Source organism: Colias croceus, chromosome 15 (genome assembly GCF_905220415.1).
Source record: "Colias croceus chromosome 15, ilColCroc2.1".
NCBI lineage: Eukaryota > Metazoa > Arthropoda > Insecta > Lepidoptera > Pieridae > Colias > Colias croceus.
The window spans coordinates 193068-337246 of NC_059551.1; the positions used below are offsets into that span (position 1 = coordinate 193068).

General features: G+C 35.1%; 5 protein-coding genes across 17 annotated transcripts; 3 read left to right on the top strand and 2 right to left on the bottom strand.

Moving 5' to 3' along the window:
* The first annotated feature begins 3586 nt into the window (after positions 1-3586).
* On the top strand, positions 3587-79504 carry LOC123697670 (THAP domain-containing protein 11-like). 4 transcript variants are annotated; one of them, XM_045644177.1, is made up of 3 exons: positions 3587-3839; positions 4089-4163; positions 79026-79504. In XM_045644177.1, exons 1-3 carry the CDS (start codon positions 3757-3759, stop codon positions 79423-79425), a joined length of 558 nt encoding a protein of 185 aa, XP_045500133.1. In that variant the 5' UTR covers positions 3587-3756; the 3' UTR covers positions 79426-79504. The 4 variants fall into 4 exon arrangements, with proteins under 4 accessions (XP_045500133.1, XP_045500132.1, XP_045500134.1 ...); XM_045644176.1 differs by lacking the exon at positions 79026-79504 and adding an exon at positions 6485-7731; XM_045644178.1 differs by lacking the exons at positions 3587-3839; positions 4089-4163; positions 79026-79504 and adding exons at positions 6194-6240; positions 6485-7731.
* LOC123697669 lies at positions 22125-27724 on the bottom strand. The gene is made up of 3 exons (XM_045644175.1): positions 27494-27724; positions 23263-23419; positions 22125-22702 (listed from the first exon to the last, which is right to left on the bottom strand). Exons 1-3 carry the CDS (start codon positions 27651-27653, stop codon positions 22447-22449), a joined length of 573 nt encoding a protein of 190 aa, XP_045500131.1. The 5' UTR covers positions 27654-27724; the 3' UTR covers positions 22125-22446.
* Positions 33567-57774, top strand: LOC123697668. 5 transcript variants are annotated; one of them, XM_045644169.1, is made up of 6 exons: positions 33567-34140; positions 34414-34600; positions 44513-44586; positions 48249-48306; positions 56745-56798; positions 56877-57774. In XM_045644169.1, exons 1-6 carry the CDS (start codon positions 33590-33592, stop codon positions 57267-57269), a joined length of 1317 nt encoding a protein of 438 aa, XP_045500125.1. In that variant the 5' UTR covers positions 33567-33589; the 3' UTR covers positions 57270-57774. The 5 variants fall into 5 exon arrangements, with proteins under 5 accessions (XP_045500125.1, XP_045500126.1, XP_045500127.1 ...); XM_045644174.1 differs by lacking the exons at positions 33567-34140; positions 34414-34600 and adding exons at positions 35670-35689; positions 37287-37335; XM_045644173.1 differs by lacking the exons at positions 33567-34140; positions 34414-34600 and adding exons at positions 36561-36707; positions 37287-37335.
* Positions 79505-89690: 10186 nt separating the features above from the next.
* On the top strand, positions 89691-104733 carry LOC123697918. 6 transcript variants are annotated; one of them, XM_045644488.1, is made up of 3 exons: positions 97422-97730; positions 98446-98533; positions 102211-104733. In XM_045644488.1, the coding sequence occupies exons 1-3, from the start codon at positions 97700-97702 to the stop codon at positions 104474-104476; spliced, it is 2385 nt and encodes a 794-aa protein (XP_045500444.1). In that variant the 5' UTR covers positions 97422-97699; the 3' UTR covers positions 104477-104733. The 6 variants fall into 6 exon arrangements, with proteins under 6 accessions (XP_045500445.1, XP_045500446.1, XP_045500449.1 ...); XM_045644489.1 differs by lacking the exons at positions 97422-97730; positions 98446-98533 and adding an exon at positions 89691-89868; XM_045644490.1 differs by lacking the exons at positions 97422-97730; positions 98446-98533 and adding an exon at positions 92396-92534.
* A 6247-nt stretch (positions 104734-110980) lies between these two features.
* On the bottom strand, positions 110981-116164 carry LOC123698179. Its single transcript, XM_045644773.1, has one exon. It carries the CDS (start codon positions 116162-116164, stop codon positions 110981-110983), a length of 5184 nt encoding a protein of 1727 aa, XP_045500729.1.
* Positions 116165-144179: the final 28015 nt, after the last annotated feature.

Below are 144179 nucleotides of genomic sequence, written 5' to 3' on the forward strand. Positions count from 1 at the left end.
GTTACTACTGTATTGGTGACAAAATATCAAATGAAAAGGAGTCGCAGTCAGGGATCGATAATCGATTTATTTGGCGACAGATCTACCATTCTGAGCACAGAGCTATTAATTATTTTAGGTAACATTATTATTAGAACGAAGTTTATATTCATGTAATGCAATATAATTTTATTGGTTATCGATCTCTTATTTTACACATAGATATTATATTAACATTAATTTGGTAATTCATACCTGGGAACAATTATTTTTGTTTATATGAGAACGAAAATATTTCGTGGTGATAGATCTATTTATTAGGTGATACAACTTGATGACAAATATAAATTTTGGTGATGGAAAATATAGTTCCCGTAGGTATATATTCAGAAATATTTTATTCATAAAATGATAAAAGGTAGGCATGTATTTCTATCTTGAAGGCAAACAGCTGATGCATTCTAACTTCTAAGTGACCCTGCACAGCAACCTAAATATATAAACTGTAAGTAGCCTTTACAGTATAGTGTAAAGAATGTTGAATTTATCAATAAAATCTGACAATGAAAAGTTTAAAATTGTAGCCAATTATAGTATAACATAATTTACAATATCGTACATTTTGTGTGATCCTTTGAAAAACTGTAATTTATTTCAACTAAATTTCCTTACATAATTGGGAATAAACCTGCGACCTCGATACAATTCCACACGCGATGTATCACAGGTTGTATAACATTAAAATGTGTTATTTGATTTCTCAACCGATCGCTGTCAGATTTGTCCTTCAACTAACGTCGAGGGGGTCATTGCGGTGCACACACTTTTTGACTTAACGGATCCTACATAAATTTATTCACATAATATGTAAAAAGAAAGCAAGAAGGCTTTCGAAAGTGTATAAAGCAAATAAAACAATGACTGCGTGGAACTTTGTTTTATGATATATACTCATTCATGATTTATGCGACGAAAGTAACATCGCAGCGTCGCAAAACTTTTCTCATTTTCCCAAAGATGCTTCGCTATTTTTATTCCAAATAACAGAAACGGACGTCATTATATTTACGTCCATACATTTGAGTGAAAACAAAACGACAATATCCTCTTAAACTTTTTATTACACATAAGAACATTAGCGGAACGAAAGTTGGCTCGTCACCAGACATGTGCGTCAACACTACAAATTATACTCAGGAAATTCCCGGTGGAATTGCTAATAGTAATGTTTAAATTATTGCGCAATTCTCTAATGTTTTACGTTCGAAAGCATGGTTCGGATGAAATACAGTTCATGAACAAGGCGACGACACAAATATACGTTTAGCATTCAACTCATATGATACGAAAGGAGTAGTTGTGTTTTAAGTTGTTCAGTGTGTTTCTCTAGTTATAATACGGAATGCATTATACTTAGATTTTCTAATATCACCCGAATTAAGACCGTTTGTTACATTTACAAAAAGACACATTAAAAAAAAACTTATTTTGCAAAAATTAATCCTTTAAACAAATACTTACAACATATACTAACGATTTCTATTCATTCCTTCATTCATTCATATACTAATGATTTCTAAAAGCTCGTAATTTATTATCAATATCTCTATTTATTATCAATGAAACAGAAGCTAACTGAATCGAATAAATTACCCATTCACCTATAAATCATATTGAAATTCAATGGGAAAGTCCCGTTAGTTAAGAATGAACTTCAAATGGACACCCCCGTATCGATCGAATTTAACCTTGGCAGTGAGCGAGGACAGCTATTTATATCGAGGGGGTCGCGGGGGTGCGGGGGTGCGGTGGTGCAGGGGACGGGGCACGGGGGTCGGGGGACACCCCACGTACGAAACAAAGGGTGGCTATGCAAAAACTGTTAAAAATTTCTGATAGGATGGGCGGTGGGGTGCGTTTTAACATATTTCACTGCGTTTGCTTTTATACCTGTGAGAGAATAACTACATATAGGTATAGGTTATTTAATTATGTAGATGCATAGCGTTTTTTTTTTTGTGTATGAACAAGGTTTTAAGCATAAAATTGCGTTTAAGTGCAGATTTAAAAACTGCACTTGCTGCATTTACATTTAAATGTTATACTTACTTCTTTATAAGAAAAAATGTGTAAACAAATTATTAAAAACTAAATGCTTAGTAGGTATGTATTAATAATATTTAACGTACCTATATACCTAGTTCTGATTTTCTGGCAGCGGTTTTATTTATTAGAACCGTGTAAAACAAATTCTATGAACTGAGATGCGCCGTTTTTAGTTGGAACTGTCGTTTAAAAAATACATTATTTTTTGTATCAACGAAATGTCACGTAAGCGAATATTTTTATGTGCTTTTATACGCCTAAAAGAATAACTGTTGATGACATGAGGGGAGCCAGCGTGGTTCTACATCAAATAGTATAAACTAATGGTGTGTGACGGACTGGCAGATGCCAGTACCACTTTAGAGTTTTATATAATATGTTATGCATAGTTTTGTGATGTAAAGAATTGGTACCGACCGCTGCTTTTGTGAATATTCGATAGGAAATTCAGGTATGTACCTACTTGGAGAAATTGGATATACATAATTAGATTGAAATTATTATTATAAAAAATAAAAATTCTTTATTGACAAAAGATTTTACACGTTGAAATATTCTCTCTGACTCCCAAACTAGGTAAAAACCTGTATGTCAGGAGTCAGCGCCCTCTTCCAAAGAGTATTCAAGAAATGCCAATAAAAAAAAATAAAAATGTATTACAAACAAAAATCAAAGTAGAAATTGTTTTTTCCGGCATGCATGTGTGTGTTTTGGTGTTTAGGTCTTGTATGTGTGTGTGTGTGTGTGTGTGCGTCAAAATATCAATTTTTTTCAAATTTTTTTGAAAAAAATTGATATTTTGACGTCAGAATTTTCGATTGAAAATTAGGTTGTTTTTTTGGTATTAAGTTGAAATAAGGCGAAAAAATAAATATTTTCAATCAAATAAATTACAGTGTATTTGGGACATAATAAAGTAAGTTTTCACCAAATTTCGTAGAAAAAAAAAATTTTGAAGTAGATAAAAATAAAAATCCAAAAACATGGTTTTTTGAATTTTTCACCTAAATTTTGAGGTTATGTGAAAAAATTGTTAGTACAAAAGTTGTAGAACTTTTTATTACCTACAACTTTGCCATTGAACTTTTTTCCATAGGACTTGTAGTTTTGTCGGAAATCAAGAGAAACCATTTTTTAGCCTTAAAAGCTCCCCCCTCCCACTTCCCGAACTCGGATTGTCTGTAATTTATTTTTCCTTTAATTTTTATCACATTCCCTTCCTTTTCTAATGGGTTTCATCCTACTACTATTTTTTTAGGTTTTATCATTTTGGAAGGGATTGGCCCTGGTGTATAAACGATTCTATGTCTTTATTATTTTGACGTACGGATCTGCAATTTAAAACACAAAGTCAACATATTCATACCTGAACCTCTAACGAGTCATATTTCGCATATGACCCACACTTTTCCTTAAATCACATAGGTACATATTTTCTTATTATTTTCTTCTAGCAGTTCTCGTTTACTCCCATAAAATTGGACAGTGTACGCCAACGCGCCTTACTAGACGGACCTGTGCTTCGAAAACATCGAAAAACTTGAGTTTAAAATTTTTAAATACTCTGTACATACTTATTTAGTGTTTACTGTTTAGTGGAGTTAAGTATAAAGGAAGTGTAAATATTTAGTTAAGTGGGTAAAATAGTTAACTATAAATATTATATATATAATGGGGAACAAAAATAAAAATAAATGGATAGCAAAAAAGCGCTCGTATCGTCAAAAATACGATAGAATGATGGAAGTTGTAAAGTAAGTACATTTCATTTACTATTTTACGACCTAATAGTCTGCGCTGGTGTTCTGCTGCGCTATATCTAAGGCGCTATACATAAGGTCTATTGTCGTGTGATAATAAAATACCCATGTGTACTTCCAAGAACAGATTGTTCAATGCACATCTTACTTAGCATTCGATATTTATTTTGTTTGATCTTGAAACTCGCAAGTCGCAACTTATAAAACTATATTTCTTTTAAGAACTTTTTTTTTTTATTTTAGTAAAAATAAACGTAAGAAGCAAACCGGAGAGCAAAATGAAGAGCAAAATCAACAATCAGAAACGAATCTGCATACGTAAGTACTAAGTACCTACTTCTTTATTTCAGCCCTTATCATAGTTAAAGATACATAATTATAAATACAGTAGGTTCAACTACACAACAATAACAATAAATATACAAAAATGTTTACAGTATAAATCAACTCGCGTAACTAGTAAAGTATACTAGTTGAGCCACGTTTACAAGTTGTTTTCGAGGGTCATCACAAACCGCCTTGCTCATCGACTCGACGAATTTCAACCTCCAGAACAGGCCGGGTTTCGATGTGGTTATAGCACCATAGACCACATCCACACTGTGCGGCAGATTATGCAAAAAACCGAAGAGTACAATCAGCCCCTTTGTCTCGCTTTTGTGGACTATGAGAAGGCTTTTGACTACATCGAAACGTGGTCTGCTCTCGAATCCTTACAGCGGTGTCAGGTCGATTGGCGATACATACAAGTGTTGAGATCACTCTATAATTCTGCAACGATGACCGTTCAAATTCAGAATCGGCGTACTGAGCATATCCATCTACGGCGAGGTGTGAGACAAGGTGATGTAATCTCACCGAAATTGTTCACAACTGCGTTGGAGGATATGTACAAGACGCTGGACTGGATGGAAAGGGGTATTAACATTAATGGTAAATACATCTCACACTTGCGTTTTTCCTTACCTTATCAATCGACGACGCGGTTGGCGCACTGGTAAAGTGTTAAAGATTTATTCAATATCTAAAGAATTCCAGAGACAATTTATTGATTTTCATTGTCCAGTTTGTTTAATAGCCAATAAGCTGAGGCGTGTTTCGATTTTTTCGATGCGGGACGTTCGTGTCTTTCTAGTTTACACGGAATTTAGAAAAATAAGGTTTCTTATATTTTTATTTTTTTTTATTTAGAGACAAGAAGGTTATCAGCCTTCTGTCCTGCCAGACCGAGACATTTTTCTTTTCTTCGTCTCCACCGGGAATCGAGCCCAGGACCCCTCGGTTTTACGCGCGCGTAACCCGCGTAAACCACTGTACCACGGAGGCGGTCTCATAATATGACAAAATATACATTATATTATAACAAAATATAGGTAGGTAATAACTAACAACCAACGACACTAACTATTATAAAGAAGAACAAAGAACTAGGCATTGATGCAAAAATGAATCACAATTCTTTGCCACCTTTCAAGCTGATTCTCACTGATGAAAACGCCCTAATAATAGTTGTCATCCCTCGTGTGTGTGTGTGGGGGTTACAAGGGGAGGGGGAGTTACAAAGGGTGGGGGGAGGGGCTGCTCGCACCGGAGGCAATTCTTTTTTAATTTTCTGTATGTCGAGTAAGTGCCCTCCGTAGGAGATTAGCTATTAACTGTGCTGTTTGATGTTCGTCTTCAAAAGTGGGATTTTCTGCTGTTTTTGATGTTTTCTTTGTAGGCTTTTCGTATGGACCTCTATCAAGCGATGGAGTGTCGAGTGATGCAGCTTTGAAATACGAGAAGATGGAATGTTTGGCTGGAGTATCGTTTGGTAGTCACTTGAATTTTTATAAATATTATAGTTACTTAAATAAGTTATAATATAAATGTGAAAGCACAGATAATTAATTACTAAATAGTTTCTACGTGAGTTACAATTTGGAAGGATAGATAGATGTTTGAGTATTTCCCGTAAACCAACTATTAATTGGATTTGTTATCTTTATTTCTTCAAAACAATATAAACCCTTTTTAGCCGGGTAGATACGAGAAGAGTGAAGCTGCGAACTACAACTAGTCAATTATAACTAATATATTGGTCACGACTCACAGGACCATTGTTTTGTTCCATTCAGATACTTCTATGATAGCTGTGATATTACAATTGTAGGTACAATCTTTATATTTAAGTTTTATTGTATGTCAAAGAGAATCGTTTGCATATCATTAATGGCGTTTCCTTCTTTGATCTTTTAACAAAAATATTATTTAAATAAGAAATGACGTAATGTTTACTGCAATTCGCATCAATAAATAGCGAGATTTCTCTTACGAATAGTTTTCAAAGCAATAAAACACATCATTAACCGTGCGATAAGCCGCTCTTGCGACATGTTTCTCGCCGTTGCAACATGTAAGTAATCCCTTGGTATTTAATTCACTTTTATAAAACGTTTCGTTCAAATTATTGTCACGAAACGCTTATTAAACATTTTTGATAAATGTCAACTACGAAAATACAAAGGACCTTCCTACCTACCGGACTAAGATGGCTGTGAAAATATAAGAATATGTAAATATATATAAAATATACCTCGTTAATAAATATTCTCTCACGTCTGACGTCGATCTGTATTCTGCAAATGTTTTATTTACAGTTTGGCTGCTCTGTATAAATTTCCCATCAATTCAATCAATAGACGACGACCCACCGATACAGAAGAAGATCGAAAACATGAAACTGTTTAAAAACTTATCGGACGAGGAGTTACTGGTTGATCCTGCAACTTTTATCAACGAGTTCGGTCCGAAGCCGGCCCTTCGGTTGAAAGCACGGTATTTGGAACCAAAGGAGATGGATGTGAGACACAAAGCGATGGACTTGATGAAACAAGCGATATACGGAACCCAGGCGAGGCTGAGAGACTTGGACCCCGTGCTCGAGAAATATAAGGACAGTCCATCCATGAAGATGGCTTTCTTATACGGAAGAATGAAGCAACTGATCATAGACATGAGGCGGATCCACACGCTCGCTCTGAAGAAACGTGGCTCGAAGAAAGTCATCGAACATATAGTGCTGTACCAATATATTGCTAAGAAACACATCGATATTATTTATATAGTGGAACATGTTATAGAGATTCACAAAGGAGTAATGGCGCAGCTTGCAGAATTTTTAGAATAGGAATAGCCCATAGCGAATATTAAGCTTAAAATAAACGTGCAAATATAATAATAACATCCTCGTAGATATTACATTTTTTTTTCAATTCAAAGCTAAATGAAAAACTCAAACTCAATCTCAAGCACGTAGGTATATATTCATATGGACATCCTCTAAAGCACATTTGAATCGTCATAAATAAAATAATAAATATTTGTGTAATTTTGAATGTATAGACTATAGAACCAAATGAATTTACACAACATATTGCTATAAGGAAACCTTTCGGATATAGGCTAAAGTGGTAACAATATAAGTGAGCAAAAGTCGGTCACAGCAACAAGGTGCAAATGTTCCTGGAGCCACGTGAGCTGTTCCCTTGAATAGAAACGGTTAACAAGGCCGCAACGTGCTGATATAGTACATTGTTACTTGTTAGCAGGGCTGCCAACCGGACAAATTGGGAATTAATACTTTTGCCACCCTTATTGCTGATATTAGCAAAATGTATTATCGATGGTTTTGCGACAAGCCATAGAGTACGTTACTTTAATTTGAATTAAATGGTTGATTGTGTTCGAATGGCTTTGTTTTATATGGATTAATTATGCTGCTACATTGTTTGTAAGTTTAAACTTCAAAGAAGCCACATAGACAAAATAGTTAATTATAATATTAATTATAAGTTATACCTACACCATGTATTGTTTTAAGTTATTTCGATAAATATAAGAGACAACCTCCTTATTGTAATAAAAATATATTCTAATTCAGAATTCCTGTCTTGGTTTCTATTTTTATAGGTGGTGGTACCTAGATGACGGAAGCGTAATACATTTTTTTTTTCAAATCTAAAAATAAAAATACCTCTATTTGTATTTGCCTGTCAATAAACTTGTTTGCATTTCAATTGATATTTTGTCTGCTATTTTTGACGTTATTTCTCGCGGCCACAGAGCGTGTGACCTCTGCTGTAAAAGCTAGACTATTGAAAAGCAAAATTACCAACATTTGGAGGACACTGAAGAATTATTGATCCCGAAAAGGTCAAGCGTGATCTTGATTTGAAATTGAAATGTCAACTTATTTGTGTTGAGTACGAAAACAGGTTGACGCATCATCGCATTATGAGCAGGATTGAAGTCCTTATGTGGAGGGGATAAGGTCTAGATTTCAGATGGGTACATTTTGTTTTCATAGTTTCAAGGACACGGTGGAATTTAAAAGATAGTTATGTAAGTGTGATGTGCACGGGTTGTAATAAATAGCCGTGCTTAGGGGCAAATGAAATCTGTTTTTTAAATAAATTTTATGTTTGTAAATATATTAAGTATCTTCTTATTTTTACTTATTTTTTATAGGTTTTGCTTTTTTCTTTCTTTTTTGCGGTTTTCAAAACTAGCCGCTACGAGACCATATTTCAGGCTTAAAAAACTAATTAGTAATCTGTGCCTTTACAGAACATACCTGAACTAAAAAGCAAAATCTGTAAATATAGGGTTTGAATGAAATTGCATTTCAGAAAATACCTAATCGAAATCGTCATTGAAATATAATTATTTTTGTAAAGCATCTCATTCTTATTTCTTAGGTTAATGTAACAGCACTTTAAATAGTTTTTGATAAACTTCTTCTGCTTTATTTATATCGAGTAGATCAAAGTCAGATAACATTTTTTTACCACTTGCTTGCAAAGAAAAAACGAACAAAGTTGCTGGAACATAATCAAATTATTTAAAGTTACTTAGGTATGTGTTTATTTTACTGTGTTTTTTCTACCTTAAGATTTTTTACGCTATAGCCTAAAACCAACCCAACGGAATCTTCCATGACCCATCTGCAATTTCGACTCACGGTATACAGAAATAACAGAATACAGATACACGCAAAATCGTTCAAGCAGAGTGCGCATACCATAAACACGCACGCCAGCGGACAGTCCCAGCTCCCCGCCCCATAGCAACAACATGGCGATCATTGTTGGTGTAATTACGCCCCACTCAACGATCCTGCAATTGCCTTAATGTTGGTAATCGGTTCGTATACAAATAGCCCGTCAACTGTTATGACAGAGGTTTGACTGGACGATGTTAACGAGGGTTTAAGCACTAATTGAAATGTATACAGTAATTTGATTTGAAAATTGATCTCGGTTGATATTGAAATGTAAAGGATACTTTTGTTTGTTTTGACCCAATTGAGGATATTTAATCAAAGTTTAAAAGGGTCCGTTTTCAATGCGTTTGTTTTCATATTGAATAATGGCGTCATGCATCAATAATGTGGGGATAGAGTAGGTGATTATAGTTAATATTTTAATTTTGACCTTATTTATTTTTAGTTATACCGCTGTCATAAATAATCATTTCTTTAATTAATTACGCATTAAGCATTAAATCTTTTATCAGTTGAAATGTATTTGTTAAAATATTATATTCTAATGGTTATAACTTAACGAAATCTCAATTTAAAATGAACTCAAAAGCGATTATAGGTTAACAGTTATAGTAATATGTATATATTACACTTTGAAAGATTAATCGATTAGAAGAAATCATAAGGTGTTAATAAATATCAGATAGAAGCGGCAATATCTCGTAAACGTTTATCAATAATTTATGGGGTGCATAAAATCCGGCGTACAGGAAACACGAGTAGTGTAGCCGCGCGATAAAGCGCAAGGGACGCCGCAAAGGGACGCGAGCCGGCGGCGGCCGGAAACAGCCGATGATTCACGAGCGCGCAGTAATGACTGAGCGTGTCCCGGTTATTTATTAGGCAATTGTTGTCTCCCTACAATATCGGGATAGGTAATAAAGTGGCGATTGATAATATTTATATATTTGTTTTTGCTGCGCGCTCGGATACATTCATTTATTGTAATGTATTCGGCGAAGTTGCGCAATAGGGTGGATTCATTTCGGTGATTTATTGCGATAAATATTAATTATTCCTGTTCGTACCTTTCGCTGTAATTTATCAGATTAATACGAAACGGCGGTGTTGCTAATGAAATCAACGTTTCATTATGCTTCTCTTCCGTGTATTTTATTAGATTTATTCGAACAAATAACAATCTTTCTCCTATGATATATAAAAGAGCTAGATACGTTACCCGCTCTCTATTTTGGCAAGAAAAAACTCGGGTAAGTGCCCGAGTTTCACTTAGTCACGCACCATTCAGCGTCGTGGCTGGACGTTCTTTTTGTATTTTAATCGGCAGTTGTTATTACGAAGTACATGAGTGAGACATGTATTATGTCTCGTGCGTGAGAGTGAAAGAGAGAACAACTGTATTGGTGATAATGCGTTAGTAAGTAGGTATGTATTAATTACGCTGTTTTTTAGTGCAATGATGTTGGCGTATGCCGCGTCTACTAGTATAATAGGTCATTGTCTTTCTCGAATTTTCTCGTAACAAATGTAACAAACCGTGTTTCAAAACAGTAACGAGCATATCAGGTACATTATGTTGCCCCTCTTTATAAAAGCGTTACTTTACAATGAGGAAAATTACATAGAACCTACCTATACATCTTATTTGCTTCTGATCATCATATTATTTTAAAAGCACAGTTGACACACGAATATATACGTGAAACCTATATAACCTACGTACCTACTGCCAACAAGTATCAGTCGGCAATCTACATAATCAATGACAATTTGCCAGGGGAATAGAAAATTTTTAAAATACACTAGATGTGACTAGAATACAAAAGGACAAACGTTTAGAATGGTTCTGTAGTGCAGTGTGGAGTGTGGAGTGCAGTGACAATCGAAGCAGACCAATTTATCAGCTTTGTTACCGACGCGGACGGGCGATGGGCGCGGCTGTGAAATGTTTCCGGGAATTACATTTGCATTTTAACTGTTGTACGTTCACTGAACACTGAATGGTTGAGATGGTTTGTACTTGTAGTCGTTTGCCCCGGCTTCACTCGGGTAGAACTAAACCTCAAAAATATATGTTCAATGCAGATATACAATGTAAATATTTGTGATTGATTACAGACAAACAATAGTTGATGTACAAATCTATTTTACCTAATTAGGTAGGTAAGTAGTAACTACATAAGTAACGGCACATAATACTAATTAGTTACTAGGTACGTAACAGCTGTATATGAATGAAACAGATGAAAGAAATGCAATGCTTTGTCAAGAGATTAAAACAGGGTATTCCAGGGCCTATTCTTTCACTCCTATACAATGGAGTACCGAATTACCGATATTAGGTATCTCGTCTGTGAAATTGTTTACAAATAGCCAAAAGTATAGATATATACCGGGTCACTTCAACCGAAATCTTCAACGGAAAAACACAAAATAAGGTTATTAATATTCTTCATGTTCCACAAAATTACACAGTTCACAACAAAATCATCAAAGTAAATTACGAACTCAATACCATTGATTTAAGGATGTTCACATTGATCTTCTTTCGTATGTGTGTCTCCATCAGGCTAATTATGCGGCGACACGCGGCGCTGCCTGTTATTTAGCTCATTTTCTTCTGTACACATGGTCTATTTATCTTCACTCATAAATGTGTCCTCAAATAATTGAGACGAAAAAGCTTTCATTACACAAACTCGTGGCCTTATTTCGTGAAGCAATAAAAATGGTCAAATTGAAGATGTTTTTATAAACTTACTTTTGGGAGCGACAAATAAATATAGAACAAAGAAGGATAGCCTTTGTTTAAGTATTTTCGATTGAATTGAAGATTTTTCATTGTGATTTTATACGAAAATGGTTTTCTTGATATTTGGCGAGGTTATAATATAGGTCATTCTTTAGAATTTCGTGGAAATATCTAAGAATATTACAAGTAAGATAATGAATATTCTACCTACAATTTCTTACCTGGGTTTTACAATAAGTGTTGATAATTAGTTTATTCATATTTTTAATAGACTAGGGAGAGAGATTAGAGCTTAAATAACATAATTTAGCGTTCTCCTAAAAGTAAAATAAGTCGTGTTTTAATAAAATTTACCCTGAATAACAAGAAGAAATATTTCTGAAGTATTTCATCAGGTTTCCTTGTCATCGATTTCGTGACAATATTGTAAAGAAATGAATTCATCGGTGGATACGGTAAATGGTATCTACCCCGAATATTTCAATTCTCAGTATTTGAGGAGCGGTATGCCGAGGGGTAGCAGAGGTGAGGGGGGGAGGTGCGGAAATTACCTCGTGCCGGCGACAATATTGATATTGGAAACCTCCAAATGTGCTTTTAAATATTTTTGCTGTGTATTTTAACATTACGTTTTCATTTCGAAGTGCTTTTGGAATCATTGGGGGAAGTATTTGCTTAGCAGTGTTATGGCTTTTGACGTGACAACGTCTTATAATTCGATAGCGCCGGCTGCACGCACGAAAAAACATGACTCATGCGGCGTTACCTCGCTCTGAGGCGTTCCATGTAAAGTGATGTAAGGCTTGAAGTGCAAGCGAGAGCGCGGAACGAGCGACAAAGAAGCACAATCGGACGTTGTCACGTTCAACTATCGTCAGTAAACCGACTTTACAGACAAACAATTTTTTTTAATTATAATATACATAAGAGTATGTAATGTATTAGTGGCACTGAGAATTGAGATATTACTACTATACATATAGAGAAGTCAACGCGTTGCTCGATTTTGCACCACGCATTGCGGTACACTGTACCGCAGTCCGCATTACCGCAACTATCCAGTGAATATCCAACGCCCGTAGAGAGTAGAGTACTTAAGCTGGGTATCGACTTCGCGCTCCTGGCGCGCGCGCCATGAATGACCGCGCCGAGAGTGCGTTCCGCGGAGCGCGTTCCAAATAATTGAAGTATATCAACTAAGCGCGCCTGGCGCGCGTGGCAACCGTTCCAGTGTTTGACCGTTCATCATGGAAGCTAGTCCGGTACAAGCAGCAGCAGCTTTTGTAATTATACACAGCATAATAAGAAAGAAAAAACAGAAACGAAAAGTGCGTTGGTGGATAAAAGAGCTGTACCGAAAAAGAATGCAGTATGGAGTGACACTTATAAGAGATATGCAGTTCGAAGTGATAGAAGACACAATAAGAAACTTCACTTCACTTTGGTTATCCATAATTATTACTCGGAGCGCAACAAACACAAAAAATACGACAAACCCGTCTCCATTGGCGCGCGCGCCACGATTGATGCGCGGTAAAAAACCGACACCCGACGGAACGGACCGCTCCGCGTTCGACCGCTCCAACGAACATTTTGGCGCGCGTTCCAAACTGGTATCCATTTCACGCGGCTGGAGCGCGCGCCAATGTTCGATCTCTTGGAGCGCGAAGTCGATACTCACCTTTAGTCGTGTTTGGCTCGCATAAATAACAACATCAAAATGCCTGGTTGTGTTCTTAGAATGCAGTATGGAGTGACACTTATAAGAGATATGCAGTTCGAAGTGATAGGAGATACAATAAAAAACTTCACTTCACTTTGGTTATCCATAATTATTACTCGGAGCGCAACAAACACAAAAAATACGACTAGGACAAACCCGTCTCCATTGGCGCGCGCGCCACGATTGATGCGCGGTAAAAAACCGACACCCGACGGAACGGACCGCTCCGCGTTCGACCGCTCCAACGAACATTTTGGCGCGCGTTTCAAACTGGTATCCATTTCACGCGGCTGGAGCGCGCGCCAATGTTCGATCTCTTGGAGCGCGAAGTCGATACTCACCTTTAGAATCGGGGTGCCGGGCGCCGCCATTTTGCTACTATGATTAGTAGCAAAATGGCGGCGCCCGAGTAATGAAAACAAAAGACGCAGATACGCAACATACATTTGTACCTATTTTGTGGTTGTCAGTTTGTCGGTAGTATAAGTGTTATTTATTATTGTGTAGAATATATGTAAAATAAGTAAATGGTGACTTTAACCTAAATAATTTTGAAGGTTTCTACGGTTGTATCATAAGCAAAGATAATCTTGGATAGAATTTGTGCAAAATAATCGGAATGAAAAAACATGGCTTCCGACTCCTCAAACATATATATGTTCGTTGCACTTTAAGGATGAGGATAAGCGTTATACAAAAACAGGACGAGTTTATCTGAAGAGAAATGCTGTACCATGCAATTTAAACACCACACTAGTATCGGTAAGTGTGGTTTCTGGATAATTTCTATTAAATTTTGTGTTTAGTAGATATCTTATATTTCTTACATTGTTATATGCTTGTATATATGTACATACACGACTTATTAATATGCTGGATGATGAAAATATAAGGGAAGCTTCTTAAATAATAGTTGGTTACATTTCCGGATATGTAAGCACTCGGTTGACCAAAGAGTTAAAATGCGAGGACTGTATTGATACTTTGACCACGACACAGAAACTTCCGCATCATAAACTAATAAGTATAAAAGATATGTCGAGTGGTTTATGCTTCTCATATGCTACTCCACTGAAGATGTTTATAGAGGTAAAATTTGTTTATCAACGGAAATGGATACGTGTCATTTAATTCGGTGTAGTGGCGAGAATGGCCTGTTATCTAAATACGACTACAACTATATTACAACGAATGCATTGAAATGTTTCGTTGAAAAAGACGTATTCGTTTGTTTACTTGGTCATTCATTTGATCAACCTTCAACATTAAGAGGACTACAAGAGCTAGCTGAACTTGAATGACTCGCGCACACATGAACACAATCGACGACGGTTGTTGGAGATCACGATTTTAGATTTAGACAGATTTTAGTCCTCTTGACGGGTTTTGTTTTATTTCCCATACTTAAACAATTATAAATTTTTCCCATTGAGATATACATATGGAGAAGCCACCGCCTACATCACTTATGTTCCGCTCAACATAAGCCATATGGCCAAACTGCACTAAGTCGCTTTAGCGCGATGGTCGCGTTCATGTCTTGTTTGTTTTATAGCAAAAAACCATGAAACTCATCAAATGTGCCCTCGAGTGTGTTACGATATTGCACTAATAATTCAAGTAATGCGCCAAAGTCTAAAGAAATAACTTTTCATCTAATTCGTCATCGTGATTATTAATTAACTAGATAATCATTTTTAAAACTTGGTTCGAGCAAAATTTTTGGCGGGCGCCATTTTGCGTCATTTGGTATGAATGATGTTTAGATAGTAATATTACATTATATTTTCGTCATTACATGACGTAAATTTTTATTTTGGAAAATAATAATTTTACAAATTTAGAAAATATTGTACTGTGGATATTATTTGAAAAAAGGTTATAACATGATAATATGAAAATAAATTACATAAGTACCTACGTATCATTTTTTTTGTACATTAATTGGTTTTAATTGAAAAGTTTTTAATTGATAAGTTTATTAGGTAATTCTAGTAATTTATTAATTAGATTAATTATATTTTTTTTGTTACATTGCATTGATTGTTCTCAATTGGTAATAGGCAGAATATTTAGGAATTTAGGCCTCTATGGCGGTGAGTCGATGACATCGCTTAATCTATGACTCACTAGCCGCCCCGTGCTGCCGCGGCCGCGCTTGGCGCACAGATTTTCTTCGTGGTGTCTCCTCTATACGTAGTAATAATAGCTCAATGATTTTTCTTGTGTATTTTAATTTTTAACATTACTTTTTCGAAGTGCTTTTGGAATCATTGGGGGAAGTGTTTGCTTAGCAGTGTTATGGCTTTTTAATAATAATATACACATGAGTATGTAATGTATTAAGGTAAAGGCTCCTAATACGGCGGTAGTCAAAATCGCTTCCTAATACGGTGGTATTTCTATTTTCGAGTTTTATTCCTGTTTTATAAATTTTAAGTACACCAAAACGTAAGCTATTTATTCCAAATTTATTACTCCATGACTTAACTAACGTTTGCAAGTATAGCACATAGACAACACAACAAGATCAATCAATATGTGTAACGGCATCGACATGAGAGGTGTTTCCATACAAACGCGAAACAACAAAAGTAAGTACACTAATATTTATAAACTAAGTTTTTCGTATTAATAAGCCGTTCAAGTTTGTATATGTATTGTTTATTACATTTTCCTACTATTACACTCACTATTTAAATAGCTTGTTTCATATTTGTAAGTCATTTTCTACCCAAAAAATAAGAAATAAAATACCGCCGTAATACGATACAAATTTTATAGATTAATCCTAATACGGTGGCATAACTCCGAAATAGGAAAAATACTGGGCATGTTTAATTGTTTATAACTTTCATTTTATTTACTTATTGAATTAATTCCAAGATTAGTTGAAATATTTATTAATCTGATAAATTAAAAAAAAATAAAAATAAAAATAAAAATTGTTTATTTCTTTTAAACAAGTTTTCATCTCGGGTTGGAGGTAAGTGCCTTCATTTAAGTGACAAATTTCACTTGTGTTAGAAGGCGCTTCTCTTCCATAACAATTACTAGGCATTAACAAATTAAAAGAAAGCTTAAAAAAATAAGGTAATACATAAAAATAAAAATACTCTAAAAATTGGTAGAATGGATGTGTGTGTGTGTGTGTGAGTGTGTGTGTGAGTGCGTGTGTGAGTGTGTGTGGGTGTATGTGTGTTCGCATGTTATTGTTTGTGTAATGTACGTAAGAAATTAAGAAATGTGATTTTTTTATTTTTTTTTTTATTTAACATCTTCATTTTACTCCCTACTATTTACATGTTTTTAAAATGTCTTCTGCTTCTGTATAACTAATTTCTTTAAGCCATTTTAAGGTATGTTTTTTACATTCGTTATATCGATTTCCATATATATTTAAAATTTTATTTACATTTTTGTATACAATTTCTGACTGTCTATTGTACTGACGCTTACTAAATGATGTGTTCGTTTTATGAAATAGTGGAATAATGTCTCTTCTTCTACGATTCGTTATGTTAGGGTCATATGTAGTAGCCTTATGTTTTTTTAGGATAGTTGCAAGAATATATAATTTGCGTACAGATAGTAGGCCCGTTGTGGAGTAAAGGAGTTCAGTAGAATATTTGTATGGTTTAAAATGCATAACCTTTATTAAAGCACGTTGTGCACGTTCTACTTCCAAAAGTTTTGTTTTTGTGGCTCCGCCCCAGACCGGTATACAATAGGTTAAAATTGATTGCGCTAGTGTCACATATATTTTGTTTAGCAAATCCTTATCAGCAACATGGCGAAGTGTTTTAAAAGTCCATGTTATCTTCCTAATTCTGGATGTTATTAAATCTATTTGCGGATGCCAGGACAATCTTTCGTCAATTTGTATTCCCAGATATTTCGCTGAGGTGACTCTATTTATGTAAGGACAATGGCATGTAGTAAGATTACATTGGTTGTGGATTTGAATACTAAAGTTGTTAGAAGGTTGAGTTTTTTTAGTTATTGAAAAGCAAATGTAGTTTGATTTGGTTGCGTTTAATGTGAGAAGATTAGATTGTAACCACGTAGCAATTTTTGATAGACCTACTTCAGCTTTCTGTCGAACGGCATCCCATGATTTCTCCGAAAATACTACTGCGGTGTCATCAGCGTATGAGTAAATTTTTGCATCATCTAATTTTAGTTTACAGAGGCTGTTTATGTATACTAAAAAGAGAGTAGGGCCCAAAACACTTCCCTGGGGAACTCCAGTTGTTATATCTGTGTCATCGCTGTAGTATTGTCCAATTTTAGTCTTTTGTGAACGATTTTGTAGGTAGTCTTTAAATAATTTTAGTGGAGTTCCTCTAATACCTATCTTTTCTAATTTATTTATAAGTAAATGAACCGAAACTGTGTCAAATGCCTTCTTAAGATCAAGGAAGACAGTAAGGCATTTGTCTTTTACGTCTAATTTGTCAACTATGTGTGTGCTTAAGGCAGTAATGGCATCCTCTGTGCATCTTCCAGATCTGAAACCGTATTGGTTGTTTGCTAGTATGTTGAATTTATTAAGATAGTTAAGTAATCTGATGTTTAATAGTTTTTCTAGGACCTTTGAAATACAGGATAAGACAGAAATCGGTCTGTAGTTATTGAGATCACTTTTGCTGCCGCTCTTATATATTGGTGTAATGATCGATCGTTTTAGAGGATTAGGGAAAACGCCTTGCTGAAAGCATAGGTTTGCTAAATGACAAATGATAGGAGCCAGTTCTACTACAGCTAATTTTAGAAATTTCGATGGGATACCATCCCATCCGGGAGCACTGTCCTCTTTCAGATTGGATATAACTTTATGAACCTCATCAACATCTGTATCCAGTAAACAAAGTGAAGTTAAATTTGTATCTTCTTCCTCAAGCGTCTTTACACCTATGTTAGATATTCCTATCTCGTCCGCAAGTTTATTCCCGATATTAGCTAGGTAAGCGTTTACATAATTTACTGATTCTAGGGGTGTGTTCTTAATTTTTAATAATGTTGTATTGTCCGACTTTCCCTGTTTTAAATTTGTAATTTTGTTTATGTTTTTCCAAAGATTTTTTGTATTTTTAGTTGATTTTTCTAAATTTTGTCTTTCGTAATTGCGTTTCAGTTTTTTTATAAGTTTGTTACAATGGTTGCGGTATCTTTTATAAGTAATATTCAGTATTTCGTTATGAGGATCCATTTTAAGTTTCTTTTGCATTTTATTTCTATTTCTTATACAGCGTAAAATACCTGCTGTTATCCATGGTTTAATTATTTGTTTTTGTTTTGATATAGTCGTTGTCACTGTATTCTCTTTTATGATGGTTGTAAGTTTTTGAATCAAATGACCAGTCAAAAAACAAGGGTCATCACAGTGTAATAATTCTGAGATATTAATATTTGCAAGATCGATAAGAGCTTTATCAAAGTTTATTTTTGTTAGAGTTTTAGGACAGTTATTATATGAAATTTTAGTTAGGTGTAAGAATATCATCAGGTGATCGGTTATAGACGTATTAAGAATAATTATGTGGGCACAGGTTTTGTTTCGTTCAACATTTAACATAAAATGATCAAGACAGCTAGATTCGCGAGTAGGTATTGTGTGTCCAATTAAAAATCCTTGCATCGTCAACATATTTAAATACCGTATTCTATTATTCTTTTCATTATTGTTTTCATTTGGTTTGGCCAGTATGTTTATATTAATATCTCCAGTTATGATAGTATTTTTAATAGATTTATAAGAAGTTAATTGACGATCTAAAGAGTTTATAAATTTGTCTGCGTTAGTATTAGATGGTGAGCGATAAATTCCTAGGATTGTATAGTTGTTCGATTCTATTTGTAGGCAGGAAGCTTGATCTAATTTAATCTCTTTTACTGTAGCATGTACAGAATCTCTAATATAAGTTACTACACCGTCATTTTGATTGATATGATTCGTGGTTGCATGTGAGACATAATCTTGTAATTTAGGAATAGGTTTGTTTGGTGTAAGTCTACATTCAGTGAGAATCAATATATCTGCTGTACATTTTAGTTGAGTAAGTGTAATATAAAGGTCGTTAACATTGCTGTATACGCTTCTAATATTCTGAGAAATGATAGTTAAATCGTGTTTTTCTTTAGTTATATGTTTGGATATTTGCTCAACATCACACTGTGTGACGCGAGCTGCTTCACTATTATCTATATCTTGCAATGTATCTATATTTCTGTCCATGCTTGTAGAATATAAAGGATTGGTGTATGTATGTTGGTACAGGGAATGTAAGTATATTTGAATAAAGACGTAACATATAAAATATAATAATTTAATGACTTATTTAAGGGAGACTGAGAGAAATGTAGATGTATTTTATACAAGAGAGTTTTTTTAGAGATGTACTTAATAAGTTTATAATATTTGTTTATTTGTGTGTGTGTTTGTATTGTGTAAGTTTGAATGTTTTGATTGGTTGAGTAGGAAGTTACTATTACAATAAATTAGAAACCATATTCTGCGGTATGTGTTCTTAATTAGAAATCCAGTTAAATATGAAAACGGTTGAGTACAAAATGTTTGTTTCTTAGAAGGGGTAAAAATAGGAAGGTGTATTTTAATGTATCACAAATCATTTATTTTGTATAACTGTTGATTCGAGTTTGACACATCTGAGCCAAAAACTGTTATCATTTGATTAAGCATTTACATTCTCTTGTTTATCGAATTTTTGATGGGTCAGAATTAGGATTATTAAAAACACGAGTAGTTTTCCTATTACGGTGGTAGATATTTCCAGGTAACTCTGTATTAGGTTATATGATCTCTTATTACGGCCCTAATATAATAGAACTTAAAATTACCAGATTTAGGGTTGCGTAAATAAATAAGAAGTGTTGTGTCTTTTTTTGTGGATTCTTAAAATAAGAATAGATATGCGTGTTTTTTTTTCGATAAAACTAAAAGCATAAATGAAACACATTAAAAGTGAATCAACGTAATCAAACCAATGGTCAATGAATAAAAAACTTACAATTTACTTTACTAACACATTCCTATTATTTAACAAATATTATTTGTACGGAACTGCAATGAATATAATTTCTGACCCTCCGTATTAGGAGCCGCCTACCGCAGTATTAGGCTCTAACCAAAATCATACCTTCGTATTAGGGAAAATCGACCTGACTATTTAAATATTTTTTTAAAATAAGAAATATCATGAAAATAAACATAGACTCAACAGCAATACAAAATTTAAGTTCCACTTTTAACGATAAAGTGGTTTGGCACCTTTAGAAAGACTTACAAATGCTTATTTTTGATACTTACTTTCAAATGTTGCGAAATACCTCCGTATTAGGTGCTTTTACCTTAGTGGTCGTGTTTGTTGAATATCAGACTAATGTTATTTTAGATATATGTAAGTAATATGGTAATGCGATGTGTATACACAATCCTATAAAAGTAAACATTTAGTCTATGTTTATGACAATAATACCTAACTGTATAGTTTACTTTATTCTCGCATTCTATTGATAAATGAATCGATTAACATCAGCCCATTGGTGGATTAATTGTTATAAATTAGGTACAAAAAGTAAATGAAAAACAAACACAAGCCCTTTATTACACTTGCAAACTTGTTGGCAAGTTAAACGGGTTCCATTGTTTCTCCTTTTGTGAATCCTTTCCAAGTTCACGGAAGTTTCGTAGGTAATTAAGTTCCTTTCAACTTAGCTCTGTTTTATTTTATACTTAAAATTATGCTCTTGGATCTTCGAAAATTTCCTCTTCGGAAATGTAAATTTGTTTTTTTTTTTGTGCTATACAACATAACTTTTATGAGTATTAAATAAATAATGAAATATTCCAGGACAATTTCACACACGGCTTTGCTTCGAGCTTTTTTTTCGATTATGTTATGGAAACCAGATGGCTGATATATACATACATATATAACTTTAAATAAATACTTATGTATAGATAATTAACACCCAGATACAGAGCAAACATCTATGTTCATCACACAAATATTTGCCCCTGGTGGGAATCGAACCCACGACCAGTGGCTTGGAAGGCAGGGCATTATAAATTGAGTTTTAGTTTAAACAACAAAGTATTTTAACCTACCCATTATCCATAGCTATTTTAAAAGAGTAACTTAAAAGTTAAAACAGAATATTATAATTGTCTCGATGGATATATCGGATTGAATATAAAGATAAACATATATATCGGATTACCTATACAAAGTCGCTCGAGTAAAGTAAGCTTTAGTCAACTGCAGCTATTCACTACAGCTTATATAACTTTATTTATCCAATTTTGTAATATCGTTTTCTTAATCTAAATTAAATTCAAATACTGAAATGAAACAAGTGATAACTGCGTTAAAAACAACCAACTTCAAACTTGCACTTGCAACTTGCAACATTTACAAATACAGACAAAAATGCTTATAAAATAAAAACTACTGGGCCTATCCGAATAAAATTTTTATGGGACCAATTCGACACCATCCCGCATCGAACAAAAAAAGAATCACGTAAATCGGTTCAGAAACCTCGGAGTAATCGGTGTACATACATAAATAAAAAAAAATAAAAAAAAACATACCGGCCGAATTGATAACCTCCTCATTTTTTTTGAAGTCGGTTAAAAATATATCAAACATTTACTAACACATTTAATTTAAATAGATAAGAAATAAAAAAAAGCTGTAACTTATCAGTTTTGTAATATTATGCTTAAATTTTAACCAGTCATACTTTATTAAAGTAAGTGAAAATTGTTTACAACTGAAACGTATACACATTTTAATTTTTATATTGCCACTAGAAATAGTTTACGATCAGTCTTTATTTGGCAAAAATATAAAAAATAAATCACTTAGGTACTTGACCGTTAATAAATCAACCAGAGAAACACATGAACATCTGCCCCACACGGGGATACATCTTCCACAAAGAATAACGTCTTCACAAATCAATAAAGAATACTGAATACCACTAAAACGAGATTTACATTAACAGGCAGTTACTCAAAGTTTCAGCTAAATTGCTTAGTCTGTACAGCCAAACATCAGCAATGCAAACCAGATTTTGTTTCATTGCCTTCATACTGCTCTTCCACCTTCAAAAGTACATCCAGTACTTGTCTCTTGACCTGGTTCTGTAGTTTTTTGGGCAGTCGCTTGGTGCTCTGGCAGACGCTGGCGAAGAACAAGTCGAGGGAATCCTGGTCGTTCCCGGGGTCCCACGGCTCCGACTCCTGTTCTTGGTCTGATTGGATCTCCGCTTCGTCTATTTTTATGTCGTCTTTTACTACCCGCCGGTTTCTGAAGAGGAATATTAAATTAATAATGACAGTAAAATTGTTTTAATAGTTAGAATGAAAATGGTTCATTCCCACTTGCGAATTTTGGGTACATAATATTAATGTCCTCGTTTAGCTGTAAATGTGATAACTGATAAACTATATATTCAACACTAGCTGCTCCGCGCGGTTTCACCCGCGTGGCTCCACTCCTGTTGGTCGTAGCGTGATGATATATAAAGCCTTATAACCTTCCTCGATAAATAGGCCTATCTAACACCGAAAGAATTTTTCAAATCGGACCAGTAGTTCCCGAGATTAGCGCGTTCAAACAAACTAACAAACTCTTCAGCTTTTTAATATTAGTATAGATAAATGATAGTTATGTAATCATTTATATGCTGAACTATAGCTGTGCCCTTCAGATTCCACTGCGATTAACAACATAGGCACAAGCTAGTATTTGGATTTCTGTAACGAATATGCTATATATTACGGTACAAAGATTATGAGTCACAAACGCGAAATTTTTAAATTATATCATATTGGTTTATTATGAACCAAAACGTAGGTAACAATTACCTCATAGTCATATAGGGCAGGACGAAAGCCATTCTGTTCTGCAAGCGCCACTTCTTGCAAGGCGCGCCGGACTTCCTGGTGGCGCCCGTCGTCGTCTTCTTCAGGGACTGCCGCAGGGAGTCGCGGAGGATCTTCCATTCCCGTTTGAGTACCTCACCTGGAAGTAAATTGTCCTTATTCTGAAGAAGTTATAGTCGCTGTATTGCTACGCAGTAGGATTGTAGTCTCGAGATTATTCAATCTCAAACATAGTCAATATCTATATCTATACATATAATAAATCTGTAGAAGGGTCAATTCTGTACATTGAAAATATTGAAAAAATAAATAGCAGGGGGTGTTACTGGATCGATACCAAACCCAAATATGTGATTAAAAAAATTTTTGTCTGTCTGTCTGTCTGTCTGTCTGTCTGTCTGTATGTGAAGACATCACGTGAAAACTAACGGTTCGATTTCGATGAAACTTGGTATAATTATACCTTATTATCCTGGGCGTAAAATAGGATACTTTTTATCCTGAAAAAATACGTAGAAAAAAATTAATCTTAATTTTTCAGTTTTATCCATAGACGTTGTTCTGTAGAACCGCGAACACACGTTGCGTATTATTGTGGTATTATTATAGGCCTAGCCGTATTTGGGTCCAATAGATATTTATAAGATGTCATTGTCAGAGTTACTCAAAATGGAGAAATAAACCATCCACGCGAAGACCAACATCCGCGCGGACGGAGTCGCGGGCGGAAGCTAGTTCCATAATATAAAAATGAATCGTAAAATGTGTTGGTAAGCGCATAACTCGAGAACGGCTGAACCGATTTCGATAATCTTTTTTTTAATATATTCCTTGAAGTACGAGGATAGTTCTTATGTAGGGAAAACGTAAATTATGTACCACGGGCGAAGCCGGGGCGGACCGCTAGTAATCAATTAATTATAAAATCATAACAATTTAACATTTTACATAGACCGTATCATATTTAAAAAATAATATTATATATGCCAGATAACTGTTGGTGGTATTTGGTATCTTATCTTTTCTAAACCAATTATTTTTTTTAATACCTACTTAATACCTAAATAATGTTCAAAAAATCACGTATCTGCAATGCTCAGAATCTCACAAAAAAGGCAACCCGGGCGATGCCAGGTTGATAGATGGAGTTTTGACGGCACAAAGGCGTCAGTCAAGCGTCAATAAAAATATCTGTCATAATTCATAGTAAGGAGTATCTACTAACTGTTAGCTTCTAAAGTTAATAAATCTAGAATCTATATTTGAATATTACAAAATTACACATTTATTTCAATAAATTGCAATAAAATGACTTGCGGTTGGTTCCCGCTATAGAAATCTAAATAACAAGGCACTAGTCGTAAGCACGCATGACCTTATCGTCGCTCATGTGACTCTCACGCCACCTGCGTTCGCCGTTCGTCGCTGTCGGCTGTTCAGTTGCTCTGGAGACGTGCTTGTGTAAACAATAAACATGGTGTGTTGCAGCGTTTCCCAATGCGGAAATACTTCCATAACTTGTAATTATAATGATAATGGTATAACATTTCATCGGTAAGTATTTTCTTATTTATTTTATGATAATGCCGGTTTTCCTAACGTTATAGAATCTTTACAAGTGATACCCATGAGTCATGACACAGTCGACCGTTGTTATTAACAGTTTTAACTTTACATTGCCTCTTATTTTTGTCGACATCTGGTGAAAAGGCAATGTAGGTACTGCATAGTAATCGATAGCTTCGCGCTCGGATTTTGATACATAATATTATGGTGGTACGGCCGGGCCACAGAAATCCGGTCGCGAGCTAGTGTTGTGATTTGTAAAATAATAATTTTGCCTAATACGATGTTAAATTACAACTATTTTATTACTAGCTGTGCCCTGCGGTTTTACCCGCAGTACAAGCATATAAAATGTTGTGTGTATGCACCCGTGTTTGTTTGTTTGTACCGTAAGTGCACGGGCTGCTTGCCACAATGACCTATTATACTAGGCTTGCCATGCGTCTGACCGTACCATTCCAGAATCACATTTCTTATAAAATAACACAGCACACATAAATTAAAAATACATTATTATTAGTTATATTACAATTAATTTTTTTAGGTGAACAAAACTGTTACCTATTATATTATTATGTATTATGTTCTTTGTAGATTTCCACAATGTCCTGACTTGAAGGAAAAATGGATAGCCGCGACAGGAAAAAGAAATTGGTTCCCGTCAAAATATAGCAGGATATGTTCAAAACATTTCCAAGAAAGTGATTTCAATGTCACAACAAAAAGGCGTACATTAATTCAGAACGCTATACCTACACTCGAAATATGGAAACTGTGCAACGCCGTAAGTCATAAATCTATTTCATTACACATACTTTTATACTATTACTTAGGTACTAGATTTCCGCCCGCGGCTTCGCCCGCGTTTTCAAAGGAAAATCCGCATAGTTCCCGTTCCCGTGGGATTTCCGGGATAAAACCTATCCTATGTGTTAATCCTTGGATTAACTTGTTACCCTCTATATGTGTGCTAAATTTCATTGTAATCGGTTCAGTAGTATTTGCGTGAAAGAGTTACAAACACATTTAAACATCCTCACAAAACACAATGTTCAAGCATTATAAATTTATAACATTAATTTTAACTTCTACTTATAAAGTCCAGCCAATCAACAAAAGCACACTCTAAATTGCTCTAAAATATACCTACCTAAAGGAATTTTAATTGACATAAATACATATATTCACAATTTATGAATCTATAAAATCTATATTATTATCAACTGTCAAACTTGCCTGTCTCATAAATTAACCATTTTTGTCATTGAGATAATATTAATATGGAGACGATACCGCCTACATCACTTATGTTCCACTCAACATACGTCATCTGGCGTAACTGCACTCAGTCGCTTGCTCGCTCATTGGCGCGAACGTCACGCTCACGCGTCACGCTCATTTTTTATTTGTTTTAAAGTGAAACGCATCAAATATGCCTACGTGTGTGTTACGATATTGCACAAATAATTCAAAGAATACGGAAAAGTGCAAAGGAATAACTTTTCATCAGTAAGTAACTAGATAATAATTTTTAAAACTTAGTTAGAGCAAAATTTTTAGCGGGCGACATTTTGTCATAGATTAAAAATTTAAGATATGAGATTGGGCATGAAATAAGTGTTGTAAGTAATATTTGCTGGCGTATATTTTTATAGTATAAAATAATAATTTTACATATTTAGAAAAGCATAGACTGGTTGTTAATTGAAAAAAGGTGAAATCATGAAATATGAAAATCAATTACTTAATCACCAATTTTTTTTTGTTAATTGATTTTAATCAAGTTTTTAATTGATATTGTATAAGCTACTGACTTGAACGTATTATTGAATTATTATTTATTTATCTGCACTAATATTAAAAAGAGGAAAACTTTGTTTGTTTGTTTGATTGTAATGAATAGGCTCATAAACTACTGGACCGATTTTGATGAAATTTGGCACAGACAATCTTTAGACCCTGAGAAAGAACATAGGCTACTTTTTATTGCGAAATATGTACCACGGGCGAAGCCGGGGCGGACCGCTAGTTCAGAGATAAGTAATTAATATTTTTTCCATTCAAGGTTTCCATGTCTGGGCCGTGAAGAAAGGGAAAAGTGGATAAAATTTGTCCAAAACAACCGCAGTGAAGAAACCTGGTTACCATCCGATAGAACTTGCGTCTGTTCATTGCATTTTCGCGATGAGGATAAATATACCACAAAAGCGGGAAGGCGTTTTCTAAAGAAGTCTGCTGTTCCTTCTATTGATGTTAGTAATCATAATAAAACCGCGCGCCGCGCACAGATTTTGTTCGTGATGTCTGCTCCATATTAATATTATCTCAATGATTTTTGTCTATATCTTCATTCGCACTGAATCAAAACAACACTAGGCATATACCTAATTTGCATTGAGTATAAACTAAAAACACAAAATTATTCTGTAAACTGTAAAATGAGATAACAGAACTCATGTTCGTATTAAATTCTATTCATTAAACAACTTGAACATCCAAGTCCCGTGTCTCTCAGATATTCCACAGAAAATAAACCTTTATTTGTAAAGGATAGAACACATTTCGGCTTGATCAATGTCAAACAATGAATATAATTTCAAGAGCAGCTAGGCGAAATTGAATCTTAATGCTAGAAGATAAGGCTCACTGTTAGCGCTGAGTCGCTCTGATATCTCCTGCCAGCAGCGGTCACGCACATCGATATCGCGATGGTTTTCGTGTCTCGTGTCGTACAGAACCGGGTACTTCCTCACTTCGTCAATTAGTTTTTCCCTATACTCTCTAGTGTTCATTTTATCGTTATTCATATTCGTAAAAATAATTAAGGAAGTTTTCGATAACGCGCGTGCCCCCAAGCGAGGCGCTAGCTATACTGAGCGAGTGAAACGACACTCGACAGGCATAGCATAGCGCGACGTTGCCGCTCCGCGGCGTATCGCTCATCGCGAGCGGTGTGCGCCGTGGCTTAACCATTGAGTTATAATTATTATTACTACGTGTATAATTATATGACGCCGCGCCGCCCCGCCCCGCGCCGCCATCTGCCGTCAACTGTAGCCGGCCGGCCGCAGTCGCTCTTTATTTCGCGAAGTGCACATTCACGCCTTGTTTGTTTTAAAGCAAAAAAGTGATAAACATCAAATATGCCCTCTTGTGTGTTACGATATTGCACTAAAAATACAAGTAATTCGACAAAGTGCACAGGAGTAACTTTTCATCGGTAAGTAATTAGATAATCATTTTTAAAACTTAGTTCGAGCAAGATTTTTCGCGGGCGCCATTTTGAGTTAATATTTGCCATAGACTAAAAATTTAAGAAATGACATTGAGTATGAAAGACGTGTCGATAGTAATATTTATTGTGTTTATAGCTGACGTATATTTTTATAGTGGTAAATAATAATTTTATTTATTGTGGTTATTAATTGAAAAAAGGTTAAATCATGAAATATGAAAGTCAATCACCTACCTAGTTACGTACCATTTTTTTTGACGTGACAACGTCTTAAACTTCGATAAAGCCGGCTCACGGCTGCACGCACGAAAATTTGGTTGTCTGGTAAAGTCGGTTTACTGACGATAGTTGAACGTGACAACGTCCGATTTTGCTTCTTTGTCGCTCGTTCCGCGCTCTCGCTTGCACTTCAAGCCTATGGAACGCCTCAGAGCGAGGTAACGCCAACGAAGCACAATCGGCATTCGACATCCGTCTGAGCGATGCGTCTGCGTGGACAGCTGCTATACTATAGTACATTTACATGTTTTGATCGAGTATCAAGTGCAGTGAAAAGTGAATGTGGTGTCAATTGTTTATAGCAACGATAATTACAGCGATAAAGGTAATGATTCTTTCGATATTAATTATGTATTCAGTGATATATTGTTGAATATTCGTGCTTTCATCATTAAAATGAATAGCATCGGTACGCTAGTGCAGAGATTGTAGGTTAAGCTATAATTGACGAAATTAAAACTATAAGTTAACAGAACTATTTCACGATGAGTAAAAAATCGATGGCTTTACTATTCAATCTAAATAATTATCGAGCGCAGCTATGATTTAAAAAAATTAAAACATAAATATAAAATCTTCCACTTATCACAACAACGTGTCTGAAATGACAGGTTGGACCAGCCATCCGTCAAAGGGAACATTTTCTCCTATAACAAACACATTGAGGCGGGCTTTTTAAAAACTAGATTTACGAAAATTATAATGTTTCCAAATTTTAAACTTTAAATGTAAGATTTATAAACAATAATTTAATCATCGTTTATTCTTATAATGAATTATTTAAAACTAGGTTTCCGCCCGCGGCTTCGCCCGCGCAGTCAAAGAAAAACCCGCATAGTTCCCGTTCCCGTGGGATTTCCGGAATTGCGTCATTTTCCTGGGATAAAAAGTAGCCTATGTCCTTTCTCGGGTATCAAAATATCTCCATACCAAATTTCATGAAAATTGGTTCAGTAGTTTAGGCGTGATTGAGTAACAGACAGACAGACAGAGTTACTTTCGCATTTATAATATATGGATTATTACTTTTTTATAACAAATTACAATTAAAGGAGAATGGACATTTTACTATGGAACTTTGGCCTGAACACTTGAGTTGGACCAATACACATGAGATATTGTTTTTATAATAGATCATAACACATACATAACGGAATAAATATAAATAAAAAAAATAATCAACCGGGTTTTTGTACACTCACATCAAGTTTTATTTCTTTGTGTATAATATTTTTTTGCAATTAATAACTGTTATAAGACAATGACAATGTCTTTATGTTACTCCAATTCACTTTCACTAGTTAGACGTTCTTTGTGGTTAAACCAAGAAGCTTATATCTAATACACTGGAGATTGCATTATGACCATTGACTTGTAACAAGAAAATATGACGTTGAATGACGCCTGTATGTTTTTTTATCCCTTTCACACCAATTTGCCAAGTTAGGTGTGAAAGGGATAAAAAACATACAGGCGTCATTCAACGTCATATTTTCTTGTTACAAATTAATGGTCATAATGCAATCTCCAGTGTATCATATATATATAAAGCTACACTACCACTCACTGACTGACTGACATCGGGTTTCTCGGAAACTACGGGTAAAGTTGGGGGGATTTCGACGTGATCGTGTAGAGGTGCTCCCAGTGACCACCGGAAAAATATAGCGATCTCGATCATCTTCGAAAACCAAGTGGACCCCTGGAGGTGCGCAAAAACGGTGGTACCTGGAGGGGGGGTGTCTGAACAAAAAATGCTCAGAACTGGTGGCGATTACCAGGGGAGGTGGAAAAATGGGGATTTTCGCGAAAACAAGATGGCCGCCGTACTTTGCCAAAATCGCCGTTTATGAATCCTTACGTCTCAAATTTGGCACACGTGCTCTGTTTGAGCCGGCGAATCGATCGGTGCCCCGTTCGAGTGGCTCCGGGCCCCAGTTTCCAACTTTCATACAACGTAAAATCCAACGGCCCGCGGAAACGGTGCGAGTTGGGTGGGGGGTCCCGGAACTAAAAATGATCACCACCCTGGGACGCTACCAGGGAGCCATAGTGGGTCGCTCGATTTTGGAATTTTTCCATTTTTGGCGCAAACATAAAAACGTAAATTTAGACGAGGTGGCGCAACGGAGAAATACACCAATGACGCATTCGTACTCGCCCAGCTCCCAGGATATCCAGAAAAATCCGAAATCTTAAACTTTCCCTCATCTCTCGAAGACGGTCAACGGCCCGCGCAAACGGTAGCAGCTACATCTGGGGTGCTCGAACTAAACTTGGAGTAGACCTCGAGCAATTACCACAGATAGTGAAAAAAATTCAAAATGGCGGAAAAAATGGCCGCCGCCATACAAATGCTAAAATGGCCATCGCTGGTCCGATCGCGCTGAAACTTGGCACAGGGGCTTTAATCGAGCCGCACATTAAGTTGGCATACTCATAATCGAGTTTCCACCGCTGGTTTCCGAGTTTCATACAACGCAAAATTCGACGGCTCTCCGAAACGGCGCCAGATAGCCGGGGGGTGTAAAACTAAAAAATGATCAGGAAGATGGGTTGCTACCAGGGCAATCGAGAAATTTCAAATTAGACGTAATTTTTTTTTTAAAAATGGCTGATTTTTCGAGGCAAGATGGTGGCGCCGGTTACTTTACGATCGGTCTGAAAATTGACTTCTGTGCTCTAATCGGCCAGATTTACAAAACTGCATACTCAGAATTTCTCTCCGACCCTCGGTTTCCATTTTCCATACATCACGAAATTCAACGGCTCTCTGAACTGATGGCACTTAGGTTGGGGTTACCAAGGTAAAAAATGTTTAAAAACTAGGTCCGCTTCCAGGCACATAAAAATTTTTGCTAAAAAGCGAAATTTTTTTTTTCGAAAATTTTGTATGGAAATTTCCATAGTAGGAAGGGTAATTGAATAGCATCGGCAAAAGACGGCACCGCGGGCTGCTTGCTGCCCGCGCACCGCGTAACTTCGAGGGTTGACAGCCTCCCGGAGTAGAAAATATTTATTAACTTTTGAACTACCGCACGAGCCAAGCGAGCGAAGCGAGCGAGTCACGGCAGCGGCCAGCGTAAATATTCAAATAGGTAGCGAGGAGTGAAGCGACGAGCGTGTTAGGTTAACTTTTGAACTACTTACCGCACGAGCCAAGCGAGCGAAGCGAGCGAGTCGCGTCAACGGCCGGCCTAAATATTCAAATAGGTAGCGAGGAGCGAAGCGACGAGCGTGTTAGGTTAACTTATGAACTACCTACCGCACGAGCCAAGCGAGCGAAGCGAGCAAGTTGCGGCAGCGGCCGGCCTAAATATTCAAATAGGTAGCGAGGAGCGAAGCGACGAGCGTGTTAGGTTAACTCTTAAACAGTTTATTATGAAAAGTCACTGCCCGCTATCAATAAGACGTTTCAAAAATTTTACCAATATTTGAATAAGTAATTTATAAGCAGTTTAGGTAGCGAGGAGCGAAGCGACGAGCGTGTAAGTTTAACTTTTGAACTACCACACGAGCCATGCGAGCGAAGCGAGCGAGTCACGATAGCGGCCGGCCTAAATATTCAAATAGGTAGCGAGGAGCGAAGCGACGAGCGTGTTAGGTTAACTTTTGAACTACCTATCGCACGAGCCAAGCGAGCGAAGCGAGCGAGTCGCGGCAGCGGCCGGCCTAAATATTCAAATATGTAGGTAGCGAGGAGCGAAGCGACGAGCGTGTTAGGTTAACTCTTGAACAGTTTATTATGAAAAGTCACTGCCCGCTATCGATAAGACGTTTAAAAAATTTAACAACATTTGAATAAGTAATTTATAAGCAGTTTCGACTGACTGTAGAATCGCTGTTAGCAGATGTTACAAATGGAAAGGAAATTCGAATGCATTTTCAAATGTCTGAAGATTTCTGCCCTGGGATGAGCCGCGAGCTGCTTGCAGCTCGCGCACCACGCAACCTCGAAGGTGGACAGCCCCCCGGAATAGAAAATATATGAATGGGGAATTTATAAGCATTACCGACTGACTGTAGAATCGCTGTTAGGAGATGTTACAAATGGAAAGGAAATTCGAATGCTTTTTCAAATGACTGAAGATTTCTGCCCTGGGATGAGCCGCGAGCTGCTTGCAGCTCGCGCACCACGTACCCTCGAAGGTGAACCGCCCCCCGGAATAGAAAATATTTGAATTTGAAATTTATAAGCACTTCCGATTGCTGTGGAATCGCTGTTAGCAGATAAAAGCAAATTGACGGGGAATTTAACGCATTTTCAAATGACTGAAGATTTCTGCCCTGGGATGCTTGCGCGCGCACTACGCTCCCTCGAAGGTGGACAGCCTCCCGAAGTGGAAAATACTTGAATAGGGAATTTATAAGCATTACCGACTGACTTTAGAATCGCTGTTAGCAGATGTAACAAATAGACAGAAAATTCGAATATATTTTCAAATGACTGCCCTATTGCTTCAACCCAGGGGCAAAAGGGGCTCGCGGGCTGCTTGCAGCCCGCGCACAACGCACCAGCTAGTTAGATATTATAGGTATAAGCTTCTTGGGTTAAACTCAGTCACTCCAGTGACATTTAGGTTTATATTTATGTCACTCGAATTAAAAACACCGTTATTGTGCGCAAAATAATAGCCAAATAAATAAAACTTTTTGCCTTGACTGTATAAGAACCCGGTTGATTTATTTTTTATTTTATTTTTTTCGTTAGGTATGTGTTACTTAACGATCTAAGGGTATGTGTAATTATCTATCACAAAAACAATATTTCGTGTGAATTGGTTTTAACTCAAGTTTCAGGCCCAATTTGACGCGTCCTCCTTTGCAAAAATAATGAAGTAACTAACTAAGTAAAAGTAAAAAAATCAAAATTTAAATTTTAACAATTGAGTAGAAATTTAAACAATAAATTTTATTCAAGTATTTTGCTGTAAGTATTTTTTTTTTAATTTAATATGATTTTCTGATTGAAGAATTTTATGAAAAAAATTTTAAATTGTTTCGAACGACGATTTATTTTGCAGAACCGCTTACAATCCCACCATGAAAAAAAAGCCTGACGAACCAGAGGATGTCATGAATAAGCCACTACCTTCGATGAGTGAACCCACGGAGGTTCAAGATGCTGTAGCATCTACTTTAGCAACGCCATTCGCGCAGCCAATAATCACTGCTAGAAAAACGAAAGCCCAAAAACAACGTGAGTACAGACAGCGTATCAAAGCATCTATGACTCCTGCTCAGGCGGCTGCTGCGAGAAAATTGAAAAACGAAAGACAACGCAAAAACAGATTACGCCAAGCTGCTAAAGTTAGTAGCTGTAGCCAAGTGGCTATTGCCAGTAATTCTCTTGAAACGACAACTACATCTCCATCTCGTTCAGGGGAAGAGTCGAACAATGTCCAAACTAGAAGTGAACGACAACACGCGCAACAACAATCTACTACCACTGCAGATCAACCTGATGAGCGTGTCAATCTCACAAATGAGCCACTCTTTCCTGCAATTCCTGTTCCCATGGAGATTCAAGAAGCTGTTGCATCTACCTCTGCGACGCTATTTGCAAAACCAACAACTGCTGCTCCAAAAACAAGGGCACAAATACAACGTGAGTACAGACAGCGGATTGCTGCATCCAAAACTGCTGCACAGAGAGCAGCTGCAAGAGAAGCACGTAATCGAAGAGATCGAAACAACAGATTACGCCAAGCTGCTAACTTGGTTATTGCCAGTGGTTCTCTAGAAGCGACAACTACATCCTCATCTCGTTCAGGACAAAGGTTGGATTTCCAATTACCTCTTTCTCTATATACATACAAATCTATTAAACAGATGAAATTAAAATTTTCTTTTGAAAATTGCTACCATTCCATCAGTATTTTCTTAAAACGTTGTCACGTTCAACTATCGTCAGTAAACCGACTTTACAGGCAAGTAGTTAGGTTAGCTAAGTAATTGATAGACAGTATAAGCTACTGAGTTTATAGGTAGATAATATAATTATTAGCTATGTATCAATTCAAAGATAATTGGTAACATATTTTTTATTCAAGATTTCCACGTCCGGACCGTGAAGAAAGGGGAAAATGGATAAAATTTGTCCAAATTAATCGCAGTGAAAAGAACTGGTTACCATCCCATTATTCTCACGTATGTTCATTGCATTTTCGCGAAGAGGATATATATACCACAAAAGAGGGAAGGCGTTATCTGAAGAAATCTGCTGTTCCTTGTATTGATGTGAGTAAAAGTAATATAATTGCACGGTTTTGCAAAACAAAATATAACATTCTATTAGTTTCATAAATTTATTTTAGAAAAAAAAAAATATTTTAAGATAAATATTACTGACTTACAATAATTATTAAAATTTTCAAATAGGCAGAATATTTACAGTGTCGCTTGACAGTGCTTATCTATGACTCACTAGCCTATGACTATGGTCTGACTCATCGCGATCAATGACGTTATTACAATTGACTATAATCTTATTACTTTTTTTTAATAATAGTTGTGTTGTACTGTTTAGCTATAGGTTTAATGTAGGTTTGACGGCAGTGGTTTTCATACATTCATTTCATTTGTTTTTAGTTTTTTACTGTTCTGTACGTTACAATTACTGCAATTTTATCTATAAATTTTACGTAGTAAACATGGACCTTTGTCCATGGTAGTAGCAATTTTAGTATTTAGTATTATGTTGTGACAAGCATAATAAACTATATTTCCTCATGTTTTATTATTCCTTTATAAAACCATAACTGGTTACCTTGTGTGAAAAGTACAATTATTAAAAGTACATATTGAAGTGTCACGGTGAGCAATAAATACTTAAATAGCAATGTAGACTGTATATTATCACGTGTTCGGTATGGATTAACACTCGTGTGGCATGCGCAAGCTGAGCGTCGCGCGCCGGACGCCGCGCATGCATTTGCATGCTGACAGTCGGGCGCGAGTTGCTTGCGCGAGTGCACGCACACGAGCATGAACAGGCCGGAGAAATGGACCGACGACAAGACGTGCCAGTTCGTCTCTCTCTACAAGAAACACGAATGCCTCTGGAACGTCAAGCTGCCGGAATACAAGAACAAAAACAACAGGGACAGGGCGCTACAAGAGATCCAAGATGAAATGGCGATTCAGGGGTTCGGTGGGAACGAGATAAAGAATAAGATACGCAGTTTGCGCTCCACGTATTACTTGGAGAAGAAAAAAATAAACAAACTCAAGACGGAGGGCTGCTCGCTGTATAAGTCGTCGCTCAAGTGGTTCCACATCATGCAAGACATTATGGATACTCTTGCCAAACAGAAGTATACTAATGAAGTAAGTTAAGCATTATTAGGTCATGTGGATCATGTGCATTGTTATAATCATACCTCTTTGTATATTATGCTTTTATCCCACTTCAAAAAAAGGAGGAGTGCTACGGCGTTGATACATTCCTAAGTAGTAAATATGCATAAGTTTGTATGTATGTATTGACATACAGAGTTTAGCAAAAGACACAATTTTACACGACTGCGAAAGGACGGTTAACTATGTTTTCGAGTGTATGTACTGATGTAGGTAAAAAATAAAAAAGTATTTTTGGCAAACTATACCTACAAGAGATTTTTAAAAAGTTACTACGGCCGTCCGTCCCAGACCGCTGGAAGGATTTTGTTATCGAATTGTTGTAGTAACTTATGTCATAAGTCATAATCTACATAAATCAGCAGTACCTATTTTCATAATATTAATTCTTGTTTATTAATTCAATTTTGATTGGTTAATGAACGTATTAGTAATATTTTATCCTCATTTAGCTCTCACCGATGTATAATTTTAGTTTTAAGGGGACTAGAAGAGCTAAACGCGATTTTTATAATGCTTTAAAGTATATGATTATTATTTTACTCGATAGAAAAAAAATCACAAAGGTACCTCTAAAAAATTTTTTTGATGCTTAAAAACCATACTTAACTACATGCAATCATTCTGTTTTTTCGGCAAATAATTCTACAAGCAACATACTAGAATAATAGTGTTTTATTTTTTAGTCCAATCAATAGAAATCGTATAAATCCCAAATTCTTATTACTAAAAAAACTATGTATGTGTGCGTGTACGCCTGTGCACCGACACTCGACAGTTGCGGCCGAGGCCTGTTGCTAGACGGACGTGTCGCTTGTTTGTTTGTTTTTGTTGTAGAATCCATTTTACTTTCTTTAAAACTGATAAATTATTTGTAATTTTGTGATTTTTTGTAAATATTAAGTATGGGAAATAAAATAAAACCAGTCAAGAGGACTAAAAAACGTTCTTATAAATCAAACGCCAAGCATATGAACGATGTTAGAAGGTAAGAGCATTTTAGGGATAAATATCCCGCATATATATTTATGTTTGTTATTTCTAAGGCTGGTTGCAGAGCTTGACCGACCGTCAGTGCGTACCGTCGGTCCTGACGATAGGTACGCATCAACAATTGTATGACTATGACACTAATGCGCATGACAATACGCGTGCGTATGATCGGTCTAGCTATGAAAGGTTTTATGAATTTCCATACATATGACAAGCGCGACTGACGTACGCACTGACGGTCGGTCAAGCTCTGCAACCAGCCTAAAACGACGAATATATTGTACAAATTACAATTCATATCGAACGGGCAGTAGGAGCGCGCTAATTATTAAAGGAAATTGCTTTCTCCATACAACAGTCAACAGTTCAAGTTTGCTTGGATCTCGTGCGCGATAAGTTGAGTCTTGACCACAGGTTTTGACCTCGCAGGCCGCTACCCGCGCGCACCCCCGTTGATGCCGCGGCCGCGGTTGTATAGAATGACAGCTGTTTGACAGGTCTCAACTTATCGCGCACGCGTAGCAATTTTTTTAAAATTACCTTTATGAAGGTTTTCATATCAATATATTTACAGGAAAAAGAAAGTCGAAAATATCAACACGGAAATTACTTCACATACCTACGTAAGTACCTACACCCCTTATCTAGGCTGTAAATGTAATGCATTAAAATAATACTAAAGGTACCTAAGTAATATTTTGTAAAGATCGCAGCCTATTATGGCCGGGGAGTAGCTACAAAGTGATTTATCGGTAAATTGCGATGTTGGGTACCTCCCTCTTTTGTTAGTGTGTATGAGTGTTATGTAGGTAGGCATCAAAATCGGTTTAGTAGTTTTTGAGTTTTTGATTTAGGGAATGGTGTTTTGTCCTTGTGTATCCAGGTTAGGTAATTAGGTTACCGGACGCTCCGGTTGAAATCGATAATAAACTGTGATAAATAAAAAAATAATTAAATTAGATGCCGTGCAATTTTAACGTTCACATCAATTTTTTAATAGGTACAATTTCTATAATCTATAGATTTTAGTACCTATGTGTATTTTTTAAAGAAGAGTAATTATTATAGGAGTAAGTTGGTACTTGTATATTTTTTAAATTATAAAGTTTTATTTAGTAATGGACAACTGCCGATATTACTTATAGCATTATGATTGTTATGAAAAATATTAGCCACAAATCTAGTAGGCACTAGGTAGTAGGTACTTACTTAGTTTTGGTGTTAAATCGTAATTATAATAATAAATCACGCAAAATTTTCCTCAAATACTTTTTTCCCCACATTATAAAAAATATTCAACAACACCAGAAAAGTAGTTTGAACAGGTCGGTACCTGTGTTGGAAAATTTACAGCGTATTTTTTATTCTTAGTTATAGTACATTGCAGAATATGTAGTCCTTTAGACATTCAGCTATTTATTTTTATCGAAATTAATGTTTTATTTCAATTAAAACCTAAATTAAAAATACTTCTTATATGATATTTTCGCGCTCACGGTTGGAGACGGGGGCGGGGCGGGGTTCATCATTCCGCGCTCAAAAGCGCTCGCGGAAGGACGGTTTTATCGTTTTTTTTCCAAAAAATAAATACGAAATAGACAAAGATTGTATAGTGTTCGGGTATATGAGATGGGTCGTCGTTTCGAGATTAAAAGTAATTGATACTTTTTCGAACAGAAATAAAAGTAAGTACAAGTCTCATACTTTATTATGTGTAATGTAAATCTTTATATATAAAAATTGCGTGTGACGTTGTTTGTCCGCGATGGATTCTTAAACTGCTGAACCGATTTTAAATTTGATTTACACCCAGTGTGCGGTTTGATCTCACTTGAAAGATAGGATAGTTTACATCTCAGTTTATAGTCGCAATATTATTTTATTGCAAACTAGCTGACCCGACAGACGTTTTCCTGTCTGCGCAAATTGTCAAACCTGTGAAATTAATACCTAGCCGTAGTTTTCGTATTTTCCTAATTTTTAGGCAGGCATTTCTTGAGACATCCTTCTCCTGACAATAACGAACACATCAAAATAAGAATTATCGAAAACGGCTCAACCGTTCACGCTGCCGTGGCGGGAAAAAGGCAATTTTTCAATAATTAGAATTAATCTAACCTTAACAACGCGATGAGCAGAGAGGCAAAACGCAAACGTATTGAAAGAGCTTATCAGTCGGCAGACCAGATCGCAGCAAGAATTGCAGCTCAAAGACAGCAGAGGAACGTGCACATGCATCTCAAGAACAGCCTGATGTACGTTTGCGGCAGATTGTAAGAACAAGAGCGGCACGAGAACGAAATATAGCTACAGCATGAGTATAACGACAAAGTCGGCGAACCAGCCGGTTTTTAACACGGGCATCATATTTTGTTTATGGTTGATATTAATACTCTGCGTATTTAAGAGTTTAAAGTCTTACGAAAATTGCCTTTAAAAATATGAACACTTTAGAAAACTTAATAATTTTACGCGTTTTACGCGTTTGATCGTTCATATTTATAACTAAGACTGGACATCGTCTGTCGAATCAGCTAGTTATGTTAAAAAACGGACTTTGAAGTTGAACTGAAGCCCCGAAACTTTTATATTATTTCGTGATGTTCACAATTGTATTGTGTACTACATTGATCTGACTGTTTCATTATTTATTAGATGCCCCGTGTTATGCGGTTTGGATATAAACAAAAAACGTCTACAAAGGTTGCAATTAAAAAAAGGAATGAGACTATGTAAGTACATATTTTCATTTTGGTATTAAGAGCAAAAAAGCCTTTTGTTTCATATAAACGTAGTCCCCTGTTTACTCCCTGGATTGTGCCACTAGGACTAGAGCAATATATTTTTTACTATTATTCTATGGTAACTTTAGCTATGTTCCTACGTTTTCCTTTTTGTCATATCTTATTTATTAAAAAAGATATGAATCTTTCAAAACGTAAGAAATAGGACAGATTTTCCGTTATGTTCCGTCTTTCATAAAACTAATTTTTGAACGACTTATTACATTACAGATTCAACCATGGGTAATAAATACAAATACGGCGCTATTAAGCGAAAAAAAAAAATACTGGTTCATGGGTGAAAAATTTAGAACGACGGAAAATTGACGCAAATTATGTACTTTATTTTTGTCTTACTATTTTCACTTTTAATTTTATTTCTTGTAATTTTCTTATCTTATCTTAAATTTCCAAAAAAATGCTATTACGCAATATTTAAAAACTTATTTATTCAATTGCCACAAAAAACTACCGTCTACCGTCCGGCGCTTCAGACCCGTCTTCGCTACTCGACTGCACGATGACTCGTTCAAACACAAAAATACCTACTTTCGTCCTGCGTAATTTCATGTACGGGCTCTTAAGGGCCAACAAAACAAGTGAGGGAATTCAAAATTAGGTTTTCCTATTATCTATTGCTGTCGCGCTGTACCCGAACAACCGCGCTATCGTTGTGTGAGTGAAACTTTGTATGTGTGCGTGGGCGGCGGCGGCGAAGGCGTGCGCTGCGCCGCCGCGCTGAATGCAGTCGGCAAGTAGATATCGGCGGGGCGCAGCGTTTGGTTGAACTTGTTTCTTTAGTTTTACTGGATTTTGTATATACTTAGATTGTGCTTTGGATTTTGTGAGATTGCCGTATGAAGGAGGTCAATGGTGAGTAAATTTTTAATTTTTTTTTACTATTTTTAATCAACATATTACAGTTATATCTAAGGGTATGTCCTATACAGGGTGTAATCGTTAAGTGTGCACAAGCGATTGTTCCGTAACTATTGCAGATATCAAAAAACTTTAAGATAGTAAAAAGTAGGTACCTACCTATAATAAAGTAATGTATCAAATATTGTTGTTCCAGATAATTTAATTCGTTGAACCAACGATGGGTAAAAGAAAAGGAAATAAAAAGCGTTTATATTTATCCGCTAAACGAAAAAAAAACATAATTTTTCTAGAAAGCGTAAAATCCAAATCGCACCTCGTTCAATCTCCAGGTCCAGGTTGGTATTTTTCGTTGCTTTTTGTGACTACTGAGTGAGTTCAAGTAATACCTACGTAATGTAATATAGGAGTACTGTGGTTTTGTAAAACGTTGCGACAGTTACAATACAAGGGTGGAGGAGGGGTTTAATAAGCTGTTTCTTTTACTTCTACAGTGATGAAAATAAATGTACGGCTACACAAATGCGTGAAGAATAGTCGAGAAGCACTTGAATACAATGATAGCTAGCTCATCATCAGAGTCTACACTTTCTGATTTCTAACAATTGAGCTGATGCTTTTGATTGTGATAATAATTGCGATGAAGTCGTTCAGGATGGACAACTACAAGGCGCAGGATCGTGGATATATTTGTTTACTCAGATATCAAATATCAGGCATGAATACACGGACTGCACGTTTGCTGATTTTAAGTTCATTAGAGAACATCGACATGGTTTTATTAGCAAATATATATTTTAATGTAAAATGTGCAAACAAAATGAAGTTGTTTATAGTGAAGACCCAAAACTGAAACTATCTGTAAATGATGCTATTGTACAAGGAATTATATGTTCCGGAAATGGCTACTAAGCGACGTATGTGGTGCTATTAATATGCCAAATATGAGTTATCCAACCTACCAAAACAATGAACAAAATCTGGCACCGACAATTGAACAGTGTGCCCTAGATGAAAAGATCGCAGCAAGCGAGGAAGAAAAAGGCTAGCAATTTTGAATGGTAATGTAGATAAAGATTGCGTTCCTCTAATAACAGTGGTTGCAGATGGATATTGGGCTAAACGGTCTTACAAAAGTGGTTTTAGCTCAGCATCTGGCGCTGCTTGCATAGTTGGACTGAAATCTAAAAAAGTATTATTATATTTCGAAACTCATACTGCTGCATTTGTTCTAAAAGTGTAAAATTAAATAGGTATTGATATCCCTGAACACAGGTGCTTTAAAACTTGTAATGACAGCTTTTATAATAACAATTGTTTTACTTGCCCATTACAGAAAGATTTAAGTGTTAAAATCTATTCAAACCTATATAGGTGACTGAATGTCTGCTCTTTAAATCAGTTAATAAGCTTATTGACTAAGGGTGCCGGTCAATATCCTTATTTACTGATTTTATCAGATAAAACCAGTCAACAAGGATATTAACCGACGCCCTTAGTCAATAACCTTAATAACCGTCAATAAGGATATTGACTGGTTCAGGGTTTTGACTGTAACACGTATACAAAATTGCGCTGGACGAAAGTAGGTATTTTAACGTTTTAACAAGATCATCGTGTAGTCGAGTAGCAAAGGCTGCAGCGCTTAAAGTGGAAACATTGTAGGACCTTATTATCTCGTTATCGTCTATTCCACCAATTCCAATCTAGTATCGTGGGCTTCCTGACTACTACGAGCGCGAAAAACATACTTTAGTAATTTTATGTCTGACGGAGAAGCTCAACACGTCCTACTCCCTAAAGCGCGGAGCTCGGTCTGCCGTAAAAGCGTTTGCGCTCACTATTTAATCGAAAATTCTAGAGAACTTTAAATTATTGCATTACTTTCATAAAACATACAATATGTATTTTTTTTACAAATTTTTAAGCATAAATCTATCATTTATAAATATATATAAAATATTAAAATAAAACTAAAAAACTACTATGAACAATTAATTATTATTTATAAATATTCATAAGTACGGACATGACTAAAAATTATGTATACTCATCTTAGACTAACGCCATAATTTGTGTTTGTATATGTGTATATATACATAAAATACACCCATACATTATCTACTGAAATATAATTGTGTAAAAAATGTCATTCAATTTATCAAATAATTAATTCTGTAAGCGAAAATCAACACCCTGTGGGACAGAGGAGAGTGGGGAACAGAGTGCAGGCCGCAGTTGCGATAAGATGTAGATTATTTTATTTCTACCCACGATTGTATTGATGTAATAACTAATATGTATTATTGTTTATCATTATTATCGAATCTTTGTTATATGTCGACGGCGTTGGCGCGCGGTAAATCTCTAAAGAGATTATAATTTCGATTAAAGTTTAATTTAATTTATAATGAATTGTATTATTGTAGTAAATATAAATAAAAATTTAAGGACACGTTTACGAATCTGATAAAAATAAGCAGTTTTTTGATGCATTTTGCGGCAAAATAAAACAAAACTAAATTTAACTAATAATTACCATAGATAGATTACTCATTAACCTTAAAATGGTAGCAATTTTTTAGTCGAACATTTAGGTTATTAATATTGTAAAAAATAATTTCCATTACCTCTTCACACAAAATTGACAATATCATGCTGAATAAAGGAACATTTTTCTTTTATTTAATATAATAAATTTATTTTTCTTTTATTTAATGAAATAAAAAAATTTAAAACAAATCTTATTTTTTCACACATTTAGCTGTAACACGTGATACTTATTGCATTGAAATAAGGGTTTTAGAGTTTAGTCTGCGCTCGGCCGCCGCGGCCGTTGTGAGTGGACACTGTGACGCTTGTAAGCAACTCCTCGTTTACGAAAACATCGCTGCGCTGTACGAATTAACAAAATATTTGAACTAATAAACTTGATACTTCACGCATTCTGCACCGACAACCAAGGCACACCAAGGTAAGATTTTATTTATAGTTTTATTTTACTTATGGGATTATAAATTTCATATTTAGTTTCTGACTTGATGGAGATACCTGACATGTACTTCGAAGACTGCTACGGGGATTAAGGCTACGCGCAGACAGAGAGCGTTCTGCGTTCCGCGTTCTGCGTTCTGCGTTCGTCAGTTCTGCGTTCTGCGTTCTAGCGCACACAGGAGCACGTTCAAGACATTTGCGTTCTATTTCGCGACTCTCCGCACGTGAAACATATCTCTAGAAATCATCTTCCGAAGATGAAGCCTTGCTTTTGTGGAGTCTAGAGGAGTCAAAAAAAGTAGAAAATGTTGGGTACACCCTATCAACACGAAACGAGATGATATGGGAGAATTTAGTATTCTTATCCCTGAGCTGCTTCAAGATGAAGAGAGATTTTATATTTATTTTCGAATGTCAATAAATAGCTTCAATGAGTTACATGACTATGTAAAATCTGAAATAGAAAAACAAGATACCAGTTGGAGAAGACGGACCAGCCATAGCGAGAACGCGAGTTCTTTGTAATTCTGTACAGAGAACGCGAGAACGCAAGCGTTCCGAATAACCGCCGCGGTCTAACTGCGTTCTGTGTGCGCCGGCGCTATAGATCCTTCACATTACAGAGAACGCGGAACGCAGAACGCAGAACGCGGAACGCAGAACGCTCTCTGTCTGCGCGTACCCTAATAGACGATTAGAGCTAGGTGTGCCGAGTTTGGGCTCGTTTTGTTAGTTATGTTGAGACCTTACATCCGGACTTGATGGAGTGACCTGCAGGTGTACTACGAAGACTGCTACTGGGATTAATAGACGATTAGAGCTAGGTGTGCCGAGTTTGGGCTCGTTTTGTTAGTTACTTATGTTGAGAGTTTGAGACCTTACCTCCGGACTTGATGGAGTGACCTGCAGGTGTACTACGAAGACTGCTACTGGGATTAATAGACGATTAGAGCTAGGTGTGCCGAGTTTGGGCTCGTTTTGTTAGTTATGTTGAGAGTTTGAGACCTTACCTCCGAACTTGATGGCGTGACCTAAATGTTTACGTTGAAGACTACTACTGGAACTTATAAACGAGTAAAGTTAGCTGATAAGAGTGTGTAATTGTGTATAGTCTATAGCTCTTATAACACAATTTTTGTTTTAGATGCCAAGGCCGTTCGGGAAAAGCTCACGTAAGAAAATTCACGCTTGTAGACGTAACTTAGAGGAGAGAAATCGGTTAGTACTTGTACTTATATGATTATTAAAAATACATTCATAATTGTGAACATTTTTTGATGATGAATGATGTTTCAGTATATTGGAACCTAAAAAGTATTTACAGTCCTATCAGTAGTACAATATGTATGTGCCGAATAAACGTATTTTCTTTCTAGTTTTTGAAAACCCAAACAAAAAACCCAACAAAATTATATACTAACAAAACGTGCCCAAACTCGGCACACCTAGCTCTACTCGTATAATAGTTCCAGTAGCAGTCTTCGTAGTACGCTTTGGCAAGTACTTGCTTACCAATCAATCACTGTCCAATGAAATAACGTAAATGGTATCTAATTTTGTGACCATTCAACGTTACAAACGTTTTAAAAACAAATCATAAAAAAAACATGGAAATAAAAATAAACTCAATTATCAAGTCGTGTCAGTTTACTCATAATTTCGCCGCTTCTCGCATTTCGCTGTGTCTGTGTCTCAGTCTGTGACTCAATACCTAAAATTGATGCACAGTATTACCATATTTCCTAATAATATTGTAATACTGTGATTGATGCGCGTCAATTCGTAAACGCGTCCTTAATAATGTGTATTTTTTATTTTTTTTTTAAGAGAAGGCTCACTAAATTTTATGTGATTTTGCATTAATATTCTGAAACAGTCACACATACAACCAAAATGGACCTTAGTATATGATTTATTGGGTCATTTTTTTTCCATGTACAAGACAGTTACGTAATTGTAACATTTTCGCTGGATTCATTTTTATTCAAAAATTATGCCCTTTTTTAAGGATTATTACATTTTTTTAAAGATTTACTTGGACTTTATGTCTAAAATAAATGTTAACTGTAAGAAAATATAGTTTACTATCCAATCCCAAGATATTTTTTCTCTAGTTCAATTACTACTTTAGTTATAAACGAAATAAGAATTGAGACTTACGAGATTCAGTTTCAAGCTCTAACAGATCAAAGAGCGCACGCGATATTCAACTATATTACGGCTTTGTTAGCGTCTAGCATCGTAGCGGTCTAACCGGTCTCAGTGCCGCGCTGTACGCCATCGTGAGAGGGTCTGTATCGCACGCGGCCGCGTCCATTAGGTTTCTTACTTTGTAGTTATTTTAATAAAATTCATATTAGAACTCTATACAATGGGAAACAAACATAATAAAAGATATGTTCAGAAGCGAAAGAGAGTAGAACTTTTGAAAAATATTGCAAGAATCATGAGAGAAGCAAAGCAGTAAGTTTTATTATGTAGGTACTTAAATATTATTTCGACGAAACGTCTGATCTAAAGTTTAAAATTGTATGACACAGTCATGTCAATATTCATACAATTTTATACTTTAGACTATGCAGTATGCACCCGAGTTTTTTGATGATCTTGAGAAACGGGTCTAAATAATATGAAACCCGAATCTCCCCGTTCCGACCAAAATATTAAAATGTAAAGTACTTATCATTTATATTTTTCTGAATTATTTTATTTCTATCTGGCAACGTCGGACTCGCGTGCATCGCGAATTTTAGCGCCACGCCTAAAGCGTGGCTCTGATTGGTTGTCTAACCTTAGATCCTTTAAGTTTCCTACGTTTGTATTACCAAGAAAAAATGAGGCAACGAAAATGATCTGATTTATGTTTTAGTAGTTACTGAGCTGAGTTTGTTTCAAATAATGTAATAATGTAGATTTTATAAAACTGATAAATAAAGGGAAGTATTATGTCTCTCTCCATAATACACGGGTATCGCCGTAAGGATGATACCCGGTCCTTTGGAAGGATTACGTGGGGACACATGTCCAACACGCAGAGGCCCTTTAGATAATTTAATGTGTTGTGGGACACCAGCCGCAGCCTGCCCATGGCTGCACTATAGAGATACAGCCTTGGGCAGTCCGCGGCCAATGTAGGACTATTGCAGAAAAATGGAAATGAATAAAACTGGGTTATGGAAGGGGGTGTTAGATGGACTGGTATATTGGGTCTATGGGGACTATGGACGTCTGCCTTTTCAATATTAAAAATTGAAAATTATGGCAGACGGTGACTCGCCAGTTCGGTCGATGGGCTCCCAAAAAGGTTACCGATAATGGCAACAAGGGGGCAACATCAGCTGAACGGCTAGGGGTGTAGAGAGGTGCGGCACTGGTTTCACCATCGCGGGCCCGCGGGCCTGGAGCGGGTTTCCCCGCTATTACGCCATTAGACACTTCCACCCCCGAGCATATAGCTCTAGCGGCTCCACTCTGGACGGCCAACAAAGGCAAGCCAGAGGTAGGGGATCCTGAACCTCGTCATTGTTCACTCCGAACTGTCACCGGGACAGCCCAGAGGTGAGGACAGGGACTTCCCCGGGAGCGCTCGGTTCCCGCGGGGTCGCTACTCCCCGACACCTCGCCACAAGGTGCCCTGCGGGGTGACTGACTGCACGGTTGGGATATCTATTGTAGATATGCCAACCGGGGGCGATGGGGTCGTCACATCCCTACGCCTTGAAGTATTATTATTATTATTTTTTTAATTTAATAAAATAAAACACAAGCCGCATAAAATAAAAGGCACATAAGGTAAAGGTACTTTTAGTTATTTTTGTTTTATTTCGTATTTTTTTCCGAGTTATTATAAAAGAACCGGGTAGAACCGGTTTACCCGGTTCTGAGCTCGATCTGGAACCGGGTTTCAGAAACTAGGAACCGGACTCGGTACTGTACGGTATGGTACTTTAGACTATGGTAATACGGTCCTGTTTTCAATGGAGCCAGTAAATTCCTCGAAAATGTTTTCGTTCTGTTTCGGTCTAAACATCAAGTACCTTTACCGCAAATACGCAACAATGACCACAATCGTGGACATACATACCAACATTCAGATACCTCTATGATGATCTGATAAAGATTTTAGTGAAAACGTTCTTTATCAAAACTACTGCTAATAATATTGCATTCACCTGCAACCATGAACCGATTTCATTATTTTGAGACGATTTAATTATTATAAATAAATATTGTGTAACAATATTATAATCGGGGTGCATGGGGCGGAGCTTGCGTAAAAATTATTTTAGAATGCCCGCTCTTAACTCTGTTGTTACTGGAAATTCGACGCCATATACGCATAAAATTTTAGCATAGTAAGGCTATTTTAACGTATATTTTCTTTGAATTTTTGATTAAAAGTACTTAAAATTCCTCGACCACATTTTGGGATGTCTCAGAGTCTTTATTGTCGTATATTTTTATTTTATAAGAAAACTTCTTTTAAATTCCGTGTAAACTGCAAAGACACGAACGTCCCGCATCGAAAGAATTGAAACACGCATCATCAGGTTATTATCTATACAAACTGGACACTGAAAATCAATAAATTGTCTCGAACTTATTTTAGATATTAAATAAATCTTTAAGATATTATAACACATTGTTACTAATTTAGTTTTTTTTTAAACGAGTTCCTAAAGAATTACAGAAACAAGTCAAAATCACTCTAAAATCGATACGGCCTCTTAATTAATTGATGATTATTGATTAGTAAATTAGGAATTTTAAAATTATTATTAGCAATAGGAAAATAAATTAGAATTAATTAAGTATTTTTTTCTTGTATTTCGTTGTATTATACATAAATATGACTCATGTCTTATTTTTTCTGTTAACAGAAAAAGCAGCTTGGGTATCTCGTTAGATCACGATAAGAAGTATGGAATTCCAATAATTGTAAGTTTAATCAAAGTTAATTCATTGTTATTTATTGGAAAGAATTTCCTTATCGCGCGTTACGTTGCCTGGGGGCTTGGCACAGATCACAGAAACTAAAGGGAGATAGATATGGTTAGGGGGCGGAGCCTAATATGCCCAAAAAAAGAACACATGCTCATCAGTACTGTTTGTTGCATTCAATTCAGTTGACGTTCGACCGTCGCGTCGGCCGGTTATTGACAATGCCGTGTTGTTCCGTTAAAGTTTGTAAAAACCGAAGTGCAACCAGCAACTTTAAGTCAAATGGAATCACATACCATCGGTAAGTACTGAAAATTATACGATTTTCTTACTAAAATTTCATAAACAATATTACGTAGAGTGATTTATTGGTTTCTGATCTTTTATTTTATGTGACAGAACCACAGTCACAATAATTTATGTAAATAGTTTACAATGCTTCTTCTGTACGTGACTCTATTCAAACGCGGAGTTCGAATACCGCAGTGTATAATGAATATACTAAAGCTAACAAAAATACGTTCGATCGTGTAGTACGGCCGCTGCTAGCGGTCGTTAGTCCTTTTCACCTATGTAATTCCTGTGACACGTCATTGTGTTCCGAATTAGGCGCGCCGCACACCAGACATACATTTGTATCTCGATAATTGTGGCGCCACATTTGAAACGCGACACATTTATCGCCCCCATATATTATTTGTACGCGAGCACGCACACCGAGGAAACATTTGTAGCGGGCGCACTTTGTAGCGAGACGTTGTCCGCGACGTTGTACGTTGTACACGAATTCAAGATGGAACACGTTCGTTAGACGCGCCGCACATCAGCGCCACATGCTACATGCATCGAACATTTACGTCGCCACAATCAATGCACTACAATTCAGCTTGCTACAAATGTATTGTATATGCACACATCGGAAGCACAGTTGTAGCGTGGCACCGCTTTGAGAATGTCGACATCATCGTCTGATGACGACGATTTCTTGGTGTGGCGCCACAAATAACGAACGTGTTCCATCTTGAATTCGTGTAGCGCGGACAACGTCTCGCCACAAAGTGCGCCCGCTACAAATGTTTCCTCGGTGTGCGTGCTCGCGTACAAATATATGGGGGCGATAAATGTGTCGCGTTTCAAATGTGGCGCCACAATTATCGAGATACAAATGTATGCCTGGTGTGCGGCGCGCCTTACGTTTTTTTATGTTTAAAAAGCAAAAATAATTTTAATGCATAATATTTTTATTTAAAGGCGGCATTATTACCTACCAAAAATATAAAAATGAAACATCGTATTGTTTAGTTTAATATAACGAATAATAAAAAAAATAATACGGTCTACGAAATTCGTGTACATGAAATGGGACGTTGAAAAATTATAGAGTTGAAAAATCATATACTACCTAATCGACGCCCATCTTGTGCTCGATTGTCAATCGCGTCAATCGTCTGTACGAGTCCGTCAGCTTTGTAAGTACAAGTTGCATTTTTATACTGATACTTTACGTGGTATTCTGTTATTATTACTAATTGTTAATGTTCACTTTTTGTCGCTGTTGTTTGCTAAGATTTCTTAGTTAATTGTTGGCGATATGCCGAAGTAACTAATTTTGGTCCTTTATTCAAATCGATTTCATTTCCATTTATAATTGTATCGATTATCGGAAACAATTGATACGATTTCAGTAAAGGCAATCTCTACACGTGTCAACAATCGATATGTCACAGGAATCATCTTAGGTGAAAAGGACTATAGTTGAGGATGCGCCTCGAGTGTGTCCATGTCGATAAGATACAGATTTTTTTTATACATATATAATATTCATACAGGTGTCCCAAGGCAAAGTGTAACCTCGAAAGGATACAGTAGACCTAAAACGTAACATACTGAAAATTTTTATTTTTTATTTTTACTAAACAAATATAAGATTTTTAATATTTATTTCTTTTAAAATAGTGGTCCAATTTTGATTAAATAAAAAAGTGCACCCGGACTACTAGGTGGTAATGATACCATAACTAATTGCCCGCAAAAAAGTCTGTATCGAGACAAAATTGTTGCTATTTATAAGAAAAATACATTTTGTTACCTGCCTTTTTAAAAGCATCTAATTTATTATTTATTTATAACGCGTTTATTATTTATTTATAACCTACTTTCAGATTTCCTCGAGACCCTGCGATAAAAGAAAAATGGATTGATAGCACAAACAGAGGACCAAATTGGTGGCCGCTAGAGCGGAGTACGATATGTTCGGCTCATTTTGAAGAGAAATGTTTTAAGCCCGACAGGACCAGTCGAAGACTGCATGAATGGGCCGTTCCGACATTAAGATTGCGGGTTGTATTTGCAGTAAGTATCCAAACGATTTAAATACTCGAAATATACATACATATATTGCTAATGAGATATTTATTTTGTGTTAATAACATATTTTCTTTTTTTTATATTCTTTAAAAAATAAATAAATATGCATATCATACCTACTTTGGTACACCTTATATAGCACACACATGGTTTAAAGGAAAAAGGTACTTTTCCTAACACCCTGTATAATTATCCACTAATGTTTACTTATTTTAAAATAAATAGATTTAAATAAAAAAGCCTATTATTCTTTGTTCCAAACAATATGACACATCAAAAAAAGTTAAACTAGGTATGTTTTTAACAAACCTCTTGTATTTTTTTTTATTATATATACATATACATATTTTGTATATGTATATCATAATGTAATTGCCGTCTACTATTATTATCTGATTGTATTACATGGATTATAAAAGTGCGAACGAGAAGTCGCTCTCAAATTTTTATGTGATGACACGCACACAACGCGGAGTATTGTTTTTATTTTGTTTACTGTTGTGTGCGTAAATTTTTAATGAGACACCAGTGTGCCTAGTGCGAGTTTTCATCGAGTACGAAACGTTACTATCGCGTCTGCGTCACAGCGAAAGGAGAATGGCAAACTCCCATAGGACTCTGGGCCTGATCGTTACACTGATGATTTATGGGTGATTAAATAGATAAAAATATACAGACTCTATGAATATAATAATTAAAGATCTTTTCTATGGGATAGCAGAGATATTGCGATATTGATTAAGATCAATTTTGAATATAACGTTACTAAGGCCCTTCTGCCATTAGGTACGATACTTCTAGAATACGATATTCGCGTAGAATACTAGGTACTTAGATATTTGCTGGCTACCCGATGCTCGCATATTATGCGACTGAAAAATGACTAAATTCATCATTACTGTGCCTCGTTTTTGTGGACCGACGTTATAATAATAATAATTCATTTAGGTATTTATTGCAACAGTTACGTCGTTATGTCGAGCAATCAGCAATTCCAGTGACGAAGAAGCTCTTGCAGTTTTTCTTTTTTATAGAAATAGAAGACGCCAACGTAAGAGTAAGAAGTACTGGATTCATCCATATATTGAAAGAAACATAAATTGTAGAGTTTTTGTAGCCGAACGAGAACTACAACATGATGATTAGATATTTTTATCTTTCTAACGAAGAGATACGCGCGAGAGTCGAGACGCGATGCAAAAGCGACCGACCGCGACACGGTGAGTAGTGCTTATACTAGTCGCGGACGTGTAGGATACCAGTAGCGTAGTGTAGTGTACTCCGCGGCGACTAGTCTCCGAGACTTGCAGGATACTTGAATCGCCTATGCGTATCGTAATGGGAGAAGGGCCTAAAACTTCACTCAAATGTCAAACAACAAACATAAACAAATCACTCATAACTGACACAATTATGATTAATAATTTGACATTTTATTAATGGCCAGCTACCTAAATAAAAATGTTAAAATTATTATTGATTAAGTAAAACATGTTTATATTTTATAGAATGATCTAAATAAATTAAGATATGTGTTAAAAATAAGTTAAGTTTTGCTTCTGATTTATAAAGCATTTGAATTCAATAAAATTAAAAATAAAATATAGACATTCATTCGTATTAATCGATATATTCGACTTTTTTACTCCTGACAACACTGACAATCTCTGCTTGATAAGACCGGTAGTCATAGAAATCTAAATAACAATGCCGGTAGTGAACACGTATTATCTTTTTTTTCAAAGATTTGTTTTCCCATAGAATCAGAAGTAAATATTTTACCAAGAATTACTAAAAATAACATAATGAATTTTAAATATATTATGATTTCTGTAACAGTTAGGCCCAGTTTCGCCATTCTCCTTTGTATGGGGAATCAAAGCTTCCCCATACGTCCGCTAGGGGCGCTGTTCGATTTCCCATACTAATTAGGCACACAGGTTTCGTACTCAGCGCAAGCGATTGGTATCTCTCTAGATCTCTATGGGGCTAGGCGAGCGTCACAAAAAGTCCTCACGACACTTGCTATAGTGCGTAGCGCTCTTAGAGCGGGCAGACCTTAGAGTATGTATTAGCAAGTTACAGAGCGCGCGCACGCGAGTATAAGTAGCGGAACGAAAGTCTAGCGTTCTGCGCTGACCGTTACTACAGAAGTCAAAAATAAGGTATCGCGGGAGTGCCTGAGGAATGGGGGGCTCTCCAGTCCCCCGCACCGATACTTCGCCCCGCGCACTTCCAGTGAGCAGCGATCTAGGTTGTATTGTTAAAGCCACAGAACATAATATAAAGAGAGGTTAGAAAGGCATTGTAGGCGGGGCAGACGCGCCAAGGATATGAGCACTGCTTACATCTACGCGATCGCGCTGTTTAGTCACTCGCTATCTGCAACGGAGAGAAGTACATACTGCGAACGCTGCGACAAAATTATGAGAAAATGCCTTCATGTGCGGTAGTTACTTGCCGTGCAAGAAGCCAAGTGCTTAACTTAAATAAAGGAAGCATTTCTTTTCATCGGTAAGTAAAAAAACAACGATATTTTAGTATAAGTCTTTCAAAATGTCCTTCAAACAATTCATTACCCAAAAATATACATTGCGGGCTGTATTCGCTCGTCATTTTCAACACGTCAATTAGAACGCGTAATGTAGTGCGTAGCAACGCGGTATTAGCTCTAGTGCTGGGCGTAGTAAAAGATGATATCGATAGATTTTTTCGAAGTTATTTAAGACAAGTGATAACTGCGTTAAAAACAACCGACTTCAAACTTGCACTTGCAAAATTTACAAATACCTACAGACAAAAATGCTCATAAAATAAAAACTACTGGGCCTATCCGAATAAAATTATAATAATATATAATATAATATATATAATAAATTTATGGGACCAATTCGACACCATCCCGCGTCGAACAAAAAAAGAATCACGTAAATCGGTTCAGAAACCTCGGAGTAATCGGTGTACATACATAAAAAAAATATACCGGCCGAATTGATAACCTCCTCCTTTTTTTTTTGAAGTCGGTTAATAAAAACAATATCCTTATATAATGTAATTGTGGCCAGATAAATTTAATATTTTATGCATTGAAATATAGTTTAAAAGAACATTGACGCATTTTACACGTCGTAACACTGTTAAATTATTCGTTTCAGTTAAGTTTGGGGCAAAATATTTTTGTTACAAGTTTGTTTCTGTTTATATTATTTTTAGAATATTTATTTTTTTCGACGTCGTTTTCTAGGCTTTTGACGCTCTGCCTTCCCCGTAAGGGAAAAAGGTGTAACTATAATAATATGTACATATGTATATACTATATACATATTGTACAATTGTTAAATAGCTTGATAGATGTCGCTGTACGCAAATTGGCGTTGATTACACGGTTGCTCAAATTGGTAGTGAAGCGACACTTTACACCAGGGTTTCTAGGTTAAAATATTAAATACCACGTATCTGTGAAATTTTAGGATTTCACATTTTCATATTTTATTGTACTTTTATCTGTGGAGCACAATAAAGGATTTTTGTTTGTTTGTTTTATTCTAATAGAATTTAATGAATTTCAGTTTCCCGAAAGATTCATTTATACGAGCAAAGTGGATCGCTGCAACAGGCAGAGTTGACTGGATTCCAACTAAATATAGTACTATATGCTCTGCACATTTCACTGAAAATGATTATGATATAAAAGCGTCTGGGAAGAAATATTTATTAGACGATGCAATACCACATGAAAAAATCGTAAAAATACAGTTTCTCGTGAGTAGCACGTTTGTTCAATTATTAATACATAACTAAATACTCAAGACATTTATTTTTTCCGCAATGGACTGGTTTGGTAGCAATTAAAATCTGTTGAGAGAGCCGAGCTGGGTTTCAATGTATCACAAATTTGCATTTGGGCGAAATTTTATTTATACATGTAAACCCGCTTCTTCTGATTTTTGAAACCATTTAATTACATTGGTTTACGTCAACCAAATCAAAAACTAATGATTAAACAAATTTAAACAAATTGAGGTCTTTTATTGGTATTTTTTTCAAACTTCTGCGTTGAGCCGTTTTCGAGATCTGGGAAATCCCAAAACGTTACCGCAGCAAAATCTTAAATAACTAAAGAACTATACCACACACAAATTTTGCTATTTATAAACATTTACTACGCAACAAAAGCTATCTATTCATGTATTTGGTTCCGTGCTGAAACTAATTTTTGAAAGACGATTTTGCCTGGGTAACGTTTCAAACGTTACTCCAGCAAAATTTGTTTTTCTTAAATAACTTAAAAACTACAATTCAAACAAATTTTGCTATTAGTAAACAAATTGCTCCTCATGATACACTAATTATTTGTTTAAGTCTCATCTCTCTAAAGCAAAACATTTTGCCTGGGTAACGCACACTGATATAATTGATACGAAAACACGTAAGCGCGATCTTATCGAATTGGCGAATAATGACGACGATCAGAGAACCTCTCTTTATAATTTATATGTTCTGTGGTTAAAGCTGTTAGTTTTTGTTAAGTTTTGTAAATAATTATTATTTATTATTTGTTTGTATTGCTGTAGCATTATGTTTGTCTTTTTTAAGCTATTGCATAGCTTCTATCGCGGGCCTTGAGCGCGGGGACCGAATCGAGAAATTCCGTAACAAAAAACCTCACGCTCCCCACTCCGACGGGCACGGAGGTGTGGCTTGAAGGCATACTATGCAATAGCTTTACCGCGGCAGTCCCCGAGTGCCACATGTATTTTTTGTTAAGTTTGAGCTTTAGTTATTGCCTGTTTGTGATTTTAAACAGTGAATATTCCTAGAAGAAAAACTGTTGTGATAAGACAGGCACGGAAAATTGTGTATGACGTGCACTCTTTTTGAAAAAATAATGTAGTGAATTCAAATGATATCATTAAATTATTTAATAGGTATATTTTATCAGTTTTTTCAAGAAAATTACGAATGATTCATAAATATATGTGTTTTATTTCAGTTACCATAAACCAAATTTATTATTAAGTTTATATTTTAAATAATAATTAAAAATAAAACAAAATGTTTATATCCATAACTTGGTTTTATTATCATTCCTTCACTTATTTCATGTATCATTTAATTCTTAAATATTGTTCATTTATTTGATTATCGTTTCAATCGATTCGGGTGTGCCACATCACACATGTGACGATGTGACACCTCGGATATTATTTTTAATTGAAACTTTGGCGCGTTGAGACTTGAGAGTAAAATTTCATGGTCGTGTCATGGCAATACCGTCACGTCATGGAGTAAGGCTACGATTTTTGAATATTTTCAAAGAAGTTTCACTTCTGACACGTGTTCTCGGCACACACGCTCTTTTTTTATCAGGTTCTCACTGGTTTTGTTTAATTTGCAGGATAAATTCGCAGTCGAATTTCAGCTAAAAGAGGAGAAAACAGTCAACTTTGAGCAGTTCACCCTGAATCCAAGAATTTTACTGTTCGAATGCTGTGAATGATCTGGCAATAAATAAATAAGTCGGTCATGTGCGAGTCGGAGTCGCGACAATTCCGCACCAACAATTTTTCGCGCGTTTTATTTTCTTTAAATAACCCTTTTTATTCGCAATATTATTATTATATTATAATAAATATCTTGTTTTATTCTAATGATAGCCTCCATTATATCAATGTACATATATAATTCCTTATCCTGCGTCTGCCAGATTTACAAATAAAAAGATGTAAATACTGTGTACAAAGGTTTATCGAAACTCTGGAGAGACGAAGAAAAAAAATTGTCTCGGTCTGGCAGGACAAAGAAGGCTGATCACCTTCTTGTCCCTAAAGGAAATCGATCAGTGAAACAGATGTATGAATAATGCATCTGCCCCTTACCCCACTAGGGGACACGGGACTTCAGTCACTCTATATAATATAATCTTTATGAAAATAGTTTTTTTAAATATACCCATTAAATATTTTAAATATACCTATTAGTAGTTTTTTTTTAATGTACCCATTAAACCAAATCTCATAAATATTTTGTCAAATAGTATTTCTACTAACCATTATTATTTTTTCCAGGCATCCTCAACAAGCAACCAGCCAACCAGCCAACAACAAACTGATGAAGAAACGGTAAGAACAATGTAATTTGAAAGAGCAACAAACATTCATCATCATGTGAGCAAAATTAACAATGCTTTATGTTTCCAGTTGACCCAAGTGAAGATTGAAGTAGAAAGTGATGATGCTGCGTCCACCGGCTCCGGACCGGATGAGATAAAAACCGAAATCTGTTTCAGTGATCACGAGATCACGGCACCCAGTACTTCTGCAGCAGAACCTCCTGCCAAGCGGCAGAAGACCCAAATCGATGATCTAAACGCAAAGATTGACGAATTAAAAGAAATCATACTTAATAACAATGACAACGATGAATGTCTCGTCTTCGGGAAGTACATAGGGTTCCAACTGCAGAAGATGACGTATGAAACCAGGACGCTCTGCCAGTTGAACATACAGAAGTTGTGCTCTGAGGCGCTTCTCAACCAAATACGAGAAGGGACCAGCATAACAGTGGACGTGGTTCAAAATATGAACAATTAAAACGCATAACATTTGACGGTTCAAGTCTGAATTTTAGTGGAAAGTGTTTTTGTGTAATGAGGGAATTCCAGGTTCTACTGCATTCCCGGACAATGTGGAAGGAACTATAGCTTATAAGTGGACTTTATTTAATTTTTCATTAAATGCGACATATTTCGTCTATGGAGGGTTATACGGCTGTATAACTACCAAAATAATTTTCACCGGAATGGACGCTATGTGATTTGCCAAGTTCCTTTTGTCAAAATATTTTTAAAATATTATTTTATGTATAAATTGTACTACCTAGTTACCTACTTGATTATTGATTGTTTTGCCAGATTTTTTTCATTTCGAAATTTTCGGGATAACCTTTTATATCGACTTAGAATGTAAGAAACGTCTCATTTTTTTAATAATTTGCAATGTGTTATAATTATTATTATAGCATATATATGTTAAACTATGATGCTATACTCTAGGTGTTTCAATTGATTTCTGATGTTGTAATATTCTTTATTTCTTTTCATTTCATTATCATTTTAACTGACTGATTACAATAAAATAAAGAGGACTTAAGAGGGCTTATTCAATTTAACGCAAGTCAAAATCTCCGCGATCTATTACGATAGATCGCGGCTTGCGCTATCCTTTTACTATGGACAGCATAGGTCCACAGGAGAGCGCCGAGCAACATGTCCTCTCTCTGAAAAGGCTCGCTGCCGACTGATTTTAATCAATCGGGATCTTCGCACACGCGGCCTCCGTGAGGAGGCCGCGTGGGGAACGCTGTCCGGGGCGGGAAGCCCCCTGCAGCGGGTATGCAGCGCCGCCCGTCAACACGGGCGGGAATTTGGGAGGGCGTGAAAGCCCTTTTTTTTTTTTTTTTTTTTTTTTTTTTTTTTTTTTTTTTTTTTTATTTTTTAGACTTTGATTCCGCGTCGCACGAATCAATCGACCTCTTTCTTTTACGAGCCCGGCCATGAGTTGAAACATGACCGGGGACGGAGGGGGACTGGGACGAAGCGACACGAGAAGGTGGGGAAGGAGGCGCCAATTGCGCGTGGGAGTATAGGTGGGGAAGTGGGCTGGGTACTTGTGTACCGACAGAAGGGATTTGTATTGGTGTAGGGGTAGGGGGCGGCGCTGCTGGGCGCGCCGGAGTAACTTTGGAGAGCGGGACTTGCGGGGGTGGCGTGGGAGTGATGGAATGCACTATGAGTGCATGCAGGAAGGAAAGGAGGGATGGCGCGTTATGCGCCGGACGATTTGGAAGTGCATGAAGTGCGTGGGAGGAGGGTGGCGCAGAAGGCGCGGTCTGTGGAGCCGACATTGCACAGAGCAATTCCGGTGGATAGGAGGGCGTTGTATACACCTCAGGAGGGGGGGGGTGATAGCAAGTCGCGCGGAAAAGGGCGACGCGACTCGGGAGGAGCGCGCATCGGTGCAATCTCACGGAGATGAGGATAAGTGGATGCATCCGCGCGCGCGAACATATTTTGGGATAGGCGTAGGATAAAATCGTCGAGTGTTTCCATACCGAGATCGCTGCGTATCCGCTCGTTCCTCACGCACCACGGCGCGTCGGTGATAGTGCGCAATGCGAGCGATTGCCGCGCACGCATTTTGCGGCGCAGGCTTTCGCACACATACGCATACCACGCCGGCGCGGCGTACGTGAGGAGCGGCCGTAGGTAGATCTTATACAGACTTACCTTTATACGCAGCGGGAGTTCGGATGCTAACACCGGACGAAGTATTGCGTGGGCGGATTTACACTTATTGATTACCTTCTTTACATGGCTGTTAAAGCAAAGCCGGCGATCAATGGTGATGCCCAGGTAGGTGACAGTGTTGGACCAAGGGATTTGCTCACCGGCCAAAGTGAGATGGGTGGAGGGAGTCCTACCGCCGAATACAATCGCCTGTGTCTTTTTAGCGTTCGCGGTAATCCGCCAGCGCTCAAAATACGCAGGTAATTCGTCCAACCAACGCTGCGCCTTCATCACCGCGTTCGATGTCGCCATCGAAGCGGCGATGAAGGCTACATCGTCGGCGTACAATGCGACGATAAGGTTGGTGGGTTGCGCGGGGGAGGGGAAATCGTCTGTGTAGGCAGAGTATAGCGCGGGCGATAAACAGCTGCCCTGCGGGACACCCGCCTGCACAGCGTGGTCTTGTGAAATGGCGGGGGACACGGAAACGTGAAAGGAACGATTCGTGAGGAAGGAGTGCAATATCCTCACGAGCCGCGCGGGGCACTGGGTGGCGGTAAGGATCTTATATATAAGGCCCTCATGCCAGACGCGGTCGAAAGCCTTTTCGATGTCCAACAGCACTGCAACCGCTCTCTCATTCTTGTTCAAAGCGGAGCTAAGGTGGTGCAATACTCTTGTCACCTGGAGGGTGGTACTATGGGCCTCGCGAAAGCCGAATTGCTCAGCGCGAGGCGACACGTACGGGCGCAGCATCGGCAACAGCAATGACTCGAATACTTTGGAGACTGTGCTCAACAGAGTAATGGGTCGATAGCTGCTCGGTAAGGAGGCATTCTTTCCAGGTTTGGGGATCATTATTACGCGTCCGGTCTTCCACACTGAAGGGAAGTGACCGGAGCGCAATATACCGTTAAACAGCCGCGATAGAGCCGCGACTGTTTTACGGGGGAGGTGGCGGAGGGATTCATTCGTCACGCCGTCCGCGCCGGGCGCTTTGCGCAACTTTGTACGCGAAATCGCACGGCGGACGGCGGACGGGGACGTGAAGAATGCTTCCTCAGCGAGTGGCATCGGTGAATTTAGAAAACTCGTTAGGTATTCGTTCACTGCCGTTGCGTGGGCGGCGTTCGACGGCGTCAGGGGGTTCGGCTGAAAAACTTGCGCCAGGTGTTCGGCAAACAAGTCAGCGCGACCCTGAGGGCTATATACATAAGTACCTGCGGAGTCGGTGAGTGGGCGCGCGGGGGCGGTTGAGGATTTGAACCTGCGACAGAGTTGATGAAGCGACGGCCAGTCCTCGGCGGCCTGTTCGAGCGACCGGTGCCAGCCCTCGCTTTTGTGCTCCTCAAGCGCCGTGCTAACCTGTTCACGCAACCGAACAAGTTGCCGCTTGAGGGTCGGGCAGCGCGTTCGCTGCCATTGCCGTCGCAGAGATCGCTTCCTCTGGATAAGGTTTTTGAGGTAACCGGGAAGGGGGGGGAGACGGGAGGTGGACGGTTTGTGTGTCGTGGCTCGGACGAGGGCGGTTTGTAGTGTGTTTTGCAAGTCATTCGCAAACATCTCCACGTCCGCAGCGCTTGTGACCGCGCGTGCGGGGGTGGAGCGCTCAAGCGTGCTTGCAAATAGCTTCCAATTCACACATCGGAGGGAGCGGGATGGGGCGATTGCCGGACTGTCTGCAGCGAACTCGGCCAATACCGGCAGATGGTCTGAGTCGAGATCGTCTGCAATAACAGTTTGCGTTATCGACTGACGGACCACATTGTGGATCGAAAAGTCGATAATATCCGCGCGAAAGGAGTCTTGATTGGGATAGTGGGTGGGTTCAGGAGGGCCCTCTATTACAATATTGTTATAATCAATAAGGTTATAGAGGGCTCTGCCGTTGCAGCAGTTGGAGTGAGACAGCCAGTGCGCATGCTTGCTATTCCAGTCACCCGCGGCGAAGGTCGGCACGCCCGAGGCGAAAAGTCGTTTCACCTCGTTCGTGTCAACAGTCCCCGCAGGCGGTCTGTATATAGCATACACACGCAGTCTGCCAAGAGCTGGAAGTTCCACTTCAACGCCGAGCGCGGAAAATGATTGGGATGTGAAAGCGGGGAGTGGGGTGTGAGGGATAGATTTACGGATAAGGATCGCAAGCCCGCGGTATCGCACGCCAGTAGGCGACACCTCGTCCTTGCGATAGACTACGTACCCGGACGCGCTTAGCTTTGATGAGGGCCCCAAATGCGTCTCATTCAGCAGCGCCGCGTCGATATTTTGCTCACGCATTAGGTGGCGGAGCAAAGGCTTCTTGTGGGTCGGCACGATGCTGCGGGCGTTCCAGTAGAGCAGCCTGAGCGCTACTGTTGTAGAAGGCTGAGGAGACCCCGCATTACTATGGGTATGGGGTCTGCTCCCTCCTCTAAGGCGTTCAGGACGCTCTGGAGTACTAGCGACGCCGCTCGGATCACCGCTCGTTTCGCGGGATCGGCAGGCGCCGCTAGGGGGGGCTGTGGTGCCGACGATGATGCGGTCGGCTGCGTTCGGCGATGTTCGGGAGCCGAAGTTGCACTCGGCTCCGTTCGGGGGCGCTCGGCTATCGTCGTTGTTGTGCGGTATGCCGGCGGAATGTGCGCGGGCGGGCCGGCTTGGGGCGCTGTGGCGGCGTCGCTCTGAGGGGGCTGCGAGCGGGATTTTTTCCCGCGTCCTCGTCGCTTACGTTTAGCGGGGGCGGCGGAGGCGGGATTCGCCGCCGCCATGAGGCCGCTGGTGTGCGCTTCTCCGCGCGGCACCGGCTGGATAGGTGCGGGCGGCGCTACTGGCGCGCTGGGTCGAGCGGCCGGCGCGGTGCGCGGCTGCTGTGCGTGGGTGGTGGTGGTGGTGGTGCGCGCGATGGGGCCCGCCTTTTTGTTGCGGGCCTCGCGCCGCAGCACCGGGCAAGAGGAGTGGTTGGCGGGGTGTGGTCCCGCGCAATTTGCGCAGATAGCGGGGGCGTCTCTTGGCCGCGGGCAGTCCGCGGTCGCGTGGCTTTCGCCGCAACGCACACAGGCAAGCGGCCTGTGGCAATTGTGCGACGAGTGCCGGAAGCCCTGGCACCTGTGGCATTGCGCGGGGCCCCGCTTGGAGCGCCACGCCTCTATGGTGACGCCGGGCATGTACAGCAGCTCTTTGACTGCATATATGCCCGGCGTGAGGTTCTCGGTCTTTCTTAGTATGACCAAGAATATGCATCCGGGGCGCCCTTTCCGGGCGCGGATGGGCCGCGCGAACTCGGGGTCATATCCCCGGTCGCGCAGCGCGGTCATGAGCTCCTCGGGCGTGGTGTTGACGGGAAGGCCACGGACGGCGACCTTCACACTGCGCTCCGATTCAGGGGAGTAGGAGAACCAGGATATCTCAACTCCCTCCTCCTGAATGCGGCGCAGGTACCTGTCCACCGCCCGGTATTCCACCTCGTCCTGAGGCGAGAAGCGCACGCCGGTCCCGTAGGCGCGCGCGCTTACCTGTCGCCCCAGCGAGGCGGTGATGTTGCGTAGGTGAGTCGCCCAATTTGGGAGCGACTCAACCACGATAGGCGGGTAGCGGGGTGTTTTCGGCGCGCCGCTAGGTGGCGCCGTTGTAGCAGCGGTGGATGCGGGGGCGGCAGCGCAGCACGCGGTCCGTGCGCTGTTTGGCTCAAATATGTGATTTTTCAAACCAGATTGTCCATCAACCACTTATCTTACAAACATATGAATTACTAATAATTTTAGGAAATTTTATTGTCTATATAGTTAGTTAAGAGTTTTTTTTCAATTAATACAGTATTTGTGTATACCATCAAGATAACTGAGCCGATGATTACTTGATTTCACTTTTAGTGTCAATTTCGAAGCTAAAAATATCTGAAATAGCTGACAGATCTAACACACATTTTTTTTTAACTAACTGGAAAAATCCTTATTAAAATAGTTAGTTAAAAGATTTTTTTATTTTGGACTCCTAACTTACGAAATTAAAATCCGAACAATGTGAATTTTTTTTGAAATTATAGTCGACAAAATGATTATTTTCACCAAGATATTTGACTTAGTTGAATATAATTTATACATATTGCAATAAAAGAACGTCTTACTTATAAGATAAAATTTAAAAAATCAACTAAGGTACCTCTATTATTTTTCTACAATTTTTTTTAAAGTACTATAAAACACTGCGCGCGACCCGATTAAAATCAGTCGGCAGCGAGCCTTTTCAGAGAGAGGACATGTTGCTCGGCGCTCTCCTGTGGACCTATGCTGTCCATAGTAAAAGGATAGCGCAAGCCGCGATCTATCGTAATAGATCGCGGAGATTTTGACTTGCGTTAAATTGAATAAGCCCTCTTAACAGTTTATCAGTAGTTACTGAGATCAGCGCGTACAAACAACAAACAAACTCTTCAGCTTTATAATATTATTATTAAGTATAGACATGGCTCTAGTAGGTACCTATAATGAAAAGATTTGTCATAATTAGTCTAATTATAAATACCTACCTTAGATTACAAAATAAAAGACAGATGGAGCGTTGCCGAACTAAACCGAATAATTTATCGTCATTTTCAATAAAGCTATGTGTGCTGTCATTTCACCGCTGCACTATACGTACACGGTGCTTCTGTGTGCGTGTAATGTTGCCAGATATTGAAAAATTTCCCAAATTTTTCCCCGACTACGGAAAAAAGAGGGTTATGTTTTTCGAGTTTATGTATGTATGTATAATATTTATTTGACACGCCCTGCAGTATAAACCGTTGGACCGATTTTGAGTGGTGAGGTTTCATTGCAATGATCTGAATTATTATGTTAGTGGCGGTAGTGACGTAGGCTACATACATCAATGAGAAGTCAAGTTTTAATTTTTATTTAAATTCTTTTATTACATAAGGTACCTGCCTAAGTACTAAAGTTATATATGGACAAAATAATTGTATTCAATTTTTTATTAAATAAATTACATAAAAAAAGTTTCAATATTAACTATAATAATTATATTATTTTTTATTTTTCATAATATATGAATACGAATAGCGGTAGTTTTTAGTCGAGAATACGGGACATTTTATTTTCATCCATCATGGAGTTCACATAAATTAAATCGCTAGCGAAAACGACTATGACGTTTTTAAGCTTTATAAAAGTAACAAAATAATGTATTATGCTTATTAAAATAATCTAATAATTATCATGAACCTTTAGTGCACTTTACAAATAATCACATTCACGATCGAAAAATCCAACAGCATTACCCTGAAGATCTTTTAACCATTTTACCGTTTTACCAATAAAAATGGCAAATTCATTTTCAAAATACTGGCAACATACGTTGAAGTTTTGTATTCCTTCATATCTGTAAAATTATTATTCGTATTAAAGAAATAAATCAGCCAAATAATCTACAGAAAACCTGTGAAACGATGTTTTATCTTTTTTTTGTTTTCGGGAACAAATTTTACAGCGTTTCATTATCACAAGACGGCATTTTTTTACTAAAATTGCAAACCGTTTTTGACGTATTGCATGACACTATATGCGCTATAGCACTGGTACAGCGACGTATTTGTTTTTGATTTCGTATTTTCTTTGACAAGGGCGACGGGCGGTTGTCATGCTCCATCTGTACTTTATTTTGTAATCTAAGATACCTACTTACTGCTTTAATGACAGTCATTTTCAAATCACGTCATCATCATAAAGTAGGTATATCGAGACTAATATAAAGTCGAAGGGCTTCTTTGTTTGTTTGAACGAGCTGATCTCAGGAATGATGACACTGTTGGTGTCAACTGTCACCATCATAAAGATATTAATAGTTAAAGGAGAAATTAGGTAAGTACCTACCCATTTTTTTATACATATGTTCTAAAAAACACATTCGAACGTCACAGTTCTGAAACCACAATAATTAATCAAACACGTTATACGCAGTAAAAAATTATTTCATTTCATCAAATTGGGTCCAAATAAAAAGTACAACTAAAAATAATCATTTAGTTTATATTTAACATAACATAAGCACACGTAAAGAACAATATATTACATGTACTCACACATTCGCCGCGCATTTCGCGAGCACTGAACCCATGACCCAAAAAAACATGCTCCTATCTCCCCTCTCTGTCGCACTCGTGCGTTTCGCCAGCCTTCTCTCTCTAATACGGGAATAATCTCTGCGTAGATCGGATTAACGTGTTCATTGTTAGAATTTATTCGATCGTAAAGTTTTATAAAATGTTTAGTTTGATTCGTGATGAAATAGACGCGTTCGTCTGCTCAAATATATGTATATCTATGCGTTGAAAATATTCATGTTTACGTTTTCAGAGAAATTGTAAAGAATTCATTGTTGATTTTTGTTCTATTTTCAAATCGTCTAGGTATTTTGATTTTAAATCAGACGGTTACGTGGGCTTTTGAATCACCTAAATGAGTGACTTTGACCTGTTCATACAAATTGTCCATTTACAAACACAAAAATTTATAACAACATAATATACATTATACAAGCATAATCACAATATACCTAACCACAGATATAACAGCTATCATTGATCATACACGTGGATAAATATTTAAACCCGTTTACCTACTTACGTAACATGTAATAAATAATAATACCACCTCTGTTCATTGAGAGGAGATCAGGTTGTTCAAATAGGTAATAAAAAACCAAAGGAATAAAAAATTCGTGTAATAATAATTTGAACGAAACCGGGCGGTACAAAAATGTGCTGTCAAATCTGACTTATCATTATTAAAATAGGCTTTTCAGTTGCCATGGACATACGGGCGTAGCGTACAATTGTGTTCGATATAAAAAAAGTACGACAAAAAGGTCCGAATCCTTGAGATTTATCTCGAAGGGAAAAAGCAAAAAATCGAAGTCACGTCGCGACTCGATACAAAGTATTCGCTTCATTGGCCCGAAGATAAATTGATAGCTAAATGCGAATATTATATCTGACAAGTTGAGGAAATGATTAATACCAGTAGCATACATAATGTGCAATAAATGATCGTAATTCGAACGATACGCGAACTGTGTAGGTAGGTTTTCTTCTTGTTTTTATCTTTTGTTGTGAACGATGTTTTATAAATCATTTGTTTGTTTGAACTTTGAAGGATTACCAACGTTGTTTATACTTTTTAAGATTTCATTTCTTTAAGTAAACATTATTATTCGTGTGTTATCTTTAGGAAATGAACAATATGGTTTGACAATTCAAATGTTATTAGAATTATGTTAGCTCAAAATAATCGAATAGGCCACAACAGAGGCGAATCTTTTTTTATGGGAGCTAAGTAGGTAACTATTACCAAAAAAATAATAATACTACAAAAACAAAACTCTACGCTGTTGATGTTCTGTCACATTTTGAAGCATTTTAATTAAAGACAATGACGTAATTATAGTAACTGGCTATGACGTTGTTTGGTCGTTGGAGATGCCAAAGGAGAATGCCCATGAAAGTATGGACCACAGTATAGTGTTGCATCAATGCCAGAGTGGTTTTGGAGGGTTCTTCGATATTCAAAAGATTTTTACCAATTGATTTTTTGTGATAAAAACAGGGGTTTTCAAGATATTGAGAAAAATGTGAATTAACCTCAAAACTTAAATAAACCCGATTTAGTTAGGTTTATGTGTGATTTAGGTAGTATTTTATCGTCTGAAGGTTATTTTTCGTTTAACATATTTAATCTATACGTAGAGCTTACGCTTTCAGACAAAGTCTATCTGTTCATCGGCTAGTGTAGGTAGGCACCAGAAATCTTTCGGGACGGATTTCAAGAAAACCTAAATATATTATATTTAAAAAATACCAATAGAGTTTTTATTCGGCTTACATATTGTTGTTGTTGTTTGATTCATTTTTTCACTACATATTCGAAGAAAGAAATAAATAAGAAATAACTGGTTACTATATGCTATGTCATAATAATATTTTTTTATATATACCTATTTATATTATTTTACTTCACTATATATGTTAAAACAACCTACAGTGTGACAATACCTTACAGAGTGATTTTATGTTAATTGATTTTTTTGTAATTCAATGAAAACAATAATCGATATTAATACATGCTATTTACCATAATGTCATAATAGTTACCGCTTGGTTACCGTGGTAACCGGTAATGGATACTAAATCTATGGTAACGGATGTAAACAATTACATGTCTTATTAGATTTTACAGAACATTCCCTGATCAAAATATATTTTCCGATAGTAAGAAGGCCTCTAAATTGCCGAGATTTTTTTTAATAGTATTTTTATCTAGATGCATGAGAAAAACCTGTAAGTACCAAAAATGTAAACGGTAATGGACACTAAATCTATCATAATGGATTTAAACAATTACATGTCTTATTAGATTTTACAAAACATTCCCTGTTCAAAATATATTTTCTGATGGTCAGAAGGCCTCTAAATTGAAGAGATTTTTTTAATAGTATTGTTGTCTTGATGCATGAGAAAAACCAGTACCAAAAATGGGCATTCTCCTTTCATATCAATTCGCGAAGTGGTGCATATAAATTGAAAATTTCGATCATTTTCACACTCATCTAGATGGAAACGATTTAAATAAATTAATTGATATTTCAGTCATATAATATGTCAGGTACTGATAAAAATAAAATGGTTTTCATATGTCTAATCTATACTTATTAATATTATAAAGCTGAAGAGTTTGTTTGTTTGAACGCGCTTATCTCGGGAACTACTGATCCGATTTGAAAAATTATTTCGGTGTTAGATAGCCCATTTATCGAGGAAGGCTATAGGCCTTCATCATCACGCTAAGACCAACAGGAGTGGAGGAATGCGGGTAAAACCACGGGGAACAGCTAGTAATAAATAGTCATACATCATCATGCTTCACAATTGGTTGAAAAATGTCTCGCTAAGATTGGTTCGTAGCAATATAAAGATGGACGAAATAAAATATCCAAATAATAAATCAGCTGGAGGTCGTGTTGGGGTTCTGCCAGCTCTGCCGTGGCCCGTGATGTATTGGGTTCCGCACAAAATTGACTGAAAAAAAATTACAATTGATCCTGTTTTGGACGTATTGGTGAAGTTCTTTGGTTCAGGGATAATATGTAGGAAATTGTTGCTTCAGAATGGAAGGCGGCGTAAGTATTTTGTGATTTTGGCATTTGATGTAGGTAATGCTTTATATTAATTAATGTGGTTAAGTTCGTATAATATATAGGTAAGTAACAAAAAAATAAACGGACTTTTAAAGATGTCGAATTATTAGGTAAAATAGGATATACAATTACACAAAATAATTATTTGACCGAATAAGCTATCTACGAGTAAATACAGAAGCTTAAGTACATGCTAATAAGCAGAAATTCTAGTTTATGATAAGTAATTTTTTCAAGGAAAAAAATATCCCAGATGTGGCCAAAGCTTAATCAAAAGGCAGCGAAATCACGAAGCCGGCAAATCGATAAGAACGTGTCGGCAAAAAGCTGAGTCGTTCTTAACATTTTGGTTTGCTTCATAAAAAATTCGTAGTTCGACAGAAATCGACTTCCAATCGGATTTACACCTTAACTCAATATTATAAGGGTTATAATCCTTTGTGCATAGTACAGGAGTTACCTGTGTTTTTTGAACACAAAAGGGATTTTCTATGAACAGGTGGTCAATTACAACGTAAAGCTATTGTATTCGTCTAACTTATAAGACTTAACGTAGCTTAAGATGATTACAGGTTCCGGTTAAGTTACCGTAACTTTATAAGCGATTTTTTTTGTTGAAGGGTTGAATTTGTTTAAAATTTCAATATATTTTTTTGACAAGTGGGAGGGTTCGGGCTTTCTAATTTAAACCCTTTGCATTTACTTATTAATAAGAAAGCGTAAGGATTTTGAAAATTTGGCTGGGGATAATCTCCACAAATTGTACTTATTAATAAGCCTTTTTTAATTGAAATAAAAGACATAATCTTTACTAAGTACATAGGTAAGTATATGAGTATGAGTATTAAAAATAGTTTTAATAACATTGTAAACATAAATTGAGGCATCTATTCTCTTATAGAACAGTAGTATGGTAAACCTACCGGCTACCAGTATTTTTTTAATCATAAATAAGTCTTAGTACATGATATTAAATAATGTGAGCTAGTCAACCGCAACGGCTAAAATTTATTGCATTTTCTTCAAAATATAAGAATTTAAAATATCAACGTGCAATGTGGTGTGACAGGGCGATTAGTTACAGTATTTTTTGCAAACTCCGCCAAGTCGATATAATATAGCGTGACACTTGCCCAGTGTAACTGCATCTTTAAAAATTTACTGCTAGTAAAGGTGCGTTTACACACAAAAAATCCATACTAATATGTATTATAAATGCGAAAGTCTGTCTGTCTGTTACTCAATCACGCCTAAACTACTGAACCAATTTGCATGAAATTTGGTACGGAGATATTTTGATACCCGAGAAAGGACATAGGCTACCTTTTATTGCGAAATATGTACCACGGGCGAAGCCGGGGCGGACCATTAGTATTATATTATTATTAATTCAAATCATGATTTATAGGAATAAAAACTGTTAGCAAAAACACTTGGGAAACCAGTTATTATCATCCGAGGGAAAAAGATAGGTAAGTATGTAAATTTAAATCTACTTTCAGAACAGTAATTAGGATAAGTCGTAACGAAAAAAAGAAATTTTAATAATTCTTTTGTATTTATATTGTTATTAGGCACAAGGTACCTACAGTTTATTAAAATTGTATATCTTCATTATATTATAATAATATCTAGGTGATTTACAGATATGCCCCACCCTTACTCTGTAACCGCAGATCAATTAAACAGCTTGTGTCACTCGGCTCCGCTTACACTAGCGCGGGCCAACATTATTTTAGCTTCAAACTTCTAGAACGAGATTTATTTCCAAGATAGATACCTATATATCATTTAACGTGAATATAAAGTGTTAAAAATCTAGGTTCAGATAACTGAAAATTTTAAATTAATCGATATCAGATTTAAGTGCAATTTTTGAAATGAAACTGCTTTATCGGGGTTGGAAAAAAATTTTGTGTAACATTTTTTATTTTTTTCGTTACGCGTGACTTTTTTCTGTTACGCGCCATCTTTTTCTTATCCCTACTACGCGTGATTCAACGTATTTCTGTAAAGTTGCATTCATAGGTATAGTAAATTATTTTTTGAAAAAATAAGGTCATAAAGAAGTTTCACTTCTAACGTGTGTAGGTACACTAGTACACACTACACGCACACATTTTTTTTCTTAAATGTTCATTGAAATAAGAAAGAGTGAAACTTTTAAAGAACCCATCTTGGTTAATATACAGAAGTTAGAGGCTGCTATAAATGCTATAAGCTATAATGTAAAATGTTACCTATATGTTCTTCTCTATGGTCCATGGTAGGTACCATGGGGCATGGACCATAGAGAAGGTACCAAACTAATTAAATTTTTCCACAGCATAAATATTCAACGGGGCTGAAGTGACGTAATATTAAATAATTCATCATCCACAATAATTATCACTTATTGCACAGAAATTAAATCCATTTACAGTACTCCAAAATTAATAATGCGCATGCAGATCTTCGCTAATAGGCATGACGAAAGATTTTGAAATCCTCTTCCATAATGTGTGTATACGTTTACTATACAAGAAAAACCCTATATTTCAGTAATATACTTAAATTTTACGAAGATAAAAGCCATTTTTCAAAAAATATTTATCAACTGTGCCAAAACAGCTCTGAGGTGTCATGGCGTAAGCGTGACGTCACTCTTTAGTAAATACGTAATTATTTGTATGCATTGCGAAGAAAATTAAAGAAATATTTATTTAATATGTGTTATAGAAACGAATTTCAAAGTTTATAAGTGGTGTGCAGTATTGCAGTGTGAATCCACATTAAAATAATACTCAAAAATGTGTTAGTAATTATTTTAAGCGAGAAAATAATAAGAAATGATTGTATAAAGTTGGCGCGGAGAACCCCGAAACCACGTATTCGTGAATTCGCAATTATATTTCTGTTCAGAGTCGATAAAGCATACGTGAAACAATAGAAAATAAATAAAAATGCGTATTCTCAACATATTCATAACAACAAAATACATCTGACGTGAGTTGTTTACTTAAGCGTGACGTCACGCGTGTTTTAGTCAAAATGGCCAACTGCAGAATTTCAATGTTTTATTTTATTGATAATCTCATTAATCTTAGTGTTTTTAAGATTTTTAAGTCACTATATTGAATTTATTTAATATACATTTTCTCTTAAAAACACTAATACGATCATTTATGGATACTGTCGTCATGCCTATTATCGTATTTCCAGAAACACCCGAATTACCCCGAATCATTGAATCGTAAGTGCCCTAAACAATGCACTTGCATCTTGCACCTTGTTGGGAAGAAATAGGAGTCAATTCAGAGTCATACACAACTGAAAACAATTCGGGCGATAGGTGACGGTAGCCTGTCAGTCCAAAAAATCAAAAATCCGTCAGTCGTCTTTATTTATTGGTGGTGACCGCACGTATTATCTCTGTATGGAATTGTATAGAGCTGCTGTTACATACCCTTCTTAGTTTTGTTTCAAAGTTGAATTTTCCGGTAAAATGATTATGTATTTGCACAGGTAGCAGATAGCAGTGGGGAAAGTGAAAATTAATAAGAGCATAATGAACGTTCTGATCATTCTACGATATCAGAAATAGAGATAATCCCTGATTCTGTAAATCCTTTGGACTGAGATTTTAATGATTAGATTTCACAATTTAAATGTAAACCAGTTTTTGAAAATCATTTTTTAAATATAAACTTTGCCTTATTTTAACCTTCCATACATCCATCATTACGCCAGCTTCAGAAAGACACTTTAATAGTTCTTTGTATACGTAGTATATTATTATTAGTCTGTGGTTCTACGTATAGAATTTTCCAAGTAAATCCACACAACAAATATATATATTCGCAATCGTGTGGCTTATCCTCGCAATTAACTTACATTGAATTATCGAAACAAATTTCGCTACTTATCTCTTTTACCATAAAATCACAACAAAACTCATAATTCTAATAAACTATGCATGAAGAAAATACATTTAACCACTCTATATACATATCATCTTCGGAGGCTCGCGGAATATGCCAGTTGCCGAACAGTGACGAATTTTTCTATGCGCATTATTAGTTTGGGAGTACTGTATTTTATATTACGGCTCTAGAGTAGGTAGGTATACTTACACGTTATCTATGTTGTACGTGTACACAGCACACGTTATCTATGTTTTATCTTTAATCTATATAAATCACAATAATATTATGTATGAAACGTTTCTGAATATATTGTGTGCAATGTGCTTGAACTACTATTCAATTCTAAACAAACTACCTACATATTATGTAATTCAATTCTATTGCATTCCAATAATATTATAAAAACTCAAACGACTTAAGAAGCCATAGGTAATAACCACAGATCACAGAAAAGGGTAATAACGTGTGCTATCTATATTTATTTCAAAATTAATTTATTAACATAGTGATGTACCTTTATCTACAAAATGTCAATCTCCTTGTTATGTAAAGCAGGTAACCGCACAAAAAACGACGGCATCGAATTTCGGTTTCGTTACAACAAAAAAATAATTTACATTAGCCTAGCGACAAGCGAAAAAAACAGAATGACGACAGTGGTTATGAGAATTCTGAGAAATTGTTGCCAATTATCGGAATTCGAGCCAAAGTCACGGTTAGGCGAGCAGTGTTGCCAACGTGCTCTGATGTGTCATGTGTACTAATGAGCGACTAAATAAATATGACATCATGCTTTACTTTATTAGATTTAACTTAATATCTCATATAAAAATTAGTAAAGGACATTTTTAACACAAATTTGGCAAAGGGTTCGATTATTAAGGAAGTGCATGGTTAATTTACTTCAGTGTAGTTTTTATGCGTTACATTTAAAAAATCGTTTTATGATCATGTTTGGGTAAATTAATAAAATTGTTAAATAGTCTTAACCCATTGAGCACCGAGCGGCCCAATCGGACCACGACACAATAGATTTTCTATTGTGTCTGTGATTCCGGGGGCTGAGTTTTTAAAAGAAAAACCTCTAAATTGATTATAAAAAATTTACTTTATTTAAGCAACCACTTTACTTTGATCCCGATTATCTTAGGATATATAGATAAATTCCCTAATTAGGTTAAAATTTAAAAAAGCAGCAATACTGACTCGGCGACGCTCTGTCTGCTGCCATGCCGCTGTCGAGCGAGATGCCATCATCAATCACCCTGCGAGCGACAAGGACGAAGCAAGCGCGGCCGGCTCTAAACAAATTCTCCGTCTCTCTCCAACGCTACACGATGGAAAAGGACGGTGAAGGTCGCAACGTCCTTCAAACCCTGCCATTTTAAAATAGTAATAAGTGTGTTAAATGTAAGAGTCATTTCTCATTATTATGGTAATGGGTGAGATCACAGTTACGAATAACTAATTGAATTAGTTATTGTGCAAATGTCGGAACATAAACTTTTTATAGACTCTTTTTCCATTACATTATGAAGTCTGTTTGTGAAAAAATTTATGAGGTTTTAAATTATGTAGTCTATGTACTGAGTAGCTTGTTTGTTGTTTTAATTAAATATCGCGTGGGAGAACAAGGAGACTAGTAATGCTAGTAACTGGGACCACTAAAACTACCTATTATTATGTGCTGGGACTATTAAAATTTAATGACAGCGGGCTGGATATAATATCTATTTATTGTACTTATTATAACATGTGATATTATCTACATTGAAAGCTAAAAATTCTTGATCGTATTTTAGAACAAACAATCCTGCTAATATCCTACCTAGGTACTAATATTATAAAATACCTATGCGAAAGTTTATGAGGATGGATGGATAGATGGATGGATGTTTGTTACTCTTTCACACAAATACTACTGAACCGATTACCATGAAATTTGGTATGTAGGTAGCTGAAGATCTAGAATAATATGATATGTACCTAGGCAGAAATTTAGTGTGCCGTATAACAATAAAACATACACTTCACACCATAGCTTCACACTTCATTTGTCGACTTCGTACACACAAAGTCAGTCATCAGTAAAATAAACATATTTAACACTAGCTTTTTGATTTTTACTATAGATTTAGACTATAGATTAAATACCTATAAATACCTACACACATGTAAATGATATTTGATAGTTTCTGAGACAATCACGCAAAATGGAGTCACGAGCGTCTTATTACATTATTCTCTGGTTAATTATAACGCAACGCATGCTTTTATTTTTTGTGCATAAATGTAATAGTTCGGCATGATCGAGCATTATGTCCGTCTGTCACGCAGTCGGTAGTTTTTATGTGTTTTTTATCGCGTTGTGTTTGGTTGGGTCACCTTGCTTGTCATCGAGCTGTTGATTATTTAATAATAATTCTTTATTTTTAGGACATTTGCCAAATGCTGAGGTTTTGATATGATGGCCAGAAGTCAAATACAGAAGTTGACGGTCACTTCAAAAGATTTTTCTGATGTGTTCTAGTAACAGTGATGATTTGTAAAAGTTGTTATTTAAAAAAAACGGTACATAGGTAGATGTCGTATACCAAAAGAATAAATATTAAACATAATATTATAAATGTATGTAGTTACTACATTTACATGGTGATTTATTCATGTTCTTATGGCGATGATAATTACAGCCACAATTACAGCTTATATCTTCATAACATTACAGTACTCCAAAATTAATAATGTGCATGCAAATCTTCGCTAATTGTCGTATTTCCAAAATGTATTTCATTTGACTAAACAAATTTTACTAAATTATGCATGAAGAAAATGCATTTAAACACTCTATATACATATCGTCTTCGGACGCTCCGGGAATATGACAATTACCGAACTGTGACGAAGATTTCTATGTGCATTATCAATTTTGGAGTACTGTACGACTCTATTCGAGGAAATATTTACTTTTAAGAATTATATATTCTAAGATATACAAAAAACTGATATGGGTACAATTAGCGCTTTTTTTCGTAATTTTTTTTTTTCATAATAACACATCACCATATTTTACTGATAGCACTCAAGCACAGTATTACCACTACCACATTAGGAAATAATATTCTAATACTGTGACTCAAGCTCAAGAGTCTTAAATTAAAATGTGGTACATGACGTTGGTAAATGGTAATATTGATTATTGACACTCTTTTTTGAAGTGAAACTTCTATAGGCGCGTTGAGAGTAAAATTTCAAGTTCGCATCATGGCAATACCGTCACGTCATGGAGTGGCAACGATTTTTATATGAATCTTGCTAAAGAAGTTTCACTTCTGTCACGCTGGGCGCACGCTGTTTTTTAATACAGATTATAATAATTTAGTCCTAGACATAACAAAACTTTAACAATTCTATTTTTTAACATTTTATGAAGTAGCATTGTGATAGTAAAATATGATTCAGGAAAACAATTGAATGCATTCGTAAGATTTATATTTGTCTAAACTTGAGGCCAAGATATTTTATCATTGCGTTTATTTTTATCTCGCGGCATTTGCTCAAGTATTCTTCTAGAAATGTTGTGGATCGAAAAAAGGTGTTCTTTCATATAGATAAAATATATATATAACTGATTTTTGTTGAAAAGCATTTAAATTATTGTTCTAAGCAAATTTCATAATTAAACTAAAAATTCATTTTTGTAACTAATTGAATTGAAATACCTAGTAATTCGAGTTTAGATTTAGATCCCTGAAGTGGTCAATAATAATTATAAATTTTCCAAATCGAATAATTCTAACATAGATTTCATATCCATGTTAAAATTATAATATACTAGTGGTCCGCCCCGGCTTCGCCCGTGGTACCTACATGTTTAAACTATCCTATCTCTCAAGTTGGATCGAACTGACATGGTGTGCGAATTTTATTAAAATCGGTTAAGTGGTTTGGGAGTCCATTGAGGACAAACATTGTGACACGAGATTTATATATATTAAGAAGATAAAGAGGTGTTTGGAAGTTATTTTGTTAGGAATAAGTAACGAAACCACTGCATCTTTTTTGAGAACGCTTGAACAGATTAATATTTTCCGGTAGCTTCGTACTGGAGTCGGTGTTGAAGCCTGGAAGTTACATGATTAATAAGTACCTAACGTAAGGAATTCATATTTTTTCCTGGACGAAGTCGGGGCTAATTACTAGTTAGATTATGTACAGCTTAAAGGATTGATCATGTTTGTACACATTGCCTTGCAGATATCCTCATAGTAACGAGAGAGGAAGCGATATTGCAGTAATTACCGTTTCGGCCTTTCGTGCAGTGTCACTCCCATGGTCAGATGTATAGATGCGACCACTGTTTTTGTTTATATACCTTTTTAACTTTAGAAAACGTATTTGTAGTGCATTTCTAAGCAGTTTTTCATTGGCCAATATCATCGTTTAGGATATTATGGTTGGTACCACTTATTCTAAAAAATTTACTGGTACCATTTGTTCTGAAAAAAATTACTAATAGTTGTATAAGGTCCAATAGCATAAAGGGTTTCATGGACAAGTACGTGATATACCTTACATGATCAGTACAATAATAATTAGTTACATTAATAGCATCAATTTAATTCCATTCGAAAGCTATATTAGCTATTGACAAGTATGGCTTTCACTCCGGAGTAGCTACAATCTGACTACCATTTCTGGAAACTGGATCTCTTATTTCCCTCATCCTACTAACCTGTAACCTCCAATCCCTCCCAAGTATTGAAATTGGCCACAAATCTGTCTCTTTTCGTCATATTACAGCTGAATTTGTAACAAACTCAAACATTTATTTATTCAATTAGACTTCTTTTAGAAGCACTTTCGAATCGTCAATACATATTTTTAGAATTACCACCGATTCGGAAAGCAGTATCTATGGAGAAGAACCGGCAAGAAACTCCACATTTTTCACAGTCCTTCAGCATAAACAATTTCCGTTCACAGCACATAATATATTTCCCTAATCTCCATTCACGACACATTATTGCCCATGTGAGGGGACATAATCGCTAAATGCCGCCATTTATACACGAAATTCATTCACTACAACCGAGAAGCGTGAACGCCGATAACGCCAAGGTTAAACTGATAAGCCTAAATGACCTAGACCTTGCTGAATGCTAATTAAAGCCTGTAAGTTGTAACTAGGTAAGTATTATTGGGATTATCTCTGGTATAAGTGGATATTAGAATGTTCTTTGGCCAATACTGATGGTTAGCCTGTAGTGTATGTAATCTTGAAGTAACTCGCTATGACGTTGGTGGATAGAGCAAGCAAGCTTTGGACGATGTGGACGTGGCTTTGCCGTGGACAAGTTGCAAAAGTCTGCTGCTTGTAAGCACCCGCCTAATGTATAGAAATTGAGTAGAAGTGATAGTTTTACCTCGATCTAACAAAACTTTGTGAGGGTTAATAGAAAATCACCTTTGAAAAGTAGAAATAATATCTTCATTATCATTAGTAATTTCCTATTTATTGATGAAGATACCGTTTAACAATACTTCTTAATGTTAAGTAGTTTACATTACATTCTCGCAATTTGAACAATTTATTCAAAATTGAAAATCATATCCCAACTACGGAACCCTCACCGCGTGATCCGGCGTGCACCTCGCCGCTTACATCGCAAATAGCCCAGTTCCCGGGAAATGGAATAAATCGATACAAACGGATTGGAAATTTTCATAACTTATTTATCATACGTGTTTTGAAGTTGATAGCGATGCATCGAGTGGCCGGGTTGCAGCGGGGTGGGGGGTGCCCGGGTAGCTGCTCAGTCGGCCGGGAGCTGCCAGTGACGTGACTCGCATTATCTAACGTGACACATAAATAGCGTGACACCGCGTGTATACAATAAAATCTACGTGACATCGGTCGGTGCGTGACAGCTCGCCGCGGTCGCTATAGTAACGGGACAGCCCGCTCGAAGCGGGATGCACCTTTAGGGCGATATTATAACGTGACAGTAAAGTGTGACACACATCTTGCGTGACAAAAAAGTGTTCGACTATACACATCTTGCGAGACAAACTGGACCGATTTGCGGCGTGTAAGTGGTGAGGGAATAAGAGCGAGTTTTGCGTGACGTAAGGCTACGCATTCAACACGTAGCCGAGGCGAGCTGAGCGGGCCGTGCAATGTGACAATTTAAAGTGCGTGTTTCGCGTGACATCCCACTTCAGAGCCACTAACTTTGCTTGGCAACTGGTTATGCATGCGCTACTAATGCCTCAATTGGTCACAGCGCTTTAGTAACCATTTCTGTAAATTATTCATTGGAGAATTTGCAGCGAGACTCGTAAATGTAAGACACAAGGACGGAATTTGCTTGGCACGTTGAGATCAGCATTCAACACGTGGTTTGGTCGCCACCGCTTGTGGAACCGCTCTGCTTTGCTTGTACAATGGTGAACACAAGTTGCGCCGTGTTTCAATGCAACTCTTCATCCCATAGACACAAGGGCTTGAGATTTCATCAGTTCCCGCGCGATGAAAGGTCAACATTCAACCTGTTTCATTCAAATTATATATAGTTATACATGTTTTTATGATAATTAAATCGGGATAGTATACTAAGAAGGGACCAATAGAACTAATAGAAGAAATGCCACCATCAATCGCTTTTCTGCAATGATTTAATATTAATAAAAATTATCCTGAATGCAGTTGATAATTAAAATAGGTTCTATTTTTTTTTTATACTAAGTACCACACTTTAAAAATAAAAATAAACTCTTCAATTATTTGTCTACTTGCTTCTGCATTAACGAAAGAGGTAATCGTTATGGTGGGAGGTCCTCCGCATTCATCCTGTTTAGGACATTAAATCACCCCACACTTAATTATAATAATTAAAATTAAATGCCCTGCTTAACTTCTGCCCTTCTGACAACTTGCCCTGTTTTGCTTCTGCTAGTTTATAACATGTAACAGCTACCTTCTTTTCCAGGATACACCTATGGGTGCTGGCGTGCAAGCGGCCCGACCTGATCGGCAAAGACGTCGACCAGCTGAAGAACATGCACGTCTGCAGTTTACACTTCGAGCACCGCATGTACGGCAAGCTGCTGCTCAAGAAGTCCGCGATACCAACCCTGAATCTACCCGCCCTGGCCACTAGAACCATCTCTACGCAGACTGACAACCCTGACGCACACATGGCGCTCCACATCCTAACCAGCCAGGGCGTACAAACTGATGAAATGATTGATCGCAGGAACTATATCGGTAAGGAAGGCCAGGGGATAACTCTCAGCCAGTTCGTCAAAGCCTGTGACGACTTCTTGCCACGTAGTTTGTGCAACTTTGTCAAGAATCACATTTATCTGTCAGAACAGAAACACGGTTAATTGTTTGGAAATTTTATATTGTTTAAGATCAAAATTGAGCTTAATTATTGTATGTTATGAATTGATGTTTTAAAATATATTATTATTGGTGAATATTACTTTTTGTTTCTGTTAAGACCCCAATCTTTATTTCTAACTAGCTTACCGCCCGCGGCTTCGCCCGTTTGTCTACAACCTTATAAATTATATACTAAAACCTTCCTCTTGAATCACTCTATATCTATTAAAAAAAACCGCATCAAAATCCGTTGCGTAGTTTTAAAGATTTAAGCTTACAAAGGGACATAGGGACAGAGAAAGCGACTTTGTTTTATACTATGTAGTGATCTACATTAGCTTAGTGTCTGGCCGATTGGTGAATGGATATTGATATTAAATGGATCGATGGAAACACGTAAAATTATAATAATGACCGTAACAAGTAAATAAGTTACGCTTTCTTTAGAAAATAATGTTTAGAATGGGATAAACATTTGTGCGAACAAAGCCGCATACAGAAAGCTATAGTTAAATTTGTTTACGAGCAGCCGCGTAGTAACACAAATCGATATGAAAACATCAATATGGCTGCCGCAAAGCCTCCTCTAATGAGCAATATTAATTATTAACTGTGTAACTTATATATTCGGTTCTAATGAGAATTACAGTCGCTTTCAATTATTTCTGTATTAGTATAGGTGAATCCAGCGGCTTTACTCATAATATAAAACGAATTGACATTTAGTTAGCGTTTAGCTACTATTATGTATTCTGTGATTTAGTTTTAAAACAACCCAATGCGAATTTTTAGAATAGGAAAAAAAAAGATCACGATGCTTAATTTGATACGTTTTCGTCTTTCTAGTTTCTGACTATTGTTAAAAAAATCTTCACTAAAAATAGCACTGATTTTCTTTAATAAATTAAATATTTAATCAACAGAAAATAACTGGTATACGAACGCAATTTCGCAGTAAACACGTTTTTATAAAATTTATTATTATTAATAAACTTTTTATATCAGAAAATTCATACGAGGCAAACAGAGTACAGGGCGAAACCATTACACAAATAAAATTTCTTTGAACTTTATGTGTACAATAGGGCTGTCACTCGAATGTTTTATTGTTATCGTTTCAGGAAACGATTTATTGAGTTAAAATGTGTGTAATTGAATAGATAGCGTCAATCGTTATTTGATAAGTAATAAAAAATTACAATATTTAGCGGCTCTACTTTTATTGTAGGTAAATAATTTATAAAAATAAGATTAAAGTCATGGTAATATTACCTATTTATAGTAGAAGAATATAATATAAAAATATCACGAATTTTCACTTATCGGACAATTATCGAATTTTATTTCTCACAAGCAGCAGCCCTAGCCTACTAAAATAAAGTAAGGTAACGTGGAATAACGTAATTTGGCTCATTCCGATATCTGTGACCCTTTGAACTTATGTAGCTTTGCGGAAATTACATATTTTTCGCATAAAAAAGGTCTCTCGTTGGATTGTTTTGTTTTTACCTCATAAATACAGGTTATTTCACTAATTCATAAATTGAAAAGCTGAAATGGAAATGCTCTTTTATGTGAATTTTCGCGAAAATACATTTCAAACATGAGTAGTAATATGTACAGGTACAAATAAAATATATTTTTTTGAGCACGAGTGTTTTGAATCGATAAATTTTATGACGGTAAAAATATGCTATTAAAAGCTATTAAAATCATTCTATAAAATATATTATGATTCGAATTTGGCCTTTGATCTTTGTGTCGAGGAAATTCAAATAGGAAAAAAAAAAAAATTCAAAAATAAATTATTATAGTATAAAGTGTTAATTATAACATAAAAAGTATATATACAAAAATAATCAAAAGAGTAAAAACCATTATAACATAATATTATGAATTAGATAATATATAAAGTAAAAAAAAAAAAAAAAACAAGATTGTATATATTCAAGATTGTAAAATTACTTTAAATAGTTAAGTCATTTACACTAAATGTTTGGATAAATTTACAATTAATATTTATTTTAGTTCATGCACTCGATGTCACATTTAGTTGATTTATATCCGCGTTAGCATTCCTTACGAACACAGCCATACCGTCATAAGACGATATATTTGCACAGAGTAGTTCTCCGCTCACCCGCAAGTTTTTAACTTTTTTGTCATGGTGTACAAGTTAACACTATTTAATTAGAATAAGTGAATTGTAAAATTCTTTTGAAAATAAATGTCTCTAAACCTAAATGAATATATTTAAAATGTTCAACAATATTCGAGGCGCCATGACCATATAAGGTGTTTTATTAATTAAGGAAGAGTAGTTATTGCTGTAAGGAAATTTTCGTCGAAGGATTTTGTATTTTATATGTATAATTTATTTAGTATTGTTTTGGTCACAATACGAAAATACAAAAGATGATATTATCATCTTCATATAAAATATAGATTAATAAACACTATATTTATAGAGACTATAAATATTTGATAGACTTGTGATAAAAACAGTTTGCTTGCTCCAACGTCGCTCCTTTACGACTGGACCAATTTTATCACAACTTCCACTGTTTAGAAGGTGCTGATAACAATCTATAAGCTTATATACCTAGATATTTTATATACTTACCTATTGAAAAACGATAAAATGTTGTGCACAAAGAATTATCAAACACGGATGAAGTTTCAAACATCATCTAATTATTTATACATAATACAATGTGTTATAGACAATAGTTGAGGTAATGTGTAATAAATAAGAAACACGGCTTGCATGTCGACGAGTTTCACAAACAACACTAATTGTTATTCAAGTCGGTTAACACAGACGCCTCCGAAATATATTATTAATACGTACCTACTTATTGAATGAACAAAGAAAACTTACACGTTATTCGACTACTGGAAGATAGAAATAGTGTATCAAGGTCAGCAGAATATAAACTTAACAAAAAAATCGTCTATTAATATAGATATCTGCTGATATGTAACCACTTTGGTAACTTGCTTAGGTATTTGTGTAAAATTTGATGCTATAATTCTAACTGAATGCTGGTTAAGTGAAAATACTATAATTGACCACCTCCCTGGATACAACTCATTTCGTACTTCCAACCAGATAAATAAATCGGGTGGTGTAGTTATATTCATTAAAGATTGCCACAAATCAGCTATAGAACATTCCTCGCTCACAAACGCAGATAGCCTAAAACTTAACATCAATCATAACATCTCTCTTCTAGGAATCTACCGGACCCCATCCATTCCGGTTAACACCTCATTTCTTTCTTCCTTAGATACTCTACTTCACACATTAAGCAAGAAACCTATTGCGATAGTAGCTGGCGATTTTAATATTGATATCTGTAACTCGGAATCTCAAGAATCTATAGATTATCTATGTATTATGTCATCTCATTCTTTGCTCCCCACTATCACAAAACCCACTCGAAATAAAACTTGCCTCGATCACATCTTCATCAAATCAACCGGTAGACTCTACGGTGCAATATGTAAATCAACTATTACCGATCATGACATTGTAATAGGTCAAGTAGTAAATACAAAGCAACCACAAAAACTACCTCGATGGCGTACGAAAACCGACATAGACGCTCTCATCACATCACTAAAAAATACCGATTGGAAGGAAACTCTCTCCTCTACACAAGTTAATAATGCATCTTCCTCATTTTACGAAATATTAACGAACTCCATAGAAAAACACTCGGTTAAAATTAAAGTTAGTCGCAGACGCACAAATTTAAAGCCGTGGATCACCCCGGGATCAATTCGATGTATAACCCACCGTGACAAATTACATAAAGACTAGTGATGTGCCGATTATGACTTTCGCCGACTAGCCGACTAGCCGATTAGTCGGTTGTAATAAGACCGACTAGTCGGCTAAGCCGATTACGGTTTCGGGGATTTCCGTAACGCTTCGTTTACGGCTAATTCACGCGCAATCGCATACACCGCCTGCGAGCGTGTCGGAACATATTTAGTTAACTTCGCATTGTTCCTTCATTTTTGCTTGTGTAATGGTCTAGAGTGGTTTTTCTTTGACTGCGCGGGCGAAGCTACGGGTGGAAAGCTAGTTATTTTATAAATTATGCTATTCATACATGTAAATGGATAGGTTAGGACAATTATTTGACCCTCCATGGAACATAATGAAGCATTTCTGTTGCTATCATGCCTGTGCATACCATATTTGCATTTACATTTGAGTCAGTATTTCCGAATGTATGTGATTATATATTAAGTCAATTACAAGAAAAAGCACGCCACAACAACTTATTTGACTGCAAAGCTGGAAATTTTCAGCTAATCAGTGAAAAAAGGGTTGGCTTACTTTCAGTATTTAAATTTGAATGCAATATTTGTAAACAAATTTGCCTTATCAAATCAGAAAATATTGACTCAAATGTTAATGTGAATATCGCAGCTACCACTGGCATCATCGCAACAGGGATCGGCTTCTCACAATTCGAAGAGCTTTTTTCTGCAATGAATATTCCTGTATTTTCTACAAAATATTACAATCAACTCCAGGATCAAGTGTACGAATGTTATGAAAAAACAGCAGCCGAATCGATGCAAGATGCTGCAGAAGAAGAAAAAAAATTGGCTATCGCAGAAGGTCGCACCAAAAATGGCATACCGGTAATTGACGTTTACGTCGATGCTTCTTGGTGTGCTAGATCGTATGGATCAAATTATAAAGCTGCTTCTGGAACTGCGGCAATTATCGGTAGAAAAACCGGTAAAATAATTTTTCTGGCTGTAAAAAATAAATACTGCCTCGTGTGCGCCCGTGCAGATAACAAAAATGTCGCTCCTAAGGAGCACAATTGTTTCAAAAACTTCGATGGTTCATCGTGTTCTATGGAGGGTCAAATAATTGCCGAGGGGTTCAAACTATCAATTTCAATGTATGGCATAATTTATAAAAGAATGATTGCAGACGGAGACGCCTCGACATACGCAAAAATACTGAAAGAAAATCCATATAAAGACCAAAATATAACGGTGGAAAAAATTGAGTGTAGAAATCATATTTTGAGAAATCTGTGCAAAAAATTACGTAGTCTGGTTTCAGAAACAAAATACCCTTTGGCTCACCGAAAAACTTTGACAGTTGTGAAAATTATGTCCATGAGGAAAGCAATAGTAAGGTCAGTTATACACCATAACAAAAATCGAAAGGACAATGCTATAACGATTCTTCACAGTGATATCATCAATTCTGTAGCGCATGCATACGGCGATCACAGAATGTGCCAGGATTATAACTGTGACAAAGAAAAAGTTTATAGCGACGGGCTGAAAACGATTCAAAATTCAACACTTTTGTTCCGGATGAATTCGATTATTTCTAATATTGCAGCAAAATCACGAAGTTTAATAGAAAACGTGAATACCAATCCTGTTGAATGTTTCAACAATGTCATTGCGAAATTTATAGGAGGAAAGCGAATAAATTTTGCATTGAAACGAGGGTACCAAGGGAGGTGTAATGCTGCAGTCGTAAAATTTAATGAAAAGTCAGCCATATCGCATGTGCTGAACACTTTAACAAATAAAAATCGAACCGGAATGGGATTAGCTGAAGTTGTGGAAAAGAAAAGGGAAGAAGCTCAGAAAAGAAAAAACAACTCAGAACGTCCAGTTAGAAAGAAAATCAGGAAATTGACAGACTCGAAACAAAAACAAAATGACTATGGCCCCGGCAGTTTAGATCCAGATATGTCCCAGTCTGAAATAGAAGTAGCTAAAGAAGAATTTCTAAAAAATTTAGAAATTCTTACTGCTGACAAGGACGCGATTGAGCGTAATACAATACTACAGAGAGACAGTAGCGAATGGTTAGAAATTCGAAAAAATCTTATAACAGCCTCAAATTTTGGCCTTATTTGCAAAAGGCAAATATCAAAAGACTCCGCACCGCTTGTAAAAAATATATTATATAAAAAAAATTTAAGCCATGTTGCATCAATTGCTTATGGCATTGAAAATGAGCAGCAAGCATTGCACAAAATACAAGTACAAGAAAACGTGACTATTGAGCCTTGTGGACTCTTTATAGATGAAGATTTCCCATTCATTGGTGCTACGCCAGATGGGCTTATTGGAAATGATATTCTAGTTGAAGTCAAATGTCCTTTTTCGGCATCAAAAATTGGCACGAAAAAAGCAATTGAGGAAAATAAAATTCAAATATTAAAATTTAATAAAAAAACGCGCACTGTAACACTTAATAAAAATAGTAATTGGTTCTACCAAATCCAGGGACAATTGCATGTGGCAAGACGAAAGAGATGTCTACTTGGTATTTGGGCCGGAGAAAAAGAGCCAGTCCACGTAGAAATAATTGAAAAAGATGACGTATTTTGGAAATCGAAGATGGAGACCAAGTTAATACAGTTTTACCATAAATGCCTACTTCCCGAAATTGTAAATCCTAGATATACGCGTGGTACAGGTCAATTAAGGAAAGCTGGCATGTTCACAGTACTCACACTTATGCAATTTCACTTACAGTATGTTCAAAAATAAATGCGACTCTAGTTTCATTTTAGACTTGAATTGTAAAATGGGTGCGTTGTAGATAAATATATGCAAATATAATTATGAAAGCTCTCATAATTTACCTGTAAAATTATAATTTAAAAGTAAATCAATTGATGAACTTAATTATTTATTCTAAAAATAATCAATTGGATAAAAGTATTAATAATCATTCAATTATCAAATAATAATTAAATTTCAGGTCATAAAAACAATACAAATAACTCGTGCGCTCACTCCCAAGTCCCAACACACGGATGGTTGTTTTGATAGTGATTTAAATGACGGACATTTTCTGCAGTTGCGGAGCAGTCTTGTCCTGACTTTGGTCGAGTAAAAATATCTAAGAAATATTATATTTGTACTAAGTACGTAATACCTACCAATACGCGCTAACAAATACGTGTTACATGTTTATTGTATAATTTTCACACTATTGGTTTTAAACTCAAACTCAAACATTTATACAATTAGACTTCTTCTAGAAGCACTTTTGAATCGTCATAACAGTTTAACAGTTTTAACATTTACCACCAATTCAGAAAGCAGTATCTATAGAGAAGAAGAAGAATCTATTTAATCGTAATCGTAATCTTCTACTTCACTGAAACTTTCATCGCTCGAAGAACACGATGTTTCGCCGTCGGAATTTCTTAATGTTATTATAAATGAGTCAGTGTAATTATCTACTTTTGGTTCTAATTGAATATATTTTTTCTCATGTTTTCGCGTCTTTCTCCAAACGTCACTAAACATATCCAGACTAATAGCATTTGCTTCCTTTCTAAATAATTCTTCCACAGTTTTCAAGTTAAAGTTCACATTTTGTGATGCTACTTTCCCTTTAATTATGTCCCATAGTAACTCTATTGGGTTGAGTTCTGGATGGTATGGTGGAAGGCGCAATACACTATGTCCATGATCTTTGAGGATTGCATCAAGTAAAAATTGTGTATAGTTTGGCGTATTTTTTTTTAAATAATGTCATAAAGAATAGGTATTGTGTTTTATTCTGGATATTCGCTCGTCTTTTAATTCTATTAAATATGCTTAGGATATGTCACAACTAAGCGCTCTAAAAGATTTTCCGCAAAATTTAATTACGGATCAACAACTTTACGAACACTTCCAAAGAACACATACCGCAATAAGACATTGGTATTCAATTTTAAGTAAGAACAACCGATATCGTTTGTAAATTAATGTAAATGGTGATAACTCTGATTATTAATTAGTAATTTGATTTTTGAAAAAAAAAAATGCCGATCTTAGTCAAAATTTATATTTTTCTAACAAGATCCTTATCATCCAAATTTCCACCTTGGTGAGAAAAATTGACATTTCTAATGAAAATGAACAAAAAATTAAATGATTTTATTAAATACTGTAAAATAGTCTATAATTCTTCCATTTACTGTATCACAAAATTCTTCATAGATTTTTAGATATTCGTACTACACCAATAACATCACCCTGTATTTATAAACAATTGCAAAATATGACACATACATAGGCCGAGAGATACTGACACAAAATTTCGGGTAATTTGTAACAGAATGGCGGTTCTACAGAGGTCTTATTACGCAATGACAAAAAGAAAAATGATGGTCAGAACGCTGGTACCGGCGGACTAGTCGCGTGGGCGTAAGTCACACTCGTCGGATAAGTAAGACCCCACTAGACCGCCATCCTGTTACAAATGACCCGAAATTTTGTGTCAGTATCTCCCGGCCTAACATGTGCAATGTGTAAATGTGTTGACGTTCCAGCTCTTCTTAATATATCAATATGGGCATAAGAAATATATCACAAGAAAACAAATCATCCGAAAATAAGGAAAATGAAGAACCTGTAACACAAAACAATCTGGATTTGTTATCAGATCCTAGTCCCCAACACGGAGGGAAGCGCCATGAGGACTGTGGCCCTCTAAGACGAGACTCAAGCCCAGCATTGAGGAATATATGGGTCGATGAAAATGAACCTGGACCTAGCACACGAAAAGTAGATTATATTGAATTTTAATTTCCAGTTCGCTGTTTTCCCAAAGAACAACTTTTCCCAAAGAACATATTTTGTCAAATTCCAATAAAACATTATTTACTTTCGCAAATGCATAATTGTATTATAGGGAAAATCAAATACATTTTAGTGATTTTATTTTTCCATTTTTTTTGCATGCCGTACGGCCGTGTGTAAGCGAGAGGGAATGATAAGCGCCGCCATTGAAGATTCGTTTCTTTACTGAACTGCCTTATATTAATAATTATTAAATATATATGTATAAATACTATTCATAAAATAAATCTATAAAAATAATTTTTGTTATTGTTTATTTTTTCCTTTATTATTAAAATTTCACCCAAATTTTATTTTAATTTTTTTGATGATTATAAAGAAGTATTTTCAATCTTTTTAATCATTTTGTAGTTGAATGGAAAAAACCGGAACCGACACTATAACCGCTCGGCTACGTAACAATTATTTCTATATTCTTTACTAGCGACCCGCCCCGGTTTCACACGGGTGCAATGCTGATACTAAATACACTACAGAAAAACTGTGAACGTTGTATATAAAAACATAGCGGCCCGCTCCGGCTTCGCACTGGTATAAAATATTATATAGCCGGGCGGCCGGCCGCGGCCGGTACCGCCGCAAACGCTACGTCCCGCAATTTTTAAATCTGTAATATCTTCGAAAATATTCACTTAAATCATACGGTGTAAAGGGCCATATAGATCTTTATTAAATGAACAATGTATTCAAGGTATTTAATTGGTTAAGGATTAATGTTGTATTGGTTAAAATCGCTTCGAAAATTAGCCATTATTTGTCGTAAAAAGTAAATGACAAAAAAAGTTATTGTGGGTTATCCATAAAAGATAGACATATACCATCGCGGACTTTTCTGTAGACCTTTTCAATGTGTATAATACTTAGTACATTATTTTGATAAAACTCGTAGGGTTCAGCCTGCGTTTGCAATGTAAGCGGAAAAAATGTAATTTTTTACGACATCACATTAGAAACCTCAAAAATAACAGTACTTCTCCACTATTTAATGGATGTTATTATACATTTAAACCTTCCTCTTGAATCACTCTATCTATTAAAAAAAACCGCATCAAAATCCGTTGCGTAGTTTCAAAGATTTAAGCGTACAAAGGGACAGAGAAAGCGACTTTGTTTTACACTTACTATGTAGTGATAAGAATACCGAATACCGGTGAAATTACGAAACGTATTGCGCGGGTAAATCTTTGTGCGTGAAATACGGCTAAAACGATTTCCATGAGACCTAGCTAGATCGATTTTTCGTCCCTGTAAACCCTTAAATTGAAACTTTTATAAAATCGTTAGAGCCGTTTTCGAGAACTCATTAATATACAAACAAAATAGATATATATAAATATGCAAATATTGCTCGTTTAATGGTATAGGATAAGTAGTAAATTTATTTATCAACAACATTCCTACGATAGCAAATAAAATCGAACTACTGATTTATTTATACTGTGGCGTAATCGCCCGCCTTCATAGGTCACCGGAGTTCATGCCGCGCCGGCTCCTGCGCAACGCGGTCGCGAGCCGTCTCAGCGCCTAAAATGCCTAAAGTTTCAGTACAAAGGGCTCTTAATTCCGCAAGAAATCATCTTCCTTCGCACGTTCCAGGAGCTTCAAACATAATTTCTATTTCATACGCCAGACGCTATCGCTCCGTTGAGACGAGTAGACCACGCTCAAATTGCTGCGCCGTGTTTTATAATTACGCCGAATATTGATTTGTTGAAAATGGTAAACAAACAAAATAAAAAAAAACTTAAGAAACGAGAACTAAAGAAGCTTCGAATTGAAAAGATGGCTAAATGTCGAAGGTAAGTTATAATAGTATTGTTATAATATTAATAAACTAGCTTACCGCCCGCGGCTTCGCCCATTTTGTCTCAAACCTAATAAATTATACACTAAAACCTTCCTATTGAATCACTCTATGTATTAAAAAATCTGCATCAAAATCCATTCCGTAGTTTTAAAGATTTAAGCATACAAAGGGTATGTATGTGATAGTGATAATACATTATAATATAAAAAAGATAAGTCTTGATTTATTTGAGAAAGTTTAGTTTCTGTAAATTAGTTTCCACGGGCTGAGTATTGACGCGATAGCAATTAGGTATAGGTAAATAAAATTCATAGTAGTAAGTACGTTATTCTTACAGTCGCGGTGCAATCAATCAAATCAAGAAAGATTTACAATATTATTATTATTACTATAGGTAGATCCTAGAGGTATGTTTGCTCCAGTAAATAACGTAAACAGGTAATGAATACTACATACAGGGTGTCCCAGAAGTCGACTTCTGTATGTAGTAGGTATTCATAACCTGTTTACGTTATTTACTGGAGCAAACACGTCGTCGACGTCAAGCCGAAATTTTCTGACAGGTAATGAATGCCACAGCCCACACCAGTTATCAGAAAAATTAAGTCATGTATTTTTGAAGTTATGGAATTTTTTTTATTCCAGAAAATGTACATCATGTGACAGTTTTTTCATTCTTTTTGTTACAAATATTTACTTTTTGCCAATTTTTTTTCTCTTACGTCATCCCGAATAGTGCTTTATGTAACCTGTGATCCTAAACCCTGTGCCGTTCACTCCAACTTGTAGGAAAATGTCATTTAATACCGTACCAAGTTTTCAAAATTAATTATTCGTACTACTTCAACTGATCGTCCTGAAAAAAAAAATTTCTACTCGAGTTTGGAAAGTAGCTTTAAAAGTTAGCGCATTTAATAAGAATTCTAACATGGTATAACACTTACTCCATTATATCTTAGATCGGCCATAAATTTTTTTTTTGTTAAACAAAGTCTGTTTTTAACAATTTCTTTGAAATTACAAAAAAAACGATTCTGGTGTACCTAAAGCGTTCCTAATGTTTCAGATGGTTTAAATAAGATGGTAACATTCCATAAAGTGTGAGCGAGACAGATAGTGACGCTTATGACAAATAAGTGAACTGGAGTAAAATGAAGACAATCAGTTTTTTATGATTAATTTTTTTTTAATTTTTCTGGTAACTGGTGTCAGAAAATTTCGGCTTGACGTCAACTTCTGGGACACCCCGTATATATTGTATATAATATGTTACCGGAAATGTATAAAATCAAGGAATTGTAGGTATACAAATCCTAGGATATGTGTACAATTCCGACATCATTCAGGAAATGTATAAAATATTGTTTAAAAAATTATTTAATGCAAGATATCCTAGGAAATGTATAATTTTCCTCGGAATAGTATATAATTCCAATATCGTATTAGGAAATGTATGTTTAAACTATAAAGTAAATGCTTTCTGTAATAAAACACGTTGTTATTTTTTTTATTATAGCTCTTATTGAGACAATCGGGTACCTAACAGTCATACCGTAAAATAATAATAATATGTTCAAATTATTATCTTATTATTGAACATTTCTAAAATTAACTATCTTTTAACTTTTAATGTAAGTATCACAAGATCAACTCATATATTTTATTCTTATAAAATCAAATTTTCATTTGGCAAGTAATCAGTCCCCTCGTCCCGCTGTCCCCGCGTACATCAATATTTTAAATGTTTTACATTTCCGATTCCTAAATAGGAAATGTATAGATTTCCTAGGAAAAGTGAAATGCATAAGTATAAAATAATTTATTTCACACATTTCCGTGCTATTTTAGGAAATACATACATTTACTAGGAATTGTTTGTACAATGACAGATTACATACATTTCCGTTAACATAATATGTATACAAAACTGTACATTGAATTTTTTTTATAATATACGTATAATATATTATGTATAATATATTCATAATCTGTACTACATAGTAATAGTAATATTACATATCTAAATGTCGTGGCCATATCGTAGATTTGCTCATTTCATGAAATGATCGTTCATTTCGTGAAACACTCGATCTATGGGGAGTCCTTTCAGCGAAGCGGAGTAAAATTGGTTTGCAAGATCATTCATGTATTTGCAATTATATGACGCTTCTAGAAAAAATAATCAATACACTTCAAGATATTTCCTAAAAAGTGCGCTAATTTGTTACACAACCACGTGTATTTTGGTCGATCATATAAAATCATAAAAATAGGCTAAAATAAAGATCGAAAACGAATTATTTATTAATGAAATTTCTGATTTTGGAAATAATTTTTATATAAGGATATGTATTTTGATGTACTGCAGAAAACGTGCTAAATTTTGGTTTTCTACTGAAGCCCTGTAATTATTAAATACATATTATATCTCAGAACTTAACGTTGCCCAGCGTTTTCTTTACAAACCGCGCTGCCCGCTACCCCGCCAGTCCTGATCAGGCGCTTGCTAATGTAGGACCTGTGTCAAATTATCTCCGCTCGATTTTACGTTTTGAGTAACGATAAATTATTGAAAATGGGTAACAAAACAAACAAAATTCGGAAGAAAGCAGTGTCAGTATCAAAAAAAAGAACAGGAAAAGAGAACTATAAGAAACGGTATGTAAATTGAGTAATATGATAAAAACGTAGTTACTTGATGACACAGAATAAAAATATCAGTTGGTCATAAAGTTTCACCTCGTATGCTTTTATTTCAAAACGATAAAAGCTGCGTTACTGTGAAATAAGAGTTTAGTTTATAATAATTTGTTTTATATATATAATACAAGTGGTCCGCCCCGGCTTCGCCCGTGGTACATATTTCGCAATAAAAGGTAGCCTTATTTTCTTAATTTTAATATTTAAGAAGTCCACACGTTTTTTCAGATATTTCAATTATACATTTTTTTAAACTACTTATAATTAATAGAAGACTTTACATTATTATTTAAAATTACATATATTTATACTTTCTTCATACATTTCTCCTTTAATAACATATTGAACAATATATTTTCTTATGTTACATATTTATTTGCATAACTTATCGATAGCTCAACACGCAATTGATACCTACCCATCCCTATTTGTCACACACACATCTATATAGTATCTATAGTTCATCTGCCTTCGATGCGCACTAAGCAATTTGTGCAATACACGCGCTCTATACTATTCTAATATAATACTCTAAGCTTCTACTGGTAGCAGCAAGTAATATTTATTAGTTACACCAAGTACTTTCATAATTATGTTGTGCTAATTAATAAATTCCTAGTACCTACTTATCTCAGTTTATAAAGTTGTAAATGCTTACTTTATTTACTTTTATATTTACAATCTGACACAAACACTTTTACATTGCTTACATAATAAAAATTGATCACAATTTACTTTTGATATATTTTACACTGTGGCATAGCGCTAACGTTACGAAAAACAAACGACGCGAGGAGCGCGAGGAGCGCGAGTCACGCGAACGGCCCCCCACACTTCACCTCCTAAAATCTTGCCTCGCGTTGAAATACCTCGCGTTAATACTTTTTTGCTTTATATTTTACACTTCGACTTCAAACAGAAACAACATACAATTTTTGAAGCAACAGTGAAAACATCTGCAAATATTTGATTAAAATTACAAATGTGTAATTGTTCCATTGTTTAAGATTACTAAAAGTCAGCGTAGACAAAGGAATGAAGGCAAATGAAAAACAAACATCTGAATCAAGTTAGTTCTTACTATGTAAAAACTATCTTTCGCTCTAATTACATCGTAGGAAAGGGACAGATTCGAGCTAAGTCGTTGCACAGAAGCCCGATTAAGATACGTATCAATTTAAAATGGCATTTATGTATCTAGAAATAGATGTTATATTTCAGTGTGCCGTTTATTCGTGCAGCAAAACCGTCGAGCAATAAAACATAACTGCCGCACTCCATGTTACATCTGCATCGTCGTGCCTAAAACAAACGGGTACACTATAGACAGCAGATCGAGCGACAACGTCCTAACGACACGGAACCTTCACGCGATTTAACACCTTATTATTATAGGGAGAGGAGCTAGTATGGAGTGGGCTGTGTCTGGTTTATTGGACGGAACAACATGTGGCAAAGCAACTAGATGTCAGATTAGAGCGTAAACAAGTTTCGTATATAGCTACGTGTATGGGCCGAGTACTAGTCCATTGAAAAGTTACATTTGGGGTTGCGTTTTTTAGAGGACGCAATTTTATTTTTTTGTGTGTAAAACCTTTGCTCACTTCAGAGCGCTGTGAAACCTTAGATATTGACGTAATGAAAAAATGTTGTATGTAAAAGTTGTTCCTAGAAGAACAATCTACAAAAATGGTCTGATATAATTTCTTCGTAAAATGATAAAAAAAAAGTTTTATTGAAAAATATAAATAGCTCTAATTTCTGAACATTTTCGCTTATAACTTTTTTATTTATAGTTCTACGGCAAAAAGTTACAGGACTAAAGTTGTAGAGAATGTAATTTGCAACAAATAATGTTAACAATTTTTTTATCAGATAAATAGTTTAAGTGATATATAGTAAAAAACAATTTCAACCGCTATTTTCAAGATGGCGGCCGTGGGACAAGGGTGGCCACCTCACAAACTTGGTTTTATCTTCACACTGACCCCCCCTACATATAAAAAAAAAAAATTCCGTCCTCTAAAAAACGCAAGGTTAGGCCAAATAATGTAACATTTCCTATATTGAGAGCTTTTTTTTTTTTTTTTTTTTTTTTTTTTTTTTTTTTTTTTTTTTTTTTTTTTAACGTTGGGAAATGCCTTTACGCATCCCCCTCGCCAGTTTTACTGTCCAAGGGGGTATGTGGGACTCGCACGAAGCCATACCCACTACCGTCATATAAAAGGTTTAAAGAGTTTGTCTTTGTTTTCAAAGCGTTTAATTGGAACCACAGATTGGAACTAAGAACGAACGTAGTAAGATTATAATATACATAGGATAAAAGGTTAGAAATATATAAGGAAGGGCGGGGCTATTCCGTCCGAAAAATAACACTCAAAAAAGAACACGTCTGTATTTTTTCTTAAATAATAGCTACGGAAAATTTGTCAATTACATCAAAACAAGCCGTTATTTCTTATTCTATTCATCATATTTAGAACGTTAAAAACGATTGCAGTAGCTAAGAAAATAGCCATATTCTAATAGGAGTTGACTTTGGGCAAAATAGCCCCGCGCGGGGTTATTTCGTCAAGAGTTTAATAGAACGACATCTGTGGAGCAATTTCCATTTTACCCAGAAATAAACAATACTGATGACGCTGCCTATTTGAATTTGTATTTAGTTACGCAGACTTATGGTTCATTTTCGAGAAAAATCATTCTAAATTTTTGGAGGGGCTATTCCGTCTAGCGTCCATACAAGATAGTGAAGCGCACACAATATCGATATAACTTTTTTGAAATATCGATAACTTTTTGTGTGGAATCAATTTGAATAAGAAAAGTTAAGACGCTATTTGGCGCTCTCTTCACTTAAAAATTTATTATTACTTGATGTAAAAATAATTTATCCAAAATCTATTTTGGGTGAACCAAAGTGTAGTTACTTACACTTATTTTAAGCATACCATATTATTATTTATTAATAAATATTTCACTGTAGTTACAGATAGCAAATTGCTAAAAGTGGCCGTTTTTCGCAAATTTTCTATTTATTATTACAGTGAAATATTTATTACTAATATGGTATACTTAATATAAGTGTAATACCACTTCAATTCACCCAAAATAGATTTTGGATAAATTATGTTTTCATCAAGTAATTAATTTATAAGTGTTGAGGGTGCCACATAGCGTTAGGGCCCCATAAGGTAGAACAATTTTTCTTACGAAAGAAGCAATACATTCTAAACTTCCAAATATAATTCAATTTGATTCCAATTTTTTTGACCCAGGTATTAAAAAAACACATTTAAGTAAGTAGTAAACTTTATTAAGGACAAAATGATAAAATTGTATTAACATAAGTATTCAAAACACACATAAAATTGCTACAAAACAAAACAAGATGACTCTTAGTTAATAAAATTGCAACAAACAAAAAGACAAGGAATCGTATTAATAACTATTGAGATCAAATTTCTATCCCTACTACAATGTCAGTTGCCTCAACATTTATGCTTATGTCGATAAGAAAGCCAATCGTAGCACGTCACTAGCTTTTTGCAAATTCATACAAAATCGACGGGGCTATTTCGTCTTAAAAATTGACAACATAGCCCCGCCAAAATATTTTTTGTGGTTATGACATCGGACTTCATAACACTTTTTATTTAAAGCGTAGGATAAAATAAATAGTTTAGAAAGAATCTCCAACATTCAAAGTTATTACTTACCTTGGGCAGATTTCACAACAATCACTTTTTACACGTAAAACGAAATAAAATTTGCGGAGCGTCGTCTATGTTGTGTCCATTCAAAATGACGACTGTAGAAGAATAGCTGTAATTCCAAAACCATGCATCCTACAGCGACATATGTTAGCTTATCGCGTAGCTAATTAAATTTTATACCTGCCGAAAGATTTCGTTACTAGAAATCTATTAAACTGTAGGCTACAAAGTCTTCTGACAAGATTGCCCCGCCGACAAAATAGCCCCGCCCTTCCTTAAACGAGTAATCCCAGTTTAAGTATCATAAATTAACAAGTATTGTTACAGGATTAAGAAACTAAAATATAAGTAGTAAAATGTATAAGTACCTAGTTGCTCTGGAGTCTGGCCTCTGCGCGGGCCGCGGGGCGCGGGCGACGGGCGGCAGTGTGTCGTGAACTTTCTTGGGGGACACTCGTATCGCACGTCGTTGTATCCGCCATTATTATTTACCTCGTACGGATACCTAAGACGATTTTGCTAACTTAGTTACCTAATCAATAGGCTTATCAAACAAGCACACTACCAGTGATAAACGTGTAGGTAAGGGAGAATAATGTTATATTTTGTATAATATAAAATATTCTTTGGCATGAGTCTTAAGAGGCCGGCGGACGACAATAATTTTTCCATACAAACGTAATAATACCAAATCATTTTCAGTTTGAGCATATATTTCCACTTTATTGTGCTGTTATTCGGAATAAGACAGTATTTATCTAGGTTCCCATTTGATTTTTATTGCAAAATACTTAAATACAACGAATTGTAAACGATTAATATTTCTCACATTTTTACAGTATAAATGATTTGTTTTCTACTTTGAAAACGGCAATATTCTTAATATAATGTAATTCGAAACATGCCTTACATTGTTAAGTTACACAATATGCAAAAATAATGGAAAAGCATTGAGTTTTCATACATCATTTTTGGTATTACGGCACACGTTCAAATTAATCACAAATTTTCATCGGTCGTCGTGCTGTCGCATCAAGCGTGGGGCTGGAGAGGGGTGCGGCAGCGTGGGACGGGGCACTGAAGTAGAGTGACAAATGTCAATGTGTGCGTGGACGCGCTAGGATACCGGTAATACCTAGCAATTCGTTCGTCAGTGTTAGACGATTACTAGATATTGTGATTACTAGTCTGCGTTGTGCGTGCGTATTTGTTTGCCAATTGTATTGTAATATTTCTGACACTACTTGACCTATGCTACGGATTTCGATTTAGATTTGCCTTGTGATTTGGAATCGAGAAACCTACCTACCTTCTTTATTACGACTTTTGTTTTGTTTTCGGACTTCGATTATCGATATTTGTTTACGGTTTAAATAGGTACCTACCTATACCATAAAAGTTACCAACATGGACTCCGAACGTCGGGTCGTATCTCGCAGTAAGTATATATACCTACCTATTTGTTTTTTTTAAACTCGGATTAAGAAAATATAACCTACAAATCATTTTTCTCGTTCATAAGCGTAAATACAGTCATTTTACCGTTAGGTACAAAATTAGATGTGTTTATGATTCATATTTCGGTCCATTATTATTAGTAGGTAGATTCGTTTCATAACTTATCGGTACCTACTAGATAGAATAAATAAATATTAGCTATTTGGTTAGTATATTTTATTATTTATTACCACTAAATATTATGAACTGATAGGTATTAGTTTTGCGTAGGTACCTAAATTACATACATAATACCTACCTAAGTAATTTAGTCCTGACATTATTTACTTGAGTTTGATCGGCACACCCAGGGTGGAGTGACCATACGATTGGCTTTGTTTGGACAAGTTATGTTTCATGGCGTGGGGCGGAATTTTGCTTCTTTTCTAAAGTTAAAAAATATTATAATATAAATAATCATTATTATTACACACAACAATTGTAAAAGAAACGTTCAAGTCAGTTCAGTAATTTCATTTTCTAATTTTTGGATTTTTAGGTATCTATGTTGGAAACCCTGGTAGGCTGTCAGCTGCGATACTAATAAGATAACTAGTTAGTCCTTTTAATCTTTTTATCAACAAGCAGAACTTACTAGTTCTCGTTTTTTTCGATTTACTAATCGACTTCAATATAATTGATTTAAATGTTTTCAGAGCCACGACGATCAAGTAAAAAACGCTTATGGGCATCAGTTCCCAAAAAAAAATGCGGGAGAAAAAAGAAAAATAAGCGTCCTTTGAGGTAAGCTATCTTGCATCGTACGTAGCATTTATCAAGAATTTATTTACTTCAATTGGCTATTACATTACAGTCGAGGTGAGTTTGCGACCAGTAATCGAAATATGGTCACCCTACACTTTATTAAAAATCAATGTAACAATCTCTATTACTTACGTAATATGAATAACATAATAAATATTTACCTGTGAAAATTCTTGCTTTTTATTTTAATCATTCTTAGCCGGAAACAGTAATTATTTTATCCCAAACGTAAATGCATGTGTGCGTGTCAACCAGAGTCTAGACGTCACTTCCATCTTTTCGCCCCCCGCCCCGCGCCCCGCCGGAGCAAACCGGTTTTCTGCCGCGGCTTGTTGACAAGCGCAGAGCCAACACAACACACGCGTTTTATATACCAAATACTTTGAAATAATAATTGTTAATAGGTAGTTCATTGATAGTGTAATAAATTCATTAATAGATGCAAATAGTAGTAGATTTTGTACTGTACAGTTTGTCCGAGCAATACTTATTTAAAGCAAAAGCATATTTTAATTTTTTAATTCTCCCCGGGAGCCTGCACGGTAAGTTAATGAATTAGACAATTAAAATTAGATATTATATACGTTTATTGTACAATATATTGTTTTTCATAATTAGATAGATTATATAAAATGATGATGAGATTGTTTTATTTCTACAGTGAAGGTATTTGCACAAAAAAATAATTGTTAGATTTATTACATATTTTAAAGTCTTGTCACTTGTCAGCTCTTCTTTAGTAAGTAAAAATTTAGAGTTTTCTTTGGAATTTCGCTCTCTGTCTCTGTTCGTTTTCCGTGCGTTGTGCATGAGTCGTGCGCTAGCGATGCGGCAACCGCGCTGCGGGCTGCGGTGCCGGGTGCGGGGTACGGGGTAGACATATCACACAAACCGGATACCGATTACCGGCCTGCGGCGGGCGGCCAGTAACCAAACTGATGTCGTGAGAAATGCACGCGCGCTTTTTACTTTTAAAATGATAAATAAATATAAAATAGTGTATCATTTATAGGTATGTTTACATGAACAGTACGAGAAGACTTTTTAGCAATCCCACAGAACACAGGAGGTAAATGTACGATATAAACTTGATTATTTAAGTTTCGTTGAATGTTAAATCTAGTTTTAAGTACGACCCATAGATATAGGTTGTATCAGGGTAGCGACAAATGAATAGAACATTTATAATATGTAAATAATTGATATATTGTAACTATAAATGAATCAATATGATAACATATTTATTTGCTTAATGGTTCTGTCTTTTGATAGGGATAATTTTTCTTATATTCTTTAATACATAAGTATTGTAAAATTATATATTACATACAAACTTACAGGTGTAAGGTGATGCTAACATAAACGTGTTAATAGACATAGACATAGACATAGACACACATTTATTTACAAACATAACACACAATAACACACACAACAACTGACAAAACACAGAACATTACAAATAACCAAAAAATAAGAAAAAAAAAGACAAATAAACTAGGATGCAATTAATTAACATAAACAAAAAAATAAAATATAATAAAAAACAATAAATAGTTGCAATTATGTGCTATGGCTGTAAAATGGTCCAGGCTCAGCATATTATGTCATGACTCATGAGTCATTTGACTCATGACATATGCTGAGATATTATTAATTACATATTTTTTCGGTTTAATGTTCAATTGAGTAATTATGATTTATCTACAACTTGTGTTAATATTACCTCCAACATACACTTAACGTTGGCGACTCCTTCTATTAATAATAATAATAATAAGGGCGTAGGGATGTGACGACCCCATCGCCCACGTTTGGGATATCTATTGTCTACGTGATAATAGATAATCCACCCGTGCAATCAGTCAACCCGCAGGACACCTTGTGGCGGGGTGTCGGGGAGTAGCGACCCCGCGGGAACCGAGTGCTCCCGGCCCCTGTCTTCATCTCCGGCTTGCCTTCACCGGCCGGTCGGAGTGAAGCCTGACGTGGACAGGACCCCCACCTCTGGCTTGCCTTCACCGGCCGGTCGGAGTGAAGCCTGACGTGGACAGGACCCCCACCTCTGGCTTGCCTTAACCGGCCGGCCAGAGTGGAGTCGCGAGAGCTTTTAGCTCGAAGGGTGGATGCGAATTGTAAGTGGCGAGTGGGCACGTGATGCTGGACCCTCAGGGAGCGCGTGATCGTCGTTTAAAGTCCAGGGACGCCTCTCCACCCTTAGCTGCTCACAATATGTTGCCCCCTTGTCGCACTATTGCAGCGACTTATTTCGGGGGCCCATACAGTGAGAGGGCGAGTCACCACCTGCCAACATAATATTTTTACTTTCTTTTAGTAGAAAGGCAGGTGCCATAGTTTCCAATAGTCCCCAAATACCGGCTCATGTAACATCCCACTTCATAGCCCAGTTAATTTTGTTTTTCCATATCTCGAAATAGTCCTACATCGGCCGCGGACTGCCTAGGACTGTATCTCTATAGTGCAGTCATGGGCAGGCTGCGGCTGGTGTCCCACAACACAGTAAAGTTCTTTAAAGGGCCTCTGCGTGTTGGATCCGTGTCCCCACGTAAGCCTTCCAAAGGACCGGGTACCTTCCTTATGATGGTACCCGAGTATTATGGATTTGAGATACACATAATAATTATAATAAACACATTTTTTGTCAGAATCACATATCATGATATACATTTACAAAGGAAAAAGAAATAAAAGAAAAATAATAAGAATAAAAAGAAGCTTATTCCTAAGAAACAATAGGTAATGTGGCAGTGAGTGACCTGACAAATGGAGCCAACTCAGTTTATGATGGCATTTCAGTGACCCCAAGTGACTATTGGAGTTTCAGTCTAGAATTGCATGTAATGAAAATTTAACATACTCATGTTAATATTATGTGAAAGAAATATTTCTATTAATATGATAGATACTAATAAAATATAAATACATCAGTTAAAACATGTAATATAGGTAGATATAATATAAGCATGTAATTATGTATACAATGTTAATACTTATAATGATAAATAGGCAGAGAATAAATGTATATATAATATTATGTTATAAAATAGATATTTAATGTGTAATTCGATACAAATGCACTAAGTGTTAGGATTTTAAAATATGTTTCCGGTATTGGAAACGAAATTAGGAGAAGCCATACCAAATTATGAATCCATTAATTTTATTTATTTATTAATGCTTAATTGCTCAAGATAAATTACAAATTGAGACTTAACTTAGGATACATTGAACCAAACGGCGGCCTTATCGCTATAAAGCGATTTCTTCCAGACAACCGATTGTACAGAGAGATATTAAGTAACGGATAGGAGTAGGGCAGAACACAAATAAATATTATATATTACCGTGCAGGCTCCTGGGAAGAATTACAAAAATGAAATATTTTTATAAAAAAAATGTTGTGTGGTTTTATGAAACCACGGTAAAAGTGAAACTTTTTTTCACACTATCAGACATTTAACTAGAAATTATCGTATTTGTACGATAATTATCGTACGTATCGTGCGTCACGCGACATGCGCTACACAGACCAAAAAGTTTGAGACGATGTAATAAAAGTTTCACTTTAAAATTATAAATTAGAGTTATGATTTGATTATACATATACCATATATACTATTTTTCTTTTATTTCAGGATGCTTCAGTGTTTAAATGCAGTTGCGCGAGAAAATCTAGCTCCAAAAATAAGTGACGTTGAAACTACACTAAATTTGTCGAAATTTGTCTCTGATAGTCAAAGCATGGCTGGTTCGGAAGAAGATGAAGTTGTAAACGATCCTCTGGAAGATATTGTTGAAATTTCAAATCTGGATGAACCCATGCCATCTTGTAGCAGTACAAGTATAGTGACGCAGGAATCAACCACTTCAAGGAAGAGGAATCTTCCGCCTCGTTTTACTGAAAAGAGACAGAAAATGTTCGATGTGAATAGTGTAACTCGGGAAGACTTTTTAAAACTATGTAACAAGTATTTGACTACAGGTATGTCTCAAATTATTAAATGGCAAATGGAATCGAAAGCGAATATTGGGATGGACCGGCACAGCGATGCTTTCAAATTGTTTGCACTCAGTGTTTATTACACTGGACCAGCTGCTTATAACTTTTTTAAAAATACTCTTCGTTTACCTTCAGCAGTTGCGCTTAAAACATTCGTCAAACCGATTGGGACTAGGCTAGACGATCGCTTACTTAGTGTGTTAAAAACGAAGGTAGATAAAATGGTACCGCAGGAAAGGATCTGTTCTGTATGTGTAGATAGCATGCCTTTAAGACCTAATCTGATGTATAATATCAAATATGACAGAATTGTGGGATTACATGAAATAAATGGATGCCAAAACGGAACACCGGCTAATTACGGTATTGTTATAATGGTACGTGGTATTGTACACCGGTGGAAACAACCAATAGCTCATTCTTTTCTATCGAATATAAAAGATCATGAAAAAGTGAATAATTGGATTGAACAAATTATAAAATCATTGCTAAGTATTGGTCTAGACGTACGGGTCTTTATATCAAATTTAGACACCAATCTCTTGCTTCCATCTAAAACAATAGATGTAAACACTGGCAAAACTTATTTTGAAATGCACGGTAAAAAAATTTACTATATGTTTAACGTCCCACATCTTTTGAAACTTATGCTAAATGAATTTATGGAGTATGATATTATGTTCAATACTAAAGTAGCAAAGTGGTCGCATATAAGAGATTTATACAGTGTAGATAAAAAACAACAAACTAAATTAGTACCACAACTCTCTGAGCATGATATAAATACGAATCATGGTAAGAAATTGAGTTTGAAAGTAGCGCATAGCCGTTCTGTAGCGTCTGCTATATTGAAATATGTTGACTTAAAGCTAATTGAAGCAGCTGCAAAAGATACTGCCGAGTTTATTAATAGAATGAGTGACTTTTTTGATCTATTTCACTCGAGTAAAATGCAAAGCGCACATAATAATAAAACTGTTTTTACCGGTGAACGCGGCCAAATTGGGTTTCTAGAAGAAATGATAATTTTTTTTAGAACCTTAAGAGTGGGTAGCTTCAGTCCAGAAGCGCTAAGAAATAATATGTTTTTTCTCTACGGTTTACAAGTATCTATAAAATCATTACTTCTACTCCATAAAGATTTAAAGTTAGAAGATATCCATGCATTTGCAACGAATCGTCTCAATCTAAATTCTGTTCATAATTTCTTTGATAAAGTAAAAAAGGCGAATGACTCTAGCGAGGAGCCGACATGTCGACACTTTAATATCGCATTCACTGAGATGTTTGTCAACAAAATTTTAAGAAAACTCGTAGTTACTAACAGTAATGATGATTTCGAAATCTCACTTATAGCATCAAACAACTGTTCAATGTTTGATACTTCAAAAGTTTCGTCTAATGTTAATATGGGGATATTAGCTGTAGGAACGAAAGATTACAAATTTGATCTGCCGAAGAAGAACGGATTGGTCTATATATCGTGTTATTTATTTAGAAAATGTCTGGAACAGCACAAATGTGACAAAATGAATTCGGTTTTAAATATAACTGAAGAAAACCTAGAAAAGCAAACCGATTCTGACGTTGAAACCAACAAATCTTCCAGTGACTCAATTTTCTTAAGCGTACCTCCTAAAAATTTTATGTCGTTTATCGAAGAACTCGAGAAAAAGTTTCTTGAATATTTTGACGACGATCTCTTTGTGACTAATATTGGTAACGATTTATGTAAACATCTCGGAAATTGTACATTCGTTATGCCATGTGACTGTTTCCCTTTAGAGTTTTTAATAAAACTGTTCATTAGATTAAGACTATTCCATTCGATTAATAAACATAACAATTTAATACAAAAGAAACATTTGAGTCACGTAAAATTTATGGTGAGTAGATTGTGAATTATGTAAGAGGAGAGTCTAATTCGTATTTGAGAAATACCGCATTTTGTCGAAGACTTTTTTTTTATTTTTTGATTAATTGGTAGAGGAGCTGATTGTTAGATTTTGACTGTGAAGTGTGAAAACTGATACTCATGGCGATGTAGCTGGTATAAGCATTCGCTGAACGAAGAATGGTTATGCGATGTATATTGCGACTAAGATTTAAAATGTTGACAAATGTTGGACATTACATAAATAAATGTTTTGTAAAGAAATTCTGGCTTTATATTTCTATTCGGAATACCCTCTATTTATAAATCTGTACCCCGTATTTTTTTCTTATAATTTAGGTATATTTAGTATTTAATCAATGGTAAGTATAATCAATCTAACAGAAAAACGAGACAGCAATAAATAAATAAAAAGTTCTCAGTTACACATCTACGGAGGCAATTCTAAAACAATTGGTATATTTAGTACAATGGTATAGTATAATGCATATTACAGTTCCTTTGATAAAAGATAAAACTGTTATAATAATAAGTGGTTTGGTTAAAGAAAGCGCTTTCTTATCGCTTATTCGCTTACAAGCTTAGTGAAAGTAAATGTTATCGGCCCCCCTAGTCAAGTGGCTTTCTGTTAGCGTAGCGTTCAATAGAATAGACTACGAATGTATGAGATTGACGTAAGCTGTAGATACGTTTGTCTACAGCTTACGTCAATCTCATACATTCGTAGTCTATTCTATTGAACGCTGCGCTAACAGAAAACCACTTGGCTAGGGGGGTTTTGAAATAGCTGTGATTCTTGATAAGCTTTGCGATTCATGTGCGATGCTGCGTGTTTATATTTATGCTAGCTTTCCGTCCGCGGCTTCGCTCGCGTTTTGAAAGAAAACCCCGCATAGTGTTCCGCATCCTATGTGTTAATCCAAGTTACCCTCTATATGTGTGCTAAATTTCATTGTAATCGGTTCAGTAGTATTTGCGTGAAAGAGTAACAAACACACACACACACACACAAACATCCTCACAAACTGTCGCGTTTATACCTAATATTAGTAACCAAGTAGGATTTTAATTATTATTTAGGTATGATTTTCTTTATACTTAGTTTAATAGCTGTTAATAATTGTAGTCTATGCTTTAGATTTAAGACTAGATTTAATCCAAAACAAATTTTATAAGAACTATTGTATGTTAATATAAACTAAAAAGTAAAAACTGTTGAACTGATTTTGAAAACCTTCACAAATTGTATTTGTAAGTATCATAATTTAGCGTCTACAAGTATTTTACATGTATAATGTAGGTATATAGTGACAGCTGATGCAGCCGACGAACTCATTTGGAGCCTTCAAGTTGAATTTTGGATAGAAAATACTAATATAATAAAGCTGAAGAGTTTGTTTGAACGCGCTAATCTCGGGAACTACCTGTCCGATTTGAAAAATTCTTTCAGTTTTACATAATCCATTTATCGAGGAAGGCAGGCTATAAATAGATATATTATCATCTCGCTTAGACCACCAGGAGCGGAGCACTGCGGGTAAAACCGCGGAGCACAGCTAGTTACTTTAATATTACCAGCAATTCTTCTAATTCCCTATTTTGAGGAATATAACCGTTAATGCGTTGGCTACACACAAACGCCGAAGAATTTACGACAGAAAAATAGGATGTGGTAGGTAATTACATAAACGGTTCGACCGAAGTTAACTTAATTGGAATGAATTCAATTAATTCCACAGCCTCAGAGATTATATTTATCACTGTAATGAGTTAATTGGAAAATTGGAAATATTTATGTTTTTGTGGGGTTTTGGCTGCAACCTGATGTAAGTGTCTTAAGTTTCAAGTGCATTGTGCAGGCGATTTAAAATTGGTTTAATTTTCGTGTTTGTTAATCTATATCTCAGCTAATAATTTAAAGCTGAAGAGTTTGTTTGAACGTGCTAATCTCAGGAACAACTTGACCGATTTTAAAAGTTCTTTCACCGTTAGATATATATATACGTGAATTCTGAGTCCTAGAGGCATTTGTATGTACCACGGGCGAAACCAGGACAATCCACCAGTAATTAAATTTATTTATTTATTTACATTTATTTATTTATTTAAATAAAACAATAGTATCTCTCCTGATATAAAGAACATTATAGGTTCCAAATTAGGCTTTTATTTATTAAACACACGTCTAGCCTCAGCATGAAAACTACATTTTAATTCAATTAGACCTCAGGCTGCAATAAATTACAATGTAAGTGTGTCGAAGAGTATATTAACAGTAATACGCCATTAAGCTGTGGACACACGGACAGACAAACGGATAACTACATTGGCTATACATTCAGTGTCTCTAATATCTTCCTTGTGAATTATACATTGCGATCTGTGAACGATACGATTTATCCACCCGGGTGAGCGCCCGTCCGATTAGGGCCCTTCTGGCCTCCTCCACTCAAGCGACAGCTCAAGCCGAGGTTCGTGGTGCCCGTCAAGGGGGGACGCCCTTGTGCATGTCGCTACCAGGGTGAACCTTCAGTTCACCCCCGCGTCCGCGTTAAAATGTAGTAGCCCTTCTGGCTTACATTGAGAAACACCATACAAAAAAAAAAAAAATACGATTTATCTGTTTAATATTATGCCTTACGATGTTAATTGGACTTAACATTTATTTTTTCTTACAATTTAATTTTACTCAAAGAGATTGAAATTCAATAATGTGCAATAATACGTATATTATAATGTAGCCCAAAAAATTGCAATTCTATGTTTACCTTCCTGTAATTTGAAATAACAGTATTTCAAAACCTCTGTATTTAACAGAAATGTTTATTTTCCTTTTCCCTCTATTTTGTTTCAAGTAAAATAAAGTATAAAATAAAATAAATTAATGAAAAAAATCTTACATTGTAAAAGTCAACGACTGTACGACACGACACACGATATCGTTGTCGTACCGCGCACATGTCCTCCAGGCAGCATTGACTGAGCATAGTAGATCGGTATTCGGTACCCACAGCACGTCTGCGATAATAGTTTGCGCAAACAGCTTGAGTTCCGATAGAGGACTATTTATAAAGATCACCCGAATTAGCACACTTGTTACTTGTATGATCTTCCATGTACATCCTTTTTTACTAATAATAAAAACAAGTTTTTAATAATGTATGTAAGTTTGTTACTCTGCCACGCGAAATCCGCTCAACACAATATGAGCTACGGAGTGGTTTTGCCCGCGGGTTCTAGTATGTTTTTAAAATAAAGTCGTGTTTATTACACCTACTATAAATCAAGAACGGCTGAACGGATTTTAATAATTTTCGTTCGTTGTAATCTCCGCTTGGATAAGAAATTTTAAAATAGCCAGGAGCCATGTTTGTTACACTTTCATGGGAAAACAGCTGTTTGGATCTGTATAAAGAAGTTGTACAAAGTAATATTACCTATTTCATTTTATAAATAGTCTGATAACTGATTACTTCCAATTCAAAATTAACCTCCAACGGAGGTCTTATTTAATTCTCCTAAATTGATATCTTAAAGCAATACATGTAATGAACTTATATTATGTACACTGTCGTTATGTAAAAACAATTCGATTCAAGGTTATCGAGCAAGTCCTATGGTTATTTGTGATTCAATTTTGAACTTTATGGCAACGCATTAAAGCATAGTCTATTAGCAACGCCTCGAAGTCTAGTCTGGATCTAAATCGAACACAGCTGCAGTTAATGATGGCACAATTGTAATAGATACTTGTAACTGAACACTTATAACTTGACGACATAAGTTTAATAACACGTGTGTCAATGGTACACGGAAGATTGATACCTATTGATACGTAATAAGGACGAAAATTCTTTGAGACAAACGTTGCTAGAAGATACAGCTTAGTGTTTAAATATGATACTAAAATCCACACGTTCCGAACAGACAATTGTAGCAAGCGATGATGGCCTTTCGTACTGAGTAATAAAGGGTAATTTGGAGTGTATAGTTAATGTATTGTGTAGTTCAGAGTGATGTAGTGTAAACCTTGAGTCACAATGAACAAACAGACTGTTGGACGCCTGTGTTGCTATGTGTTTAGGGCTCGGTTAAACACTGGTTATGTGCGAGGATTGTTCTTTCGGTAAATTTAGCATATTTTATGTTTGTACGACTCTTGTATACGCAACGAGGTATAATTAATTAATTGACGTTAAATTACGACTATTAGACTTTAGTGCTTTTTACAGATTGCTGTAGTTGGCGATGATTTAATGCTTTGTGCTCAAACGAGTTTAAATTATGGTGGAAATGTTGGTATTTTTAGAACGTGTAGGTACATATTTTGATTATTTATTTGAAAATTGTTAATTGTATCAGTCTAGATTATGGATAAATATCATTGAGTTAATATATGTACTACATATTAACTCAATGATAAATATGGTCCTTTTTCTACACATTACCATAAAAATAGAAACAATAATAGGTACTTTACAATTACAATAATATATACCTACTTATTTAATACTCTCAGATATTGGTACGATGAATAATCTAGACACTAATAGAAAAGTTAAAAACTAACATCTTAGAAATTGGTTGCTTTATTTCTTATAACTAGAGTCTAGATCACATAATAAGTGAGGTAATAAATCAATCTTCTATATTCTAGAAAATATCTCACTGGTCCGTAGGCAAAGACGTGTCATATTGGACATTTTTAGGACAAATATGTAATTATACCAAAGTAAGACTTTTTATCGTCTCTATCGAGAATCGAATCGCAACCTATCCTAATAAAGTAACTGGCAACTCAAACCAGAAATTTTAACATAGATTATTAATATATTTACCGAATTCCCCTTTCGTATAAGGACACTAACTAAGGAGTTGTAGGGAACATTATAAATTCTCTCTGCCATATAAGTAGAATCTGCCTAATTTGTAGGACGATTTGAAAGTATAAGGTATGCCAAATACAGATCCATATATGTAAAAAGAAATGGTTTGGTTTGGTTTGGTTGTTTCACGTCTCGTCCGAGACTTGAGTTCATCAAGTTTACTTATATGGAAGATAGAAACCTCCGCTAGCCGAAAGGCTTTCCGAGAAATCAGCTACGAGTTTTTTAAACACCATGTGTATGGGTCTATGCATGTTGCGACTTTTATACGATTGTTGCGATTAAAAGTTGTGGGTTGTTGATTAAAATGTAAGCGTCGTTTAAGGTTTTATGTTGTTATTAGCATATTAATTATATTAGTGGCTGCAGCATGCCACTATCTCAGTAAAAATTACATTAATGATTGTTACATTTTCCATTTTATAGCATTAAAAACAGAATGAACTACGTTACAATATTACTTAGTTATGTGAATAAATTAAAATATATCACATTATACTTTCAACACAATGTATTTATAAACCCTTCACCATATTCGTACTTTACAAAATTATAATTCTAGCGGTGTACATTGTATTGCGATTTAAAATCACTGCGTGAATGGGCCCCCATACGAGCTATCTCGATCGCTTTTTGTCGACAGATAATTTATTCAAACATGGCTGCATGATGTCATTGCTGTCAGCAAAAAATAAAAAGTTGAATAATTATGACTTCACACGTGATGTTTTTTTGAGCTGATAATATAATATTTTATTTTTCACTCTTGGACGATAAAAAACGTTGAACATATACAGTGTCCTAAACGAATCTATTCTATAATCTATACTAATATTATAAAGCTGAAGAGTTTGTTTGAACACGCTAATCTCAGGAACTACTGGTCCGATTTGAAAAATTCCTTCGGTTTTAGATAGCCCATTCATCGAGGAAGGCTATAGGCTATACATATCATCACGCTAAGACCAACAGGAGCGTAGCATTGCGTGTAAAACCGCGGGGCACAGCTAGTTTAAAATATGAGCACTGTTGAATCACTAGGGGATCACTGAATTAAACACTCACAAAACTTGTAAAAAACCAAACTATATTTCATACACCAGTAAAAATACTTATCAAAAATTAAAACCATTTCTATAGCGAGAGTTAATACGCGAGTGAATACACCTAGCGTCATCTGTTGGTCGAACATTGTAACTTTAACCTATGGTAAACATTCCGCCCACCGAGGACTTGTCCTCTTAATCAACATAAAGACAATAATACTTATAATTGAACAAAGTATACAAAAAAAAATGAAGTTACGAACTTTAACACTACTACATAGCAAGCTAACTACATACTCAAAAACAAAATAAGCAATGAAAAAATGTTTGAATTGCTGCTACAGGCAATAAAAATATACATTTATAAATACGTAACTCTGTTAACAAGTATGCGTTCAACAATACATTCTCTGTGAACTGATATCTATTACTCTATACAAAACAAAAGTAAAAATAATAAAAAAAAAACGAAACTAACTTCTCAACATTACTTAATGTATAACAAAAAAAAAAAAAACTTATTAGACCTGCTCAGATCTGCCGCCCACCGTGAAATGACTTGGATACAAAAAAAAATAATCATTTAGGCAATACACAAACTTTACTTAAAGCGCGTTTAAAAAGACCGTTCTTACATTTCACAGTTACTACACGAGTGATTTTATCTGGGCCCGGGTGTTTGTCGACAATTTTACCTAATGCCCATTTACAAGGCGGCAGCTGTTCATCTCTTAAAACAACAATATCGCCTATGTTTGGTTCAGGAGTTTTAGTGGTCCATTTTTGACGATGGGCCATCGTTACTAAATATTCTTTGGACCATCTTGTCCAAAATTCATTAACCATTTTCTGTACTGTTTTCCACCTTTCTAGATGAGATATGTTTTGGACAAGATGATTTTCATCGGGAATATTAATGAGCGGTTCTCCGACTAGAAAATGACCTGGTGTCAGGGGTAGGGGATCGTCCGGATTATTATTAAGTAAAGTAATAGGACGTGAGTTTAAGCAAGCTTCGATTTGATGAAGTACAGTAGTAAGTTCTTCGTAGGTTAACGTACTATCACCTATGACCTTACGTAAATGTGTTTTAACGCACCGCACCCCTGCCTCCCACAATCCACCAAAATTTGGCGAATATGGAGGGATGTAATGCCACGTCGTAGATTCGTAGGACAACAAATCCACTAATTCATTGGGATTTTCTTTACGTGCCTCCCGTAACATGCTTTGCAAGAGTTTGTCCGCTCCTACAAAATTGGTAGCATTGTCGCTATATAAATCCTGGCAGTGACCTCGCCTTGATGTAAATCTTCGGAATGCAGCTATAAATCCTTTTGCACTCAAATCAGAAACTGCTTCCAAATGAATAGCTCGGGTCACCATGCACACGAAAATACAAATGTACCCTTTATAGGCTTTGGAACCACGACCTGGAGAGAAACGCATTAATAGAGGGCCAGCGTAATCAACTCCGGTAGATCTAAACGGTTTGCTCGGGTTTAATCGAACATCTGGGAGTTCACCCATTATTTGCGTTTTCTGAGCTTTAGAATGACGTAAACATGTGATACAACTTCTATAGAACTTTTTGACACGATCTCGTGCTCGTAGAATCCAATATTTTGCTCTAATAATATTTAACATGAGTTGAGGGCCTCCATGGAGAGTACGACTATGAGTATCTGAAATTATTAGTGTAGCCAAATGACTTCTTCCGGGAATAATAATAGGATGTTGTTTGATTCTTCCACCAACTCGCACAATGCCTTTTTCGTCCAAAAAAGGTGTGAGTTTGTGAAGAACGCTTTTCTTTATAACGTAGCCTTTGGATGATAGATGTTTTATATCTTCAGCAAATTCATGATGTTGAACTTGTTTGATACACATAAATAAAGCCTCGTTCAATTCGTTAGATGTTAAATACTTTGGTAATTTAGCTTTTTCTCTATTAAAAATTCTACGACACCATGCCATGACTCTCAACATTTTAAACAACGACGAAAATCTAACCCACTCAAAATCTTCTTTCTTCTGATGTTGAACACAAAATGATTTAGTATTTCTTTCTTCTTCTGTATCTGGTATAATCGGTTGATCGATATCAATTGTAGAATTACACAACCAGTCAGGACCCTTCCACCAAAGTGAGTAATTCTTTAATTCTGTAGATTTAAGACCACGAGAGGCGCAGTCCGCTGGATTCGATTCCGAAGGTACATGTCCCCACTGATTATAATCTAAAATGGTAAGTATTGTTGATACTCTATTGCTCACAAATGTAGCCCAACGTGATGAAGGACCTTTTAACCATGCAAGGACTACAGTTGAATCCGTCCAAGCGTAAGTATTTTCTTTAACTATACCCATGACTTGAGCGACCTCAGACACGAGTTTAGCTGCAAGTGTCGCACCGCAGAGCTCTAATCGTGGAATCGATATTTCTTTGTCGATGGGTGCAACTTTAGTCTTCGCTGTGATTAAGGTAACATGCACAGATTTGTCAAGTTTATTAACAACTCGTAGATAAATTGCTGCTGCATATGCAGCTTTAGAAGCATCCGAAAATGCGTGTAGCTCCATATCGCAATCTTTGCTTGTATGAAGCCAGCGTGGAATTACGATATTCTTCAGATCATTCAACTCTTTCCTGAAATTATTCCATTCTATCAATAGGTCTTCTGTTAAAATTGCATCCCAATCTAATCCTGCTTTCCATACCTTCTGTATAAATATCTTTGCTTTAACTACTACCGGTGCTATCCAACCTATCGGATCATATAATCGAGCTATATCAGATAAAATTTGGCGCTTCGTTACAGGATGTTGACCATCTGGTAAATTAATTGTATATTCGAAATTGTCAGTCTCTCTGTTCCAAGACAATCCGAGAACTTTAAATTGATTATCTGATTTGATGCGTACGAAATCATCACTCATTTTATCTTTACCAATTTTACTTAGAAAGTTGGTGTCATTACTACTCCACTTTTGCATTTGAAAACCACCAGACTCCATTAGACTATTCATTTCATGGTATATGTGTAAAGCTTCATCTAAATTTTCGCATCCGGTCATTAAGTCGTCGATATAAAAATCACGCTGAGTAATTTCCGATGCAGTAGGGAACCTGAGCTGCTCTTGTTTTGCTAATGTCTGTAATGTCTTAACTGCTAAATAAGGAGCACAAGCAGTCCCAAAAGTTAAGGTCAATAATTTATAATGCTTAATTGGTTGATTTGAGTCATTTCTCCACACGATCCTTTGAAAGTTGGTATCTTCGTCTTTAACCAATATCTGTCGATACATCTTAACCAAATCACCTATGATACATACACGATGAGTTCTCCACCTCATAAGCAGATGTCTCAAATCTTGCTGTAGTTTAGGACCTATGTGCAGATCGTCGTTTAAAGATACATCATTGACACCTTTCGATGATGCATTAAATACGACTCTCACCTTAGTAGTGTCCTTTTCCTTCCTTACTACAGCGTGATGAGGTAAATAAACTGCCTTTGGGTTATCGATATCTGTCTCTTCAATTTCTATCATATGATTTAGTTCCAAATATTCACATAAAACTTTTCGGTAATCTTCGTATAATTCTAAATTTTGTTTAAGTCTTCTTTCTAACGCTTTCAATTTTCTTACTGCTATGTCTTTTGAATTTCCATACATGCATTGAGGATCGTCACTAGTGAATGGTAGCTTAACTATAAATCTTCCGTCTGAATTTCTCGTAGTTGTTGCGTCATATAACTCTTCACACTTGATTTCACTTGGCGATAATTTTCTTTCTATACTGTTTGGTTCTGCTTCCATTTCAAAAAACTTCTTTAAAAGCTCGTCGCTTCTTTCTTGAATATGCATAGTGATACTTCTATTTGTTAATCTTTCTGAACTTTGTGGAAGCTTACCTGATAAAATCCATCCTAACGTAGTTTCTTGTGCTACTAGACCCTGTGAATTTTTAAGCACACCATTAAGCAAGATTTCACTGTAAATATCCGCTCCTAAAAGAACGTCTATTTTACCTGGAATATTATAACTTGGGTCAGCCAATGTAAGATTATGTACATCTGGCCAACTGGGCGTATGCAATCTATGAGATGGAATATGAGTAGTCAACGAACTTAAAACGTGAGCATTTACTTGGATTGTGGTAGACGGGTTGTGATACGATTCAATGAATAATGAAACCATGTATTTACTCCTAGCTAAACCCTCACCAAGACCTGACACCAAACCATTTATGGGAATGCGTGGAAGTCCAAGTAATTGTACAGTCTTTTCAGAAATGAACGATGCTTGTGAGCCTTGATCAAGCAACGCTCTCACTATATGTTTAACACCATTTCTAGAATACGCTTTGATTATGGCTGTGGCGAGAACCACATCATGACTACTTTCTCTAGTTGTATGGGCTGAGACATGAATTTCAGTTGACAACGGAACGGGGTTCACTTTCGAAAAATGGGCTGAAATCTTCGTCTCAGTTGATGAGTTTGATGGGGATGATCTGTCTTGGTTCTGTGAGTGCTGATTATGCGTAAGATTCTCTTGCGCATTATCCCTTTCGCGATGAAGCAGCGAATGATGTCGCCTTCCACATTTTTTGCAACAGGTTGAATGGCGGCATTTCTTAACAGTGTGGGTAGATGAGAGGCAATTGAAACACAATCTTTTATTTTCAACTGTGCTCTGACGGGCATTCACTGGCTGCTGGAGAAAGCTTTTACAGCTGTATATAAAATGTGGCCCTTCGCACAATGCACAAATGTTGTCAACAGATTCTTTACGTTGAATGGAACTGTGAAAAGATTTATGTTTAACGACGGGAGTAGCCTGCTGAGACTTTGGTGTATGCTTCACAGCTTCAAATTTTTCCAAAGTTCTAAACCTTGTCTCCAAGAATGATAAAAGTTGTGTCCAAGTAGCCAATTCCTCTGGATTCAATTGGCTGTCATGATTCTCCCATAATCTGTGAGTTTCCGCATCCAACCGAGTAACAACAAAATAGACAATAAATGTATCCCAATTATCTGTTTTAATTTTCATATTGTAAAGTGACGTTAAACAAGATGATGTAGTATCAATTAAACTCTTCAATCCTGTTGAAATCTCATGTGTTATCTTCTTTTGTGAAAAAAGCCTTTTCATAACAGTATTAACATTATATTTCTTATTGTCATAACGTTTCACCAATTGTTTCCAGGCTTCCAAATAATTTTGATCCGTTGTAGCATAATTATTCAAATAAGTTGCAGCTTCTCCGGTTAAACTGGATTTCAAATAATGAAATTTTTCAACATTGCTCAAAGATGCATTATTCTGAACAATAGAAATGTGCATGTCATGAAACGCTTGCCAATCTTCATACTTTCCACTGAATGTTTGTAGCTGTATGGTGGGAAGTTTCACTTCTTCTTTAGTTACACTTACACTAGAAATATTATTATTGCTTTTAGGTACAGTTGCACAGGCATCTTTTAAGACACATTTAAACGTTGTGTAGAATTCCTCAAATTCTTCATATAAATCATCCGAGAAATACTTAGTCTTAGGCTTTTCCGCTGCAGATATTGAAGCAATAATCTTCCGATGACCAGCTTTAAATTCTCTCCATAAGTCTTCCAAATTCTCTAAACGAGTCTCAATATATGATGGTTTAATTCTTTCCTTTGGTGACTTCCGGAAGTTCAGTTCCGCCTTCTTCAATTTCTCAAAAAGGTCATATTGAATTGACATATGTGCTTCCATATTTGTCTAACATGCAATCTTCTATGTGACAAGCAAAAGTATAAAAAATCTTCCAAGTTCAAAATATACTCGACGAAAAAATTCTAAGTCCTTGACAGAAACTCGATGAAAAATTCTAAGTCCTTGACATGAACTCGAAAAATTCTAAGTCCCAAGCACAGTCATCAAAATTTTTCTAAGTGTCCATAAAATTATTGCAAAATTTTCTAAGTGTCGGATCACTGCAAAATTTACTAAGTCCAGAAAATATTCTAAGTGTTTGAAGAAATGTTCGTAAATTTTCTAAGTGTTAAATCACTGCAAATTATTCTAAGTCCACAAATTAACTTTAACGAAAATTCTAAGTGTTTGAGATTTGTTAATTTTTTCTAAGTCCTAACTTCACTTCACTTTACTTTTACCAAATCCAATTCCGGGGTTTCGGCACCAATGTTGAATCACTAGGGGATCACTGAATTAAACACTCACAAAACTTGTAAAAAACCAAACTATATTTCATACACCAGTAAAAATACTTATCAAAAATTAAAACCATTTCTATAGCGAGAGTTAATACGCGAGTGAATACACCTAGCGTCATCTGTTGGTCGAACATTGTAACTTTAACCTATGGTAAACAAGCACTCTATTAGGTTTGTAATTGGTTGGCCAAGTGAATATGTATATAAATTTTTGCTCAAATGGTTATACATAAAGTTTTGGCCTAATATTTTTTTGTCAGCGCTCTGGTTGGTTTTTCATACCAATATTAAAAATTAAAATGTTACTAAAATATACAGAAAACATGATATTAAAAAATTGTTATGATATCTTAGCATACCCTGTACCCCAATGTTAAATTGCGAGATTCTTTGAAATCAGCTGATAAATATATTTAAATCTAAATATAACATGACAATATAAGTACAGGGTTACTTGTAAAACACCAGCAACCTCGCAGGACAAGATAGCTAACATCTTATGTAACAACATTTGTTCTACGACTTTTGGCATAACGCAATAAATTATTTTTAAATGATTTTTTAAACTTTTATTGTACTCTCCTAACATTTGTAAGTCTAAAAATCTAACAAATTATCAAAAGTCGTAGAACAAATGTTGTTGCTTATGATGTTAGCCATCATGTGCTGCGAGGTTGCTGGTGTTTTACAAGTAACCCTGTAGTGTATAGTGTATATGACAGAGAATTTTTTGGATTTTTTTTAATATATGCGGGTATCATGTCATTAGTTACTTTAGGGCCGATTTTTCAATCCTTAGTTAAAACTTATTCATCGAATATCGTATTAAACAACCATTTTAAAAATGTGTTACTTGCCCACTTTTTGACAGTTTTTAGGTGACATCTGTATATTATTGTGTAATACTTTATTGGACGGATAAGATTTAACCAAGGAATGAAAAATCAGCCCTTAGTCTAATAATATTATGTAAACTATTAGAAAATTGACTTATTTATTCTTATATTAGGCCAAGAAAAAATTAATTTGCATACCTAGGTACTCATTATAAAGATTAAAAGTATTTCATGTTTTTGTCAACTTCGGCAAGTATTATGTAAAAACAATTGAACATGGCTTTTCCATGTAAAATTGCATTGTATTCAAATTAAAAAGGAATACTGAAGTTACATTAATATGTTGTGTGTATCCGGGTTATAGGTTGGTCTTTGTAACATAATGTAACTTTTTTGTTTAGATTTCCATATTTGTTACTTATATTGACTTTTTTCTTATATTGATCGTCGCAAGTTTTGTCTCACAAATAACCTTGGGTTCGATTCCCAGTTACAGTGCCACTAACTTAACTGACCCGGTGACGGTGTCACTGATGTCGATTTTAGTGCCGCTAAATAGTATTTCCCCGGATGCAAGAGTAAAAATAATGTCATTGCCAATGGTGTAAACTAACATTAATAAGTAACTTTTTATTTATACAAAATATTCCGTATGAAAAGTCTGTGAAAATGTGACATTTCAAAATGGCGGCACGTAGTTTCAGTTATTGCCACCGGGTCAGTTAAGTTTGTGGCATTGTAAATTAATTCAAGTATTAAATCTAACAGGACGTAGAAGGCTTATTACCTCCTTGCTTTCAAATATAATTCAATTTAATATCTATTTTAATTTATGGCAGTACTACGTTGCCACAATTTTGCCCATGTCCCGTAGTAAATGGGCTGCTAAATATACTTACGAAACAGATCATCTATTCATTCGACATCTGCGTCACAGGAATAGCTAAACGAATAATGATTCAAATTAATCAAGCGTTCTCTATCAAAACAATAACACAAGCGGCGTTTCCCGTTTACCCGTCGGATCATCAAACAATAGTTTTTAACCGCTCCTTGCTTTGTCCCTCGACTAGCAACACTCGGTACGTCAAAGCGTGGCCTTGCTGTGTCAAGTTCATGGGTTCAATGTACTGTATAGGGTTGCCACTGAAGGGAAAAGAAAGAAAAATTTGTCTAAAATTTGAAAAATACGGAAAATTTTACATTGGATGCTCTTTAAAATGGCGATTTTCTGCTTTCTCAGATATTGATAGAAAATGTGTTTTTGTTAATCATGATTAATAATTTCGAATATTTTAATAAGTTCTACTTAAAATAGCAAATGAGAACATGTCAAATACTAGACAAAAATCTTTACAGTTTTTTTTATCATAAAACGAATATGGGCTACTTTATTTTTGTAAAGGCTTTAGCCAGCCCTACCATACCCAAACCAGGCAGCTAGAGCTCCTTCCCCCTGCTATAACTAACCACTCCAGTACCCATCAGAGCTGCATCATACTTCAATAGGGGTCAAGCCTTACTGGTCACGTCACGGTAGACTTGTGAGCCAATTAGGTCCCATAAAACGATTAGGTTACATCATGTAATGAACCGGCCATTACAGCGGGATTACATTCGGTACATTTCCATAGATCTCTATTTCCGCATCAATTATAATTTATACGTCTATGTGTGTAATGTGTATAATGACCTTGGTAATGACAGTTCCACTTTCAGCTGAATTGTCATTTTCTTATGTATTCATTATATATTTTTAGCAACATGTATTTTGTGGTGGAAACTTGTTCTTCTTGGTTGTTCTTATTAAATTTCGTTAGTTCTGAAAAATCAAAGGCGATTTAGTTTATTGTACAAAATTATTACACAATATGTAAAGAACTGCAGATAGTTAGGTACTTTTTAATTATAATTTTATGTCTGAACACTCAAGTTTATAATCCTCGTAATTACTGACTCTTGAGTTTAACATCATGTAGGTACATGTTTTGAGCAAAGAAAGGCCTTAGTCAGGCAGTAGCATATCACACTTATTACGCCACTCTTACTACAAATACTAAGAATAGATGTGTTTTGACAAAGAGGTAGGTTTGTAATCTAATCTAAAATCTCTCGAGCAAAAATCTTGCAATCGTTTCAGTGTTGCAAATAAACAATCATACATACAGACATATAAACTATATAATTCTACAAAAAACTAACAAAAAATACAATGAAATTTGATTAAATGAATTGAATCGATGTCCTTGGCCCTCAGAGCAAAGGTTTTACTACCGGTTTACTTGTGTACGTTTTTTACACAAAACCAAATCATGATCAGTTAATTTGATTTCGATTTATACAGAATAATAAGACTTTCACTTACTGTTTCCTATATAATACTAGTGGTCCGCCCCGGCTTCGCCCGTGGTACCTACATGTTTAAACTATCCTATCTCTCAAGTTGGATCGAACTGCACATGGTGTGCGAATTTTATTATAATCTGTTTAGTGGTTTAGGAGTCCATTGAGGACAAACATTGTGACACGAGATTTATATATATTAAGATTATAATCAACTGTGTTAAAAATGAAAATATTGAATTCCTATTCCTTATATTTGAAATTTTTTTAATGTAAGCGAATATTTATGTACTCATATTAGCTACATTTAACATAATATATAAAAATATCTGTATCTATTTATTGAAATAATATGAAGAAATAAACTATAAATAAATATTAGCTTTTATCTCACAAGAATAACATCTCGGTCTCATTATCTTAGAGACACATTAAAAGCGATAATATTATAAATAAAATACTATAAAATAGACATAAAGATGAGTCACTGTACATCATTAATCACAATAAACATTATCATACGATAAATGTAAAGAAATTAAAACGATCAAAGCGAGTGAGGTCATGTTAGGTTATTAACGTACATGGCGTGAATAGGTTGACAAGTCGAAAATGCATACTTTACAGGGCAGCCTTTTGAAGTTTACTTTTTTATTGGTAAATCCATTTTTTTTGTATTTTTGTTTTTTTTCATTGCATTATATTTTATAAGAATCGACGTTTCAGATTATTACATAGAATTTAATTATTTTGATTTTTATCATAACAAAAACAGACATATCAAGTCGTTCACCGACGACTTGTCAATGTATTCACCGTCGCAAAAATCGGTTGTATCGCGCTTTCTTCGGAAATATCTCATTTCCTATGGGTTTTTTGCTATTCGTATTTATTATCAATATTGTAGAATAGAAAATTCTCTACAAATTTTGTTTGAAAAATTTTTTTATACGGTGAACCGTTTTTGAGATAGAGGGCGGAGAGCGCGCGGTCACAGCATCTTTCAGAACAACCGGTGCCTCCGGTCGAAAATGCAATTTTCTGCAACTGCAAGAGTGGTTGTGGTTCGCGATGCGGATGCAGGAAAGCGGGCTTGCAATGCTCTTTAGCTTGTGGCCAATGTAATGGGCAAGCTTGTCTCAATGCTCTACCATATCAGAGCGACATTAACGAAGATGGAACCTTTGACTCCGAAATCATGGAAGAACTTGAGGCAAATGTCGTTGAAGACGATAATGAAGACCAGTTTGAAATTTACCAGCAGCCAGAAGATGACGATGAAGAGGAAGAAGATAATTAAAATTATAAATTGTAGTTTTTGTACCCTTTATTCCATTTTTTACTATCAATAAAAATAAATGATATTTCTTAATAAAAAGATTAATTCGTAATTTGTTTTTTTTTCATCATGTAAGAAGTTATTAATATTAATTAGGTTAAAATTCAAATACAGGGTTACCGGGAAAGTCGTACAGAATATTGAAGGACGTTATTATTCAGGTCATTTCTGATCGAATTGGTCCCATTTTAATCCCATCCAAATTTTGACTCGTCTTGGCTTACTTAACTGTTATTTTGTCAATGTTTGGCCTATTTAATAGCAAGTGTTATACCTTTTTGAATAGCTAAAAAAACGTAAAAGTTTATAAAATTACTTGCAGGATAAGTGCCATACATTTTTTTTTATAAAAGGACTTCAAAATTAAAAACAATTAGTGGAAATCCTTTAATTTCAACTGTTGTCGAGCAGTTTTATGAAGCTGTTAGTAAAAGGTTCAGTTTTTGTTGGTCATTTTTATTAATTGGCATGTCTTCTAATTGAAAACATAAATAAACCGGGCCCTAGTAGCTCCAATCCAAAAAAAGTTATAGAAAAGCCAAAAGAAAAAGATTTTTATGATATATCTTTAAAATTCATTATCTCCATAACGGTTAGGTTTCGGATACCATATTATAGGACCAATTCGATCAGAAATGACCTCCTTCAATATTCTGTACGACTTTCCCGGTAACCCTGTATAAATTCCTATATTTTCATTAACAATTCTGCAATAAGGGACATGGGCAGGTAAGTGTTAAATAAATTAATACTGAATAAAAAGTGGATAAGTTAGGAAAAACATGATAAAATATAATATAATAGTTAAGAAAAATTGATAAATATTTATAATCATTGATAGTTCCGGTTGATCTGAAATGATGCTGTGACCGCGCGCTCTCCGCCCTCTAACTCGAAAATGGTTCATCGTATAAAAAAAATTTTCAAACAAAATTTGTAGAGAATTTTCTATTCTACAATATTGAAAATAAATACAAATAGCAAAAAACCCATAGGAAATGAGATATTTCCAAAAAAACGATTTTTGTGACCTTGAAATTTAATACACACTTACACCCTACCATATGTAGGTTTTGAGACAACTTTTAGGGTGTTAATATACAAGTATATATAGACTTACAGCTGGGTATCTCGAATTCTGAGGTGAACTTCCTAAAATGACTGCACTAATAGGTTTACTTGTCAGATAATATATCGCTCTATTGATGCGGTAATAAGTTGACAACTCGATTTGTACTACTGAACACGCAAATATGGGTAGCGTGATTAATTAAATATCTCGAGTTATTTTGTTAGTTTCATTAAATAAATGGCAGGCTTAACTTTACATATTCAGTTATTCAATTATTCATCAAATAAATTTTTGATATCTTCAGATGTCATATTATTACTCATTAGTAGAGAGTTGTTCAAAAATTCACAAGTTGGGTGTGTGCGTTAAAAGCGGACCTATCGACTTAGTCATTTATTCACCATATAAAGCAAGTGATCCAGATGCCAATTTTCAATTAAAAAATAATTCATACAAGTCGAGTTATCAACCTATTCACGCCATGTACGGATTTAGTCGTTAGGAAACTAGATTTCATAATATTTATTTTATTTGAATATTTTATAAAAATGTTATTTTTCATCCTCAATTCTGAAATAATTGAAGTAGGTAACAAATATCTTGTCATCGAGTTTCAACCTATCGTAATATCAAAATTCATTCAAATCCGTTCCTCGATTTAGTTGCGAAAATAATACAGACCGACAAAATTACTATCTTTGATATAATAAATAAATTGTAAGTATTGAATTATAGAAAACCCTTTCAATACATAACATTATTTCCTATTTCAAACTACAGTTCCATTTTAAATTGAATACAGTTTTTGTTAAGCTACAAAAACTATTGTTAAGTAAGGTTGCGGTTAGCCGCTCGTGTATAACCAGCCTACGTGAGATAGGTCACTCAAGGTTCTAAAGGACTTATGTTAGGCTTTATTAGGCCATTACCTAACGTTGTGACTCACAGCCTTTGTTATGTTATCTTTGATTTTTTCTTTTTTATAATGCCTTGTTGCTGCCGTAGTTTTTCATGAAATTTTTTCATTTATTTTTAATCATTTTTTGATGAAAATGTTTTATTTGTGTAGGCTAATATTTTTTTTGTAATATGTAATACATAAAATGCTCAGTGACGGAAACTATTAAGGTCTATTTATAGAAAAATTAATTCTGTAAAAACGCCCAAATAGATGTTAATGTGAACTTAAGATGATTTATACTTAATATTTACATATTCTCGTTAATTTACGAGAACAGTTTAAAAATGAGGTTGTATTTCCCTAAAAAATGAAACAGTTAAATACACATAGAATATAATGAATAATGATAATCATAAAAATTACGCAACCAAAAAAGGGATGTGTTAATTAAGGAATATCAGTGACTCGCGATCTCCGTGAAAACGCTTCTTAATTATAATTTAGAAGTTACACGTGCAAATAATGAATTTATTATAAATACATTGACTTACACGATCTGAGCCACAAGCGCGACCGCATCAAGAACCGACTTTGAAAGATAACCAGCATCTTTTCACGTGCCAAAGATATTTGTTGAAAACCAGACGTTAAATCAAGCGAATAGAATACAATTTCAGTTGTCAGATTGCAGCAACAATGTTGCTACAACGTGCTTCAAACACAAAAGGAACAGAAGTGTATCTTAAAATAATGGCCGTATACATGGTAAGATAAATATGCGAGTGAACTGTTTGAAAAGCTGTATGTATTGGTAACGAGGGCTCTCAGTTATATTGTGCACATCTGTGTAATTTTCTCTTAAATAAATGGTGATTGCACGTGCAACAAGTATTGCCCGCGTCATCGCTTGCACTCCAATCAGTTCTATAAATAAAGTAATACAGTATAATAATTCCGCAAATAGCTGAAAAATATTTCTTTGAACATCATTATAAATATTGTTATATTTTGGAACGTTTTTCTACAACAGCAACGTCAGCAGCGTCGACAGCGTCCTGCGGCTGCAGGCGATAATATGCAAACAATGTACCTATGTACTAACTTTTTTATAGAAAATAGCCGCGCCCCGCGGTTTCACCTGCGTGGCTCCGTTCCTACTTCCTGTTGGTGTTAGCGTGATGATATATAGCCTATACCTATAGCTTTCCTCGGTAAATGAGCTATCTAAGACCGAAAGAATTTTTCAAATCGGACCAGTAGATCCAAAGATTAGCGCGTTCAAACAAACAAACATACAAACAAACAAACTCTTCAGCTTTATAATATTAGTATAGATTATTTAATAAAATATGTTTTACTACACTGCTCACAAATCAACGTATTACGTCAACGAGAAAATAAAGTTCTGTCCCTAAAAAGATCGAGTAGTACTCCAGTTTACACTATTAGGACTACAATCCGTCTTTGTCAGGGCCCAAAAGGTTGAAGGGCCGCCCGCATGGCTCTCGACGCAAATTGAGGTCCTCGAATGCAGGGAGGGTCCTAAGAGCATAGAGGTAGATTTGAGGCAGGGAATCTTGAAGGTATCTTCAGAAACTGTCTAATTAAATGAGTACTTTGAGATTTTTCGACCGTATGTCATCTTGATATGAAAGTGCCTAATTAAATGAATGAAGACTTACCTCGTCTAAGTGACGTTAGGACTTGTAGATTGATACGTTTTTACGAGTAATACGAGACAAACGTGGACATACAAAGACTTTATTGCAAATAAATATATTAGTTCTATGGCTAAGTAGCGTATCTCTTAGCAACGAAATACCTACATAAGAAATGTTTTTTGTAGGATTTCCTAAATCTATAGTTAATATTAACGTGGAATTTTCGTAAAAAAGTTTTATTGTTTCATGAAATTGATTTATTTAATAGATAGTTATTGGCCAACCGCAAATTTCAAAACGTATCTAATTCTACACATCACTTTCTTCCAGGAAACTGTTCCAAATGATTGGAGCAGCATAAGACAACACTGATTGTAACCTATGACTCCTGCTATCACGGTAATGATGATAAATATGAGAGATTATCGGTCGGCTGAAAGGCTATTGTCTAGTTTTTGTGCACCCGATCCCGAGGCGTGATAACAGATTGAAGTTATCGCTCAAGGCGTCTCTATGGATTTTTCTATTCGTTTTTTTTGAAGTGAAACTTCTTAAGGCATAAAGAATAAAATTTCAAGGTCACTTCATGGAGTTAAAGCGACGATTTTGGTATCTTTGAATCTTGACCAAGTTTCACTTCTGACACGTGGGCTCGGCACACACGCTCTTTTTTTAGTAATGCTCCACTTGATAGAACTTATACTTATTACAACAACCAGAGTTACAACTATTACAAAACATGCTAAAGTCCTTTAGAAGCAGACAAAGCAGAGATGCTGAAAGTATAAATTTTTCTAGTCCTTTTCATATAGATGGTAGGTAACAGATGTAATTAACAGTGCAGATAGGTATGACGAAATAAATTTTAAACCGGAAATGTGCACAATGAAATATTCAAAAAAATTGTGTTTATTGTTACATACACAGAAAATGATTCACAATTTGTACAAGTGTTCGGAAATAATAATTTTATTTTCTTACTTCGAATTAAATAGAAATCTTATACAACAGGATGTGCATTTTTATAATTTATCACCTTACAATGTATTTAGCAATACTTTATTGCTTCGTCTCGAATTTACACTTCATAAATTAGTTATTTAAAAGGACAGAAGACGGTCATTTATATTATTATTATTATTTTTCATTTATTTTATTTTCCCGTATTATATTCGCTGATACTCCAAAACATCTATAAAAGGTAATCTTAATCAATTATTCGTATACATGTTGCCATCTTTATAAAATTAAAAAGTGGTCACATCTATACTTGACATTATTTATCGTCCTACTTCTTTGTAAAATATAATGTGTCTAGTAGATCATGCTATAATTATTATGGTGGAAGAAATTACTTGTTTTTAGAAACTCTTTAATAATATCTAGTTTGAAATTTACTATTTTATTGATTTATTAGTAGCTGTGCCACGCGGTTCTGCTCTCGAACGAAGCCACGGATTAAGGCTAGTATTATTAGATTGTGTCTCATTCTAGTAATCTAGTACATCAGGATCACTGCCTAGTGTTATCAAAATCGTTCAGCGGTTTTACATTTCTTCTAACAAACTTTTGCGTTTACAAATTATAAAATTATGTATCGGGATTGTAAATAGACTTGAATAATTTAAAAAATAAATAAGAAACATATAGAAATTTTACGGAATCCCGTCCGATGATCTCTAAAATGATTTACTTTGTAGATAATTTAAAACTTGAAAATGAACTTCCTCACAAAATTATACGAATTACATTTTACGTATACAGTCAAAATAGACAACGTATTATCAGCTCTAGAATTTCAGGGAAAAGCGTTCTTTGAACACAAAACTGTATTCTGAACATATTTAATAAATAAACAGTCCAAACTTGGTTGGATCCGGTCGAGTTAAACAAAGGAGGGACAAACTGACGGGCCCTTTCTTATCTCCACTAACTTTGCTCTTATATTGTTTATACTTTATACTTTACTGATAATATACCTTTTGGGACAAAGGAAAATCGTATTAATTAGTTTGGTAATACTTCAATGAAATTGAGAGTTAAAGTCTCGAAGAAAATATAATGTGACGAAGATTGAAGGCATTTATTGCATTCTGTATTTACCATGGTTCTAAAACTTCAAATAGGTATTATGTAGGCATTAGATAAGTACTACATGATTATTGATTTTATATATAAATGCCTCTAGTTCTGTAAATAATCAATTATTAATTATATTTATGTATTATAACATAATATGCATTTTTAATTGTTGAATGAATAAAGATTAGGGTTAATTTTTATTTGTACTATTTTTTAATTACTCTAGTAACAGATATGCGCATTATTATTTTCATTGTGAACACAAACAGGCTGGAATTTTGAATTAAATTAAACAATTAATAAATATTAACAATGTTACATTTTATCACATGATGTAGTCAGTCTATGAAAACAGTACCTAACAATAATATATGAAAATGATCATATTTGATTTATACATTTTTACTTACTTTAGTAAGTATGTATAAATTTTTCCGACGTCGGTTCCTTTTCAGACGTCAATAACTGAAGACTAAGCGTGTATTGACATCACTACATAAGGGTGATTATACAAAAATGGGGTAACTTTTAAGGATATTTTGTTTACTATATTTTTTATATCAGATTATTACAAATTAGGGTGTATGTGATAGCTAATCTAATGAATATATTGTTCCAAATCGGGCCAGCCACTTTTTTAAGTAGATTGTGAGATATTTTAAATTTTCTGGATTTGGCCTCCAGGGGACTGACAAGGCTAACATAGTACTGATAAAAACACAATTTTGTAATATTCTTAAAGAAATTCAATGAAAATTACTACAAATCTCTCAGTTTTATTAATAGTACATGTCTTTTAAGTATTAAAATCACTTAGTTACATTTAAAAATGATAATTTATAATATATTGTGATACTAGGAAAAAATAATGTCTCAATTTTCAAAACAAGCTTCTGACATTTAACGCAATGTGAATATTCTTACTCTCTTACTTAACTTACTACTTTGACTTAGTTTTACTTAATATTTCAAGTAATTCACAAACAATAGAAACAAAAAAACGGCCAAGTGCGAGTTGGACTCCTAACAAACCTATTTTTTATTATGTTTGTAACTTAAAATTTACACTTTTAGCAATTTTTCCTTTATTTGTGTTATAAGACGTTGCTTTTTAACATATTTTAAGACTGTATACACGGCAAGCATCCTGTGTATTTTTTTATTCCCTTGCGAATATTTAATTTTGCGGAAATTTGCAGTATTCACGGATGTAGGTATCTTTTAATTGCGTTGCGTTATAAGTTTCATTTTTTTACAGCCCCAAGGGTTCTTAATGTTGAGTATTCAATATAAATTTCAGATTGATACCTCCACGAGCTTCAAAAAAACGTCTTAACAGACAAACGGACAACAAAGTGATCCTATAAGGGTTCTGTTTTTTCCTTTTGAGGTTCGGAGCCCTAAAAATCTAACATTATTTATGTTAAAAGTACTAATTTTCATAAAATGGTTCATGGTTTTTAACCAAAGGCTTGAATGAAAGTCTCATCTGAGTTTTCATAAGAGCCTTTTGACATTTTTATAATGTTATTAAAATAATTAACTTTTATGTTATTTTGAGGTAATTTTACTTCACAATATTAAACGTTTACGTATTTATCTAATAAATACATATAACAAGCTATGCCCTGAAAGCATCAAAATCAATAATTAAAATAAAATAAGATCTTTTAAATAAAATTATTAGTAGTTTGTTTCAATAGCTCTTTTCTTTCCTACTCTTTTTTAAATGTTTCTTCCCTAGTCAAATTCAGTTTCTTTTAGCGTGGCGCATGATGTTTTAAACTGAAATATCAAATAGAAATGCTTATACCAATAGCAATCAAGATAAAAGTTCCCAAAAACGATAGAATCATCAGTACTATGGGGTCGCGTCAGTCCACTGGCGCGGTATCTGACATAGGACTGATGCCAGCGGATTGATAAAAAGGGACTTAATATGAGATTATAATCACAAATTATGTTTTTTTGCCTTATTTCTAATATCAACAAACTATATTTTTACAAATCATACTTAACCATGTATGAATGAAAATAAAAATCAGTTTAACAATAAAATAACGACTCACCATAGGACTGAAATGTTGACTGGCGCAGCACGAATTTAGAGGACAAACACAACCCTAGCGCTGGTACAGTTATGACGGCCATCAAAATATGGGATGCACAAGTAACTTCATTACCGACATTAATATTTAGACAGGGATTTGACCTCGATTTGGTGATATTTAGCGAGAATTTCAAATTGAAAAAACACACAACGGACTGACCAATAAAAACGATGACAAAGTTTATTTTTATTTTTTAAATAAAATGTTAAACATTTCGTTATGAAAGTTATACTATATAATACTATGTATATCAAAGATTGTCCTGAATTAGTAAGTTTTCTCTAATCAATGATAATGTTTATAAAATAGTCACTTGATTGTTGGTTTTCGGAGTTGTGACATGCCAAAGTACTGATTATTTAAGTATTAATTTTGTTTTTTTATCAATTTGTATTTTAAATAAAGAAGTGAAAGTGAGTGACCAAATAAAGGACGCTTTATTGTTTTAAAATAGATTGTTATTTGATTAAAATATAATAAGACTTTGTATAAATTGGCTGGTGACATTGAGTTACCCCATTTTTGTATAATGACCCATAAGTTAAGTACCTACCTTTTTACCTTAGTATAAAACAAAGTTGCTTTCTCTGTTTATATTATGTCCCTATGTGTGCCTATGTATGCTTATTTCTTTAAAACAACGCAACGGATTTGATGAAGTTTTTTTTTAATAGAAGAGGTAGATTTATATATGTGTTATGTTGTATAATTTATTAGGTTTTAGACACAGCGGGCGAAGCCGCGGGCGGAAAGCTAGTATACTTTATAATCTTTAGGTATATCTATTAAAAGAGATAGCAGTAAACTCAGCTTGAAAACATCTCAATTTAATTATGTTAATGTTATACATGTGGTTATACACATCTTTAGTGGCGCTCCGAGCCATTTTATACATATTTAATGGCATCCCATCTCATTCCATTAATATTATATAAGTGCCATATCACACTAGCGGATTGCGAGCGGTTTCAAAGCGGAGCGGGTGCGCAACGAATACGTTGCGGGCGCGCAACGAACACGCCGCGGATGCGCAGCGAATTCGTTGCGGACGCGTGGCAGATGCGCAACGTTTACGTCGCAGTCATGTACACTCATTAACAAAATGGAATCCGTGCTGGTTGTTACTTGTAACTTGTGATAGTATAATAATTATGAGATCATTATTTTTTACGAGTTTCATAACATGTTAATGTTTAGGGTATTGTTTTATCTATTAAATCTTGGTCAAAATGCAATCAGATAACTTAATTGCTCATTATGAAAGTTCGCGAAATAAATTTTAAAGCTCCTTAACTTAAACAGGACTATCTTATTATTAGATAAATAGCAGTGAATAGAAAATTTTATCAAACAACCAGCAACTCACTATCACTTTGCTCATAATTAGGTTCACAAAATCTCTTTATAAAATACGTTGCTATGGGAGAGATTATACTGGTCAAATGGTCAGTCGTTACATACTTTTGGAATGTATGTTACATTCTAAAGTCCTAGTAATTCATTTTTATAGCACCTTTTACAACAACTTCAGTTTTTATTACATCTTTAGTTAAGTAAGTGCATTTCCACAGTACGGTTAAAAAATGGAGTGCTACAGAAACGATGGAAATATTGAATGGAAGTTAGGCAAGGGCTGGCTTTTGTGCGAGAGTATACAAAATGACGTTGACGCTTCTATTCGCAGCGGAATCGTTGCGCGTCCGCGGCGTGTTCGCTGCGCATCCGCGGCGTGTTCGCTGCGCATCCGCGGCGTGTTCGTTGCGCACCCGCTCCGCTTTGAAACCGCTCGCAATCCGCTAGTGTGATATGGCACTAAATGTCTAATTTTGTATCCAGTATGTCGCTATGGTGTACAAAAATATTTTTATGACTTAAAAATAGGTATTTCGTAACATGGCTAGTGGTGATTTCTGTTATATAACAGTATATAATATTATGTTGTTTCTACCTTATAATTTTACCTTCATAATCTGTGGTTCACAAAAATCCAATTATTATTAATACAGAAGCTAGCATAAGCGATTTGAAAAATAAATGTAGGTCCGAACGTTATCTACCTACGTGCACTATCTTAGTTCACTATGCAGAATATGTTCGATCAATCCGATGGTCCAGCAGCAGTTTAATTGCCTCCTCGAACTGCCGAAGTTGCTACCTTCCTCAATGCTTCTATAAAAAAACATATTTAAGTAAAGAAATATATCGCATCACCACGCTTCCCAAACGCCTCCTAAACATGCAAAGGCCCATTTGATGTTCCCACAAATACAGTGAACAAAGCGTTTAACGCGCAGCTAATCGAAATTCGCGTGCGACCGGTTCATACCGGTTCGGTGCGGTCCAATCCCGTTCAATCCGGCTCGATCCAGATAGCGGCGCTCGGTTCCGGATTACAGATTATCTGGCGCGAGCACGCTAATCCACTGCTAGTTGCTACCCTCGTTACACGCTAACTCTGTAAGCAAGCTTGTCTTTAGTATAATTATAATTACTACAAGAATATTAAACTGCAGTTGTTCACAAGTTTGCGCGAAGAAATTATGTTGTGACAACGATTTCCACTAAGTACACAGTGTCATGCAACTCGGTTATCTAATTTCGCTGGTTGCGTAAAACTATTTAATTATGTGATGTCAAAAGCGACGCAAAAGTCGCTTGCTAATTAAACAGCTGTGGACTAGTAAGGCTGTGGAAATGAAAGAATTAATTGAAAAAGTATAAAGGACACGAGAGTAATTAAGCAGATTTGTTTGTATTTTAAAATGTCCATGTTATACAGTTTCATGCCGTCGTCTGTCCTTTCATTCTAACGTTTTATAGCTAAGAAAAGGGCACACAACATGAAAAACTGTAAAATAATATTGTAAGAAACCAAATTCAAATGCAATTTATTCACTATAAGCTCGTATAAACAAATAAGTCATTCAAAGAAACACGAAACTGTAATATTATTCATTATTGACCCTTTTGGAAAGCAGGTCGTCCAGGTAGGACATTATTAATGGCCAGGTCTCGTCCTAAACCAAGATGGATGATAAGACAAGGCGATTAATTCACAAAAAGACGAAAGGAGTATAAAGTTACTCGACCGGTTGGCTACTGTGGGTGCAGTTAAGGCGTTGTTACACACGATTTTTATGATTGTATGATATTTTGAATTTATTTCTGTAATCTCGAGTATTACAGGTTTCACTAGATTTGATTTGTTATCTTGTTGGTTAAGGTGTACTTTGAATTTTTCCTTTTACTGCATAATTTCTTGTAGAATTTAGGGGAATTTTATTTATAGGTATAAAAGAATCGTATTGTAAATTTCATAGTAATGTTATTTTAAAAACATTCGATTTTCATAACATGATGATAGAAGAGCATAACTGAATAAACATATAGGTATTTACTATTTATAGTCTTGTTACTTAAATGTAATTTTGTATCTGTAATATTAAACTCAAGTCTTCTAACGTACCAATAAACAAAATTCTCCATTATTTTCCTCTTTATTTTCAGAAAGCTTAAGTACAAAAAGCACTTTATTTTCCGGACAAAACATAAATAGGCCAATGAAAGTAATCTCTTGAACGAAATGGGAGATATCGCGGTAATCCACACGAGCGTGCGATGCGAATAATTGCGGACGACTGCGGATAATGGCGGACGGAGCCTTAAGTTCTCGTTACAATTGCTGTTACCAACTCGATTAGTTTTATGTTTGTAACGTCTTATTGATAATTAAAACGCTTATATTAATATTTTTTGTAGCGTTGACGAAGGCATTTTTAATCGTAAGTACATGATATTTTTAGATTGATGAAATGTAGTGTATTATTTTTAATGATAGGTTGGTTAATTGTTATACTCTTACAAGGTAAGCTTGAAAAATGTTTTCATCTTAAAATTGTAACGAATTAATTCTCGATTAATCCAAAATTAAAACAAATTTTCGAGGTATACGTTTTTATTCATATAATAATCAATAATAATATGTACCTACTTACGTAAATTTATCATTTATAACGAATTTTAATCTATAAACTTAGATAATTACTTTAGATCTACTCTATGTGTTAGAAAGAGATACCTCTAGAAATTTATAGCCATAATACCCATAATACTAAAAAACGTTGATCATTAAAATATTCTAATACCAGTGACGATAAAAAGATCTATAGAGAAGCAATAAAAGTACAAATAAAGATTATCGAGGGCTATAATCCTAAATCTTTAGAAAAAAAAAACAGAAGTTGGTCGACCAGTCCCGATCGGGCCACCATCTGTCTCGCTCTATTTACCTATGTGTGAAAGAGATAGAGATGTACAAAAAATATTTGTAATTATTCTTAGAGATCTTTGAAGAATATTGTGTCGTCATTTCGTCGCTAGATGGCGATGTATTTACTATATAAGGAGCTTCTAACGTATTTATATGTGTTATTATCTTAATTATTAGGTACTCTATGTCAGCTGGTTATTATATGTAATTATAGTTATAATTCATTTAAAACAATTATGGCATTTCATAGGATCCATAATAATATAATAATAGACAATTTTGTTATTTTTATTTACAATTTTTCATGATCCAATGTGAATTCAGAAATGCAATAGAAGACACTTAGTAATAGCACAGATTAGACTTTAGAGAATAGTTACTTGGTAATAGTTACACTTTCTATACATACCAACTCTACCAGTTTTCTAAATACACAATTTTCATGAAATAATCTGAAAAAGCATATTTTTACTTTTTGGAGTAACAAAATAAGAGGTAGGTAAGTAAGAAATTTTTGTCCTTTTTGATGAAAATTGCTAAACCGATTACCTACATACTTTATGTCACACATATTTATGATAGATTGTAATAGCAGTTCTAGAATATATAGATAGAACAAGATTTCTTTCCCATTTACATTAAAAATAATTCATGTAACAAAAAGTGGGTCCGTCCCCGGGGGGCGGTCGCAACTTAACTAGTTTAACTTACGGAAACTTAGATGGGCCGACACTTGCAGACCTCTGGAGAACTCCGCAGTTTTAACTTTGAAACCCTGTTTGAGCCCAAACACACCATGGGTTAGTTCTATTAATAATTCAGATAAGAAGGAAATTCTCCGATACTGAAATCACAGTAGGTATATAAAACCTAGCTGTGCTCCGCGGTTTTACCCGCAGTGCTCCGCTCCTGTTGGTCTTAGCGTGATGATATATAGCCTATAGCCTTCCTCGATAAATGGGCTATCTAATACCGAAATAATTATTCAAATCGGACCAGTAGTTCCCGAGATTAGCGCGTTCATTTAATCAAACTCTTCAGCTTTATAATATTAGTATAGAATATAATACCGGTTTGTTAGACTCACATAATATTATCCTACAAAGTCCTCCGCTGTGTTTGTCTGTCTATTCGCGATAAACTCAAAAACTGCTGCGTCGATATTTATTACTACCAATGGAAAGAAGAAGCCGCGGGCGGAAAGTTAGTAATAAATAATGATGTATACAAAATGAGACACTGTGTTCGTTAGTTAAATTAAAACTTAGATCATAAGGCTACGTTAATATAATAATACGTGCTACGTTTGCTGTCTTTGAGTTTCTATAAAATCTAAAACAAATAAAAACTAGGTCATCCAACGGTGCTGTGCCCTGCGGCCTGCTTGTAGGTACCTAACCTTAGCGACTGTACATCATTTCTTCAAGACTTTTTCTATTTATTAAGTACATAAGTAACCAGAACTATAATATATTTTAACATCTCGTCTCATTAGCAAGTTATCTTTCGATGATTTTGATCTTCAAAATCTTAAGTAGATAACCACATCAAAGACAGCGATGTTCAAGTCAATCGAATCAAATTTATATAAAATGTAATGGGTAATCGATATATGTATCGTTAGCTATGCATAGTAAAAGCAACGAAAAACATAGTCAAGGTCACTGAACTAACTAAAAAATATTGCCTCAAGCACTTCGTTACTTAGTAACTAACCGGCCCACGCTTTATTTTGAACTGTGTTATGGGATTATGAGCCGTATTTCAAGGTAATATGGGTGATAATTGTTGGTCAAGGAACCGCGTGGGCGCTAGGGGTGCACGTAAGACGGTAGCCGAGCGGTAGGGCTGCGTTTCTAAGGAAATGATCAGGTCGTGATTGTATTTTTTGTGAGGAATGTTACGTTGAAGTCATTTTAAAATTGATAATATAAATAAGCAGAGAAAATTGATTATCTGATGTGATTATAATATTTTTACTTGATTGAGTTACCTTTTTTGTACATAGTTAATAATAGTAAATAAATCCTAAAAATATCACATTTAGCGTGATAATATTGTTGCTACAATAATAATAAAATTTATGGTTTTATTCAGCTTCTTCATTAAGTAATTTTGTTTTATAAAACCATAGGGTAAAAAACTTGTTTTTTTTTATAGAAAAATAAACAAGATTTTGAATCTATTTTTGACAAAAATCTCAAAAAAATACCATTAATTATATTGTATTCTTATCAAATAAGGGTTATAAAAAAACGTACGCTCCTACGCGGAAGCCATATTGAAATTATTATTAATAGGCGTTACCATTAATATTGTTGAAAATTTTTTTTCATATTAATTATATATTTCATTAATTTCCTAGTTAAAATAAACCTTCAACCTTTATCACTTTGTATTTTAGTTAGTTAAAAATTCAATTGTTATTTTTAGCATCTCTTTGTAGAATATGATGAAATAATTAGGTAATATTAAACAGTTTGACATAATATAACCAGAAATATAAAATATATACAACAAAATTAATGGAAAAATATGTGTATCTAATAGTATAGGTACTTTTGTAAAATAATAATATTATAGACGTAAATATTAAATCTCGTTTTTAAATAATATTTGGTGTGGGAGGAAAATAATGATTCCTACTTCCTACCGTATCACAAAATATCTTATCAAAATAATCAAAATAAGTAATAGCGTTATAATGTTTATCATTTTCATTTTATTATATTTATTCATAAAACGCTCTTAATTTCAGAATAATTCGCGCGTATCGAAATTAACATAATAAAAATCTTATTGCAATTAAAATTTACATACTGTTTTTTGAACATAAAATTAATACGGTCATATAAATGACCCTAATTTTAAAAGTATCCTAAAAAATATTTTTTACGTCATATTAGTGCGTGGATATTCTATATATAATTATATTCAAGTCATAAAAATACATAGTTTTTTTGATATGATAAACATTATAATGGGTGTAATATTAAATTCAAGGGCAGAGCCGGCGCACGAAACTAGTTTAAAGAAAACAATACTTCACTGATGACCCTGTTGAACCACCAAGCCTCCGATACAACCAGTTTTTCGAGTTTCTTTACAAATAAACGAAATTTCACGTCTTATATAATACCACTTAACGAGCTATTTACATCCTTATATCTAAGATAACAAAGCTTACTTCAGTGAGAGATGAAATGTACTTACGATCTTTTGAACTGCAATTCATGTGTATAAATCTGTGTTCTTCCCACACAGGCACTCGCCATACATCTGTCTCTCTCGTAAAAGCTGTCAAAGCCAGTTTTGATAAACATTGGAACATGAAATTGTAGCGAAGCCTTTTTGTGGGCGATATTTAAGCAAAATACACGAGTAGTTTTTGTACTGAGATCGTGGGTTGGTTATCGATTGATTTGCCGTTTTTGTTTCAATCATGCTTTTTCGATTTAAGGAAATCATTCGGATGAATAATCCTTTTTACAAGACATAAAATATATTTGAATAACCGGTTTAAGAAAGGATGTTCGAGTGTATTTTTATGCATGTGGACCGGTTTCAGAACAATTTGTCTCTATAATAATTTTTTGTTTTCGAAACTATTTATTTAATAATACAATATATTTCAGTGTTTCTGAATAAATAAAAAGAAACTGATAATTAAATCATGATGTATCAGTCCTGTTTTCCCGTTATTTCTATGTTTATTATTCTAAAAACAGGCCTTTCTACATAAACATCCGACTGTATTTTTTATTTAATGAGTGACCCTGTTCTGTGTTCAATGTTCATAAATGAAATTTTAAAAGAAATCTGAAATAATTATTTTAAAACCAGCGGCCCCCCCGGCTTCGCCCGTGGTACATATTTACGTTTTCTCTTCATAAGAACCATCCTCGTACTTCAAGGAATATAATAAAAAAAGAATTATCGAAATCGGTCCACCCGTTCACACGTGATGCCGTGACCAAGGAAAACGGGTTTCATTTTTATATATATAAAAGATACATAATCTTCCATCGCTTAAAAAAACATGGTAGCATTATATCCTTTCTTCCAGTATTCCTAAATCTACCACAATAATATCATTAGTATTGATAAAAACTCCTACACGCATATAGTAATTATTTCATCTCCAAGGGAGGTTTTATTCCAAGTTATTTTTCTTTGATCGCTCACTAAAAGGCCCTTCCTTAATTAGAAAGCTCATTAATGTAAGAATGTATTGAGAGTTCGTTACAAATTATGAATTGATCATTTATTTTATGAATACAGGATTTTTAATGACTCTATCTAAATTATTTCTTACTAGTTGGTCCCCGCGGTTTCACCCGCATTTCTCCGCTCCTGTTGGTCTTAGCGTGATGTGATATATAGCCTATATAAAAGTACAGTCTTCCTCGATAAATGGGCTATCTAACACTGAAAGGTTTTTTGAAATCGGACCAGTAGTTCCCGAGATTAGCGCGTTCAAACAAACAAACTCTTTAGCTTTATAATATTAGAATAGATTACTACTTATAGAAGCTTGGTTTGTACTCTGAATGTGTTATATGTAGAGTTTAAACTCTTATCTACTGAAATTTATCCAAAGCTGTTTTGTCATGATAATTTTTAGTACTGTCGTGTAGTTATTTTTCGGTGTATTTATAAATTCATCTAATCTATTTTAAACTGAAACGTTATTGTTTTTATTTGCACAAACGTGTTCTAATTCTATTATTATAATCATGGTACTAATGATGTTTATCTAACGTAGTATTGCGTCACGCTTGGCCGTTTTTATATGAAACGTTTGGGTTATGTTGAACAGAAATAATGTCAAGGCTAACAACTTTATCCTACAATGTTTTATTTGATACGATCTCATGAGCATAATATATATCTTATTATGTGATACGGTAGTTAGTCCTCGTGTAGGGAAAAAAGTATATTATATTTATTAACTAGATCTCCGCCCGCGTCTTCGCCCGCTTTGTTTAGCACTACATAGTATAAAATAAAGTCGCTTTCTTTGTCCCTATGTCCCTATGTATGCTTAAATCTTTCAAACTACGCAACGGATTTTGATGCGTTTTTTTTTAATAGATAGAGGAATGTTTTAGTATATAATTTATTAGGTTTTAACTTTTAGACAACGCGGGCGAAGCCGCGGGCGGTGTGCTTTAAAATTGCATCAAAACCCGTTGTGTTTTTTAACAGATCTATCATCTAAGCATACATACATATAAACATTAACAGAATATATTATAATATTATCACGTATCTATATCAATATCTCACTTAAAATAAAAGAAAACAGATTCTAAAAAAGTACCTACCTACAGTTTGCATGTTATGTTGGTGTCTCTAGGGGTATGCCGTATGGGCCAAATGCATTGTATTTATGACTGATCGATTTTGTGTTATGGAGATGAGAATTTTAGTGGTCTCCTGGGGTCTGGGGATCGAACCCAGATTTTTTAGATTATAATGCTAACCATTGTAACAAAGAGTTTGTCTAAATTTCAACTTAAAATTGTATAGAGCTTAAAATAAAATTTGATAAATTTTTGTCTCAAGGCAATTTTTGTCACGAACATTATATCCGTACAGAATAACAGTGTTTTATTTATGCGTTAATTCACATGAAAAATACATAATCACATATATTACAATATGTAAGTAAATCACTACATATAGTATAAAACAAAGTCACTTTCACTGTCCCTATGTCCGTCCCTTTGTATGCTTAAATCTTTCAAACTACGCAACGGATTTTGATGCGGGTTTTTAAATAGATAGAGTGATTCAAGAGGAAGGTTTTAGTATATAATTTATTAGGGTCAAAGCGGGTGAAGCCGCGGACGGTAAGCTAGTATACCTATATAATCCATACTAATATTATAAATGCGAAAGTAACTCTGTCTGTCTATCTGTTACTCAATCACGCCTTAACTACTGAACCAATTTGCATGAAATTTGGTATAGAGATATTTTGATACCCGAGAAAGGACATAGGATATGTTTTTATCCAGGAAATCCCACGGGAACGGGAACTATGCGGGTTTTTCTTTCTTCTGCGCGGGCAATGCCGCGGGTGGAAAGCTAGTACATCATAAAACACCAAACTTATTATATTTTGTCATTCGATATGAATAACAGTTGAATAATAATTGGTTTATATCAATGGTTTAAGAAAGGTATCACTTTTCGAAATACGAGCCAATGGGCATTCTATGTAAATTGTCCCATAGCCGTATTAAGTGATATGAAGACGAATTTAATGCTTCGTTTACATTAGCTAGCTACTGGCTACTTAGTTTTGTATTAAAAATAATCAATAACTCAATACTAATTGTTCTCACTATTTATTTAATATTTTACCGTATGATGTATCAAAGCAGTAGGTAACTCGTTTAATTAATTTAATGTTAATAATATCCAAAAATTTTATTTTAAAAGCATTTTCAATAGCGTCATATAAATCTATATCAACTTGACCTTATGGTTATTAAATTGATAGTGGTAAAAATACGATCGTGTAAAACGTGAGTTTACTTCTTATCGTAAATTATCAGTTATTTATATACCACACTACTACTACTATTTCTAGATTTATCCAGAAAAATCTTTCCTCCACGTAGTACGATTTATTATTATTTATGCATTAAATTACGGTTAACATTTGGAAGATTGCATTGATCTTTTGTGTAAAAGGTACTGATGAACTGATTGTACTGAAATGTGTTTTATATGGATATAAAAACATATCAAATGTATATTGTAGGTATGACAGATATTTTTAAGGGAAAACCAGTGATAAAGAAAATAATGGAGAAAGTATCTAATGTAGGTATTTTAAAGTAACTATTTTGTAACATTGATGTGTATTTTTTATAAAAAATAATATAATACGTCGGTTTAGATCTTGCAATCCATCATGTTATTTTGCATAATATTTAAATGTATAGAAAAGCATATTCATTCTAGTGGCCGGTCGAGTGTCCTAAAGTATCAAACGAAGCATAATAATCATATATACATGTATTTTTCTACCATTCTAACACATACATGTGTTAGAATGGTAGAAAAATACGTGGGCGAAGGTAGCAGTGTTTATTTTGTGACTCTTCACTTTTTGTGACCGATCGAGTCTCTATTATAACGAAGATGGATGTATGTTTATAAGTTTAAGTACCCAAACTGCTGAACCGATTTTGATGTGATTACGATGATATAAACTAGGTATTGAAAATGAAGAGTTAAAGAGTAAGTTTATTGAGCTAATTTCATTTAAATTAAAATGTGTAAACCTACACGATTATATAAAATCTGTAAATACTGTCTCAAAATAAATGTTGTTTTTACAAATCTTGTTGAAACTATGTTTGTACTAAAATCGTACGTTTTTTTACAATCTCTATATTTAGTATCTGCTAGATAACGTCGCAGCGTAAACATGTCTGGCAAATTGTGTGTAAATAGTGGCAGCCGACACATGTGCGATAAATATCGTTTACATTACGATCTTACGACATTTGTGTTTTATTTTACCCTTATTTCAAGTATGGTGTCTGTAGAGTTTTAGTGATTTGCGGTTACATAATATGAATGTCGTCGATTTACGTTACTAAAAACTATGATATATAATAATAGGTCATTGACTAAAAAACTTTATAATGGTCAGTAGGAAGCTTGTATGAAGAATGAATTTTTAACCGACTTCAAAAAAAAGGAGGAGGTTATCAATTCGGCCGGTATATATTTTTTTTTTTTTTTTTTTTTTATGTATGTACACCGATTACTCCGAGGTTTCTGAACCGATTTACGTGATTCTTTTTTTGTTCGATGCGGGATGGTGTCGAATTGGTCCCATAAAAATTTTATTCGGCTAGGCCTAGTAGTTTTTATTTTATGAGCATTTTTGTCTGTACTCGATGACTTAATTTCAATGTAGCAAGTAACTTTGATTCACTTCCCGGTAACCGATTGAGCTGAAATTTTGTATACGAATGTAAATTGGATAGCGATGAAACATTATCATGACATGGAGCTGATCTGATGATGGAATCGGGAGGTGGCCATAGGAACTCAGTAATATATTGACTCAACTTTATCGAGTTTGGGCTCGTTTGATTCGTGTTGAAAAATACACTAAAAAGTATTAAATAAAAATAACTGCGTTAAAAACAACCGACTTCAAAAACGGAAAAGTAAGAAATAAAAAAGATTTGATATTATTAATTACTACATATTATTTTTATGTGCTATTTATTAAATAGGTTTGAAGTCGGTGCCAAACACTAAGCACTTAGTATTAAGCCCATGCACCGACATCAAACCTTTTTAGTAAATAGCACATAAAAATAATATGTAGTAATTAATAATATCAAATCTTTTTTATCTCTTACTTTTCCGTTTTTGAAGTCGGTTGTTTTTAACGCAGTTATTTTTATCTCGAATTAATATTATAAGACTAACTAAGAACTAAGAAAACTAAGATAAGACTAAGATAAGACATTATTTTTGTTAATGAAAACAACATGTTAATGATAAAGATTTTCTAGTAGGTATATTATAATAATATAAAATAATTAAATAACACTTTTTTCAATACCTATACTTAAGTAGTTGTGATGTAACGAATAGTTTTAAAACAAAGACTATATTATAGAATTTCCCAAGCCCCAAAAATCGTTGTAAATAATTGTAAACGATCCAACTAACGTTTGAAAATAACCTTGTTGAATAAAAAACATAAAATTATTGTTGAAGGACGCTCGATAAGAAGCGACACACTCGCCTAAATAATTGGGTTATCTTTATATTATGTAAGCCACGATAATTGTCACTATATGCGATTTGCTTTTAATTTGATTAGGAATTTTTAGGTAAGTAGGTACTGTAGAAATTCATTTCTAAATTTTGAGTGATATCATTGATTGCTGATAATTTGTTACGTAACTCCGCGCGGTTTCACTCCCGTGGCTCCACTCCTGTTGGGCGTAGCGTGATGATATATAGCCTATATCCTTCCTCGATAATTGGGCTATCTAACACCGAAAGAATTTTCCAAATCGGACCAGTAGTTACCGAGATTAGCGCGTTCAAACAAACAAACTCTTCAGCTTTATAATATTAGTATAGATTTAATTAGATTATGTTATTTCATATTTTGGCGGTGTAAAAAGAATTTAGCTCAAAAAGTGTTCTGTTGATAATACTATAGATATAAATTAGATTTAAAGATATAAACTATAATAATAACACATGCTAAAAGCATGTTAAAGTTGTGGCAGATTGCATAAAACAAAATAAAATCTATGCTGAGACAGAAATCTTAACTTGGAGATAATATTAGACTACAGACTGTGGACTACATCTTCTTATAATATAAAAATGAATCGCAAAATGTGTTGGTAAGCGCATAACTCGAGAACAACTGAACCGATTTCGTTAATTCTTTTTTTATTACATTTCTTGAATTACGAGGATGGTTCTTATGGAGAGAAAACGTAAAATGTACCACGGGCGAAGCCGGGGCGGACCGCTAGTAGTATATAAAACAAAGTCGCTTTCTCTGTCTCTATGTCCCTTTGTATACTTAAATCTTTAAAACTACGCAACGGATTTTGATGCGGTTATTTTTAAAAGATCAGATTAAGACATTTTCAAATTATTTTTATTTTATTTTATTCGACAATAATGTTTCAAATGTACCTTTTAAAAATGATTTAGGTACCACTAAGTTACCGCCCGCTGCATCGCCCGCTTTGTCTAAAACTTAATAAATTATATTATACTAAAACCTTCCTCTTGAAAGTTGAATCACTCTATCTATTCAAAAAAAACACATCAAAATCCGTAGCGTAGTTTAAAGATTTAAGCATACAACGGGACATAGGGACATAGAAAGCGACTTTGTTTTATACTATGTAGTGATATTATACTTATAGATTGCATGTATAATATCATATTTCAGGTATTCTTGATAAACAGGCGCACTTACCTCTTCCGATGTTTATAAATATTAATTTATCATTAGCTTTACATAGAATAGACCCTAGTCTTTCAATGTGATAAATTTCATCCCGTTTGAATCATCCATTCAGCCGTTTTACCATGATTGACACACAAACACACATAAATCTTATTAGGTATGTTTTTGCGAACGTCTTCACGGACATAAACTAATTCTGCTGTGTATTGATACATTTTGTCTCATTTACTTTGTCGATTAGATAATAATTATCTATTAAATTTGCAAATATCACTTCAACAAACATTATTAGCAAATGTTCGAGTTTCTTTCCGTGTTTAATTGATAAGGCTTCAAGGGCGCGTACTGATAACATGGAATTATCAACCCTATGACTTTAAAAATAGAGTATAAAATAACGCAGCTGAAAATCAAATTCAAATGTGTTTTATTACATGATAAATTGATTGAATTTGTACTTTAAATGAAGAAGATAAGGTTTAAAATCGTGAGTAGTGTTTGCGATTTTTGCAAACAACACATGGCATGTTGTTAGCTTTATGTATTTGGATAGCTGTAGCAATCTTGTATGTGCTAATATTGAGTATTTTTAACCAATATGTAGGTTGACCTAATAAAATAAAAATATATGCTGAAAATATTTACAAGTAAGGTAGGTTTAATTCTGTGTAAATATATTCTGAAAAACTGTAAAATTGTATTTTGCATGTATTTTCGAAAATATGTTGTACTAACTTTCCGCCTGCGGCTTCGCCCGCGTTTTGAAAGAAAAACCCGCACAGTTCCCGTTCCCGTGGAATTTCCGGGATGAAACCTATCCTATGTGTTAATCCAAGTTACCCTCTATATGTGTGCTAAATTTCATTGTAATCGGTTCAGTAGTATTTGCGTGAAAGAGTAATAAACACACACACACACATCCTCACAAACTTTCGCATTTATAATATTAGT

Coding starts and splice junctions, on each gene's coding strand:
- LOC123697668 (XM_045644169.1), top strand. CDS start 33,590: ATGACTCCTGCTCAGGCGGCTGCTGCGAGAAAATTGAAAAACGAAAGA. Junction 44,587..48,248: donor AACTTAGAGGAGAGAAATCG/GTTAGTACTTGT, acceptor TTCTGTTAACAG/AAAAAGCAGCTTGGGTATCT. Junction 48,307..56,744: donor AGTATGGAATTCCAATAATT/GTAAGTTTAATC, acceptor TATTTTTTCCAG/GCATCCTCAACAAGCAACCA.
- LOC123698179 (XM_045644773.1), bottom strand. CDS start 116,164: ATGGAAGCACATATGTCAATTCAATATGACCTTTTTGAGAAATTGAAG.
- LOC123697670 (XM_045644176.1), top strand. CDS start 4,124: ATGAAGAGCAAAATCAACAATCAGAAACGAATCTGCATAC. Junction 4,164..6,484: donor TCAGAAACGAATCTGCATAC/GTAAGTACTAAG, acceptor TTTTATTTACAG/TTTGGCTGCTCTGTATAAAT.
- LOC123697669 (XM_045644175.1), bottom strand. CDS start 27,653: ATGAATAACGATAAAATGAACACTAGAGAGTATAGGGAAAAACTAATT. Junction 23,420..27,493: donor AGAGCGACTCAGCGCTAACA/GTGAGCCTTATC, acceptor ATTTACTTCCAG/GTGAGGTACTCAAACGGGAA. Junction 22,703..23,262: donor CTGCCCTATATGACTATGAG/GTAATTGTTACC, acceptor ATTCCTCTTCAG/AAACCGGCGGGTAGTAAAAG.
- LOC123697918 (XM_045644488.1), top strand. CDS start 97,700: ATGGACTCCGAACGTCGGGTCGTATCTCGCA. Junction 97,731..98,445: donor ACGTCGGGTCGTATCTCGCA/GTAAGTATATAT, acceptor AAATGTTTTCAG/AGCCACGACGATCAAGTAAA. Junction 98,534..102,210: donor AAAAATAAGCGTCCTTTGAG/GTAAGCTATCTT, acceptor CTTTTATTTCAG/GATGCTTCAGTGTTTAAATG.